Source organism: Ammodytes marinus (assembly GCF_949987685.1).
Source record: "Ammodytes marinus genome assembly, chromosome: 5".
Classification (NCBI taxonomy): Eukaryota; Metazoa; Chordata; class Actinopteri; order Uranoscopiformes; family Ammodytidae; genus Ammodytes; species Ammodytes marinus.
In genome coordinates this window covers 7,796,964-7,933,580 of record NC_137234.1, presented here as the reverse complement: position 1 = coordinate 7,933,580, position 136,617 = coordinate 7,796,964, and the positions used below count along the sequence as shown (strand labels likewise).

Below are 136,617 nucleotides of genomic sequence, written 5' to 3'. Positions count from 1 at the left end.
TTGACTAAGATATTGCATTCATAATATATGTGGTCACAGTGAAGTTTACTTTTTACTTCCAAAATGTAATCAGTTCATCCTTGAATTAGAGTGGAGACAAGTGAAAACGTTGAAGCTAATCCCTTAAAAGCATTCATTAAATTCACAAGAATGGCCTGGACGGACGGACAGACAACCCGAAAACGTATTGCCTCCGGCCTTCAACGATCGCCGACACAGAGGCATTTTTAATTGTTAAACTTATTCTATCAAAAAGGAAAAAGGATGTAAGGAAAGTGTTGGACTCCTTTCTGGCAAATTTAATTCATTTTTTTTTCTAAAGGAAGTTGAGCAGAGGAGGTAACACCTGTTCAAGTAATTCACGGCTACACCCACGTCTTCCCAGAAATGTTAAAATATCATCCTTTACTTTCCACTGGTTTCCTCCCCTGCCCCTGCCCTGTACTCAAGTTGTGTGTGTGTGTGTGTGTGTGTGTGTGTGTGTGTGTGTGTGTGTGTGTGTGTGTGTGGGCCAGATAATAGCTGAGCTGAGAGCTGAGAGTGACAGCTGCTCTTTAAACTGTCCCAGGAGTGAGTGTGTGTGTGTGTGTGTGTGCGTGCCTGCATGTGTGTGTGTGTCTGTGTGTGTCTGTGTGTGTGTGTGTGTGTGTGTGTGTGTGTGTGTGTGTGTGTGTGTGTGCGTGCCTGCATGTGTGTGCGTGCCTGCATCTGTGTACGTGTGTGTGTGTGTGAAAAGGAAATAGGGAACTTACAAATGCATTCTTTCCCAATGAGCAGTGTAGGGTCAAAAGGTCAGCTCTCTCTCACCTCACCTGTGAACCGGCCTCATCCTGTGAGGTAGGCGTGAGAAAAACACCACCACGTTAACCGTAGAGTGTTAGGAGGAGGCTGGAACCTTTACATAGGCTTTGTCACAACGTTTCACATTTATCTAGACCCAAAAAAAACACCTAGAGTACCTTTGAAATGTGTGGAAAGAATGAACATGTTGTAGTTTCTGTACCTGCTGTAATTCTTATAGTTGTATTACTGTCTGTCTATCTATCTATCTATCTATCTATCTATCTATCTATCTATCTATCTATCTATCTATCTATCTATCTATCTATCTATCTATCTATCTATCTATCTATCTATCTATCTATCTATCTATCTATCTATCTATCTATCCATCCATCCATCTATCCATCCATCCACAAACAGTACATGTTGGTAGGAACTGTTTACGTTGTGTATAACAAGTTGTGTTCTATACTAATTAAATGTTATTGTTTTTTTTTCAATGTTGTATTTTGACATTTAATTAAACTTGTGAGTATGGTGCCCTTTGTGTAACCCTACTTCCAGTCTGACCACAGGCCATCGGTCCACACAAAGGCCTCATGGGGCCCCTTTGGGTGGGCAAAGGAACAGGGGGGGGGAGGGTGTCAAACCAGAGAGCCCCAACCTCAAGTGTCATGCCGTCTGACAAGCAAGAGTGGACCAAGCTATAGGAAACACTTTGAATGTGAAATTGTGTGTGTGTGTGTGTGTGTGTGTGTGTGTGTGTGTGTGTGTGTGTGTGTGTGTGTGTGTGTGTGTGTGTGTGTGTGTGTGTGTGTGTGTGTGTGTGTGTGTGTGTGTGTGTGTGTGTGTGTGTGTGTGTGTGTGTGTGTGTGTGTGTGTGTGACTTTGTCCCCCCTTAATGTGTGGGTGTGGCTGGGAGAAGTGTTGGGCTGAGCCACTAAAAGGTGTTGAATGTTTTGATGCGTGAAGTAAGTGTGTATGTGTGTGTGTGTGTGTGAGGGGGCGGATTAGCAGCAGGACAATGCAGCGCGGTAATCCCTGTTTTTCCATTCCTTTTCCCTCCATCCTCCCCGGCAAGGTTCCCTTTCTTTCTACCGTTGTTTTTTTGCGTTTACAACTGTGAGAGAAAGTTGAATCACAATGAGGAAATAAATTATTTAAATTAAAGACGGTTTTCATAGAGAATTGGGGGGGAGGGGCATTTGTAAAAGATGGTTAGCCATTATAGACCTATGGAAGACTATGAGGAGCCACTTATTTAAATGATGCGATTTGAAAAAGTTGATATGTCGAGATTTAAGCTTAATGGACATCTTGTTTCAGTAAAAAAACAAGGTAGTTGAACATTGTTTGCCTCATGATGATAGCAAGGATGCAACGGTTGTGTTTTAATAACGTGTTGCTTGTGAGTTATTGAACCCCGGAAGTCTATCTATCTATCTATCTATCTATCTATCTATCAATCAATCAATCAATCAATCAATCAATCAATCAATCAATCAATCAATCAATCAATCAATCAATCAATCAATCAATCAATCAATCTATCTATCTATCTATCTATCTATCTATCTATCTATCTATCTATCTATCTATCTATCTATCTATCTATCTATCTATCTATCTATCTATCTATCTATCTATCTATCTATCTATCTATCTATCTATCTATCTATCTATCTATCTATCTATCTATCTATCTATCTATCTATCCATCTTCGGTTACACACACAATACATGTAACACTGATTTTTGTTTGATTAATTTTGTCATTCCGAAACTCTGACTGACCCCTTCTCTACAACTTATTTGGAAAAAATGCTGGTGCTGAGTTTAAATAGCTGAGGCGCAAGGCAAATGGTTGTTTGTGTTTAAACAGATAGATAACACCAGAGAAGTGATGATAGGACCAGGTGAGACGGTGTGGAAAAGCTTCAACCTCCCAGTAGGAAAAAGAAAACCTCTTTAAAAGGAAGGTGTTTAGGTTAAAGGTCACAGGCTTCCAGCAGGCTGTGAGGCGACAGATTTTCCTGTGTGTGTGTGTGTGTGTGTGTGTGTGTCTCAGTGTGTGCGTGCGTGAGAGCATGTGTGTGTGTGTGTGTGTGTGTCTCAGTGTGTGCGTGCGTGAGAGCATGTGTGTGTGTGTGTGTCTTGTGTGTGTGCGTGCGTGCGTTTGTGTGTTTGTGTGTGTGTGTGTGTGTGTGTGTGTGTGTGTGTGTGTGTGTGTGTGTGTGAATGGTGGGGGGTGGATAGGGGTCACTGGTGGGTTAAGAGGTTGAGTTTTTGAGTTGACAATAGAAAGAGTTATAGTGAGGGAGGGAGATGGGCAGATCAAGGTGCTGGCTGATCCATGGAGTGCTGAATAGAGTCTGGTCTATTTAAGTTTATGTGTCAGGGTTATAAATGCTTCTGCATTTAGGAGGAGGATTTAAGATATATGTAAAGGACGCTTTACTTGGAACCGGATATAGGCTGTGTTTGAAAAGCCCTACTAACGTCCTCCCTCCTACATACTCAACATTGTCTACTTAACGATCGATTGTGTATGCGAGGTTCGTCGGATCGAAGTATACAGAAGCAATAAAGAATTGTAAAAACCTTCTGTGTCGTTTGAAAAGCCGCAATGCATTGTGGGGCAGTTTAGTAGGAAAAAACACTACCGCTTTTGTCCAAAGGGGGTGCAGGATTAAACTAAAACTGAAAGTTCCTCGGAGCACCTTTAATGAGAAAATCTTATGTCACCATTTATGTAAAGGCTTCAGTGACTAAACAAACTCAAGAACCTGTGTTTTTGTTTAAAGTTTGTGTATTGGGGTGCTCTGCTGGCGTAGTGGATAGAGCGCGTACCATATGGGCTCCGGCCTTCGTTGCAGTGGTCGCGGGTTCAAATCCGACCTGTGGACCTTTACTGCAGGTCATCCCCCCTCTCTCTCTGTCTCCCCATTTCAACTCTGTACTATCTAATAAAGCTTGAACATGCCAAAAAAATATATATAACGTTTGTGTATAATGACACACACACACCCTCCCTCGTTCATCTACATTCTTCCCAATATTACCCTCAGGGAAAAAAGCCTTTTTTTCTATTGTGTGGAGAAACACACGTGGAGGAGCAAGATTAATGTTGTGACAATGTGTCAGCCAACTGGTCTGCAGTACAGCACAGATGTACTGAACTCAATGTACTTTACATTCTCTGCATTGCATCATTTCAACACATGGGTCATGTCACTCTTAGTTCTGGGTCACATGCACTATCATTTTCTCTATAAGCCCTGAGATAAAAACAACAATAATACCTAGGTCGATAACGTTTTTTTTTAGTAACTACTACAAAGTTATGCTTTACCTACTACATAGTTTTTTTTTTCTTTTTTTTTTAGTATCTACTAAATAGATTTGACTTTTTATCTCATAATTTCGATTTGCCATGGGGATATTTTTTTTTATCAAGGAAGAGTTTTAATTTTTAAGTGACAAAAAAAAGACATATACATGTGTAGTATGTAATGCAAAACTATGTAGGAGTTACTTTAAAAGCAAATCTAAAGAAAACCTATGTAGTAGTTTCTAAAACAAAAAACTTTGTAGTAGGTAATGCATAACTATGTAATATTTACTACAATTTTGTGTGAACCTCATTGTAAAGTGTTACCAACCCATGATATACTGTACACTCTCTTTCTATCTCAGTAGATGTTGAATGTTTTTATGTCTGGCAATGCTACCTCAATGTGCTGTATTGTTGTCTGACCTTCAGTATAATGACAATAGACGTGTATACACAGTTCAGTTTCAGTGGCCTCAGACACACGTGATCTCATAATGTCCCCACTCTACAGTAGCACGTTGTGATAGAACACACACACACACACACACACGCTTCCCAAGCACATTGTGACATAAGGCTGAGGAAGAAGAGCAGGAATGTGAGATTCTGAGGCAGACAGCTTTGCTGAAAGGTCTGCCAGCTGCTTTATCACACAGATCTGAGGTTCACCGGGCGGGCATTGTATGTGTGTGTGTGTGTGTGTGTGTGTGTGTGTGTGTGTGTGTGTGTGTGTGTGTGTGTGTGTGTGTGTGTGTGTGTGTGTGTGTGTGTGTGTGTGTGTGTGTGTGTGTGTGTGTGTGTGTGTGTGCTGCTACCTCATAGCCCTCCATCCACACTAAATTGGGTTATTTGGGGTTTTAAACTGTAAACTGGGCACTTTTGCACTTACAAAAAGTGGATGAATAGAATAATTATAATTGCGTGTGGTGTAGTCTGAACTCCTTGTGCTATTATACACACACACACACACACACACACACACACACACACACACACACACACACACACACACACACACACACACACACACACACACACACACACACACACACACACACACACACACACACACACACACACACACACACACACACACTCACACACACACACACACAGTAAATATGAGACCTGCTCTGAAACTTCTCCTGTTCCAGAACATTCAAACAGTACATTTTCAGTAATGCCTTTGTTCACGTACACTAAAAACGCCTACACATAAAAAAGGTGCAAGTCAAGTAGGCGCAATGCAGTGTGTGTGTGTGTGTGTGTGTGTGTGTGTGTGTGTGTGTGTGTGTGTGTGTGTGTGTCTGTGTGTGTGTGTGTGTGTGTGCGTGTGTGTGCATGTGTACAAAAGCTTTTTGTCATGATATAGCTCAACCCAATCCAATATGGCTCCAGAAAACACACACTGTGACAAATGCAAATAATTTAAAAAATGAGTGCTGTCAAACGATTAAAATATTTAATCGCGATTAATTGCATTAATGTCATAGTTAACTCGCGATTTGTATTTATTCTAGCCTGAATGTCCCTTAATTTCTTTTTGTCCCATTATTTTTTCTCATTTTAATGCTCTTATCACACCCATTCTAATTATGATATTTAAGAAGAAATACACTGAATTACAATGATGTCTACACCATTGTAATTCAGTGTAGCCTATTTCTTCTAAAATATCATAATTTGCAATTCAGTGCAAATAACAATATAGACCCCCCCCCCACCCACCCCACCCCTAGAACAGCATTCACAAACATATTGGAACTTATTTTTTTTATTTAAAAACAACATAGGGTATAAACAAATTAGTATTAAGGCTAAATTAAACTGGTTGTTGTAGGCCTAAATGTTTTGGGAGTCTTTCATCCACGGCTTATTTCAGACTGTGTGTGTGGAGTGGACACACTATGCCTGCGTGCAGGTGGTTGCCATGTTGCTGCTGCAGCCGAGGCTCGAGTCGCCCTTCGTAGCGAAAATTAAAGTGAAAATGAATGACTGGCGGCTGCCACTAACTTTCATGGAGGTTTTGGTGTGCGCGCAGGTTTATAAGTAGGACTTTTGCAAATGACAGGCTTTCTTTTCTGTTATTTTCCGCGTAGTCTCAGTCACACACGGAAGAAGCTACTATTAAAGGTCGTGCAGCTGAGATAGGAAGTGCTAGGTTCCGGTTTCTGCTGCAAAATAAAAGTCAGAATTGACTTGCCGTTTTGCCGTTTTGCCAGTTAAATTATTTTAATGTGAAATTACGCTGTAGGACATGTTCCGTTTGAATTGACAGTAACTTAAATGCGAGCCATATGTATAGTTTGTGGTGTTTCAGTTGTTCTAACATTACTAGTTGATACAACAGCATGTGAAAAAACCACAACGTTTCCTAGGCCATGACGAGCGTTAATAGCGCGATAAAAAAAATTACGCCGTTAAAATGGGTTTGCGTTAACGCCGTTAATAACGCGTTAAACTGACAGCACTAAAAAAATATATAGACAACCTAGGATTTTTATAGTTTGTATCTTGCGCATACACCCACACAAACTTCGGAAAAGTCGCACACACACACACACACACACACGCACGCACATACACACGCACGCACGCACGTACACACACATACACACACACACACACACACACACACAACACTCTGTAAAGCCGGATATTGAAGAACGTTTGGATCTCAGCCAAAGAGAGCTTCTGAATGATTCCATGCACTGGCAAATATTTTGTGTGCCCTCCCACACACACACACACACACGCATGCACACACACACACACACAAACACATACACACACACACACGCACACACACACGCACACGCACACACACACACACACACACACACACACGCACACTCCCACACGGGCACACGTGAGGCGTCTCTTTATGTGTCCTCCGGTTCTTTCACATCTCATCCTGAATGCTTTTGTCAAGGACAGGACAGGAATTCTACTCAGATGTCAACAGTGTGTTCCGGTCTTTTGAACGATAACAAGGCAAGTTCACATTTTGCTATAAAAAAATTAAATTAAAAGTTGAATTCCGTGTATTTTTTCCATTCAGATTCTTGAATAAAGGCAAAAATAAAAAAATATAATTAAAAATATGTCACTGAGTGAATTGAATACTTGGCCTTGTGTGCTTCATACTCACTCACTGACTTATTGTGCAGAAGACACAGCAGAGAACAAGTCAAGTGTGGATGCATGAAGAGTTTTTATATTTTTTCAAACTTTTAAAATACTCGCTTCACATTTAGATGGCAACCTGGCTACTGACATCTGTACTCATCACTGACTCTTGTGCTTATCATTGTAGTATTTAGTTCTTACCTAATCTCTGATGATCTGTGACCTCGCTGTAGTGTAGTGGAAGTGACAAAAAAATGGCGACACAAACAAAAAACACAAGTTCAGTGGTCATTAAACAGCCATTTAATTGTTCCTTATATTCAATAGTTTTATTGATTCTATTGATTCACTTGAGATTCATTTTCTTTGAATAAAAGCTTCTATATTAATAAAGGTGGAGTCAGCGATTCTGGAAAACACTTGTTGTCAAAATAACTTTTCAGTTCACGAAGCCTAGGCTGTGTGTAAATACTGGATTTTTTTCCTCCAGCGCATGCACACACAGTACAGACAGATAGTGGGTAGTGAGTGACAACATGATATACTTCTGTGTCTAATGTATTCAAGTGTGGTTAGTGTTTTGCAAATCACTGTGTGTATTGTTTAGCAAAAAGTGTGAGGCTGACTTTGTGCTTGTTTTGGTGCTCATATGGGCCAATTGTTTGCGTCTTGATTTTAAGGTTTTGATAATTGTGCAATACTTTTGATTTTAGTGTTCGCACGATCGTAAAAAAACTGTAAGCAAATGCTATTTATAAAAGTCTTCATACATAAGAGACTATGTGGACATTGGACTGTCCACAATAAAAGGCCACCCTGAAATGTGCAGTTTTGTCTCACAGCAAAATGCCACAGATGCCATAAGCATTGAGGGAGCGTGCAATTGGCATGCTGACAGCAGGAATGTCAACCAGATCTGTTGCTCGTGCATTGAATGTTCATTTCTCCACCATAAGCCGTCTCCAGCAACTTCGCACAGCCATTGAAGAGGAGTGGACCAACATTCCACAGGCCACAATTGACAATCTGATAAACTCTATGCGAAGAAGATGTGTTGCACTGCATGAGGCAAATGGTGGTCACACCAGATACTGACTGGTTCTAAGTCCCCAGACCCCCAATAAAGCAAAAAAATGCACATTTCAGAGTGGCCTTTTTTTGTGGACAGTCTAAGGCACACCTGTGCACTAATCATGATGTCAGATCAGCATCTTGATGTGGCACACCTGTGAGGTGGGATGGATTATCTCAGCAAAGCAGAAGTGCTCACTATCACACATTTAGACAGATTTGTGAACAATGTTTGAGAGAAATGGTACAATTGTGTATCTGGAATGAATTTTAGATCTTTAAGTCCATCTCATGAAAAATGGGAGCAAAAACAAAAGTGTTGCGTTTATATTTTTGTTGAGTGTACATATAAATAACGTATCTTGTATCTTGGTTGGACTTCAACAGCCAGCCCTGATTCCCACTAGCATGCACTGACCTCATCGACATAGGCCTACTCTACTTTATGTCTCATTTTATATCTTCATAAAACCATATCAAACGCTTTCTCATTGTCTCGCTGTGTAAATGTTCCTATACTGCTTCACCTTTGAAACATCAAAACCGACATCAGAGCAACTTAGCACGCCATCGCCCTAATCAGCAAATATCTGTGTGAAAAAATCTACACACACACACACACACAACAAAATTCCCTTCCCCTTCCCCTCGCATGCAAACGCGAACCTGGCTGACCTCAACTTGATCCTGCCGTCTGGAACTACAACAAACCCATTTTATAATGAGGAAATAAAAAGCTCGTGTGTGTGTGTGTGTGTGTGTGTGTGTGTGTGTGTGTGTGTGTGTGTGTGTGTGTGTGTGTGTGTGTGTGTGTGTGTGTGTGTGTGTGTGTGTGTGTGTGTGTGTGTGTGTGTGTAAAAGCTCTTTTTTACTGCCGTTTCGTAGAGGAAGTCAGTAAATGAGGGCCCAGTAAAAAAAGCCAGAGGCAATCTGTGTGTTTACAACCCCCTAATATAAAAACCAAACAAGAAAAGGACAGGAACAGTATATTGGATGCTAGATAGCTAGAGTGGTTTGGCTAATACACACACACACACACACACACACACACACACACACACACACACACACACACACACACACACTCTGATTTAGGGAAAAACAGATGTCCCTCCTCGTGTGTACAGCTTTGTATATTCGTTAGGCTATCTGTTGGCTTAAATGAAGCCTGGATACTGATAGTTCTTCTGGAAATGCCGTGGGTAAAATTTGAGTGCACAAACGTAACTGACCAGTAAAGGTGCATGCGTGGAAGTGTAGGGTCATTCACCGCAGTGGACAAAGCAATCAGGTCTTTAACTTAAAGTAGCTACAAGGACTTTTTAAATGTTTATGAAACAGTGGCTGTGTTCGAAACGGATGCTAACTTTTCTGCATTTCATTATTTGCAATAAAGAATACGAAAAAAATAATAAAAATCTGTCGTTTGAAAATATATTATTTCTCCTTGGGGACCCTCGTCTGACTGCACTTAATGTAGAGGTGTGTTTGGGGGACTTTTAACTGCTGCTCTCACTAGCGCTAATGAGCTAGCAGGCTGCGCGGCGGTGGTGCTATAAGGTTAAGGACTGTTTCAGGCCAACAGCTTATTAAAGGAAGCTAGAATGCAGTGAGGGAGGTTTTTGGGTTCAGGAGTTGTTTGTGTGTGTGTGTGTGTGTGTGTGTGTGTGTGTGTGTGTGTGTGTGTGTGCGTTCGTGCGTGCATGTGTGTGTGTGTGTTATGTTAGCATGCTGTTCTATTGCTAGTAATGAAGTAGCTCTGGTACAGCAGATTGGAGGCTGGCTTAATGGTGGAGAACTGCGGGGGATGACTTCAAAAGACTCTGTTTTAGGAGTGGTGTGTGTGTGTGTGTGTGTGTGTGTGTGTGTGTGTGTGTGTGTGTGTGTGTGTGTGTGTGTGTGTGTGTGTGTGTGTGTGTGTGTGTGTGTGTGTGTGTGTGTGTGTGTGTGTTTGTGTGTGTGTGTGTGTGTGTGTATAGAGTTTTTTGTGACCAAACCAGAAGAATATTTGTGTAAGTCTGCCTTGTGTAATCTGGTCAGATAATAAGCAGCATTTTACCATTGCCCTGTTGGGAGGTCAGTTGGATGTAGGGCCCAGTTAAGAAGACATGGACAGAGGTCATGTTAGGTTAGGGAGGATTAAACACACACACACACACACACACACACACACACACACACACACACACACACACACAATACATCCTTCAAACGCCACAATGGCCTCATACCTAACTGGAAAAGGCTTCATCTAAACCTAGATCGGATACAAACCAGCTCTTTCAACTGCAACGGTTTTCTAAGTGGAGATTTACAAATGAAATGGGGTTCACTGGACACACCAGTTCTTCTGTATGAAGCTTTCAAAAGTATTAATTGTACCTGCATGTTGCACAGCTGACTGTGCCTTCTCACAATACTCGGTTGCTACAAATAACAAAAAACAGTCATTTTATTTTGAAGGAACATGTACTCAAAGTGACTGACCCGCACACATACATTGGTTACACTCAGGTTTACTTTTTTTTCGATTCATTTTCATATTTCTTTTTAATGAGCTTTTCTAATGCTTACTCTTTATTTGATGTAATTTTATCTTGATGTATTGTATGCCCCTGTTAAGCACTTTGAATGGCCTTGTGTCTGAATTTTGCTAAAGAAATAAACTTGCCTTGCCTTACCTTATACTGTCTTGTTTGAGCAGACCTGGGTATTTAGACAGCATCTTTTAAACAGCAAACTACCACTGCCCTTATTTGGAGTAAGACTTAGTACAGAGAACTGCTCACATAACTGACCTGACATTTGGATGGAAATGTCATAATAATGTCATAACATTTTCTGTTATAGTTTTTTATTGTGGACTCTACTCACCAAACTGTAAAACCTTTTATACTCTGATCAATCATGTTACATCCTTTTCAACCTTATAATTTGAAACACAACCATACATATTATGTTGGAGAAGCAGTGGATTGTTCTTATTAATTCCTTGTAAGTTGTTTTGGTCCATGTTAGAAAACACACACACACACTTACGCACACACTTACACACACACACACACACACACACACACACACACACACACACACACACACACACACACACACACACACACACACACACACACACACACCTCAACAAAACAAGTGCAGACAAGCTCTAATGCATCCACTTAACAAGGAACAAACACTCTGCTTCCTCCTCGTCTTTGTCTCTCTTCCTGAACACACACACACACACACACACACACACGCACACAGGACAGTTATTGAGGTAATGGCCCTGAGGGAGATGGCAGTAGCAGTCGTCCCCTGAGCTCCTCCTGCATTATTGAAAAGGCCAGTTCATTCATGTCAACAGGAACTTCCTGCCTAGCTGAACAAGTGTAAGGGATACACACACACACACACACACACACACACACACACACACACAAGGACCTGTGTGTGTGTGTGTGTGTGTGTGTGTGTGTGTGTGTGTGTGTGTGTATGCGCCTATTTGCCCGGACACTCAGTAACCAGAGAATGCCAAAAGCCTTTGCTACGAGGAGGCCGCCACATCCGCCTGCCTGGGTGGAAAGTCTCGGGTTATACGTACACACACACACACACACACACACACACATGCGTGGGTTTGCTTAACCTACGGGGACCTGACACTATAACGCAGGCAACAATGACGTGTTTGAAAGTTTAGTTTTTTTCTCTTTGCTGTGATACATTATGTAAGTGATCACTGTATGAATAAAGAGCAATTTAACACTTATATTAAAATAAATAAACCGCTTACTTCACCTTTAAAAAAATATTTGTTTCATCATTATACATTTTTTGTTTTTCTAAAGCTGCCTTTTGCAGTTTTTGACCACCAGTGTCGCTGTGGAGCATTGTTTTAATTAGGCAGATGAATGTGTTTTAAAACAAACAGAATAAATATGTGTGTTTGTGTGTGTGTGTGTGTGTGTGTGTGTGAGAGAGAGAGAGAGAGAGAAAGAGAGAGAGTGTGTGTGTGTGTGTGTGTGTGTGTGTGTGTGTGTGTGTGTGTGTGTGTGTGTGTGTGTGTGAGAGAGAGAGAGAGTGCTACATGTATGAATGGATACAGTGAGCTCATGATGTTATGTGAACACTTTGCCTGTTGACACTCGGCCACATCCTGACCCTGAGGAGTGTCAATAAATGGATCTCCGCTCCGGATGTTTGAGCTCCTGTCCTCACCACCACTCACATGAGATGTTGTTGTTGTCAGTTCGTCCTTGATTAGAAACGTCTTTATGTGTATTTATTCATACATTTGTAGTATACTGTATTTATTGTTGCATTTTCAGTTGTTTATTTATTTTTGTGCACACAATTTATATGCAACTGTTAAGTTTTTTGGTTTTTGTCTTGTGCTGGTTGCTGTGTGTGTGTGTGTGTGTGTGTGTGTGTGTGTGTGTGTGTGTGTGTGTGTGTGTGTGTGTGTGTGTGTGTGTGTGGTTTTGTTTCTGCACAGTCAAAATGTGCCTTTTGTTTCTTCAAAATTAAAGTACTGTTATAGCTAGTAATGTCATACGGAACTGTTAGCTGTTTATTTGCTAAAATGCTATTGTGGGTTATTTTGTCATCTGGGGTTGTGGAAAATATGGGGAAAAAATATGATTCCTACATACATTTTATCTGTACTATTTCACTTTTTCATTCAACAAATAAACCAAAAAGAAAAGTCTAATTTTTATCACTGGATTTTTTAGGCACTAGATTTCCTTAAGACCCTTTCCCCCAGCGTAGACCGCCAGCCCACAGGAAGTCATGGGACCGGGAGGGGAAGCCAAATTTAACCACTACCGTTCACATGACCGCTCAACAAACGCTGCCATTCACCAACAAGTTTCACTAAAGCAAACCATGTTGCACTGGGCCTGTCCGTGTATTTTTTCTCATGATTATGCCAAGAGGGGGGATGGGGGGGGGGGGGGAGGGTACTTTTACCACATTAAGAAATCTAGTTTAAGTTTTTTAGCTTAAGAAGTAACATTTTATCTGGGTCAAAAATTAAGGAAGAATAAAGGGAATCTTTAGTTTTGTTTGCATTGCTATTGTCACAAAAGATGTGACACTTATTTATCACATTCTGCGTATGTTTAGCAGTTATTACTCATAGCAGAAAGTTGGTATGAGTGATTTAGCTAAAAATGCAGAAAAAAAGCAAGGACCTATGCTGTCATAAATAGATACATGAAGATAAAAAGCAGTGTGAGTATATTGCACATGTTAAATGTTGAGGTATTTCCTTGCGGAGGCCAGCCACCATATAACAAAACAAAGGTAAAACGACAACAGGAAAACGTCTATAAAAGCCTTCAGTATATAGGCTAGTGTCTGCTGAACTGGTTTGCACAAAATACTTTCAAAGCCAACATTCTTGGTCCTCACAGGCTGCCGTAAAGCTTTATTTACTTGACCTATGAGCCCCAGGGGTCACATTTCTGGCCCCTATTTGAAGTGGACCACTACACACACAAACGCACACACACAAACGCACACACACACACACACACACACACACACACACACACACACACACACACACACACACACACACACACACACACACACACACACACACACACACACACACACACACACACAGAGCACACACACACAGAGCACACAGAGCCATCATTTGAAGTGCGCCACTTGAGGAATTCTCTGCCGTCCCTCTCATGTTGTAAAAATTCCGGTGTATCCTGGTAAACACAGAGGAGGTTCACCCATCCTACCAGGAAGTTCAAAAGGTCATCTAGGGTCAGGTTGGTTAGGTTATGGGTGGGAAGGTGACGGGGGGTGCATTGATTCTCCTCACACACACACACACACACACACACACACACACACACTCACACACTCACACACAGAGACATGCACAAACTCATACACACACACACACACAAAGCCAGACACACACACACACACACACACCTGATAAGCACCAGATTACAGGCTCATCCTTCAGTGAATGTCTCAGTGAACTTTGACCTCTTCTGACCAGAGACCACACACAGCATCAATGGAAAGATGTTTGGTAACGGTGAGAACACATAATTATTCATGTGCACAAATTGGTCATTTGCTCCTTTCATTAATAATTTAAGTCATTCTACTAATCATTTTAAGTAATTGGAGAGTGTAAATTATTAATTCACACATACAGCTTCCATCCACTAAGGTATCATACTGGCAGATGAAAAAATGGCAACCATAGCCCATGACTGCAGTCACTAAACGGTTCATAAACTTTAAACTTGCTTGGGTGACTAAAGGTCTGTTTTGACCCGATTTTCATTCATTTAATTTAACTCTTATTTATACTCGAAAGATCAGTTGAGAGGTGACCCTCATTTGCAATGTTGAGTCAAACAAATGTAAGGCAAAAACAACAGCAATAGATACAATATACAATGCAAAGACATCAAATATACAACAACTGATAAGAGAGAGAGAGAGAGAGAGAGAGAGAGAGAGAGAGAGAGAGAGAGAGAGAGAGAGAGAGAGAGAAAGAAAGAGAGAGAGACAAAAAGACAATTTAAACATTTAGACAGTGATGTAGAATGGCTGGGATTAAAATAAGATTGGTAAAAGGACAATCTGGCCTACTTAAAAAAGTTACATACAGTACGTGATAAACTTAAACCTTTACAATTTCTTTCACTTTGCCAAGAACAGAACAAGGCAAAAAGAACATCCTCTTTTCAACAGTACAGTAGTATAATATACAAAGTGTTCCGGGCTGTCGTCAATGACCTATTTTAACCTTCTCCGACAGCAAACACACACACACACACACACACACACACACACATACACACACACACAGCCCTCTGCTTAATGATCTCAGACTGCTGAAGTCTAACATCTGACTCAACATGGCTCATCACAGCTCAGCGGAAGCTCGGCTTGTGAGGCACTGAAATATTGATGCAGTTAAAGGAGACATGAGCTCACAGATTCTCCTGTACTTGAGGAATGATTTTTTTAAGATAATTTTCTGGCATTTTCAAGCTTTATTAGATAGTACAGAGCTGAAATGGGGAGACAGAGAGGGGGATGACATCCACTACTGGCATACTAAATAGTATGAAAGTATTGTGATTGGAATGCAGGGTCCGTTTTTGCTTTTTAGTTGGTGTTTTGTATAGTATGGTGTTTGTCCTCTTAAGATTTAGAATGGAAACAATGAGATCCATTGACAGACAGAGAGGATTGGGATTAAGGTTTTACTTAAGGCTTTCTAAGAGATCATGCGCTTATGAGATGGTGCATAATACGCTGAGTCAGAGCTGGCGGGCTTCAGAGAAAAGGGCTGGAAAGTGTGTGTGTGTGTGTGTGTGTGTGTGTGTGTGTGTGTGTGTGTGTGTGTGTGTGTGTGTGTGTGTGTGTGTGTGTGTGTGTGTGTGTGTGTGTGTGTGTGTGTGTGTGTGTGTGTGTCTGTGTGTCTGTGTGTCTGTGTGTCTGTGTCTGTGTATGTGTGTATGTGTGTTTAGAGTTAGATATGTTGTGGAAGTAGTTGAATGTAAAAGAGAGAATTTCTGCTAATGTGTACAAGATGATATCATATCATGCAATTTAATGTAACCAAATTAGTTCACTTATAACACACAATATAAGAGAGAGAGAGAGAGTAAAACTTAACAAGTGAGGCCAAGGTAAGTTTATTTATATATATTTAAGATATTCTAAAAAATTTAAAACGTAGCAAAGTAAAATATAACATTACATAATATAATGTAATGTGGGTCATTGCAAGTTGTGACACGTCATTGTTTCATTACTTGCCACTGTTGCCACACCTCGACTCCTGTGTCTGTCTGTTCACTAAGACAGTTTGTTCTTTATACGTCAAATGGCAACTTTGCAAAACTCTTTCTTCCCCACTGTCTTCAGACTCCTAAACAACAGGAGTCTGCTGTTACTGTTGTTATTGTTATTATTCTACCTCCAGACTGCCACCACTGTTTACATTTTTACATTTTGGTTATGCACAACGGCACACTTTCTTGGATTTGCACTCTTCCGTTTTATTTTATTCAAACTTAAATGTGTTGTTTTACCTATTTGCTGCTCTTCTATTTGCCGTGTAAATTGTATATTCTGTATCGTTGTCTATTTTACTTGTAAATTGCACATTTTCATGTTTCCTTTTTGGCATACAGTCTGTGAAAAACAAAGCACACACATACTAGTCATTTCACAGAAGCTGAGGTGAACACTCCCTCTGTACAGGCTGCTATGGGTGTGAATGCTTCATAACACAGTCCACCCACTGCACCCAGCATTCTCCTAAACCATTCTAATTATAGTGTATGTAGATGAGTATTTGCCTGTGATCTTAGCGAGCTTTAGAACAATGATTCATATTTGATTTTGATGGAAAAAAAACACCTAATTTAAAGTTGGAAACACTTAATCATTGCACACACAGACATACACACACACACACACACACACACACACACACACACACACACACACACACACACAGCTGTTCACATGTCACTCATTTCCTTCACAATGTGCCGATAATCAATATAATTATAAAGTTATGTTGAGCAAACACCTTCTCTGTAACCTCCAGTATAGTTTCAGAGAGCAACAACACATATTACACATAGTGCACATACACATACATACTAAATTCAAACCTGGATGAAAAAAATATATTAATAAACATTTGTAAAGTTAAGGTGACGTGTTCCCCCTCCAGAGGAATTCTCTTGTATGATGTCATCTCAAGGCGCCCATAAATAATCCAGCTCTGTTTGCTCACAGTGAGGTCAGCGCTGCGGCTTCCGCTCCAACAACCATTTGTAAAAAGAAGAGAAAAATGTCTCATAGGTTTTTAATGATGTGGAGCTTTGGTGAGAGCCAAGGTGGTGAGGTAACATGCTTGTCTGCAGTGTGTGTGTGTGTGTGTGTGTGTGTGTGTGTGTGTGTGTGTGTGTGTGTGTGTGTGTGCATGTGTGTGTGCACGTGCGTGTGTTTGTGTGGGTTGGTTTGCCTGCGTGTATGTATCTGTTGGTACATGTGTGTATGTGCGCCGTGCGTGTAAAGCATGTGTGTGTGTGTGTGTGTGTGTGTGTGTGTGTGTGTGTGTGTGTGTGTGTGTGAATAGTTGAACACTCTCCTGCTGCTTTGATGCACATAAAGTCAACAAAAGTAAGACTGGGAAATGAACATGATTCATCTTCTGCGCTGTTTTGCTAATCTGTAGTCAGACTTGGTCATCCGCTCGGTGTGTGTGTGTGCATGTGTGTGTGTGTGTGTGTGTGTGTGTTTGTGTGTGTGTTTGCCTGCGAGTGTGTGTATAGTATGTTTGTGTGTATGTGTGAGTGTGTGTGTGTGTGTGTGTGTGTGTGTGTGTGTGTGTGTGTGTGTGTGTGTGTGTGTGTGTGTGTGTGTTTGAGTCATACCTTGGGTGTTTCCTGCTGTCATCATGTGTTCTTAAAGCAGCAATTAAATGGCGATTAGCGGCTCACGCTTCCGGCTTTACCTTTCCTTTGTCGGTTGGCATGAGGACACACATTCTGTAAGCACCTGCAATTATCCAAACGTCTCATCTGCGGTGTGTGTGTGTGTGTGTGTGTGAGTGTGTGTGTGTGTGTGTGTGCGTGTTTGTGTGTCTGTGTGTGTGTGCATGTTTGTATATGTGTGTTTATGTGCTTGAGTGTATGTGTGTGTTTGTGTATGCCTGTGTGTGTTGGTGTGTGTTGGTGTGAGTGAGTGTGTGTCTGTGTGAATGTGTGTGTCTGTGCATGTTTGTGTGTGTGTGTGTGTGTGTGCGTGCTTGTGTATGTGTGTGTGTGTGTGTGTGTGTGTGTGTGCGCGTGTTTGTGTGTCTGTGTGTGTGTGCATGTTTGTATATGTGTGTTTATGTGCTTGTGTGTATGTGTGTGTTTGTGTATGCCTGTGTGTGTTGGTGTGTGTTGGTGTGAGTGAGTGTGTGTCTGTGTGAATGTGTGTGTCTGTGCATGTTTGTGTGTGTGTGTGTGTGTGCGTGCTTGTGTATGTGTGTGTGTGTGTGTGTGTGTGTGTGTGTGTGCGCGTGTTTGTGTGTCTGTGTGTGTGTGCATGTTTGTATATGTGTGTTTATGTGCTTGTGTGTATGTGTGTGTTTGTGTATGCCTGTGTGTGTTGGTGTGTGTTGGTGTGAGTGAGTGTGTGTCTGTGTGAATGTGTGTGTCTGTGCATGTTTGTGTGTGTGTGTGTGTGTGCGTGCTTGTGTATGTGTGTGTGTGTGTGTGTGTGTGTGTGTGTGCGCGTGTTTGTGTGTCTGTGTGTGTGTGCATGTTTGTATATGTGTGTTTATGTGCTTGTGTGTATGTGTGTGTTTGTGTATGCCTGTGTGTGTTGGTGTGTGTTGGTGTGAGTGAGTGTGTGTCTGTGTGAATGTGTGTGTCTGTGCATGTTTGTGTGTGTGTGTGTGTGTGCGTGCTTGTGTATGTGTGTGTATGCATGTGTGTGTTGGGGTGTGATCGCGTGTGTGTGTCTCTGTGTGTGTGCGTTTGTGTTTGTGCTTGTATATGTGTGTGTATGTGTGTACGTGTCTGTATCTGTGTGTGTGTGTGTGTCTCTTCTTTCACATAATCTCTCTTGGTTTTATTTGTCAAAGATGAATTTGATACGTGTGGGATATTTGTGAGCGTGTTGTCTTACTGTGTGCGTGTTTGCTTTAAGTCAAAGGATGAGTAAATAATCGCTTGTATAATTCTGGCTTCGGGATTGGGTAATTGAAAGCTACTGATGCCTTCACTGACCCACATTTTAAATAACCCTCTCATTAGGTTAAGCTGGGACTGGGGCAGGGCATGTCACGTAAAGTGGTAGGCCCTTATCTTTTACCTTACATGACTTCTTAATCCAAGGTGTTTTACTTTTATCCTGCAGTGCACACATTGTCAAAACAGAAGAAAAATAACTTTATTTCCACACCAAACTATTTGTAAATGGAGCTGGAATTAAATTTAGTGTTACAGTAATACACAGCCTAGGCTCTGTAAACTGGTAAGTAAAAAAGCCCCACCACCGTATCTTGTAACCCTTTCACAGATCCTAGGCTGTGTATGAACACTGGATACTTTTTCAGTGGAAACACAGTACGGACAGGTAGCAGATCGTCATGACAACAAGCGTTCTCAAGAATCACTGACTCCACCGTTAACTCTTACCCACTGTATTTACAGAAACAAAATATATATTTATGTTACAAGATTATATTTCCATTCAGCCCTGTGCTCTGCTTTCTTTGTATTTTGAGCTGAATCATGACAAAATAGTTTTAAAAGTATTTGCTGAGTTTATTCTGCTTTGGGCCTGTGAGCTCCTTATTAAAGAGGCGCCAGATGTCTGTGGCCTTTGGTGTGGCATGAGAACTAATGTAGATGAAGTGGGTGGAGGGTTATTTTTAGTAAAACGCCTTCTCGGTACCACATCAGAGACAGAGGCAGAGATGTTGTCAGTGGGAAGTTGAGGAAAGGTTCCTGACATTGCGTTCATTAAATGAAGAGTTGAATATAACTTTATTTATGCCTTTTGTTTTTAATGTGTATGTCAATGAATGTTGTGTTGTGTATCTAAGTGATCGAAATATACCGAAATAAACTAAACTTACCATTTGTCAGTTCAGTGCGGTTTTTGGTTTTGGTTGCCCAGGGAAACAGTGTAGTTCAGGTTCACATGAGAAATATGACATATTATATGAAGCTGTGAAAATGAAACATTACTATTATGAATTAATTTGTTACCACACTTCGGAGGAGGTCAGAGTGCAGGGTCATTTTGAGAGGGGGTGCTTTACAAAATTGATTTCTCTTCATCCGAGAATCAAATCCTTTGGTGGGTTAATTGCATGCCTTATATTAATAAGTGGCGTAAGTTTCATGAGCGTCAGACTTTCCATGTCGGAGATAGCAACCCTAGCCCAACCCTAACCCTACAGAAAATGAATGAACTTCAATTTATATTGGCCCAAAATGGACTGGCTTGCTGTGAAAAGCACCCCTTCTTAAAATTGATTTCTCTTCATCCGAGAATCAAAACATTTGGGGTGTATATTTGCATGACTGATGTTAATAAGTGTAGTAAGTTTGACGAGCGTCAGACTTTCGTTGTGGGAGATAGCAACCCTAGCCCAAACCTAACCCTACAGAAAATTACACCCCAAGACTGGCTTGCTTTGAAAAGCACCCCCTCTCAAAATCGATTTCTCTTCATCCGAGAATCAAATCCGTTAGTGGGTATATTTGCTTGACTGATGTTAATAAGTGTAGTAAGTTAGGCTCCTCTAAACCCAAACTGGTATGTACAGTAAATAAAGAGTATGTAGACAAAGGGGCCCACAGTAGCTAGTAACATGCCCATTTACAGAGCCTAGGCTGTGTATTAACACCGGAGCGTAAGGAGATATAACTGATTTGATTATAAGTCTGGAGTATCAGACATCCGTCCTCCATGCTGAGTGTTCTGTAATGTTAGTGAGAGAGACCTGAATCTCACCCTGCCTGTCACTTCACCCGTACATGTGATTTCTAGTGGAAGGTCATGAAATTGAGTGGGAGTGTAAGCGTGACCACTTAAGAGTCTCTGTGTGTGTGTGTGTGTGTGTGTGTGTGTGTGTGTGTGTGTGTGTGTGTGTGTGTATTCAGCCTTATACCGTAGATCAGGTCTGTGTTAAACTGTAAGATGTGAATGTATGGGAAGTAAATATTATTATGGACTGAGCAGAAATGTTTGAAGAATTTTTTTTAAATACATATTTTGGAAATACTTTTATCTTTTTTGTGAGCAGCTCAACAAGCCCTGGTTGCTGTGTGATATATTACACTATAATCTAAACCCAAATCAATACATTATGATAGACCCTAGGGGTGTAACGGTACACTAAAGTCACGGTTTGGTACGTATCTCGGTTTTGAAGTCACGGTACGGTAGGGTTCATAGTTAAGGGAGAAAATACAGTTTTAGCTGTCAGTAACTAGCTGACAGTAAATATAGAAATACATTTGCAAAACTAATATAAAAAGAATACTGCTGCAATTCTCCAATAAATAAAATACTTCTTAAATACTAGTGTAGGTGCAGCATAAACTAAGATTGCACTGAAAAAAATACAGTGTTAATGCTCAGCAGGCTCTGTAAGCTGGTATGTAAACAAAGGGTATGTCATCTTTAAGGGTCTTTTTGACTTTGAAAAAAAGAAACCGGAGGCTAAATGGTCCGGGGGAAACTCCAACGACAAGTTTTAAGTTCAACACTGCAAATAAAGCCTTTACATTCGCCATAGTAACGCTATGTACGCCACATACGGACCGTGGTCCACCTCTGTAACCACCCAGACAAATATGTGTATCGTTACACCCCTAATAGAGCCCTTTTTCATATATAAATATAGCGTACACACAGTACGGACAGGTCGCGGATTGTGAGAAGATATTCAATGATTTAGACAAAAATTGATTTTGACAAAAAGCACATTCTCCAGAATTGCTGACTTCACCTTTAATCAAAGCAACAGAAAAATAAATAAATGGCGTATCTTTCCTTTAGATTTACAGTAAAGCCTCCTGCCTGTGCCAGCAACACACGGAGGCTAAAGACACACACACCTCATTCCCTCAGAAGATTCTACAGAGACACACCACATCAAAAGCATTCTACAGCCCGCTCCGGTTCCTTATGCTGGTAAACAGGGGCGGTCTGAGCCAGGGGCTGCATCGTGTGTGTGTGTGTGTGTGTGTGTGTGTGTGTGTGTGTGTGTGTGTGTGTGTGTGTGTGTGAGTGTGTGCGTGCCTGCGTGCATGCATGTGTTTGTGTTTGTGTGTGTGTGTGCGTGTGTGTGTGTGTGTGTGTGTGTGTGTGTGTGTGTGTGTGTGTGTGTGTGTGTGTGTGTGTGTGCGTGCCCACACCTGGTTGCCATGTTGACCGTGCCGTCTATATGCCACACATCGCTTCTCTGGTTATTTAGTTGTGGCTACACACATATTCTGACCGATACGGTGAAGTGGAATTACAGCAGGTCCCATATTATAAATGACTTCATCATCAGAATATCATCAAAGGATTTTTTAAGAGCAATTTTCTCTTTGAGCTTCACACACCGTGAATGTCTTAGAAGTATTATATAAGATAGGGGATCTAAAACATGGTGGCCCATTCGTTTTGATGAATGTTACTGCCTCAGCACATAATGCAACAATCTTGATACACAATATATGCTCTTGATCCACTTGGTTTCATGTCGAACAGATGACTGATAGTAACGTCATATGGATCTTTGTGTCTTTTAACAAATATTGACTAAAAGGTGTGTAAAGGGAATTGCTGTTTTTCAGAGCAGACTTGGTAGAATATTATATTCATAAGTTAGTTTTGTTAATGTGTATAATCGTTTGAAAATAAAAAGTTATAATTGTTTTATTACCTTAAAATTAACCTTTTATATCTACAAAGGGCAGAGGCGCCGCCATGTTACAGTAGCAGAGAAATTAGAATGGACAAAGGTAACGACATTACGTGTTTTTATATATAGTGGGTGTCCTCCAAATATGCTCTTGTTGGAATTACAGGCTATAATGCAAGACTCTGTAGATTTGAGCAATTCCATTGTAAATATTTGATAATCCTAGAATTCACGTTAAAATGAGGACTTCATCCTTTAGTTTAGATCATAATTGAACACAATATTTAGAGACGTTGGCTGTTAAATTTTTTCTTTGATTACTTTTTGGCATTTTCAAGCTGTATTAGACAGTACAGAGTTGAAATGGGGAGACAGAGAGAGAGAGGGGGGATGACCTGCAGTAAAGGTCCACAGGTTGGATTTGAACCCGCGACCACTGCAACGTAGGACAGAGCCAATATGGTACGCGCTTTAACCACTACACCACCAGAGCACCCAGGTTGTTACATAAAAAATAGAAAAAAATATTAAAGGAAGAACTAGCCATGGGTAAATAGAGAGAGACCATTCAGAAAAAATAAATGTTGATGCACAAGTGATGTAGGATGAATGCAAGAGGAAGAGAGTTTGGTGGGGGGAGGCGGCTGATTCATCCACACACACACAGGACATTTATTTTGGTTTGACGGAACAGAAAATCCATGAGGGAAATCGGGATTGCTCTGCACTATGACGTCAAAGGGATGTGTATGTGTGTGTGTGTGTGTGTGTGTGTGTGTGTGTGTGTGTGTGTGTGTGTGTGTGTGTGGGAGAGCGAGAGTAATGGAGGGGAAGTCACAACTACAAAGTAGGTCAATGCCTTGAAATGAGGGAAACCAAAAGATATAGTGCAGAGGAAGACACAACCCATACGTCATATCTGCTCATCCCACTGCAGGCACTTTGAATGTATAGTACATTTAAAGCTATTTTCTGGAACTGAGGCTTTTTAAAGAGCAACATCTAAATGAGTTTTAGTGTGTGTGTGTGTGTGTGTGTGTGTGTGTGTGTGTGTGTGTGTGTGTGTGAGTGTGTGTGTGTGTGTGTGTGTGTAAACTAATATGTCATGATTCAGCCTGCAAAATTTAGAAAACAATTCTGCACATTACGCACGCACATACACCCCCAAAACACACACACACAAGCGCACACGCACGCACGCACACACACACACACACACACACACACACACACACACACACATATATTTCTATATTTACTGGCTTTGTTCATATCTCTCCCCCTGCAGTCATGTGTGATTGCCTAATTCTAAATTGGCGTAACACTCGACTTCCTGCTCATGTGGGACAGGGAGCAAACTTGCTGAACTCATGGACACGGTTTGTTAGATACGCATTTGTGTGTGTGTGTGTGTGTGTGTGTGTGTGTGTGTGTGTGTGTGTGTGCTTGTGGGTGTGTAGTACTTTAAAATGTTCTTTAAAAAAAAGGCGTTAAATGAAACATAAAAATATGTTTTCATTAAAGGGTGAAAGAAAACTTGCATCCAACTTGCAATGCAATATATTGATTTTACAGTGACGGAAAAGTTTAGTCATTTAGAAGATGCATTTTCCTTCCTTAACCAAACCTGTAGGTACAGTGTGCTTTTAGTTAAGGGGCTCTGAGAGTGATAAAACCACCATATTATCACTATTAATATATAATATTCATGTTTATTCATATTAAATGTTTATATTTGTAATCATTTCTGCAGGCTGAATTGATATAGATAAGTGTATTATGTAATGTAAGTACGTGTGACTGTGGGCTCTGACACATAAACTTCCCTCAAGTGGCATTATTGATTGATTGATTGATTGATTGATTGATTGATTGATTGATTGATTGATTGATTGATTGATTCCATCTATTTCAGACATATCAAAAATACAAAACAAAATGAAAAGCATGAAAATACAATAAACGATGTTAAAATTATTTCAAATTATTTTTTTATTTTTTTAAATAACAAGGTATATTTAATTAATATGCCTGAAAAGGAGTAGGAAGAAGTTATTATTAGGCAATTTATCAGATTTCACAAAGCGCTTTATAGGCTATAACTTTTTTCCACTCATGCCATAGGTACAGTATCCCCTGGACGTGTATACAGACTATGATGTGCCAAATAGACAGACTTCCCCTTTAAGAGACTTCAACACGATTTTTTTATAAATAACATTTCCTTATTTATAAAAAATTACATAACACAAGTATTTTCTCCTTATACATCTGTCGCTGTGTTTGTGTGTTATTTTAAAGTATACCCATGGCCTTAATATGCAATATGATTATGAACATAGGCCCCAACCAGTCCAAATATGTTAGTAACCAAACAAACTGTCACCCACATCAAACTGGAGTCAGGCACCATATATGATGCCAGACCTGACAAAGGTTTTCGCTTTTTTGTTTTGTATTATTTTTTTCTTGAAATACATGTATTCATTCATTCAAATATTCAATGTTAACCAATGAAGTAACCAATAGTGTCTTAGTGTGTCTCTGCGGCAGTGGATTTTTCAGGGGGCAAAGTGGGAGGCTTACGAAACCTTGTTTTTTTGTGGGCGCGGTAGGATTTTCAGACTGGGTTATGCAAGACGTTAGTCATCACGGCATGATTTATCTCCTGGTTCACTGTGTCTTATTCTCATTACCTTGTTCCTCTCCCCATTGCATTCTCAAACCCCATTTGATTCTCGCACACACACACACACACACACACACACACACACACACACACACACACACACACACACACACACACACACACACACACACACACACACACACACACACACACACACACATTTCGGAATGAGACACTGAGATGAAAGAAATAGATTTTTACGCCTAAATTTTAAAAATGTATACAAGAAATTGCATACAAGTTGCAAGAATGCCATTATCTTATTACAGAGCCTATGTAAACACACTGCCGCTTTTGTCCAAAGATGGCGCTAGAATCAACACAAAACTAGGAAGTTCCTCGTAGTCACTTTTCAAGTACAATATTTCATAAGGCTTTAGAGTTTTGAACTTTAAATCAATTCAAATGAACTAAGTATAACACCTTCTATATTGTGGGCGCATAAACATTCACCCCTCTGTTGCTCTCTGCGCTTGAGACATGCCGGTTTGTAGCATTCTCTCTTCTGATTGGATATCAGGTTGTGGGATCCCAGAAAAGTTGAATTGCCGATTACATGCAGAGTGGGTGACTGAGAGACCTGTGTTACTCTATATAAGTGATCACTGTATGAATATAGAGGGATTTAACATGTATATTAACATAAATATATCGCTGACTTCACCTTTAATAACATAAAAGCAGACATTTTCAGCTGTATCTGTCCGTACATTGTTCCCACCCGCTCAATGGCGTGCTCCTTACACCTCCCACAGCTGTAGTCAGTGAGCCTCCTCATGTTAATGCGCATAATCAGTTATTAAATGTTATGATAATCTTCCATAACTCTTGCTGTGTTTCCTTTCACTTGAATACAAGGTGTGGTTATTATGTGTAAATAACTGGGTGATTGATTGATCCATGGAGATTAGATTACATTTTGTATAAATGCATACATTGGTGCACAACTACAACTATATGCCTGTCTTTGTTTCACTCTAACAACATGTTGTTGTTATTCTGTAAGAATGACATCATAGACTGAACTGGTCCTGGCTTTATGCACATTTCAGCACTTCTCCTCAATTGATCAGTAATCACTTCTGTAAGGTAAAGTGATTTGTGATTTTTGATCTGGTGATAAAAGCACAAATACATTCAAAAGGAATAATTATACATACAGTAGTCTTACTATAGATCTGTAAAAGACACATATGATGGATCTTTGTTTCAGTCAAAATACATGACAATTTTTATGGGATTATTTTTTAAATGTATTTATATATTTTGAGAAGGTGCAGTGCACCACCATGTCTATACCATTGTCTATGATGCATGCACCACTTCCCCTGCAACTCTGCAACCACTGTCACATCACCACTTACCATAACCATCATATACATACACTACAGCTCTGGAAAAAATTAAACAGACCACTCCAAATGTTCTCTCTCGTTTGACTATTTATAGGCATATGTTTGAGTAGTATGAACATTTTGGTTTTATTCTATAAAACTACTGACAACATTTCTACCAAATTCATAATAAAAACGTTGTCATTAAGAGCATTTCCATTAAGTAATGTAGAGATGAAGACTTAAGAAAAAATCCAGACTGGTCTCTTGTTTTTTTTCCATAGCTGTTTATCCAGACAAAAATCACCCAATAACAGTGATGCTAAGGTGAGTGAGTCCACTAGTGAGAAGATAGCTGTATTTGCTCGCTCACCTTTTTCCTTTCATCTCCTCCCTCCCTCCTTAACCTGATTTTACCCTCCCCCTCCCTCTCTTTCTCCCCATCCCTCTCTTTCTCATCCCCCTCTCATTGAGTTTATGTAACAGTGCGAGAGCAGCTGGTCCACGCGGCTGACGATCGTTCTGAATGGAGAGAGAGAATCATGAATGAATTAGCAGCAGCCATTCCTAATCTTGTCTCCCTCTTCCCCCTTGCATTCCCAGCCTCTCTTTCTGTGTGTGTGTGTGCGTGTGTGTGTGCGTGTGTGTGTGTGTGTGTGTGTGTGTGTGTGTGTGTGTGCGCGCGTGCGTGCGTTCGTGTGTGTGTGTGTTTCTGTGTTTTCTTGTAATGCTATCTTTCAAATCTTGCGCTGTATTTTGAAGCATTTCTTTAACTTTTTCTTCTCTTGCTTCTTTTTTGGTAGCTACCATTTCTACATCCTCTTCCTCTCACCCCATTCTCAGCATTGCAGGAGAATGGGGCTGTTGCCGTGCAGATAAAATGCTGTAATCCTGCAGTGCATGTACGCAGTGTGTGCATGTGTGTGTGTGTGTGTGTGCGTGTGTGTGTGTGTGTTTGTGCGCTTGTACAGGAATCCTTGTGAGGACCAGTTTTAGCTTTTAACAATCGGAGAGAGGACATTTTTGTAAAATTGAGGACATTTAGTTTGCTCCTAGCATCTTCAAAGGGCTGCTTAAGGGTTAACACTAGGTTTTAAGGTTCAGGTATGAATTAGGTTTATGTTAGGGTTAGTGTAAGGGTTGCGGTCAGACATTGAGTTCTGATGGTTAGGGTTATGTTAAGGGGCTAGGGAGTGTCCTCACAAAGATAGACTTACAAGGACACACAAACACACACACACACATCCTTGCACAATTGTCTGCAGAGGACAGGATGTTTCGGATTACCTCATAACGTGGCAACAACAGTATTTTATGACCGCCGCTCCATAGCCCAACCATTCCATCATGTTCATCATTGCAATGCCACATCTTTCAGGGGGGGGGGGGGGGAGCGAGAGATGGAGAGAGAGTACATAGCTGGAGGGGAACGCATGACGTCGTTGGGGAAATATCATTCAGAAAATCGGGCTTCCACAGAGAGAGAGAATGAGAGTGAGGTAGAGAGAATTAGAGAGAGAGAATGAGAGAGGGAGAAGGGAGGGATTTAAATATCTATTTTTAGCAACAGCTACTGCATTACATCATTGTAAAAGCAGCTTCATAAATGCACTGGATGAAAATAATCCGGCGTATGTTTCATGTCAACATTGGAAGAGACACATCTTTATGCTGCTGCTTTGAATTACTTCAACCATGTATTTGTTTTATTGTTTTTTGTGATCTCTAATATCTTTGTTTTATGCATTGAACGTGTTTTCATTAATTCATTATTTGTATGTATTTATTTGATCTTTTGCTCTATGCTTTTGCGGGTTTCTTGTCTGTGATGAATGTGTTTTGATTTGTATTATCTTTATTTTGTGCATGTAAAGCACTCTGAGCTGCATTCTATGTATGAAGGGTGCTATACAAATAAATATTATGATTATTATTATTAAGATCCATTCATCCGTAGACACTTGACACTATCTAATTTAGAAACCCCAAAAGAATGAAGTGTATTGTGCTAAAAAAGCTTGCTAAACTACCTACTTACATTACTACACTGTCTGCATTGCCTTTCGAGAGGCTAGTCAGAAGCCACTGTAAATGTGGAATGTCGACAAGGCTAAGATGGTATGTTCCACTTTAGGGGTGTCTGGAAATATTAAGTTATATATAAGAAGGATATGTAAGTGTTTCGACTCCATGAACTGTTATTTTTTCTTCATTTATGGGTTGAAGAAGGGATTGTCCTTTGTATTTTTTTTAAGGGGGACAAATGTACTTCTTCTAAATATTAAGGGGGACATATGAGGGGGTTAATACATTGTTTGCATCATAGAAATTATTATTATTTTTTTTTATAAAAATGCATTTTCTTTATTAATTAAATGTGATTCAGTGAATAGTATGTAGCATATTGCACATTATAATCATTAAGTTGAGACTACACATTTTCTTTGACACTCACTAGTAGTTATTCGGAACCAGTTTTCTCATCACACTTGTTGGAAAATAATTTCCTCTAATGTTTGTTGTTGATAAATTGACATTCACCCTAAACAACTCCATTGATTCATTAAAGCAGTGTTACCTAATGTTCGCCTAATGTGTAAAACATCAATGTAACAACTGGGTCAGTCAAACTCACTACAGCCTGAGCCTAGGGCTATTTTTTAGTTGACCAGTGCTCGGTCCATGACACACACACACACACACACACACACTAGTAGGTCAGAGCAGTAGGTCGGAAGTGCATGTGTTGGGGGGTTACATTTAATTCAGTATTGAGTTTGTTTGTTATGCAGGGAGGTTAATGTGCTAGAACATAACTAGAACATTTGCAAAACTGTGTGTGTGTGTGTGTGTGTGTGTGTGTGTGTGTGTGTGTGTGTGTGTCACACACACAAGGCCGCTATCACCTGATGTACTTCCTGTGACAGTGAAAAATTAGAGCACTAACTATCACACGCTCATATGAACATGCCCTCATTTCTGCACACACAACACACACAACAACACTTAGATAAGCAATAAGCTCACACACAAGCACACACACACGCACTAACTAAAACCTTCACGTGGCTAGCCAACCTGTTAGCCTGTGGGTGCTAATTAGCCACTAAACACCTTACATAAATTCTGAGACATTTTAGGGTTAGTTCTGCCGGAAATGTTTTCGTAGCAACATCTTGTCACCTTTTCCATTCATTTGCTTAAGCGAGAGGGACTTTGAAATTGAAATTTCAAGTCTGTCATTCTGGAGAACGCTTGTCAAAATCACTTTCAACAAATATCTCCTCACGATCTGCTACCTGTCTAGGTTTCTTTAAAGTGGTATGTAAACATACTATGTAGACCTATAGAGGGCCAATCGTAGCTCGGGTTAGAAACATACAGACTACAATGTTTTTTAGTACCAGGCCTTAAAAAGGTTTAATAATGCTGTGAAAACGGCATATTTCACATGGGAGTCAATGGGAAATTGCTCTGTTTTGAAACCTGCCCTTGGTGGCCACTGGGTGAACTGCAATTTCTGTCACTTCAAAATTGGATGCTGGTAGAACTCACTGTGGTTGGGGCTTGTTAGCAACATGCTAACACTGGAACGGACAGGTATAAGGATTGTAGGGGGATATTCTCTGATTTTTACATAAAGTTATTTTGACAGCAAGCATTCTCCAGAATCGCTGACCTCACCTTTTAAAGAAATACAACCTTTTGTTTCTGACCTTTATATTGTCAATAAGGAAGAAGTACATAATGCTATGTTGTATATATTTCTGTGCCTTGAGAGTTGGGTAGCTGACCCCAAGGGGAATCGATTCATCTGATAAATTACTATCCACTATTCCGTTTACAATTTGTTGTTTGACTTAGTTACTGCTCTTCTATTTGCCTTGTAAATTGTATATTCTGTATTGTTGCTCCTTTTTTTTCTATTTTGCTTCTATATTGCATATTTTCATGTTTATTTCTTAGCATTCCGTCTGTGGAAAACAAATGAAGAATTTCATTGTATGACTGAGAACATGTTTCTTGTTGTGCATATGACCATAAACACTTTGAATCTTGAATCTTTGAATCTATTGTAGAAATGATATGTGTCCCTATTGTAGTGACACATACACTCACTCATAGCCCTCTGTTATGAATGGTTTGTTTCTCCAAAGCATCTACACGGTCTAAATCCATGGATCTAAATACAGGATTACCTCAGATAATCCTGGGAGAGGGTATTAGACTTTACCAGTGAATATACCTTTGTTAACCTTGACCTATGGGTTGTATGTTCTCCATGAAAGGGATAATAAGGGACTGAAACAACTAAGGGAATTTGTGTACAATGTGATACTCAGTTTGTTTGTGTAAGTACTGCTGGAGAAGTAGGTCTGTTAGTTTTGCTGAAGAGAGCATGATTTTCCTTGGAATAAGGGATAAAGTGTGGTTAAGTATGAAGGCTAAGTAGACCTGTGCTTGTTCTGAAATTGGGGATTATTTTACAAAGTCTAACTAAACACTAAGGCCTTGTTCAGACCTATAGGCAGGCTATGTTTAAAATCAAATATTTTCCTACATTTTACATATTGTTATGTTGAAATGATGTTGAAAACAAGCTGAGCTGCATACATGGAATCAAGGCAATGTCTAACTGTTTTATGATTTGCATTATACTTTGTATGCGGGAGATCAGAAACTATTGGACTCACACACTTCACAAAGGTGATGCCAAGGGAAGTCTTTCAGGACTCAGTTGGGGGTACAATCAGGCAAGATGAGTAAAAACACTTGTGTGTATGTGCCATAGTCATGGTTGTAAAATTCATGTTTGTGCATGGTTTGCGTCTTGACTGTTTTAGCGCCTCCCTGCCATAAAGCAAGTAACAAATTGATCAGATGGTCGGCTCAATTGTTTTTTCTTATAAGCAGTCATTGTGTTCATTTCATCGCTCAGAAGTTCAGACACATCCTGGTTTAGGCTGTACCGCCATCTTGTGGAAAAAAGAGTTTACAGCCCTTCATGGAATTGATGTTTTACATTGTAGTTCAACCAATGTAGGCTACTGGTTATCCAACACATCAGAGTGATATTTGCCTTTTATTAACTATTGTGTGAAATACAGTCAATATCATTATAGTCTAACTCTTTTACTTGGGGGTAAGGCTGCACATGTGTAAGACGTTATTGTATATTCTATGTTTTACAAAAAAGTATATAAACAAAACAGAGGATCAACAAAATACTCCCTGTCTTTATCAGAATATTAAAAATCAGCAGTCCTGTAAAAGCCCATGTTGTTCCAATGACCCATAATGTAAAATCCATATTGTTACAACTGGTTGACGGTGTTACAAAATGCTGAACTCATAACGTTATAACCAGGGTTATGCACAGGTAGACCCAAAGTAGTGCTTGAGCACCTGCTCTCTGCCCCCTGGACCAATACATTTCCCTTTTTTTTCTTCTTCTTTTTTTTTACAGTCTATGTTGCCCATGCTGACATGGCCATATGGTTAGTTTAGTATACATCTATTGATGCACTTAGACACATCATCAGTGATGGAACCTGGGGTCATTGGGTGTTTCGGGTCTCGCAACATCATACACCCTCACCCAGGCGACCCAGCCGGGATTGATCAAGTCCCAACTTGTGTCTAAGTAGCATGTACCCACGGATCACCCCTTTTGATCCACAGCCATCTAGAGGCCTTCTCAGCTGCCTCTGTGGTGGTCTTGATGGCCTTTCTCTGGCGTGCACCTGCGATTCCAAACATGCTGTATGCTTTGCAGAGAGATCGCGCTGCAAAGCCTCTACAGCCCACCTCTATTGGCACACACCGGGCACGCCACCCCCGACTGCGGCACTCCTCCACTAAGTTGGCGTACTTGGCACGCTTCCTCTCATTGGCCTCTTCCATGCGCTCTTCCCAGGGAACTGTCAGCTCCAGAAGGACCACCTGTTTTGTTGAATCTGAGAACAGAACTAGGTCTGGTCTCAGGGTGGTTTCCACGATGTGCTCTGGGAATCTGAGCTGCTTTCCCAGGTCGGCCTTCATCTGCCAGTCCGGTGCGGTTCCAAGGAGTCCTGCTGCCCCCCTTGGTTGGGGCTTAGGCTTCTCCCCTGCACGAATGAAAACAATCGCCTGTCTTGCTGGTCGGAGAGGCTTGTTCTGAGTGATGCTGGTGAAGATGGTTTCTGCTATCGCCTTCAACACCTGGTCATGGCGCCAAGTGTAGCGTCCTTCTCCCAGGGCTTTTGGGCAACAGCTGAGGATATGCTCTAGGGTTCCTCTCCTGAGGCACAAAGGACATGATGGTGCGTCAACCTTGCCCCAGCAGAAGAGGTTGGATGGGCTGGGTAAGACGTCATAGACGGACGCAATCAGGAACTTGATCCGGTAAGGCTCAGCTTGCCAAAGCTCAGACCAGGAGATCTTGCGGTCCACTGCCTGTTCCCATCTCGTCCATGCGCCTTGCTGTTTCATCCCCACCATCTGGCTAGCACGCAGTTCCTCCACGCCAGCTCTCACTTCCTCTTGGACCAATCGGCGTCTGTCTTTGCCCAGAACTTTGTCGTAGCGCGTGGTTGCAACGCTGCCAAGCCCTGCTCGTCCAGATGCCACTGGGCCGACCAGCACGCTGTGACGCAAGCGTGACTCCGCCTGCTCGACTGCTTCCTGCGCCCTCCACTTCCTCCCAGTCCTGACTACGATGCCAGCTTTGGAGACCTTCGGATCACTGGATTCCCTGTACTGCAGCACCTCTCTTGCACGGGTAACCATAAACTCCTCATTCAGGCTGCTAATGGGGAGCTTCAGTTTGTTGTTGTGCCCGTACAGAGCGATGCTACTCAGGCTTCGTGGCAGGCCCAGCCATCTACGGAGATAACAGCTGATCCTCCTCTCGAAGCCCTGTACCGTTGTTATAGGGAACTCGTACACCAGCAGGGGCCACAGAATCCTGGGGAGAACACCGTGCTGGTAAATCCAGGCCTTGAATTTACCAGGCAGACCCGACTTGTCCACTGCTGTCAGCCACGCTTCCAGCTCCCGATTTGTGGCCTTGATGGATGCAGCGTCTTTCAGGGTGCAATCAAAGGTCTTTCCGAGGCTCTTGATGGGTTTCTCAGTCACCGATGGAATCTGGGTGCCGTCCAGAGAGAAGCGGAACTTGTCAGTCACTTTCCCTCTCTTCAGCACCAGGGACCTAGATTTTGCAGGCTTGAAACACATCCGAGCCCAGGTGATGATCTTCTCCAAGCCCTGAAGGATCCATCGGCACCCCGGCACTGACGTTGTGGTTACTGTCAGGTCGTCCATAAAGGCTCTGATGGGGGGCTGGCGGACTCCAGACTTGGTGAGCGGACCTCTGCACTCGACTTCGGCTGACTTGACCAGCATGTTCATGGCCAAGGCAAAGAGGATCACTGAAATGGTGCATCCAGTGATGATCCCTTTCTCCAGCCGATGCCACTCAGATGTAACTGTCCCAGAGGTGACTCTCAGCTTGAAACTCTTGTAATAGTCCAAGATAAGGTCCCTGATTTTACCTGGGACATGGTGCCGGTCCAGTGCTGTTTCCACCAGCTTATGAGGAATGGATCCATAAGCATTGGTGAGATCGAGCCACAGCACTGCTAGGTCTCCTTTGCCTTCTCTTGCCTCTCTGATCAACTGCGTGACCACACCTGTATGTTCGAGGCATCCTGGCACCTTTGGGATTCCACCCTTCTGCACAGAGGTGTCGATGTATTCGTTCTTCAGGAGAAACTCCGTCAACCGACGGGATAGGATGGCGAAGAATATCTTCCCCTCAACGCTGAGCAGCGAGATGGTTCGAAACTGCTCGATGTTCTTAGCATTCTCCTCCTTGGGAATCCAGACACCTTCAGCAAATCTCCATTGTTGGGCTACCTTTCCCCTCCTCCAGATAACCCTCAGGATCTTCCACAGCCGGTGAAGGAGTCTGGGACACCTCTTATATAGCTTGTATGGCACTCCGCTTGGTCCAGGGGCTGAGCTGGCTCTGGCTGCCTTGACAACCTCCTGAACCTCCTTCCAACTGGGCTCCTTGCTGTTGAAGTCTGTGGTGGGTCCAGGGGGGTCTATCAAAGATCTGTAGGGACCTAGGTCTTCCTCCCAAGCAGCATCACTGTATGTGTTGCAGAGATGGTTGTCGATCTCCTCTTTGGGACAAACGAGGTTGCCGCTTCGTTTTTGCCCAAGTAACTGCTTGGTGACTCCAAAGGGGTTTGCGATGAAGGCAGACCGCCTCTTGGCCCTCTCTTTCCCCCGCCGTCTGTGCCATTCTGCCCTTCGAAGAGTGGTGAGCTTCTTCCTGAGGATGCCGCGAAGTTCTGATAAGGCATCCCTTTCCTCTTCTCGCGCTACCTTGTACTGCCGCTTCAGGACCCGCAGCTCCTGCCTTAACTGGCTGATCTTCTCTGCCCTACGGTTGTTCATGTAGGGGGTCTTGGTACCCAACTTCTCCACTGTACCAAACCTCTCGACAGCAAGGCTGATGATGATGGTTGCCATGGTTTTGAGCTTCCTGTCTGCGTCGCCCTTGGCTGCTGATTCTAGGATCGTATCCACATCATCATCGAACTGGAGCCACTGTTTCTCCTTACTGGCCGGAGGCCACTTGACCCGACGATGTTCGGTTACTCTGCCTGGGTCTGGGGCTACTGGTACGTGGAGGCTCCGAGCACTGTGGGGTGACTCCGGGCTTGGCTCCTCCTGCGTCTCACCAGGGGTTATCCCTGTGCGCTGTATCAGTTGCTCCTTCAACAAGCATTTCATCTTGGTCTGGTGGATCTTCAGGCCACGCGGGTTTTTGCATACTTTGCCGCAGACACATTCTGCAATCGTTGTCGATAATCCGTTTGCGTTGGTCGATAACTGTAGGTCCGTCCTATTGGGGTGCTCATTCTCCCCCCCTCTCGGGCGCCCCTGGGGGTATATTTCATTAAGGTTTTCCGTAGCTGATTTGGGTACTTCCTCACAGAAGTTGCAGGTTGGGTTGCTGGCCCTTCCTACCCCGGTTGCCGTCTCTCCGAGCTGTCCACTGTCTCTCCAGTTGTCGCCACACTATTCATGGTTGTCATCCAGTCTGTTCCTGAACGTCACTGGCCAGGCCAGGGTAAAATAGTTTAGTATACATCTATTGATGCACTTAGACACATCATCAGTGATGGAACCTGGGGTCATTGGGTGTTTCGGGTCTCGCAACATCATACACCCTCACCCAGGCGACCCAGCCGGGATTGATCAAGTCCCAACTTGTGTCTAAGTAGCATGTACCCACGGATCACCCCTTTTGATCCACAGCCATCTAGAGGCCTTCTCAGCTGCCTCTGTGGTGGTCTTGATGGCCTTTCTCTGGCGTGCACCTGCGATTCCAAACATGCTGTATGCTTTGCAGAGAGATCGCGCTGCAAAGCCTCTACAGCCCACCTCTATTGGCACACACCGGGCACGCCACCCCCGACTGCGGCACTCCTCCACTAAGTTGGCGTACTTGGCACGCTTCCTCTCATTGGCCTCTTCCATGCGCTCTTCCCAGGGAACTGTCAGCTCCAGAAGGACCACCTGTTTTGTTGAATCTGAGAACAGAACTAGGTCTGGTCTCAGGGTGGTTTCCACGATGTGCTCTGGGAATCTGAGCTGCTTTCCCAGGTCGGCCTTCATCTGCCAGTCCGGTGCGGTTCCAAGGAGTCCTGCTGCCCCCCTTGGTTGGGGCTTAGGCTTCTCCCCTGCACGAATGAAAACAATCGCCTGTCTTGCTGGTCGGAGAGGCTTGTTCTGAGTGATGCTGGTGAAGATGGTTTCTGCTATCGCCTTCAACACCTGGTCATGGCGCCAAGTGTAGCGTCCTTCTCCCAGGGCTTTTGGGCAACAGCTGAGGATATGCTCTAGGGTTCCTCTCCTGAGGCACAAAGGACATGATGGTGCGTCAACCTTGCCCCAGCAGAAGAGGTTGGATGGGCTGGGTAAGACGTCATAGACGGACGCAATCAGGAACTTGATCCGGTAAGGCTCAGCTTGCCAAAGCTCAGACCAGGAGATCTTGCGGTCCACTGCCTGTTCCCATCTCGTCCATGCGCCTTGCTGTTTCATCCCCACCATCTGGCTAGCACGCAGTTCCTCCACGCCAGCTCTCACTTCCTCTTGGACCAATCGGCGTCTGTCTTTGCCCAGAACTTTGTCGTAGCGCGTGGTTGCAACGCTGCCAAGCCCTGCTCGTCCAGATGCCACTGGGCCGACCAGCACGCTGTGCTGGTCGGCCATGTAAATGGCCATGTAAATTGTCGAGTATGTAAATACTCGACAATTAAAAGTGTGTGATAATAATGCCACGATTGATTTATAAAATAAAAAAAATAAAAACGTTTTTTTTCTTTAATTTTTTAATTTTTTACTGGCTCAATATAGGCCACTGACCTTTGAAGGCCCCGAACAATGTTATATTAAAAATATCTTCCTGGGGGGTCAGCAGTACTTCAAAGAAAGACGGATTTTTCTTTCTGCTTTTTGGTAATTCTGTGTCTCCAATTTATTCCATAAAATACTGTAGAACTAAATAGGTCACATATGACACAATTGATTTAGCCTCAGTTTTCTTCTCAAAGTGCACCAGATTAATGAATTTTACTTTAAAAGGTTAAACATTTTCTTCCGGGGGAGCATTCCCCCGGACCACCCTATAGAAGGTCCAGGGTCCCCACCCTATTTCCCAGTTATGTGTGTCTGGTTATTAGAAGTCATTAGACCAGGGGGTTGTGTCTATGTACAAATAACATTAAAATCTTTTGGTCATCTATCAGAAGAAATATTGTGTTATTTGGCTCTGAGATTCCCAATTGCCTGCAGAAAAAGCAGCCGTATGTGTTGTTGTTATGCTGCAAAAAGTGCCCTTATTTTGCATTGAGCACTTGCCCCCCAAAATTTCTGTGCACGCCACTGGTTATAACTTTAGATATTTATGCCCAATTTATTAAATTATGGATGGAGAAAGAATTTAGAATTCAGAACGTATTCGTCAAATGTGTGTCCTTCTCCCATTTTGCACAGTAAAGGTGGAGTCAGTGATAGTGGAGAATGCTTGTTGTCACTTTTCTTTTGGGGGGGGGGGGCAAAATCAAGGAATATTTCCTCACAATCTGCGTCCATAATTACTGTGTTTGCGCTGAAAAAAAACACAACCTAGTCTCACGATCATGTTGCTGCTTACATGCCCTTTGCTTGGATACCAGTTTAAAGAGCGTAGGCTATGTATTAAAATTTGACTTTTTGTGACTCGTGAGGAAAAAATCACTGATTTTGACAAAGCGTTTTTTATTAACAAGCGTTCTCCAGCTCAAGAAGTGCCTATGTTTCAATTGTTGATTCTACTGCTAGAAACCTGAACGTACAGTAGAAGATATAAAATCCATGTGCCATCACAGAAGGTTTACCTAATGTAGACGCACGGACAATGTTGTTGTATTTACTCAGAATTCCTCATGGGGGCGAGAAAAGTAATGCACTATAGCTTTAAGGGAAAACCAACATCATAGAATGGTCAGTATACAGTACAGGGCGATTTCAGCTGTCTGTCTGCAGCGTACACTAACACTCGTGCTGACCCTTTCAGTCACAGTATAGCTGTTAGTTCACAGAGACACAGAGTCCTGTTTGCTTGGTCACAAGGATTCATAGTTCTTAAAAGGCAGAAAAATAGACATTCTTATCAATGCACATCTTTTCTGAAGTTTAATTTGTCATTGTCCACCTGATCTGTCTGATTGTGTGGAGTGGTTGGCAACATATACTGTACCACTGTTACATTTCAAAAGAACGCATGTCTTTTTGGTTATGCAACCTTCACCTCAATTAATATTTGGAATTTGAGTGTCCAAAGTCTTTACAGAACACATTTTGGATACCACCTTTCTTTTAATTTTATATATAAAAAAAAATTATGTACAGGCATTTTTTAAAGGTAATTGCAGTGAAAGCTGATTGTATAGGAGACATTTTAAGATGCAAACAGACAAGGTTAAAGGTGAAGTAAGCGATTTATTTATGTCAATATAAGTATTAAATCGCTCTTTATTCATACAGTGATCACTTATATAGTGTCCGCGTTTCATAAAGCCGATCTCTCAGTCACTCGCTCTGCATGTAATCGGCAAATAATCATATAATAATAATAAAGGCATCCAAGCAGAAGAGAGAACGCTACAAACCGGCACCCATCTCACTGACGGTGCACGCACAGAGCGACATGGGTGAATGTGTATGCGCCTACAATGGCGGAGCAGGTAACAATCCTTCCCATGTCTGTTTTGATGGTTTTTATCATGTTTTATCACACTTATGGATCTGAGATGATGCTAGATAACTCGCTTCCTGAAAACCGCTGTGCATTAATGTGGTGAGGTAGGGACGACGGAGGGGACTGCTAACTGCAGTAACTGACAGGAAGTTAGCTAAACTGACCATTCCGCTTACTTCACCTTTAAGTAAAATAAACACCTAAATGTACATTGTGTACCTTTTATTTATACTAGTTTGAAAGAAGACATGTTATAGAAGTAAAATAGACAAACATTTGACCAGTGCTTGAATAAAAAGAAGGTTTCTGCCTGCCATGTCTCGCCTTAAGAGTTAAATTTTGACTTACTTTCCATACCAAATTTACCCAAAGAAACCGAGTTTACTTTCTCAGGATATAAACCAAGGATGAAAGTGTTCTGACCTCTTTAGTTTTATCACGTGAAAGACTCACCAGGACATTGTGTTGAACTGTGACAGAGTGAAGAAGGGACAAAGAGTCTTTTCATCAGAGTAGCACCGTGTCAAATCACTGAAGACACCTGCTAGATAGAATCTAAACAGTGTCTTCTGTAAGACCTGTAAACTGTTCTCTAAGCTATAGTGCGTAACTTTTTCAAATGAACGTTGGTTTCATTCATGCCATCGCCAAACGAGTTGACACCAAGTTGATTAAGCCTATCAGCTCCACAAAACTCTCTCTGTATTTCTCAGTATGGCAGCTTTTACAATATGGTGTCGCCCCCCTGACACTGGTGCAGGAGCTCAGAAAAACCTCAATAAGCGCCAAAGAAATGTTTCACTTGTTGATTCTGCTATTAAGAAAAAAACCTGGCTCTACAGCAGAACAGTTTTGTTGTAATACCTCAGAATTTCCTCATGGGGGCAACACAAGTTACACACTGTAGCTTTAAAGAATCTACGATGACTGAAGTCCCTGTGGCGTATTGTAAAAACAGACTTGAAAGACGATTTTGCATGTGAACAGAAAAGTCTAAATCATAGAACACTATGTACAGTTTCAAAGACCTTCACAGTTACAGACTTTGACCAAGTGTCTCTATGTGGTGATAATTTAGGTAAATAAAGGAGTGATAAATAAGAAAATGGATGTAACATAAAACACCTTGAATTCTGGCTGAGAGATATATTTTCACACCAGGCAGCCATTCTAAATCGAACAATCACTAACTGTTGCGTCTCTTTTGACTCATCGCTACATGGGGCAATGACACACACTGTACACATGTCTCAGTGGGGCACCAAACCAAAGAGAGATAGTTTCTGCATTTAGTTCTGCTTTAATCAAAACAACTGCAATGTTTTATATGTACAAACTTCTTTGGCTCTGTGAGAGAACATCTCAGACGAACATATAAAGGTGGAGTCAGCGATTCTGGAGACGGTAACACTTTACAATAAGTTACAAAACATTTTAGCCACTACTACATAGTTATAGCTACATTACCAATTTTTTTTTTAGTAACTACTACATTTTATTTAACAATATAGTAACATGTATTTATATTTTTTTAGTAACTACTATGTATGCATTACCTATTACATGGGTTTAAAAAATAAGAATTGTTAGTAACTACTACATATTTTTTTATTTAAAAAAAAAGTTATGCATTACCTACTACATAACTACAAATGATGTAGTAGTTACAAAAAAAATCCTTTGTAGTAGATAATGCATAACTGCGTAGTGGTTACTAAAAAAAAATAAAAAAATAATGTAGTAGTCACTAAACATTTTAAAGTTTAAAGTTACTAGTACATTGTTTTTTTTGTAACTACTCCATAGTTATCCATTTCCTACTACATAGGGTTTTAATTATTATTTTTCTTTTTAGTAACTACAAAAAAAAACTATTTTAATAACTACTACACTTTTCAGTTGATCCTGTGAAATTCTGTCCTAACCCTAATGTCCCTCACGTTGTGACATGTGAGCTTCAGACTCCCTTCATGAAATTTCCATTTTCCAACTACGAAAACTTTGACACGATCGTCCCTCAGCTGCTCAAAGCCACCCATTGCAGGACAAGTCTGCCAAAGGTGCCATGACATACGGTAAATTGATTTCTCCTTCCCTTAGACTAGACTAGCAAGCAAATTGGTTCACCATTTAGCACGTGAGACGGGATGTTTTCACGTGTTCAAAGTCTGAGCATGCATGGTAATGTACAGGGCAGATGAGGTCACGGTGTTGAGTGTTGGGACTGTCTAACTGAATTCAAGGTCGAGAAATGGTTGACGTTCACTTTCGGAAAAGCTCTTAAGTAGATTTAATATGACAAGTTCAAGACCCCGGGCCCCAAACTGTGACCATTTTGACAAATTTGGAAATATACTACACAATTGATCACCAGGGCATTGTATATCTATTGTGGACCTTCCATGATATTAAAATATAAACTAAGTAAAATAATTAAAAAAAAAAACTTTAGAAATGATTAATCCTTGCCAAAAATGCTGTTACAATTCAACGATTTGGGAGAACAGATTGTTTTGCTAAAACAATGTTTTCCTTTGTGTCGGTTGGATATCATATTTCTTAGTGTAAAACTAATTATAGGAACAATGCCAAAAGCCTTAACACATGATGACACTACTAATGACAATTAGTATAATTTTTATAGCATTGTTTTATTATACTGTGAGACCTTGCTAGAACTTTCTTATAAGGCAACCTTTATAACATGTTTCCAAATTGTAATTTATCTTTTTTTAATGGTTAACATAATGTACTCATGCTTCATTGATCAAAAATGTATTTTATTACACACATTTAATACAAATATGTCATATGTAAAGGTTTGTATAGGTTTTAGAGTAAAAGCTTATGCTTCACGGATAACGTTTCGTATTTCTGTCTTCAGGAAACACTGTTATTAACCTAAATGATATCTGCTTATGACAAGTTAAGCATTTCTTACGTTTTTAAAGATATGAAGGAAGTCACACCTGTCAAGATCAAGGAAACTGTGTGGTCTTAGTTTTGTCCTGAAATTTAAAAAATAAAGTTCTAAAAAAAATTATAAAAGTAAAAAAGTAAAAATAAAGTTGTACAATTTGCAAGTATACAGTAAACTAGAGGCGAATAAAGTGCTTTCATCATCGAGGATTCATGTGACAAATGTGATAGTTTCCTCACAGGCTAAACCGTCACACAGCAGCACGCACACTGAAGGCACATGAGCTGAGAGAGTCAGAGTTACTAAAGCCTCACTAACATCCGCTCACCGGCAACACAGGAACGTTTCACAGCCAGGGAAGAGAGGGAGATTACAAAATAATTGAGATTGTTTTTTTTGTCTCAATTTCCGTGGTGATGTGAGGTGATCGTTCTTAGTTCTAGAGTGTGTGTGTGTGTGTGGGTGTGTGTCTGTGTGTTTCTGTGTTTCTGTGTTTCTGTGTTTGTGTGTGTGTGTGTGTGTGTGTGTGTGTGTGTGTGTGTGTGTGTGTGTGTGTGTGTGTGTGTGTGTGTGTGTGTGTGTGTGTGTGTTTGTATGTATCTGTCCACTTCGGTCCTAAGAAGCAACGACACAACACCTTGCCACCTTTACTAGAATGCATCTCACCACAGAGGAGAAAATAGAATTGGGACTCAAGCAACAGGGAACGATCAATCCTGCATTTGGGGTAAGTGAAGTGTCATCTTAATTATGGCTTATTTCTTGAGTTGTGACCAAAAAATTGCAAAATATTGTCAAAATTCAATTACTTTTTATATGACGTATGAAAACTTCATCTCTTTGCAATACAACTATATACAAATCTTCAGTTTCACTTTGTGCCATCAACCAAATCAAAGTGTAGTGTACTGGATGAGGATGTGAGATATACCAAAGACATGTTTTTAATAAGAATAGATATGATCAACAATTTCCCTCGGGACAAATAAAGAACCAACTTAGTTTTGCTTTTGCTTGCGGGTCAAGAGAAATAAGTAGAGTATTTATTTCGCATTCCACACAGGCTTACATGTTAAATCTCAGAGCTGCAGCATTAGACCACAACAAATTGTTAATAAGTGACACAAAATGGGAAATATTTCAGTGGGATAGATGTGTATGTTCACATAGTATGTGGCAAAGATCAGTCTGGAGTTTGTTTGTACATTTAAAAAATATATATATATATATTTTGAATTTTAGACAATTTTTTTTACAAAATATAAATCATAACCATAGATTCAAAAAGTAAATATAAAAGAAATGAAAAAATACAGAGAAAAATAAATAAACAATAATTAAAATAGTTGAGAGCCATGATACTAATATTGGAGGAAGTTTCTGTTTCCATGTTCTTGCTACGTGCTTTGTGACTGTTACACACAATATATCAACATTAAAATGGACAAAGGGGGCCCCTTAGCTCAGTTGGTAGGGCGTCCCCCCAATGGGCCTCGGCCAGCAGCGGACCAGGGTTCGATTCCAGCCCGCGGTCGTTCTCTGCATGTCACTCCCCTCTCTGCCCCATTTCAACTGTGTCTCTACACTATCAATAAATCATAAAAATGCCAAAACAAATCTTTAAAAAAAAAATAACAAATATTTAAATGCTTTTTGGATGAAACATCCAATAAATAGAGACAGTTTGTGTGAGTAACTGGTTAAGAGTGCGTATGGGTTGCATGTTGGCTGCAAGGGGGGGTGAGCAAGTGTACACAGCTGAGCTCAGCCAGGGTTGTTGTTTCCCCCAATTATCTGAAGAATTCTGAAAAATAGGAAAACCAAACAAACAGCACAGCTCCAACTGCAGGTGTTTGGACATGTCAGTCTATCAACATCTGCACAATAATACAAGAAAAGCCACAAAAGGCACTGGGGTTCATTTATTATTAATAATATAATAAATATCATTATTATAAACCTTGTGTTATACACCACCTGCCACTCCAATACAAAAGTCCCACATGATATAGATATTATCCTTACAACAGCTGAATACTTAATTCAGTGTCTTTGTATGTAATTATTCAGTGTTTAAAGGTATACTAGGTAATTCTGGAGAATGTTTGTCGACAAATAACTTTTTGTCAAAATCAGTGAATATCTCCTCACAATCTGCTACCTGTCCGTACTGTGTGTGTGAATGACCTAGTATGCCTTTAAAGCTAAACACATCACGTGTACTGTAGCAGTGAATTCTTCAGGCTGATAATAGTAGATAATTGGTTAACTCCATAGTAAAATGGAATAGGTTATGGATACGTGGATTTGACCACGCAAGACTAAACAATTTCACAAGTTTCTTCCATACTTTAATTAACTTACAGTATACAATATTGTTCACCTGGCATAGTCACGCGTGGGTTGTAATTTGAATAAACCTTTTTTTTTTTTTTTTTTTTTACTTTTTATTGATCAATTTCGGAAGAACGACAAACAAGTAGAAAAAACGAACAAAAACAAAAAAAGAACAGGAATTACAATAGAGCAAAAACAATAAATAATTTAACAAAACAATTAGATAACAATAAGAAAACCAGATCAATAATACAAATTAATAAAAAATAAATAAATACAAACAAAATAATGAATATACCTTTTTTATGCACAAAAATACACAGAATGGCTTCTGTATCAGGACAAATACAATTGGATGGAAAATAAAATTTGTTTTCGCATTTCTCTTGGCACAGAAAGGGCAGAGTCTTACAAGTGCCCTTTTGTTTACAGCGAATACTTTCAGAGTCCAGGGAAAGTCAGTGTATGGTTTCAGATATCACCGGAAGAAAGAGGCTAAAAGCTAGAAACAAAGGGCCTGATTGTACTTTAGACAAAACATCTTGGCTTACATCTCTCATTACTTGTTGGTAGACTTCCGTGTTCTCTATATTTACTGGGACAATATGCTGGTGGTAGTTTTAATGTGGGGGATGTTATTATGTTTTTAGGGTAGTTTTATATTCTGTAGTAAAAGTTGTAGACAGTATTTTAATGCAAACTGAATTAAAGCTTTAGTGCGTAAGTTCTGTCGCCCCCATGAGGAATTCTGTGTATTTATTCTTAGCAGTAGAATCAACATCTGTAATATTTCTTGGATTTTTTTCTTGAGCATATTCAATCCAATTCCATTCCAATTCAGACACCATTCAAAGTGCTTCACAGGGGGCATCCAAATACATACAAAAATAAGATTTTTTCTTATTTGGGGTGGGTAACTTTTTCACTGTAATATTTGGCAAAAATGTCATATTAGCCATTCAGCTATATTTAGGTGAAGTGGTCTGAGAATAGCTACTCATCACTTTGCTCTCCCCTGCCCAAAATTGCCACCACTCATGTACACTTTGACCAATCAGAGCGAGGCTCCGATTCTCCGTTCTTATTGGCTGTTGGGACTGTCCATTCACTTTGGCACCGACGTTGTTGGTGTAGTAGAGCGTGTCAGGGAGGGACCAGAGAGAACACAAGTGGAGCGGTTGAAATTCTATTTAAGACATCAAAGCAAAAAGTGAGAACAGGCAGAACAATTGTTAAAAATTTAAAGAAATTATGTTAAAAAGACAATAAAAACAAGCACATAAAAGTTACAGGTTTAGGTTAGAAGGCAAACAGAAAAAGTATTCAGCAGACCTCAAATTTTCTGGGAGTTTATGACTAACTGAAATGAAGACAACATTGTTACATTATTTGTCCACTTTAGGGTTAACTCATTATGGTAATAAAGGCTTTTTACACCAATGATTATGTCACTCCCCCCTCTTGACTGTGGTTAGTGGAGTGCAGTTACATCACCGCTAGATGGAGGCAAACGGCCATGTAATCCCAAACAAGCGGACGCGCGTGTGTGTGTGTGTGTGTGTGTGTGTCGGACCTCCCGAGAGCTATGGGAGTACATCAAAGACACAGAGGAAATGAGGAGGGGGCGACGGGTACTGTGAGGTCTCTGTCTGTGGAGTGACCCGTCTCACCCTTTGTGTCAGTAGGATTTAGTAGTGAGATGTACACAGCAAGGTGTTATGTTACGCAAGGTGTGAGATGGTGTGCTGGTCAGGTTTTATTTTTGTAAATGATTGTGGAAAAAAACTGCTTTATTTCACCAAATGAACACAGTTATATTATTAATAAATGTACTCCTAACTGGCCATGGGACTATTGCTGCTCCTTTAACTGTAGGTAATAAAAGGGGACTGTCCACGAAACTATAAGCAACTAAACTAAACTAATCCGTCTCAAATTTTCACAAAACTTTGTCCAAAACTTTATTTAAAGCAACGAAAGTAGGCATACACCATACTGTGTGATCTATCTATCTATCTATCTATCTATCTATCTATCTATCTATCTATCTATCTATCTATCTATCTATCTATCTATCTATCTATCTATCTATCTATCTATCTATCTATCTATCTATCTATCTATCTATCTATCCATCCATCCATCCATCCATCCATCCATCCATCCATCCATCCATCCATCCATCCATCCATCCATCCATCCATCCATCTTGATTGATTTTTGATTTTTGATTCATACAAATACATGTTTCATAGCAAAATGTTACTGCATGTGTCTTAGGGTGTATTCACACAGGGAAAGTCCGCTAGTTCACTTGCTTTCGTCAAGACCAAATAGAGCTTAGATTTTTTTTTTTTGGCGTGGTCCACTTTCATATTGCCCCTTTTCTAAGTGAACCAGCATTACGAAGCAAAACCACACGTGATCTGAGGTCATTCATTCATTGGACAGACATTCTGGGGTGGAGAGAGCAGGAAGAACGAAGTAAAAACTGGGAAATATATCAGTGATATAATATGGGGTTAAAAATAATAGAAGTGCACCTGAGTTCGTTTCAACCGAACCAAACACGGCATGTGTGAATACACCCTTAAACTCTCTGGTATCTGGATGCTATCGTCTTGTTTGCTGGCTGTAGTTTGTTATATTCGATGTATGAAGTGAGATGGATTGTCCAGACACAGTTAAATATGATTGATTTGATACAGTGCTGTACATTGGGGATAGACGTTGATCGATGTTTTAAAGAACGTACACACTTCATCAGGATTACGGCCATATCAAAAAAATATGGTTCCTTTTCCATGTTCACATCTGTATGTGTATACACTGTACACCCACACACACACACACGCACACACCTCTTACGCCTGTGTAACATCCCCCCTTCAAACGCAGGTATATCGTATATATTGATTTACTTAGACTTCAAACAGACAAATCTCTCAAGAGAGTTGTTCGAACCTGTTGGAATCGGATCTGCCCCATGTGGATTGTGTTAAGAGGCAACTGACCTCATTGAATTTTCATGACAGCTAACGGTTCCCTTGGTGCATCCCATAATATACTGCGTAGATATATGGACTATAGAAAAATGTCCAATCCCCTGATTCCCCAAGTTTATGGAATACATGGCAATGACTCGTAATGCCTTTTCGCAATATGTGTTACATTTGATTTTTATAACTTAACAGTGTTAAGCCATATACAACCGTTAAAATAGACACATACACTTTAAACATATCCTCAAAAGGGTTTATACAATGCCAAGACCATACGTCCTACGTGGCCTATCTGAAAGGTGGAGTCTAGATTCTGGAGAACGCTTTTTGTCAAAATCACTTTTTTGTTATCTCGCAAAAATCTCTCCTGATGTCCGTACTGTGTGTGCTCTGGTTGTGCGTTATATCCTACTTTTGATGTCTGCAAACTAACATATAAAATAGAAATAATGCATTTTATTTGAGGACGCCTTTCAAGTAACTCAAGGTTGTCTTATAAATGCCTAAATAAAGCTCTCGAAAAAAATGAAATGGAAATTAATGGGCAGATAGTTTGTAAGCAATGGCAGCTGATAGCCTTCATACCCAGAGCCGGCCCAAGCCTTCAAGGGGCCCTAAGCAGAACATGATTAGGGGGCCCCTCTCCAATTGTAGCACTGCCCAAATTATTGACCTTTGTTCAATTTTATTCACACACCCAGTGTTTTCCGCTAGTGACTCAAATCTCCAGCTGGGTGAAATATAAGACAGCCGAGATCCGAACCGTCGTAGGGGTATGCCCACCCAGGAGATTTTTTTTTTACGTTTTTAAAGTGAAATGCATTGGGGCGCCCTTAGCTCAGTTGGTAGGGTGTCCCCCCCCATGAGCCTCGGCCAGCAGCCGACCCGGGTTCGATTCCAGCTCGCGGTTGTTCTCTGCATGTCACTCCCCTCTCTGCCCCATTTCAACTTTGTCTCTACACTATCAATAAAGCATAAAAATGCCAAAAAAAAATCTTAAAAAAAAAAAGAAATCCATGAATCTGGTGCACTTTTAGAGGAAAATTAAGAGGCTAAATCTGAGGAATTTTGTGTGAACAAATGATTTGGAGACACTGGGTCGGATTAATTAGAAGCTATTGAAGAAAGGCACATGGATTTTCCATAAAAATATTAGTATAAAATAAAATATTATGGAGGGTCCTCTGGGTTTGGCTTGGAGCTCTCTATCTTTTTACGGGACATATTTCTCTGTAATATAATGAATGCGTGTAAATGCAGTGAGAGGAACAAAGCAGAAGAAATCTGTTGTCCAGCTATCTTTTTTTCACAGACGAGGCTGAAATAGGCTATAGACTATACACAGTGCATGGGCAACTGAAGGTAGCCCCATTTCCAAATGTTTTTAGATAAACTCAATACACACTGTGCATGGATGTGAAAGTGATGTGATCAGTTAATTTCGGATTACCTCCCAGATGAACTGATTCAATTATTAGGCTATGAATTATCCAGAGCAAAAAACTGTATTCCTTTTTTGTATGATAACTTACATTTGCATAATATGATGTCAATATATCAAAAAAATAAATGTTTTGGAGGGGGCCCTCCTGGTGGTCAGGGGCCCCAAGCAACCGCTTAGTTTACTTATGCCTCGGGCCGGCTCTGCTCGTACCCATCGTGATGGTGAGTCATGGGGTGTGGAGGGTTTTGTAGATGAGCAGAAGGTTTTAGTATCAATCCGGTAATATGCAGGGAGTCAGTGAAGTGATATGAGAACGGGGGTCAATGTGTTCAATTTGATTTGGTGCGTGTGAAATATTTCTAAAAAGGTTATTTATCTGTTGCATTGGGCGTGTTTTTCCTAAGATTCCATGTAATGATCTGGGCGGATGATTATCGGATGATTTGGAGCTTGTTGAGCGGTTTGGTGGGGAGGGACAGTGAGAAAAGCATTACAGTAAAGTCTATGTAACTAATGCATGGATCAGGACTTGATAGTGGATTGATATAGGGATGGGTGAAGTCTGGAGATAGTAAGAAGGGGGATTTTTATTTCAGGTGCAAAGCATACTTTAGTTTAGAAGGTGGAAGAAGACAGTACAGGTGATGTTTTTATGTGAGGTGCAGAGCAAGGGACTGCTGTCAAGAATGAGGCCTCTGCTCTAAAGTTCTCCGGAGAAGGGAAAAGTATAACATTGACTCGATTTAAATGAATGCATAATATATTTTAATATATAACATTAATCATGCATATCTAAATCAAGCATTATCATGCATCATATTTAAAATACCCTGATCTTCACTTTCTCTACGGTATTTATTACCATACTAAACATGAACTGCAACCACTTAAACAGTGGCTACAGAATGTAGTTAATTAATAGAATATATCTTATTACGTAAGATTTTTTTTTTTTTTAATTATCCAAACAAATGTAACCGTACTGCATATTTCACTGCTGACCAAACATCCCCTTTTCAGGTATTTATACAGTTTTGTCTGCACATCCAACCACTCCAAGTAAGTTGAACATTGACTCACATATCAGGTGGCCTTTAAGGATCTATCTGCCTTATGGTCACTAATACACGTTTATGACTTTCTCCCAAATGTGGATCAGTGTATGTAAACCATTACATAAATGATAGGGCTGTCAAGCGATTAAAAAAAATCATCTAATTAATTACAGGCTCTGTGATTAATTAATCTAAATTAATCGCATACTTTTATGACACTTTTATACCTGTTTATAAACGGCTGTATAGCCTGCTACAGTTTGTTTCTCTCTCTCTCTCTCTCTCTCTCTGTCTCTCGTAACTTCTTTCTCCACAACAGACAGTGCTGCACTGCCACAGATGCCGATGCCGATTCATTGTTCAAGTCCCAACAAGTATTGTTGTAGATGCGCTTCTTGCCATCAACCCCAGGAAGTACATGGGAGAGGACAATTTGGACCCATTTTCAATAAATCTCTCTGCACTTATCATATCAAAACAAATAACCCATATTTTTAATCTTTCCATCTCCTCTGGTATTGTTCCTAAAGTCTGGAAAAAAGCTCACGTCATTCCATTACATAAAGGGGGTGACAAAAGTGATCTTAACAATTACAGGCCAATTTCCAAACTCCCATGCCTGGCAAAAATTCTAGAATCAGTCATTAATACTCAGTTGAAATCCTTTTTATCCAGTGCTTCCATTTTGAGTCCATTTTAATCTGGTTTTAGGGCAGGCCACAGTACTGTATCTGCTGTCACTTTGGTCTTAGACAACATTGTTACAGCTATCGATAAAAAAATGCACTGGGCAGCACTTTTTGTTGATCTGTCAAAAGCTTTTGATACTTTAGATCACCATTTGCTTTTAGAGAGGCTGCATGAAATTGGTTTTGATTATTCTACATGTAGCTGGTTTAGGGACTATCTCTCTGATAGACAGCAGTCAGTTAAGCTGGGAAGCTACCAAACTGAGTTTTTAACAGTTACAAATGGTGTTCCGCAGGGCTCAATTTTAGGTCCAGTCCTATTCACAATTTACATCAATAACATTGTTTCATCACTACAAAACTGCCATGCCCATTTGTATGCGGACGACACTGTACTGTATTGCATTTCTGATTCAGTGCAACAATCTGTTCAGAACCTACAGAGCTCTTTTAACACCCTGCAGAACTGTCTAGTGGATCTCAGGCTTGTCCTTAATATAGAAAAAACAAAATATATGTGCTTTTCCAGAGCAAGAATTACACATTTTAATGATCTTATTATTCACACAAATAATGGATCTCATATTGAAAGAGTCACTGAATATAAATATCTTGGCATCTGGATAGATGAAAAACTCTCTTTTACATTTCACATAAAAAATCTTGTCTGTCGTCTCCGACAAAAGATTGGCTATTTTTATAGGAATAAAGCCACCTTCCCGTTGTTCAGTAGGAAAAGGATTATTGAGGCAGTTTTTATGTCTGTCCTTGATTACGGTGATGTGGTTTATCGGCATGCATCTCGTTCATGCCTTAAACTCCTAGACTCTGTATTTCACTCTGCTTTGAGATTCATTACAGGAGATGCTTATGATACACACCATTGTGTTTTATATGAAAAGGTTGGGTGGTCCTCCCTTAAGGAGAGACGTGATGCACATTGGCATATTTTTATATATAAAGCTCTGACTGGAAAGCTACCACTATATTTGACAGAAATGCTGCTTATTTCAGATGGGCTTTATCAAACCCGCTCAACTGACATGCTCATGTTATATGTCCCCTATGCCCGGTCTGAGCTTGGTAAAACCGCTTTTAGCCATAGTGCCCCTGACTCCTGGAACAGCCTACAACATACAATTAAAATAAATACACTCATAACTGTTAACCAATTTAAAATTATTATTTTGAATCAGCCCCTCTACACTTGTAACTGTTTTAATTAGGCTATTATGTCTCTCATTCAATTGATCTGAATGTTTTAAATTGTTGTTGTCTGTGTGTGTGTGTGTGTGTGTGTGTGTGTGTGTGTGTAAACTTGTTATGTATTCTCATTGTATATTGTGTATCTGTACAAACTCGACGTCATTGTAAAAGAGGGTCGAGGTTAAATAAAGGAAAATGAAAATTAATTCACCATCGTCGTACTCATAGGCAAAAATATTGACACACACACACGCACACACAGGGCGGGTGTCCTTTTACGCGGGAGACGAGACAGCTAGCAAACAAAATTGAGACACATGGAGGAAGATTGAGAGATACTGTTTTGAACCTACATTGTTGCACCCACTAAATCAATAATGCACAGACACTGCGGAGAATAAAGTAAGATGTCTTCCTACCTTCATGCTTATTTGCCCGAAGCATAAACCGTCCATAGAGACCTCGGCCCCGCCCTTTCCCCTGCTTCTCTCTTTACTTTTCTCCCTTTTACCCGTGCGGGCTGTGTAAGCAAGCTACAGGTGCAGCTGCGCACCACTTTTGCACCGGGTCAAAGGGCATTATAGAAGTGCGATTAATCTGCGTTCATTTTTTTAATCGCGTTCATTTTTCTGTGATTAATTAATCGAAATTAGCGCGTTAATTTGACAGCCCTAATAAATGATAATAAATAATAATAATATTTTTTGTTATCAACCTGGTAATGTACAGGGATCCAGGGAAGTGACATGAGAATAGGGTGTTAAGTGTTCGGATGATTTGCTGTTAACTCTTAATATATTAAATGGTATTTATCTGTTTGGAGGCTGTTAAGCAGTTTGATGGGGGAGGCCAGTGAGAACAGCTTTTCTGTCATCACCGTGACAAATGGCTGGATCAAGACATGAGTTCTGGATTGATACAGGGATGGGTGAAGACTGGAAATAGTGCAAAGGGAGATGTTCAATGTTAGGTGCAAAGCATAGTTTATTAATAAAATATCTTATAATTTATTTCTGAATTCCTTTTAATGATCAGTTTTTCTCTCATCAGTATTTGATCTTGTTTCTGTCTTGTTTAGTTTTTTGTTTTTTTTAAAAAGTCTCCTGTGGACAGGTGTTGAAAACTAGCATTTATGCTAATACACTGAAAACAATGCATCTGGTTTGTCCAATGATATTGTCATGTCCATGTCAAATAAAATCTACTATTATAACAGTTTAACAAAAGGAAAATATCCAAACAAATTGAGTCGTAAAACTCAATTTGTTTGGTGATCAATATAATATATATGGGGAATCCCGCTACCGTCCTCCCATGCCCCCCTGCCAAGACCTCTTGCCCCCCCCCCCCCCTCCCCTTCGCCACCCCATAAAATTTTCCAGATCCTCAACTACCAACTCGTACTGCATATTTCTATCCTGTCCAAACATGAACTATTTTTTAGTTTTGTTTGTGAATCCCACTATCAGTAAGTTGAAATGGCTTCAAAACAACATGAATGAACGTATTTCAAAGAACACCTTTGGCCCGCATATGCTTTTTTAAAGTACCCTCATTCATGGCATCTTGATATAGGACTTTAGGGAGAGGGTGTTTGTATTGTTCAACTCATCTGCCTTCCACTATAGCCTGCATTGATGTCACCACACGCCATCACTCACAGAAATTCTACTGCATACGCTCAGTGTGTGTTATCTATTATCTGACCCAAACCCAGGTCTAGGGGTTAAAGTGCATAATCAGATAGCACAGATCAGACAGAAGGAATAACACAACTCTGTCTTGCTCTGTCAGCAGTCTCTGGCATGAACAGGGGAATACCGTGAGTGTCTGGGGGAAGGTAAGATTGTGTTGTGAGAAAATGCACAATAGGCTTTTTGGGAGTTTTGGAGTGGCTAAATAGATTCAAAGTGTTTATTGTCATATGAGCAGTAAGATACGTGTTCTCAGTCATACAATTAAATTCTTCCTTTGTTTTCCACAGACTGAATGCCAAGAAAGAAACATGAACATATGCAATATACAAGTAAAATAGAAAAGAAAGCAGCAACAATACAGAATATACAACTAACAAGGCAAATAGAAGTGCAGCAACTAGGTAAAACAACACATTTAAGATAAAATAAAATAAAACTGAATGGTGCAAATGCAAGAAAGTGTGCCGTTGTGCGTAACCAAAATGTAAAAATGTAAACAGTGGTGGCAGTCTGGAGGTAGAATAATGACATTAACAACAGTTACAGCAGACTCCTATCTGTTGTTTAGGAGTCTGAGGGTCTGGAATGCCAAGCAGATGGTGTTTCTGTTTTATTTGCTGTTGCTTGGATGAATGGAATCGAATTAATGATGATGTCTTTGTGCTTCTTTCACAAGGGTATAAACGGTGATGAACCCCCGCAGCTGACAGTTGAGATTGGGGATCCACACTTAGAGGAGGAGACGGCGGTGGACAAAAGTGCAGATTTGGTTTACTCCCTGGATGATAGGCCGCCTTGGTACCTTTGCATTCTGCTCGGCTTTCAGGTAATATTTTCTGTCTATAGATAGTACAGTAGGCAACACCACTGATACCACTAACACCTCTTGGTTTATGGGGAACGATTTTAAGTCAGGGGTAAGTCCAGTGAGCGTCCTTATAGGCAAGAACCTTAATGCTAACTGTCACTTTGGACCAACTAATGCTGCGGCCTGCTTCTGACAAAAACAAGGTGAATACAGTAAACAGTTTTTGTAAAATCAAAACAAATAGCTGAATGAGCCAAAAGAGTTCACCGGTGCTGCCAAGATGGTGGTCCTTCTCTCTCGCACAACCACCACTTTTAACATTACATGAAATGATTTTATTAAATGTAGATCAAATGAACAAAAATACATTTCTAAGAGTCTCTTTAAAAATGAAATCTCCGTTGACAGGCATCCAAGATGATGAGAGATCAAAGTATTTAGAGCAGTAGTCCTAAAATACAATTCTTGAGTCGTGCTTGCAATAATATTTTCATGTATTTATCTCAAGAAAACGTAATTTTACTCTCTCATGATCACAAAATAATAATGAGAACTTGAATCAAAGGAAATAACCTTCTTTCTCTACTTATCACATGAAAATTATTTTATTTTTATTTTTTCCCCTGATAAAATAATAATATCTATATCCTAAGAGTACTACATTGCCAGCATGGCCTTCTTTGGCATGTAATCTTAATCTATGATTTATCATAAATTCATTGTACAGTTATGTAGACAAGTGTAGTATAGTGAATATAATGGATGTTTGTTAAATAACAATATATTTTTGTCATGTTAGTTTCAATGCCTTCCTAATAAATAAACATGGCAGTCTAATTTCTCAAATTTGAAACCTTATTTTAGACTGTGACCCTTTTTTGGTAAACCTCTTCTTGTTTCACTTAAATTCATCATAGTGTTGAAATCTAATCCAGTGGCAGTCTATATGAATTTCAAAGTATAGTGAGAATTATAAAAGTTATTTTTATTAAATTATAAAATTATAAAAATAAAGTTGATTCATTTTTTTCCCTCAGCAAAATGTCCAACTCGCGCACAGTCATGTTTTCATGTTACTACATCCATGTGGGAAGTAAGCGTGTCTTTGAGCAGCTGCCATGTACAGGAAGTTAGTAATCCAACGTAATTTGATTCTGGCATCAGACCTAACATCCTCTGATCCAGTGGTTCTTATCCTTTCACAACAAATTATGCTTCCATTTCTCATGCTGGAGAAGGAAACTACTTTGTACTTTAGCGGTGACGTTTAGAGTAAGAAAAAAGTGTTCTACACAGAAAAACGTATGTTAAGATAATATTTCTTACATATAGGGCAATGTAAAGTACAAAGGACATAACGAGTATTACTGGGACTTCCTGGATATTTTAACCCTAATCCTACTAACCTATTTGACATACATGAACAACCGACGGGGTCCCTGGTGACACCGCAAATAAACTAGTGGAAAAAACAACCATCATAGCAAAATGTTAACTGCACAGAGTCAAAGCAGCCATAAAGCATGCAGGTACTTTGCCCACTGCAAGTAACGACCGGATGTAATAGGACACCCTGTCGTAATTTTTGTCGAAAACTGCATTTGAAATAATGTACTGGGACATCCTAAAAGCTTTTTTCTTGCTGCCATACCAAATAGCATGGAAGTATGAGAATTGGAACACAGTGCAAGTTGCTCTTCCTTCTTGTCCCACCCACAACACAATGATTAACTTTGAGAACTCTTGTGTCCCAAGCTCGGACAACAATCAGTTCTGTCCATCCGTATGAAATGCAGTTCCTTGCATTGGACACTTCACTTTTTATCTGTACTCTCTTTCCACTCGTTTTGTGTTTATTCAGGTCTCAGGTAGGACCAATAAACAATCTTGTATCTGAATCTTGAATCGGAGGCTGCATGGATATATTGACCAATGTACGGACTCCAGTCATATACAGTAGGTTTGTGGAAAAGAAGTGTTGGAAATAGGATGAGAAGCTTATTTTAGTTTTAGTTTTAGTTTATTGGTTTAGTTCAGGGACATTGCACACTAATCAACATTCAAAATGTAAGTGAGCCAGACTTAGCCTAAGAGGTCATTCGTCATCCGTTATCATTGCGTGAAAAGGAGCCACTGGAGGTTGTGTGGGCATCTGATGAGGATTCCCCCAGGGCGCTTCCCTAGGGAGGGGTTCCCGGCCGGGCCAGGTGGGAGGATGGCCAGTGGAAGACCCAGGAATAGTTAGAGAGATTATATCTCCACGCTAGCCTGGGAACGCCTCAGGATCCCCAGTTGTTCCACAGTTGTTAAAGGGATGGTTCAGTATTTTTGAAGTGTATATGGGGTACTTAGGCATAGTTATTGTGTTACCTTATGGAGATGGCCATCAGTCACTAAGGAGTTCAGGGGAGAAGTTGCTGTAGCAATAGTCAGCCTAATACTGTTGCGAAGGGGACCAGAAAGAAAAAAAAGTTCTCCCACATACAGTACACATGCCAACCTAAAACATAAATATCAGTTCAAACGTAGGCTAAACTGAGATTTTTTAAGGTAAGACACTAACTTTATACCTTAGTACCCCATACAACCCCCCTGCTGGAGCTGTGGACCCCTCGACCCCGCCCCAGATAAGTTGATGTGTGAGTGAGTTAGTGAGTGCCACTGGACATATCTTCACCGGGTCTTATGAGTGGTCCTCGGGGAATCCTCTCTCGCCAGTTTCTTCCGTCATTAGACTGACCTTTAAGCATCTTCCTTTGATGGGAGAGTTATCGACTCTAAAATACCTCCATAAATCTGGTGCGGCTAATCAACATCTGCCTCCAATGTTTTTAACCAACACCAAGACACACGGACACATGTGCAGTGGCGTGTGCATGACCAGTTAAGCCATAATTTTGTTTTTGTTTTTATGAATAGCTCATTATTACCAACTTTTCAAGTCAAATATCATGCACACTGATGGCTGTAAATTACACTTTAGGGGGTAGGACCAGACAAGTAAAACAACTTCTTCTTTCCTCTTTTGCTCGTAAACAATGTTATTTGAGTTGCCAATTTCTTGCTTATAGTATGTTGCTGATGATCACACTATTTCTAAAAAAGTTTTATTTAGCGTTTGCATTATTTTAAAATGTTTAATACATTGACTAAAACAAACAAAAACGTTCACATGTATAATTTTCCCAATTTAAATTTTAAAATGTTTGATCATATACCACACTTATTGGTCTTATATTAGAAGATAATGACAAACTGTTTTACTTGTTGACAAACCAAGACATTTCTCCCACCTTTAAGACCTACTTCATCGGTGGGAATATGAAGGTGTACTGATCTCTGAGAGAAAAGGCAGAAAGAGTGTTTTATGGTCTCACTGTCTAACCCTACATGTTACTAGTGTGACATAACACTATAAGGTTAGGATTAACAGGACAGCTGGGCCAAGGGAAGACTGAGGGAAGAAAAACTTAATTAATTAAATTATAATAGCGATTTTATAATGATAGAACGCCGGTTCCGTATGGGTGAAGTATTCCTTTAATGTCTCCATGTTTTCAGTACTATGTTTGATACTTAGCTTACAACAACATCTAGTAACATATCAGTTGATATGAAGAGTTTTTAGCATCTCATTTTGCCATCATTCCCTTCTCTGCGGTCTTGAAACCTTCGCAACAGAAATAATGACAAATCAGAGTGCTCCGGTGGCGTAGTGGATAGAGCGTGTACCATATCGGCTCCGGCCTCCGTTGCAGTACTCGTGGGTTTGAGTCCAACCTGTGGACCTTTACTGCAGGTCATCCCCCCTCTCTCTCTATCTCCCCATTTCAACTCTGTACTGTAAAATAAAGCCTAAAAATGCCAAAAATTATAATAAAATAAATAAATGATGACAAATGTCTTCATTTTGAGAAACAAATATTCTTTCCATTAACATATTCAAATTAAGACCAGATGAAAGCAATACACCATCATTCATTTGTTGTGAGTGGAAAAAGTTGTTTAACCTTCAAAAAGAGTCTTCAACTACATTTATCCCACTTTGGTCTGTCCTCCACAGCATTACATCCTGGCGTTTGGAGGCATCATCGCGATCCCGCTGATCCTGGCCGAGCCCCTCTGCATACAGGACAACAACATTGCCAAAAGCCAGCTCATCTGCACCATATTCTTTGTTTCGGGATTATGCACGCTGTTGCAGACAACTTTCGGCTGCAGGTAACTGAACTCCCCCTCTCCCTTATTGTCCCAGGGCACCAGGCAGTTTGAACTATAGGAAGTCCCGAGACCACACAAGAGAGATTGATAGAGTGCTCGGAAACTTCCCAAACACTTCTGAGATTTGACAACTTCAGCTTGCGTGTGAACCTCTATGTACTCTGACCCTCTGCGGAGTGGTATTTATTGGCGTGTGTGTGTGTGTGTGTGTGTGTGTGTGTGTGTGTGTGTGCATGTGTGTGTTCATATTGTAGGTAGTGCTGTTAGTCTAGGTTTATTATTTACTACTACCGGTACACACCTCTGGAATGTCCCTGTTATGAATACTCCCAAGATGGAAGAAACAACATCAAGCACATTTTTTTTTGCTATGAATGTTTTACACCTCTGACGGTAAAAAAACAGGAAGTATTCAAAATCCTTACACCTCTGTGCCTTATATACCAGGCACTTAAACAGTGTAACATTTGATTTACCCTTCAGGATATGTTTTTCTTCCAGACCTGTGGTTCTCCAAGTTTACACATTCTAAATCATGAATTTCCTTTAAAGAAATGTAAAATCCTGGGAGCTTTTTGGCGCTTTGATAGTAAAAAAAACCTTCTAAAATGTATCATCAATCTCTCTACTTTAAACACAGTGCAGCAGTCAAACACACACACACACACACACACACACACACACACACACACACATACAGTACATTCAGTACAGGGCCCCACACACTCTTTCCTGCCCCCTCAGCACTCCTATAACAGTAAGCCTGAGCAAATAGCTAATGGTTTTGTTACCACCGCCCACATAGCTTAATGGGACGAAAATGAATTCCGAGAACAACTTTGACATTGAATAATGACTAACTTAGTCTTTATTTTGTATTGAATCCTTATTGCACCACAGGATTGCGGTGTAAAATGCTTACTGGAAAATCAGACAATATGGATAAACACAAACATACAAACAAAAGTGAATTGAATAAATGACAAACAACATAATACATACATGCAACAGACCACATTATTTCATGCAAAGCCAATGTGGAAACATGTTTTTTCCATTTTAAGTTTCAAAACAACTTGTTTCAAGTTGGAGTTCTAGTTTTTTTGTACAGACAATTCTGATGTATGTTTATGTTGAACATGTGAGGAAATAGAAATGAAATAAAACAGTAAGATAGCAAATTATATTTAGTTTTTTTTGGGAATAAATTCACGAAACAAAGTAAATGACCCAACAACATATGTATCCAATTTAACATGAACGAAAAGGAGTAGTAAGAACTTTTTGAATACCCTCCTTTCTCCACACTCATTAATTTATAAAGCAAGTAGGTCTTGAAATTCAAATGTCTATCTATCTATCTATCTATCTATCTATCTATCTATCTATCTATCTATCTATCTATCTATCTATCTATCTATCTATCTATCTATCTATCTATCCCTCCCTCCCTCTCTCCCTCCATCCATCCATCCACCCATCCCTCCCTCCCCTCGCTGACTTGCAGGTTGCCAGTTCTCCAGGGTGGGACCTTCAGCTTCATCACCCCGACCCTGGCCATCCTGGCTCTGCCCAAGTGGCAGTGCCCGGCCCCCAAAGTGCCCGTGCTCCTGTCCATGCAAGCACACAACGACACCAGCCCGCTGCAGGGGGAAAGCTCTGACGAGGTGTGGATGTCAAGAATGCGTGAGGTATGTGAAATATTCACCTGAGGCTTGAGGATATGAGAGGATGTCTCTCACTGCCTTACATGCACCTTTTAGGGACATTTTTTTTTTTTTACTACCTTCACCTGCTTACGCAAACAACAGTATACATCAACAAGACTTACAACCAAGCAACTGTCATGGCCATGTTGGGTTACGGTCAGATTTATTTTTTTATAAACTAAAAACTTAAGGTTGAGATTTTATGTTTTATGTTTATGAAGCCATTTAAGGTTGGAGGTCAACTCAGGTGGCAGAATATTTCAGGAGACTTGGATGAATTATGAAGCTGTAACTCTTTATTCTCAGCCAACATAGCCCTGGTGGAGACATTGAGGTGGTTTTCGAGGACCTTGGACAGTGATGACTGGGATAAATAATCACCATAACTGGGGGAGACAAGGCTTGCTATGTGTTGAGTCTGCGACAGCTCTCTTCTGTCTCTGTAAGGGGGAGTATAATGCACAGCTATCTCATCTGATTCTACCTGTCTGATCAAAGGAACCAAATAGGCTAGGTAACAAGTGCCACGAGAAAAATCCTATGGCACACAACGGTAGGCTTTGTCTCCACATACCATGTATATTCTCTCCGGCAGTACTGACTGATGCAGACTCACTTCTACTACAGTGCTACAGCTACTCTGGCCTAATTTGTCATGCTGTTCTTTGCCTGTTCCATGGAAGCACAAAGAAACATTTATAAGCTTGTGAACTGAGAGTGGGGGCAGGTAGACTGAACAATCATGCAGGGGAGTCTGAATGTTTTGTACAGGCAGAGTACAATCATGCACTCTGACCTTAACTGACCCTACTGAATAAGTGCCGAACCATTGCTGTAAATAAACCATAGCTTACAATAGCAGCGGGGGCATGGGGCATTGGGACCAAATTCAGCTTAACATATTAGAACAATTTGTTTGAGAAAGTGTTGGTTGAATTTTGTATTGAAATCCTACATTAGTGCACATTTGCAGGTGTACAATACGCAACAAAGTGGTGCAATTAAAACATGGGGGGAGACTTTGTTTATTCACAGTTTTGACCATCCTCTGAGCAATGCTGTCATATTGAGCAGATTTCATTAAGTTACCTGGATAGGTTGGAGTGTAACAATCATCTGCATCGTCATTGAACCTAGAAGCAAGGTCATTCCAATTGTACAGGTCATAATCAATTTTGTTGAACGGAAAAAGGCTAACCATTGAAGAGTGAATGGATTACGGCATATTTTGACACAGCCAGTAATGACTTAAATTACGATCACATGCATATTCTACCATTAGACCAATTGCAGAGTTGCCCTTTCTTACACTCAGATTTTCTGCAGCTCTTTTCCTCCTTTTGGTGCGGACTTCTCTGTTTCGACTTATACTACCCGTAGAAGCCAAATGTTATCTACAAGTGTCCGTCTGTTATGCACTGTGTGGCCATTAGGTGGCAGTATAATCTTGCCCTATAAAGGCATGACAGGATCTGATGATTGACAGGTGTTTGACCCGGAAGGGCAAACGGTTTTTGACCGCTGTTGTTTTGCATCGCTATGAAGCTGCACTTTGAATGTAATTATTGCACGGTGGAATAAACTTATTGTATGCTACACAAGAAGAATTCGGATGATATTATTTACAACTCAAGAAAGCGAATAGTGAAGAGAAAACAAGCGCGTCAGCCAGGTGATCTGGGTCGAACCATCTCAGTAGCTTGAAGCATCAGCTTAGCTGCTTTAATACTACCTGCAGTGTTGCCTGGTTAAGCAGGTTTAATATAAGCGTCTGGAATGTCTCAATATTTGGCCTAAATCATTTCAGCATTCGGTCATTGTTTTGAACGCCCGTATCTCCTCCAATTTCAGTGTGTTTTTTAAACAAACGTACTATATCACATCAGTCACAGATGCAGGTTTCAAAAGTGTCACTTCTAAAGCGAAATAATCAGGACCACACTTAACCTAGCTGAACTAGCTTCATTACTCAAGTTCATTTTAGGACCAGCTGAAGTCCGCTTATTCCCAAGGAAAGGATTTTTTTTTTTACTACCGTCACCTGCTTACGCCAACTACAGTATAAATCAACAAGACTTACAACCAAGCAACTGTCGTGTTGGGTTACGGTCAGATTTTTTTTTTCTAAACTAAAAACTTAAGGTTGAGAAAAATATTTGGGATTTATGAAGCCACCTATGGATTTAGGTCAAATGTTTCTCACATCTTTAGCAAGTTGAGCAAAGTGTTTCAATTTTAGGATCATTTTGCAAACAACAGCGACTATATTTCTTGTTGCTTTCACACAAATTGAAATGTGTTTCACTTAATGCACCGAGTAAAGTTATCAACATGGTGTGGCTGTTATGATGATACAATAGTTGATAAAAGGTGATTTTTTTTTTTGTAATTAGGTTACTTTCAAGTTCTAGATGAGATGAATACATATTGAATGTATTTAACCTAAAATGGTCTGTTTGTATAATTTTTTTATATGTCATGTCATTCTCCCATCTCCCATTGGAGATGTGAATGGGCACATTTAAGTTGCACTAAATAAAAATATTTGAGTTGACTTAATAAACCCTTGAATTTAACTGAAATCAAAAGGTTCACGTAAGCATGTAACTCAAATGGTTAAGTCCTGCAAACATTTGACCTTTAAGTTCATCAAAGATTAAAGGCAACTGGTTGGCTTTACTGCTTTGAGTTCTGTTTAATTATAGGGATTTACAAGCGGTCAAGTAGGGCAAAGGCGTGTTTCATTTCAAAATGTAACTAAAAAACAGCATGGCATTTAAAAGAAGAATGATTGAGATATAGATGGAGGGAGAGAGAAGAACGTCTCTTTCGGTTAAATTAGCAAACGATTGACTCCGCATGTGCCGGCAGGTCAGGGTCAGTGTGTGAAGTAGTGGTGCTTTAGAAAGGCATAAAGCATAAAGCCTGACACGGCCGGATGGAACACAGTCAAGCAGAAAATGTCCACTTAAAAGTCAGAATGCGCATTATCATTTGATTGATTTGGGAAAATGTGCAGGGGGCACATCTGCGTCCTATAGTCGGGGATCCCCTTGCCTCGCTCTCAGACAGAAACTAAAGGTATCTCTGTGTGTGTGGGGGGGTCTTTCCAATTCAGATTTATTTTTGGGAAACAAGCAGTTAGTATAGGTCAAAGTCTTGGGTTTAAAAAAAAAAAGCTCAAAGAAAATGTGGATTTATGGCCGCCACGCTGAAATGTTTTGCCCAATTTGAAGTTCAAATGAAGCGGAGAAAAAGTAAGGTGTGTTTAACTGAAGGCTGTGATGTGAATACTAATGAATGATACGAGTACTGAAAAGCATTATTTAATCTTGTTCCTTGGACACCGTTGGTTTACTACGTCATGCACAGTTGATAACCAAACCAGCTGTTGTTCACCTTTTTATGGGTGAAAGCGATAGGAAATGTTTGACTTGTGGTGGTATTTATTCAGTTTTTATACCAATGTCATTGATCTTATTTATGGCTACTGTTTCTGTGCTTATGCCTTCTCTGCCTGTTACGATGGAGTAAAAATTAATAAATAAAATTCTGATAAAAAAAGTCATAATTCAGCAAAACATATTGCCAGTAACCTAAAACCTTTAGGGGCGACTGTGGCTCAGTTGGTAGAGCAGGTCGGCCGATGATCAAAGGGTTGGAGGTTCGATCCCTGCCCTGTCACCTGTGTCATAGTTGTTGTGTCCTTGGGCAAGACACTTCACCCACCTTGCCTCGTGTGAATGTTGATAGTTAGCCTGCTATCGGTGTATGAATGTGTGTGTGAATGGTAACGTGGGAAAGGGAAACAGGTCTCCCTTGCAAAAGAGTCTTCGGTCTCAATGGGATTTACCTGTATAAATAAAGGTAAAAAAAAAAAAACATTATCGCAAGAGCAGTCTTATGACAGCGTGCTTGTCAACCTTTGCTTAGCATCAGGCCGTGGCACACACAGTCAACAGCAATTTATGATTACTGTGCTGCTGATTTATTTTATCGTTTAAATATTGCTTATTTCTTTCTTTTTCTTGTTTGAAATAAAAACATCAGAGCCGGCCCAAGCCTTCATGGGGCCCTAAGCAGAATATGATTAGGGGGCCCCTCTCCAAGGAAAGCGCCGCCGGAATTATAGATAGATAGATAGATAGATAGATAATTTTTATTACAGACTCTAAGTCCAGATAATACAAAAGAACATAAAACAATACAAACAGCGACAACGACAACAACAACAACAACAACATACAAGGTTGTCTAGCAACCCCCTATTAAAAGACACTTATACCAGTATAGACCTTTATTAAATGTCATTCACACACCCAGTGCTTTCTGCTAGTGCCTCCAATGTGCAACTGGTTGAAAATAGTAGCCAGCCGAGATCCAGACCCTCCTATGTGGGTCCGGGGGTGTGCCCCCCCGGGAGATTTTATTTTACGTTTTTAAAGTGAAATGCATGAAGCTGGTAGCCTGGCTCCGCCCGCCTACCTACTTCCGCTCAATTTTCATTTCACTTCAGTAGTCAGTCTGGGTGTGCGGTGTATTCATGGGTTCCTGCTCAGGCAGATTTCTGCCGGTCCAATCAGCGAACAGAGCGAGTGGCTGAGAACGATGACGTCGAAGTCGCGCTCCAGTTTCAGTTGAATAGTCCGACTTGGTAGTTCCGAGTTCTGACCTGTCTGTGTTCCAGTGCATCTGCTCGGGAAAGTATGGACGCCTACAACCTTTCTCATCCAAATAACTAAACGTTAGGCTCTAGCAAGTTACCGTTGCCAGGTACGGTAGATCCATAGACTACAATATGTAGTGAAGTCGGAAATTTCCGAGTTCCCTGTACAACTGAAACGCACCGCCAGAAGCCGGCTCATGACATACGTCTGACCAAACGTGATGGTTGGCTAATCCAGAGTTGCACTGGGCAGATTCAATAGTTTTAAACTTCGACAGACACCCGCCTCCAAGTGAGTGAACGTTTGCCATTACAGCACTTCCAGACCTTCTGTACAAATGAAATGAAGTATGATGGTCTGGTAGCACCAGGCTATGAAGCTGGTGCACTATGAGAGGAAAATTAAGAGGCTAAATCTGAGAAATTGTGTGTGAACAAATAACACTGATTCAGATTAATAAGAAGCTATTGAAGACAGGCACATGGATTTTCCATAAAAATAGAAATATTAATATAAAATAAAATATTATGGAGGGTACTCTGGGTTGGGCTTGGAGCTATTTTTCTTTTACTGGACATATTTCTCTGTAATATAATGAATGCATTTAAATGCAGTGAGAGGAACGACGCAGAAGAACTCTGTTGTCCAGCTATCTTTTTTTCACAGACGAGGCTGAAATAGGCTATAGACTATACACAGTGCATGGGCAACTGAGGGCAGCCCCATTTCCAAATGTTTTTAAATTAACTCAATACACACTGTGCATGGATGTGAATGTGACATGATCAGATAATTTCGGATTACCTCCAAGATGACTTGATTCAATTATTAGGCTATTAATTATCTAGACCAAAAGATTGTATTCCTTTTTTTGTATGATAACTGACATTTGCATAATATGATGTCAATATCAAACACACAAACTAAAAAAAAATAAAAAAGAGGAGGGCTGGCGGTCGGGGGCCCTAAGCAACCGCTTAGTTCGCTTATGCCTCGGGCCGGCTCTGAAAAACATGTTCAATTAAATCCAATTCATTATCTCAGTTGTAATCCCTAGGACTAGATACGTTTATTTACTCTCTCCTACCTCCTTTCGAGTAGAAAGTGTGTCTGTTGTTTATTTTATTTTAGTTTTGCTTTTGTTTTTTATTTATTCATCTATTACACTTGTTTTTTTTAATTGCTTGCATGTTCGAAATAAAGACAATCAATCAATCAATCAATCAATCCCTTCTTTGTCCACAGATCCAGGGAGCCATCTTGGTTGCCTCTCTGCTGCAGATCTTTCTGGGCTTGTCTGGTCTGGTTGGTCTGGTGCTGAGGTTCATCGGTCCGCTGGCCATCGCTCCGACCATCAACCTCATCGGCCTCTCGCTGTTCATAGAAGCTGGGAAGAAGTCTGGGGGCCACTGGGGCATAGCTGCACTGTGAGTGACTAGTGTTTTATACTAGTGTATTGTTCCAATTTCTTTTTGCTTTATTGGACAAGGAGTTTCAATCCCTGACAATTCTGCACAGCACTTGTCTTGAGTGGTGTTGAAGACACGTTCTTTGATGGGATGACTTTAATGATGAACACTGATGTTTTCACCAGTACGACACACGTCAGTTGTGTACACCGTTCTCATCGGAGTTTATGCCTCATATGTATATATTATTTTAGCAAAGGGTAGGCTATATAAAAACAATTCTAGCACTGTTCCCAGTCAGATAAAAATAAATGGTCAGATTTTAAATGACAAGAATGAGATTGGTTTAGCTTTTAATAAACATTTTTTAGCTGCTGGTCAACTCTTTCAGAATGGAGGACGTACACCTTCTACAACCAGTAGTAATGTACCGCCTGTCTCTCAAACTCCTATTTTTAGCCTTGTTCCAGTTCCAACAAGTGTTGTTGTAGATGCGCTTCTAGCCATCAACCCCAGGAAGTATATGGGAGAGGACAATTTGGACCCATTTTCAATCAATCTCTCTACACATATAATATCAAAACAAATAACCCGTATTTTTAATCTGTCCATCACCTCTGGTATTGTTCCTAAAGTTTGGAAAAAAGCTCATGTCATCCCATTGCATAAAGGGGGTGACAAAAGTGATCTCAATAATTACAGGCCAATTTCAAAACTCCCATGCCTGGCAAAAATCCTAGAATCAGTTATTAATAATCAGTTGAAAACCTTTTTATCCAGTGCTTCCATTCTGAGCCCATTTCAATCTGGTTTTAGGACAGGTCACAGTACTGTATCTGCTGTCACTTTGGTCTTAGACAATATTGTTACAGCTATCGACAAAAAAAAGCACTGTGCAGCACTTTTTGTTGATCTGTCAAAAGCCTTTGATACTTTAGATCACAATTTGCTTTTACAGAGGCTGCATGAAATTGGTTTTGATTATTCTACATGTAGCTGGTTTAGGGACTATCTCTCTGATAGACAGCAGTAAGTAAAACTGGGAAGCCACCAAACTGAGTTTTTAACAGTTACAAATGGTGTTCCGCAAGGCTCAATTTTAGGTCCAGTCCTATTCACAATTTACATCAATAACATTGTTTCATCGCTACAAAACTGTCAAGCCCATTTGTATGCTGACGACACTGTACTGTATTGCATTTCTGATTCGGTCCATCAATCTGTTCAGAACCTTCAGAGCTCTTTTAACACCCTGCAGGACTGTCTAGTGGACCTCAGGCTTGTTCTTAATACAGACAAAACAAAATATATGTGTTTCTCCAGAGCAAGCACTATACATTTTAATGATCTTAATATTCATACAAATAATGGATCTCAAATTGAAAGAGTCACTGAATATAAGTATCTCGGCATCTGGATAGATGAAAAAGTATCTTTTAAATTTCACATAAAAAATCTTGTCTGTCGTCTGCGACAAAAGATTGGATATTTTTATAGGAACAAAGCCACCTTCCCGTTGTTCTGTAGGAAAAGGATTATTGAGGCAGTTTTTATGTCTGTCCTTGATTACGGCGATGTGGTTTATAGGCATGCATCTCATTCATGTCTTAAACTCCTAGACTCCGTTTTTCACTCTGCCTTAAGGTTCATTACAGGAGATGCTTATGACACTCACCATTGTCTTTTATATGAAAAGGTTGGGTGGTCTTCTCTTAAAGAGAGACGTGATGCACATTGGCATATTTTTATATATAAAGCCCTGACCGGAAAGCTACCACTCTATTTGACAACAATGCTGCATATTTCAGATGGGCTTTATCATACCCGCTCAACTGAAATGCTCATGTTATATGTTCCATACGCCCGGTCTGACCTTGGTAAAACTGCTTTTAGCCACAGTGCCCCTGACTCCTGGAACAGCCTACAACATCAAATTAAAATAAATACACTCATAACTGTTAACCAATTTAAAGTTATTATTTTGAATCAGCCCCACTCCAATTGTAACTGTTTTAATTAGGCTATTGTTCTGTTTTATTCAATTGATCTGAATGTTTTAATTGTTGTTGTCTCTTTGTAAGCTTGTTGTGTATTCTCATTGTATATTGTGTGTAATTCTCGACGTCATTGTAAAAGAGGGTAACCCTCAATTGATCTTTCGAGAATAAATAAAGGAAAATGAAATGAAATGAAATGTACACACTGAACAAAACCATGAATGCAACACTTTTGTTTTGCTCCAATTTTTCATGAGCTGAAATCAAAGATCTAAGAAGGTTTCCATGTACACACATGGCCAATTTCTGTAAAATTTGGTTCACACATTTGTTTAATTATGTGTTAGTGAGCACTTCTCCTTAGCCGGGAATCCACCCACTTAACATGTCTTTCACTCGCTGCGTAAAACCAATGCACATTACACCTGCCATCACCTTTTGGGCAGCACTTAAATTTACACCTGTAGGTAGGCTGTTGACATTAACGATCTTGCCTCACGGCCTCCACACACATCCTACCTCTACTGTGCGTCTAACTTTGTCACTGACCGTGTAATCAACCTAGAGCGGCCACACATCCAACATCAGACGCGCTGCAGACGGCCGTCTGAGGCACGTCTGCAGCGACGCTCCCCTTTACCTCAGGAGGCTTGCCTATTTTTTTCTGAGAGTCGCGCGTCTCTCTGCTTCAACTGATAGAGAAATATTCTGCTGAGAGTCATATTGACTTCATACCGGCAGCTTTCGCTGTAGTTTCACCTTTTCCTGGTGTGTCCCTTTCAAAATAAAACTTCCAAAGCGAAAATGTGGCAATAAAAAAGGCAATGGGGCACACGGATTACTGTCCAGACTCAATATAAATCACATGCATCATAAATGACACGCAAGAACTTCATTTTTAATGGGAATTATCTATGAAAACTCTATGTAGAAAGATAGGGCTTTTAGTAGCAGCAGCAGCTGCTGAGACCTTCCATGTGTGGCTGAGAAAAGTCAGAGAGAGGCAGCAGTAAGACAAGGCAACGCGCTCCAGAGGTAGACGCAGGATGTGTGTGGAGGCCGTAAGGACCCTCACCGGATGTCGCGCCGTGACAAGGAATCTAACCATGGTTTTCCCATACCAAGCCTGGTGGTGTAACCTACTTAGCTATCCAAGTCAAGTCAAGTCAGCTTTATTGTCAATACCTTGTCACATCCCGGCTCAAGCGAAGGACAATGAGGAAACCACACAAGAGAATTAGTTTAACCAAATAATAATTTATTTAAACCAAGTTTAAAGTAATCTACTAAATGGTGCGTGAATGTCAGTAATCAGTAATGGGTACAGTGTCTGTGTGAGTGAAGAGTGTAATGTATGTGCAAAGCAGCACTAACTTAACTTAACTAAACTAAACTAAACCAAACCAAACCAAACCAAACCAAACCAAACCAAACCAAACCAAACCAAACCATACATCAAGGAAGGGAGATCCAAGTGGCTGATTCCTGCAGCTTATATAGCTGAGGAGATCAGCCAGCATGGGTGTTTGTAATTAGCAATCAGCTCCTGGAAGCCTGCCAATCAGGAGGTGCCAGGAGCAGTCACAACCTTCACATGTAAGGGCCCACTCACACTATAGGGCCGTTTGCCTGTTCCGTGCTGCAGGAAGATTCAGCACGATTCTCCCCTCCCCACTCCCCCCGCTGGCCCGTGGTCACACTGCTCGTGGCCTGGGCACGATTGCACCTTGCCTACGTCACCGTGCGCGTTTAGGATAAGAGCGTAGTCTAATTGTAGGCTATACGACTGTGAATATTTTCATCCGGCCAAATTTGCATCAAATATTATACTTCCACATTAGAGCAACGAGAATTCTTAAAATATTGTTTTTTTTTTATGTAGCCTTGACGTAATAGGTCGCGGTGGACAGTCTCATATTTGTGCAGCACGCTGTTTATTATTAATATAACGGCCCGTCATCAGACCACACGTACCGGATGGTTTTATACACATCGATCGCTCTATCAAGTAATCCAAGTCAGAACTTTTTATATGGGCAGAGATCGTTATTTTAAGTCTTTAAAATAACGATAGCTACTGTTTCCTTATCACCGGGCTGCGGAGTCCCGCTGTGTGTTGTGTTGGGGCTTAAGACATATAAGGGAATCAAGAACACGTGTCCTACTATCCCACGGTGAACAGGTAAAAGTGCACAGGCACAAACAAACACATAGACAAGACATTTCCTAACACTACAAATAGACAAGATAATTTGTGCAAAAAAGCAGTCAATAATGGCAGCAAAAAGTTCTGAAGGATGTATGATTGATTCAGTAGGGTATCTAGCTATGTTTTATCCAGCCGAAACTAATTCATTGAAATCCAATAGACTGGCAAAAAGTAATGCCTTATGAATGTCCGCGTGTTTTAGAGGAACGGTTGAATTTATCTTATGGTATTTTTGTCAAGGCTTATTTTGCTGTTGAACTGTTGTGTTGTGGACAAGAAAATTGTGTGCACTGAACTGTATGAATCTCTCATAGAAATTAGTTTAGGAGTAATTATAAAATTGCAATACTTAATTATTCATATACAAATATAAATGTAGATACATGTGAAATTAACACCATAACATACATGCTTTAGCTTAAGATGTACAGTATAGTGCAGTAAGATCAGATATAGTAACCCATGGGAAAACAAATAAGATTCCATCTATCCTTTTGAGGCACTCCGACAAAATCTAATTGCCATTTCGATGTTCAGCCAGATGTCTGCATTCACTAATTCAAGTATTTGTCTGTATTCTAATGTCCTCTATTCTCTATAGTAGTTGCAGCAGTAGTTGTAGATCTACAGTTACTGCAACACACTGTTCCACATTATACATTATACCTTTTGCTCATGGCCCTGTCCAACCCCCTTGAAAATTGCCTTAATTTGCTGCCCGCCATCCACCAGATAATGCACACTAAAGTCATTACATAGAGTATTCCATTGTGGCTTCTAAAAGGGTTAAGCAAATTCAACTTCTGGTGCCATAATATATGGATGGCAATCAGTCATATCTTTCTTTAGCGCCAGTACCCTGATTCCCAGCCAGTGTCTGTAAGATATATCTTGCAGCTTAAAGGAACAAAGACATACTGTACACATCTTGCGGTTGAAATTTAAATCTTCCAGCACAAAATGTATTTAAATAATGCAGAGACAGTGCCAGGCTGTCATAAGACATAGTCCAGGGGAAAATGGATGGACATGAGTCAATTTCTAAAAATGTGATCAATATGGTTTGCGAAAACCAAAAAATAAACAATTCAGGACGTATAAATGTTAAGTCAAGACACTGCACGCACAAACATTGAGTAAGCTGTACCCCAAAGCTGGTATGTTAAAACGTTGGTCGCTAATATGTTGTAAAAATGGAATAAAGATTTGAACTCTTGTATTTTTCAACGTCCAGATTTTGGGTTTTAAAAAGAGATGCAAATGTGTGCATAATTAGTTAGATCTTGCCAACTCTGCAAATATATTCAAACATATCTTTAGACAATTCAGTACAACATATACTTGCTTTAATGTCAGTCATCAACTGGCAAAGTGTCATGATGATATCTATACGTTTTTATATCCTGAAGCTTTCCAGCAGGTAATTGACCAGGTTGTCCACCCAGGTTGTGATCCTTGAAGATCCTAGATATCATTTCTGGTTTTACAACATTCCATCTCTGCCAAACCACATTGCCCCCTGGCAGTGGCGGACTCAGACTGTTTGAAGGGCAGGGGCGAAAAAATAAAAAGGGCACCATGTGGACACACAGTGGCATTTGTAACTCGATGGAGTTTTGTTCCCCCAGAGGAGCCTTAAAGGCAGCGCTGCCTGGAAGGCCCCGTTCAGGGCACCTGTTACATCTCCATGTAGCACTTACTTGTGGCACTTTGTAGTTTGGTTTATTTGCAGCTATAGTACTTACAAGATTCTTGTTGTTCTGAGTTTGTACCCTCATTGTTGAATGCACTTAATGGAAGTTGCTTTGGATAAAAGCGTCAGCTAAATAGAATGTAATGTAACGAAACACCAAACACTGTGTTTGTAGATGATGAAAAAAAAACTGTTGGGCTCATACAATTAAACGGGTGGTCTGGGGGTCCCCCCCATAAAAAAATTTGCTTCAAAGACACTGTTTCCCCTAATTCTAGCGACTTTATAAACACTAAAATGAGTTGTTCACATCATTGTACACTTTCACATTTTAGCCTAAGAAGGGAGGATGCCTTGCTGCTTTCATCTTCACTAACATTTAAGTAAATTAGACTGGAGAAAAATCAATGTGCCACTACCATACAGTCTTTGACCGCTGACAGCCAGCTACGGAAATATTGAAGGAAGTTTTCCTTCATGTTGAGGTGATAGCTGACTATTATCGTCTCTCTTGCATGAAATGACCTACACTTGAATGAGGACCGGATCTTGACATTCAAAAGATGTATATACATTTTAAATGGATTATGCAAACTGAAAATATTAAGTTTTTCTAACTTGGCATCTAATTGCGCTTTTCCACTATGGGTATGGACATACTCTTAATCCGCTTTTTGCTTTGTTATCCAGTAGATATTTAAATACCACTCGATGTAGCTGTTTGTCATAGCGACGCCACATGAAAGCAACGCCTCTATGGCATTCCCCGTTCATCGGCTACCAAAGAGAGGAACGTCAGCACCTCATTAGAGTACCGCGACATATCTTTTCGGTTTGCCGTATTCTTGCTCCAGAGGGCTCATCATCTAGCCCTGATATCTTGAACGATAGAGGGTCTGGCCACGATCAATAGTAATTTCCAACTCAAGGGGCGGCTCCTACTTGTGCATTTCAAATGCCACTGCACACAGTTGGATAGCACTACTACCAATCAGAGCGATGCACAAGGTGACGTAAGCCCCGTTCGTTTAGCGAACAGCTGTTAAACTGTTAAATTAAACGTTTGCCATTGTCGGTCGGCAAAACAGAACATTCCACTTACTTGCTAATGAAAGATTTGAGTGCCGTCTTCCAAATCGTTAAGGGTCGAGGCCAAAGCAGTCTCAAACTCACACAACATATCCGCAGCCATCTTTGATGTTTACTATCACGGCTTCGACGTCGCATGCACGTCACTGTCGTCATCCGGTTACGTCCTCCCCAGAGTACCATATAAAGGGCTCTGGCGCGCCCATATTAGATAAAACCAATTGAAACGTGAGCCCAGATTTCTGGTCTTCTTGATAAAGCTTCAACGGAGCGTGTCCAGACCAACAGGCACAGCAAATTTAATTTGCCAGCGCCTAGTGGCAGGTCTGGGAATGCCAGGCTACTCATCATCATCATTTAGGCCTATTGTATGGAGGCGCAACCTAGGGCACTCAATAATTTTTGATCACATGTAAAGGGCAGCCAATAAGGCACTTTCTCTCTAGAAGTACTAGAAGGGCACCAGACGGGCAGAAGGGGACTATAAGGGCACTCATTAAGGCACATCATCGAATTTTCTTGTTCTAGAGGGCACATCATCATCATTTATTGTATGAAGGGGCATCCTAGAGGGCACCCAATCATGTTTTGCACGTGAAAAGGGCAGCAAATAAGGCATTTCCTCTTGTTTACACCACTCTTGAGGGCACTTTAGCGTGCTTTTTCAACCATTGAGCCACGAGTCCACCACTGCCCCCTGGGTAAATTGCTTGGAATGTCACTCAAAGGCAGGGAACTATTTAAAGTATTTACAGATTTATTGTTTAAATTGCAACTTTCACAGCACTTGTATTGTCTCATTCCACTAAGACACATATCGAGTGGCCATACCTGCTCTGTAAAATTACATGTTTTTTTTTGTTTGTTTTTTTATTTTTACGTGATGCAGTAAAGGACAAGACAGGTGAAAGACATAACATGTTTTCACTTGCCATTTAGGTAAACATGTCACAATTGACCACACTTACCCAAAGGCCGAAGCTATAATAAGGTTGCGGGCCTTGGGGGTGAAAAGGACAGCTGTGACTGACACCTGTCTTGTGTGTTTTTCCCACAGTACAGTTTGCCTGATCCTCCTGTTCTCCCAGTATCTCAGCAAAGTCGACGTTCCAATGATAACTTACAAAGATAAGAAGTGGAAGGTGTTCCAGTATCCACTCTTCAAGCTTTTCTCTGTGAGTTGCAACACTCATACTTTCAGCTTTTTTGTATGTAAAAAATGGGGCGACTGTGGCTCAGGTGGTAGAGCAGGTCGGCCAATGATCGAAGGGTTGGCGGTTCGATTCCCGCCCTGCCACCTGTGTCATGGTTGTTGTGTCCTGTGAATGTTGATAGTTAGCCTTCTATCGGTGTATGAATGTGTGTGAGAATGGTAACGTGTAAATGGGAACAGGTCTCCCTTGCAAAAGAATCTCCGGTTTCAATGGGATTTACCTGTAGAAATGTGCAGTCTATAAACATATTGTTACAGTGCAAATGTCTTTAAAGAAAAAAAAATCATACAGTATCAAGCCAAAGTCTGCCAGTCAGTCTGGTTTGCTAGATAATATTTCTTTATTTAAAGGTGCACTATGTAACTTTGGATGTGTCAGAGAAGTGAACACATTCTAATACATTTTCTGATGACTGGATAAACAAACTTTCCTCACCGGAAAATATGTGATCCCTGGAACACGGTTTGAGGTTAGCTAGGTAAGCTCCCTGAAAAGTTATTGTTTCACTGTTGTTGTTTTCAGCAGCAGGGCCCCACAGTTTGGTTTACAAACATATTTGAGTCTGACGTGTGGTTCCAGGTTCCTCGAAATAATGTAGTTTAGATTTATGATTGAATAATTAAATAATAAGAATTACATGTAGAGAAAATATGTTTTGTAAACCGGAAGGCAGTGGTGAAGTGGGTAGGGCGGTTGTCCACTGGACTGCAGGGTCGGAGGTTCGATCCCCCGCCTACCCGCCACATGTCGAAGTGTCCCTAGGCAAGACACTGAATCCCAAATTCTCCCCAAAGTTCAGAGAGCGCCTTGCATGGCAGCTACTGCCATCGGTGTATGATCGTGTGTATGAATGGGTGAATGTGGTAAGAAATTTAAAAATGTAGTCGTACACATTGTAAAAGAAAACATGTAAAAGTAAGTGGGCTGGATGGATGGTAAGTGTTATGACCTCCATTCCTGAAGCCTCTGTGCATATATTTTCTGCTTTCATCTTACATACCGGTAAAAGGAATGTGTCCAGAGACTGTAAAGTCACAGATGAGTCACAGAATCAGCAGGAACTTGTTTTAAAGGACATAAGTTCAAAGAAATTATGTTTGTTTGGCCTTTCACCATAGGTAACTAACTACCTTCTGACAGGAAAATCTGTGTCAGTAGGAAGAACTGACAACCTGGTAGCAAGACAGTTTACACTATATAATAATTGTCTTGTGAATCTTGCAAAATTATTTAAGTTTTTCACTTTCCATGAAAAAAATATTTATGTGGCTGGGGAAACAGCATTCTTTTTTCCAGTATGCACTTTGAGAATAAAGTCATAATGTCAGGAACAATTTTGATTGATTGATTGATTGATTGATTGATTGATTGATTGATTGATTGATTGATTGATTGATTAAATTAATTTCAGACATATCAAAATTACAAAACAAAATGAAAAGCATATAAATACAAAAAATTATGTTCAAATTATTTCACAAAAATAAACAAATTACATATTGAATTGTTATGCATGAAAAGGAGTAGGAAGAAGTATAAACTTATTTAATCCTACCATTTTTCCACAGCTCAATAATTCATATTTATTATATTAGCTTTCATGCCATGAATAAAGACGAAATGTTGAGAATAAAAGTTGACCTTCTGGTGTCAATAACTCATAAGTACTCAATAAAACATTTAGTCCTTTTTTTTTTATAAAAAAATAAAAAAATAAACTACTTCCTCCTCCTATTTTCTCTCATATCAAACAATCAAAACAGTTTTATTTGTATAGCCCAATATCACAAATAGACCTCAGTGGGCTTTACATTCCATACAGCAGTGGTTGTCAATTATTTTCTGTCATGCCCCCCCTAGGGGACAGAATTTTTCTTCAGGAATCTCAGGACAGAGAAACAAGAGCAAATGATTAACTGAGGTTTGCATTTCACTCAAAACATTTTTAAACTGTAAACATAGTTAAGGTGGTGTTTTTTATTATTATAGGCCAATATGCCTTCTGTGATGTGATAACCAATAATTCATTAATGTTATTATTAGTCTATTGCTTGATTTATTTTTAAATAGCCTACAGAGACACTTGGAGACACATGTGGACATTTATTTACAGCAAATCGCGGCCTTTAGCGCAGATATGACCATACACAAGCACACATCGCGCTTGCTAGCACTTGGTCAGTTGGAAATCAAGGCAGCCCGCGCCCCCCCCTGACAACTCACGGCCCACTATTTGAGAAGCACTGCCATACAGTATGACACCCTGTGCCCTTAGACCATTAGCTTTCTCACTCCTATGGCCCTTATACTCTTCTGTAGACTTTAGCAAACACGACCTCAGTCAAAATCTTTTGTGGGATGACGCAAGATCCATATTGCATGTCAGGTAGCGATTGACTGCGGTGATGAACCAACTTTGTTCTTCAAAGTTTATTTATCAAAGGAAGGGTTTTTTTCGTCCATGAAACATGCTCTTTTTAACATCCACATTCATGCAGTTCATTCAAACCTTGTGTGTGAGCCGACAAAGAACAGCTACAATCTTGTACTGGTAACTGTCAGTCATAAGGAGATGCATATGCTGCTTTGTCATGGGTATGTTAACAATTTGCCCACTGCAGCAAGCAACATGCCCGTTTATAGAGCCTAGGCTGTGAATGTCGATAGTTAGCCTGATATCGGTGTGTGAATGTGAGTGTGAATGGTAACGTGGGAAAGGAAAACAGGTCTCCCTTGTAAAAGAGTCTTCGGTCTCAATGGGATTTACCTGTATAAATAAAGGTTAAAAAAAATTAACACTGGCATTTTTTTTCCAGCGCACACACAGTACGGACAGGTAGCGGATCGTCAGGAGATGTTCACTGATTTCTCCACTTTTAATGTAGATTGACGTTTTTTTTTCAACCATAACATAAAGATTATATATGACTTGCTAGCCAAAATAAACAAGTGTCAGCAGTAGAAGTTGGACTTCACAACCACGCTTTGAAGTTCTTGATTGTGAATTATGAAATCACTGTTCAGTGTTTAAACGTGACAGTGCATAATGCAGACAGTATGCCAAGGAAATGTCTTAAACATAAGACATAAAGGTTTGAATGCATGCAGAAGTTAGTACAGCTTCAGGGTTCAGTCTTTGGAAATTACTTACATATTGTAAAAGCCTTGACAAATTAGCATTAAGGAATGAAGCCAGGGGATAGCTCAGAATGATCCATTGTATGAGGTTAGCCAAAACACCAAACAATACACACAATGTCCTTCCAAAACTACTTGTAATCATCAAACGTGATTTGTTAGTAAAATTGGTTTCTTTTTCATTCATTCTTTGACCCGTGAAGGTATCAAGATGTCAACATCAAAGGCACGAGCCAAGAATCATAGAGCAAAGTTTCTGGCAGGTTTAACTGCCCTTGAGTTTAGGATAAAAGCAAACTCCCACTAATCCCAGGGTATATGCAATCAGAGGTGCACAGCTGCGCCCAGGGCGTGCTGCAGGAAAACCAATTTTTTTAATATATTTATTCCAAGTGAAAAACAGTGCCGAGATCCCGACCCTCCTGTGGGTCCGGGGGTATGACCCCCCGGGAGTTTTTTTTTACCTTTTTAAAGTGAAATGCTTGAATCTGGTGCACTTTGAGAGGAAAATTAAGAGGCTAAATCTGAGGAATTTTGTGTGAACAAATAATTTGGAGACGCTGGGTCGGATGAATTAGAAGCTATTGAAGAAAGACACATGGATTTTCCATAAAAATATTAATTTAAAATAAAATATTATGCAGGGTCCTCTGGGTTGGGCTTGGTGCTCTTTTTCTTCAACAAGCCATATTTCTCTGTAATATAGTGAATGTATTTAAATGCAGTGAGAGGAACGAAGCAGAAGAACTCTTGTCCAGCTATCTTTATTTCCACAGACAAGGCTGAAATAGGCTATAGACTATACACAGTGCATGGGCAACTGAAGGCAGCCCCATTTCCAAATGTTTTTAAATAAACTCAATACACACTGTGCTAGGACGTGAACGTGACGTGATCAGTTAACCTCAGATCATCTCCCAGATGATCTGATTCAATTATTAGGCTATTAACTATTCTAGACCGAAACATTGCATTCCTTTTTTGTATGATTGATAACTTAACATTTGCTTAATATGATGTTAATATCAAAAACACAAACAAAAAAAACTAAAACTAAAAAGAATTCACATATTATAATAATCCACGCCCCCCTGCCATAACTCCGCACATAGTGCACCTTTAAGATATAATGGTTTTTCATTGGCTTTTCATGAAAATATACTAACTGGCTGGTAATGTTGTATGATTTGTATGATGATACGTATTTAAGCTAGTATTACATTTTACCCAATAGCTTCAAGCTTCAAAGAATCCAGTGAATATTGCTCAACCGGCCTTAAGGAGTTGATTAATTAGTATTTCACTGAAGTATTGTGTACATCAATTCATCTGGCTGAAACACTTTTTATCTGAAAACACATTCTAGGCGTTGTTCGGGATGTGTGGCGCCTGGCTGATCTGCTTCCTACTGACAGCCTTTGACGTATTTCCATCAAAGTCCAGTGAGTACGGCTTCTCTGCGCGGACAGACATCAGCCTGGATGCTGTGGTCAACTCTCCCTGGTTCCATGTGCCTTACCCAGGTATGTGTACAAAAAATAACACTTTAAAAGGTGGAGTCAGTGATTCTGGAGAACGCTTGTTGTCAAAATCACCTTTTGTCAAAAACTGAAAGCTTTTTACACATTTCTCCAAGATCTGCTACCTGTCCGTGTTGTGTATGCACAAAATAAATACCAGAATTGATACACAGCCTAGGCTCTGTAAACTGGTATGTAAACAAAGGGGCCCACCGTAGCTAGCAACATGCCCGTATTAACACTGGATTTGTTTTTCAGAGCATACGCAGTACGGACAGGTAGCGGATCGGGAGGAGATAATCACTGATTTTGACAAAAAAAGAGAAAGTGAAGACAAGCATTCTCCAGAATCGCTGACTCCACCTTTAACATTTGACCCTGGATACTGAAGTGGTCAAACTTGGTCACTAGTCCTCACAGATACATTTCACAAAGCGTGATTTTAGAAGCTAAAACACAATGGTATTATGGATGATTAGTTACATATTTATATCTCTCTTTTAAATGGATATATCTTTTTAGGAGTCATTTTACAGTGACTAACCTGGGTGCTCCCTTTGGTCTTGAACTGATGGGGGGGTGGGGGGGACTCAGTTATTGCTGTAATAAAAGTCAGAATCCTAATCGTCAAAAGTCCAGGTTTTAAGATTTATGTAAGTACATCTGTGGACATAGAGTTCGGGAACGGGTTAGTTTGATATCTGCTTTTTTTCATATCTGCAACTAGTCAGTTTTACAAGTTTTTGATTATTTAGTATGTGCACCTGCTGTTTGCAGATGGTGCATTCACTCAGACTGTGAAATCCACTTTTGATCTATCTCTCATAACAGGAACTTTGCCATGGATACTACAGCAACAACCAATAAAACTGGTTTCACTCTCTTATCCAAACACAAACCCAAACCTCTTCTTCCATGTGTAACACAGCTGATGAGACAGTAATCATGCAGGCATTCATAATCATTTTAAAATATGCTTATTTAGGATCCATGCAATCGGTGTATGACTTTGATTGATGAGGCCAACATTTTGAAGCACTTTGAATCTTTGTAGCAAAAAAAAATAGATAAAATACATTCCATTTATCCATTAAGGAGGTCTAGGGAAACTGAGCAGCAATTTGGAATAAGGCAAAACTGAAGCATCTGCATGACAGTAATGAAATTTACATTTTTTGCAGTATGACTAATCACACATTTTTGTCTCCCTGCAGAAGTTGTATTTTAGACAAGGTTTTATGAATATGAAGCTGTGTAAATGCATTTTGAATCTTATACTCTTATACTTATACTTACATTAGACTACGATTAAAGGAATAGTTCAAACATTTTCAATTTTTAGCTTTTTGCCTCACTCTCCGGCTCAAGAAAAGGTGACAGAAACCGTTCCTGTAACTGTGCATGCATTTTTGATAGAGATGAGCAAAGATCGCTTATCCAGGGGCGCCCTTAGCTCAGTTGGTAGGGCGTCCCCCACCCCCCCCCCCCGGGCCGGGCCCAGCAGCAGACCCGGGTTTCGATTCCCACCCGCGGTCGTTCTCTGCATGTCACTCCCCTGCATGTCACTCCCCTCTCTGCCCCATTTCACCTCTGTCTCTTCAAAACTATCAATAAAGCATGAAAAATGCCAAAAAATATCTTTAAAAAAAAAGAGAGATCGCTTATCCAGGTTAGCTTACCCCCAACACTGTTAGTCAAGGGGACATTTTACAACACCATTAAATGCTCCTGTCTGGTTGTTGGGACTTGTTTATTTGCAACGTTATTTTGAACTCTATATTTGTTTCCTTCCAGTATGTATTTCATTTTTAAATGACATAACGTGTAAAATATAGAATGCCACATAATTTTCTTGACTTTAGTGTGAGTTAAAAAGGTAATGATGAACTTTTCTTTTAAATATTTGCAGCAAAGTGCCAAGGGATGGAGACAACCCATGCCAGCTGGGTTTCAGCTAAAATACATAGTTAAACTTTGTTGCTAAAATTATACCATATGGGGCTCTGGCAGGAATCAATCACACAAACACACGGACAAGTTCCTTCAGCGGCTCCTGATTCCATTTAAATTCCATTAGATTTTTTTCTAAACTAAATTTTTTTTCTTCAGTATTGTATTTCATCTTGAATCTATTGTTTTTTTTTATTTAAATTCCTTCTGAAAGTCATTCTAATTTTGAACAGAAACCCAGTCAGTTTTCACCTTTAAAGTTGTATGTTTGTACAGTAGTTACAGTAGTATACATACTGTACTAAAAAGTATGCCCTCTGCTCTCTACCCATAGGTCAATGGGGCATGCCCACAGTGAGTGTCTCTTCAGTGTTGGGTATGATGGCAGGTGTCTTGGCATCAACCATGGAATCGATCGGTGACTACTACGCGTGTGCCCGTCTGTCTGGCGCCCCTCCCCCGCCCACTCACGCCATAAACAGAGGTATCGCCGTGGAGGGAATCGGCTGTATCCTCGCCGGTCTGTGGGGAACTGGAAACGGCACCACGTCATACAGCCAAAATATCGCTGCACTTGGCATCACCAAGGTATTACATTACATTACATGCCATTTAGTAGATGCATTCGTCCAAAGCGACTTACAACTGGAGCACACATTCCTACACCGATAGCAGCAGCTACCACGCAGGGTGTAAAATCACAATATTTAGGGTTCAATGTCTTGCCCAGGGTCACTTAGACATGTGGCGGGGAGCTGGGGAATCGAGCCACCGACCCTGCAGTTGCTGGTCGACCACACTAACCACTGAGCTACATTCCCCTCGTCATGATAGTTAACCCTTAGTTTTTTATGCTAAAAGATTAATTTCTGCAGCAATTTAACTTGGAGTCAGCAAATCTGGATAATGTTTGTTGTCAAAATCGGTGAAACTCGTCACAATCCCGCTACCTGTCGGTGCTGTGTGTGCGTTGAAAAAAAGTCTGGTGTTAATACACAGCCTAGGCTCTGTAAGCGGGCATGTCGCTATCTACGGTTCCCCCCTTTGTTATCATAACCTTGCCAGTTTACAGAGCGTAGGCTGTGTATTTACTCTGAAATATTTTTAGAAAAAGAAAAAAAATCTGAAAACACACAGTACGGACAATATTCACTGATTTTGACAAAAAGTGATTTTGACAACAAGCAAGCTCCAGAATCGCTGACTGGACCTTTAAATGCTGCAGTATGTTATCATTTGGCCACTTGAGGGCATAACAACTCAAAGGCTCTTATCATTGGGTGCCTTGCTTACATGTGTTAGAAATCAATTGCAGATCATGATGTGATGATTGGTCCAATATTCACTCTAATTTTAGCTCTGTTTTGTATCCACCATGCAAAATATCTCCCTCTCTCTGGCTGCTAGATAATTGTCAGTGGGTGGCATTGTCTGCAATTTGATACTAGCCATGTAGAGAATAGTGGGTTTAATCAGATCTTGTTTGCTTAACACACCTGGCACCTAGAAATGGGAGTGAACCATTAAGTAAATGTTACGTAAATCTCAAATAATGACTTCCAAAGAATCTTGGAAAAACTGTATAGTAAGTGATTTAGAGATAACTTTCTGTGGGTTTTCCCCCTACAAATGACAATTGAGTCATTGTCAATAGGACAAGGGTTAGTATATGGTTAAGAGTGTGAGATATCTTTATTTTCTGGAGCCTTTACCATCTGTTAGTATACCATTTGAATTTCCATTAACTTCGGCATTCATCTGGTGGTAGTAAATAAGAATGATGTCAAGGCAGGAGCCAAGAAATACAGGGACCAGAGTTTAACGACGATGTTTTGCAACTCTTTGCTCACGCTAATCCCTGTACAAATGCGATCACAAGTGCCCGCTCAAATTCAATGCAGGTTCAAAAATTCAACACAGCTGATATACTGTGATACAGTGACTAAATTCATTGTTCATAGTTAAATTAGATTAGACTATTTGGCAAATAGAATTTAGAAGATTGAGCTGCAAGCAACAGACAGTTTAAATTATTGCTGCAAACAAAACCTTGTGCTATCAGTTAATAATAATTAACAATTATTGTTATGTAATTATGTTAAGTTAATACAAATGTATGGGGTGCTCGTGGTGTAGTGGTCAAAGTGCCCCCCTCCCATAGAGGCTCAGTCCTCAGTAGCAGCAGACCACGTGTTAGAATCCGGCCCTGGGTCGTTCTCTGCATGTGATTCCCCTCTCTGCCCCATTTCATCTCTGTCACTACATAACTGTCTATGAAAGCGTTTAAACCACACACCCCCCCCCCCCCCCACAAACATAAAAGTTAATCCAAATGTCACAATCCAAATGTTCACACCGTATCTTTAACAGTGTAAACAGCCTTTCTGATGAGCCTTTCTTTTTTCACATACATTCAACCCTTTGACAGACACATCCTGTTAGAATGCCAGAAGCAGTTTACTGTATCTTGACAGCGTGTCCCTTCCGGCCTGTCAGTGGAGGCGTTTTAGGTTTAGCTTTGTCATTCTTAACTGCCCATTCTTAACTGCCCCCCCCCCTCCCCCTCCCGGGAACCCTCCCACCCCCCTCCCCTGCTGCTGTCTTTAGTTCCAGTACATTACAATGAAAACACAAGTGGCCTTTTTTTAACTTAATCTTCAAGGGCCCACTGAGAGGCACACAAACGTCACAGCAGGCTACGTGAGCTTTTGATCCCATCACTTCCCTGTGCACTTTGAAGATTATGTGATAAGGGCTTGTAAATGATTAGATGAAAAAGTATGTTTAATGTTAAGGAAGTAGATAGCTTACCCATTTTATGGGAATAGGTAAAAATGTATTTGTCACAATGTTAAAGGTGCGACGGGGAAGTTTGAAATATTTCTGAAGCAGTCTAACTTTTCCAATGATGATCATAAATTACATGTAGCAGCAAACGAGACCATAAGTGCAGAGAATTATATATTTATAAAGTTTTTCTAAAAGCCATTGTCCCTGGGTACACTCACCCAGGATAAACAGCTGGCGTAGTAAAAACACTACCTGCTTTTGTCCAAAAGCGGTGCAAGAATTAACACAAACTGAAAGCTCCTCATATAGCACCCTTAAAGCCTGTTCATTCCAGACTTTACCCACAGTCACACACTGTGAGGTCATATTCGTGACATACTTTATACGGCAGTACTTTTCTACATGTGATGGACATGGTTACTTATTTCTGAGTGCCAAGGGGAGAGCAGAATTAGCGACTTGTAGAATGCATGAATTTTGATTTATGGGTAATTGAAACACATGGTGTCAAACATAAACCATGTGGGACTCATCCAGGCATTTTTTAAGTTCTAAGAATAAAATAAAAAAAGCCATTCAGGGTAATGTGCTTCACATAAAATGTCAGCAAAAACACATGCGAAATAATGTGAAATAATACCCACATGCACTGGCTTCGGTTTAAGGATGATATAACTAGGATAAGTGGAATATTTTTCAGTACAGAATGGGAGGTTAGTTTAGTTCACAGCGTCTGCATTGCAATACATACACATAGACTCACATCGGTATAACATATAATTTTTTTTCTACGTTTATTTATACAGATAAATCCCATTGAGACAGGAGACTCTTTTTCAAGGGAGAACTGTTCCCATTCCCACATTATCATTCACACACATTCATACACCGAAAGCAATGTGGGGTTCAGTGTCTCTTTGCCCAGGGACACTTAGACTTGTGGCAGGGAGACGGGGGATCGAACCACCAACCCTGGAGTTGAGTGGACAGCCGCCCTAACCACTTCGCCACAGCCGCCCCATTTACATTCTAAGGAAAAAAAAATGTTTCAATGCATAGCTTTTCTGTTAGAAATTGTGTGTTACCATACGCTTTATGCTGTTATTTAAAAGCCTAGAGAAGTGAAGAGAGCAACATCTGAGACACAAATAAACACAACAGTAGTACAAGGACACAGTGCAGATACAAGTGTAGAGATAAGGGGCACCATATAAAGTAAATTTAGAATGCAACATAAAATCAAAATTAAATGGAGATGAGATAGAATACTGTATGTGTACTGTAATACTGTATATAACAATTAGAATAACTGTAGTGAAATGATGTACATCTAATAGAATACTGCTAAAGATAATAAAAATCCTTCCTTTGAGGTCTCATTTGAAACTTCTAGATGCTTTCTTTATAGGTTTTTCCAAGCACAAAAAAATATATTAAAAATAAAGCTGGCATGACAAACAATATTGATTGACCCATGTATACACATTGAGTTAACAAGTCCCTGTGCTCATGTTATCCTATAGGTTGGCAGCAGACTGGTCATCCAAACGACTGGCATTTTGATGATCGTCTTGGGGATTTTTGGAAAATTTGGAGCAGTTTTTATCACCATTCCCGACCCGGTCATAGGGGGAATGTTCCTCGTAATGTTTGGAATGATCGCAGCAGTGGGGATATCTAACCTACAGGTACACACATTTTATTATTTTTTGAATATTTTATTTCGTGGACATTTTTATCCAAAGTACCTGATGCGTGGAGTAATGAGACACCCTCTATAGTGGTAACGTTAAGACCATGGAACACATAACATTGAAAAAGTTGTCCACGCATTCATCTCATTACAACTGGACTATTACAATTCCCTGTATAAGTCAAAAGTCTACTGCCTGCCTCCAGTTTGTCCAGAACTCGGCCGCCAGACATTTATTAACAAGGGTTAGAGTAAGGCTATTAGGCTATTCCAAGAGACAAGACCTTATAATTCCCAGCCTAGCAAAACTACACTGGATACCTGCTAAATACATAATTGATTGTAAACTTTGAAACCCCTTTTAATGGCCTTGCACTAACAAAAATCGCAGAACTCATTATTTGGGCCTAGCCCCTCAGGTAGGACCTTATTAACTGTTCGCTTGGCACGCCTCACTTATATTACAAAATGTGACCGGACTTGTTCTGTTAAAGACCCACAGCTGTGGAATTCCCTAAGCATATCGAGTTTATAAACCCAGTGTATTCCTTTAAATCCATCCACAAAACCGATTTATAAAGGAATGCTTTATTATAGTAAATCTGTGATAATCCAAATAGCTTGCTTTTTCATGTCGCAGTCGTCCACTGATTGCAGACAAGCGAATAAAAATAAACAGAAAAACAAATCTGTTAAATTAATCAAAAAAATAAAATAAAAAATACATTTCTGAACCGACTTGTAACTATTGAGATAAAATCGTTGAGTATTTAGCTGTCGCAAAAGGAACAAATCTACACCTGATTAGATACCTAGTCCAATCCCATTTGCTCTCTCTGCAAGCGTATTAAGCGTGGCAGTGACTGGTCATCTAGAGGTCGAGTTCAAGTTGCGTCCACGAATGCTTTCTTAGGTTGGTGATACACTCTTAGTCAGCAGTGTAACTGGGCAACTGTCTAAACAACAGATGAACAAGTTGAGCAAGGGTCACCCACAATCCTTTTCCTGACACTTGACACTTTAATGTGATTACACCAATAGTGTCAGGGTCTTAAGCAGGGTCTTAAGGTATGAACACACTGCACTCTGCGGCATGGCGGTTGGCCGCGCAGATCGCAGGTTCCGCGCCGCGTGATCATATTGGGTCATATTGTGTCCGCCGCCCGACCAGAGTAGCCTTCTCCTACTCTGGAGCTCTGGGGATATGCTGGCGCTGGTGCTAACCGGTGCTGAGAGCACCAGTCTGCTGTGCTGATGGTGCTTTACCCAAGCTAACTGGTGCTAACTTGGTTCATAAAGCAAAAACTGCTGTGCTCGCTAAGGTGAGAGGAAGAGTGTCCCGAAAATCTACATGGTTTTTTGTGATGTGATTCGTGTCAGGTTGCTCTATAGCAGTTTTTTTAACAAGAAATTAAGACCAGAAAAGTAGAATAATAGGAGATCTTTAAGCAGTCTTAAGCACGGCTGCCCATTAAAACCACCCACAAATATATGTGTTACATTAGTGACATTAGAAGGTAGTATTTTACTGACATTTCCCCTTTGATGTCAGTTTGAGAAATGCCATTATGATGTTAGTAGTTGATATGTCAGTAAAGTCATACTAAGTAATTGTAATCTAGAACACTTTTTGGAAATCGCTTAGTATGCCTTTAAGGTGGACACATTTTGAGGGACAAATTACTGTAAAATGTTACTCAAAAATGTTGAATTCCTTCAATACCATAATCATTGAATAATTGGTATATGAAAGTATTTTTTTAATCAGTAATATTACAACAAATGGTGTCCATATTCCAATACGTAGTTATTTAGTTTACATGATAGATAGATAGATAGATAGATAGATAGATAGATAGATAGATAGATAGATAGATAGATAGATAGATAGATAGATAGATAGATAGATAGATAGATAGATAGATAGATAGATAGATAGATAGATAGATAGATAGATAGATAGATAGATAGATAGATAGATAGATAGATAGATAGGTGCTCCTTCAGAGAAATTCAAAATTCCAGCAGCGGTAGTACAGACAAGACACATAAACAAGCAAGAAAAACACAACCTAAAATGCACCAGTAGACATTGTAAAAAATAACAAAAAACATATGAGTTAAAGTCATAGTCAGGTAAAAACTTCATGAAAGCTGCATTAACAGTATTGGTAGTGCTGTGTAATTGATTGCAATGACAAGGTGCTGAGATTTAGATTTAAATATGGACATACAAGCTAAGTTTTCAATTTATCCTAAAGACTTCTTCCATATTTGTCAACAGTGAATAGCATCAGTGTTAGAATTAAATTGAACAGAAGCTTAAGCAAAAGTCGGACAGGGCTTTGGTTCTTTATTAACTAATGATATACAGTATTGCAATCACTATTTGTAATGGGGCTGTAAAAATATTGCTTCTTTACAATTCAATAAATCAATCATGCCACATATATTGAATACTTCCCACACCTGTGTTAACCTATTGTTAAGTCGATTTCTCTGTCTATGTCTCTGTCACTCTCTCTCGCTGTGTGTGTGTGTGTCTCTCTCTCTTTCTCTCTCTATCTGTGTCTCTTTCTGTGTCTTTCTCTCTCTCTCTCTAGTATGTGGACCTCAACTCGTCCCGTAACCTCCTCATCCTTGGCTTCTCTACCTTCAGCGGTCTTGTTTTACCTTCCTGGTTTCAATCCAATCCTGGTATCATCGACACAGGTGATTTTCAGACAGACATACAAACCCACTCAAACATAACACACACTTAAAATGCACGTGTCCCCCTTGACTCAGTATGCATTCCAATACCCAGACTTCCCTGCTATTTAGTATGACGGATAAATATTAAGGATGTCCCAATACATGTTGTCAGCTACAGCCAAATACCCGGATGCCCTACTACATCCGAGGTCACAACACTGGTAACCCTGTGTAATTTGCACAGAAAATATGAAGATATTTTTATAAGATGGTGATCGAGAATTGTTATATCATTCACTGCATAATACCCACATTGATGCATGTTCACTGGAATACATTATGTGTGTCTATTTCACAGGTACTGTATTTTGACTATTTGTCTTCCTGTACCCGCATCAAATATCACTTGTACTTTAGAATCCTTCAACACCATGCACACCCTGCATGATTTTATCTGGTGATCAGACGTTATCACATCAGTCATGATGCCTAAATAAGATTTATTATGTTCCCCAACAACTGTATTTTGGTTTCCAACCCATACCCGCGGTAGGATGCTTTCATAATGTTAAAAACATTTTTGTTACAATTTTTTAACTTTTTATTTGAAGCCAATGTAAACAGACATTCTTGTTTGTAGATACTGAACCATGGTGGTATACAATATGAATCATAGTAATCAGATAAGAGATATGGCCCCCTTAAAATGAGTGTGCATCCACTATCAGATTATCCTGGAAAAGATGGCAGCGGTTTGCCTCCCTAAACCTGTTAAAGCCAAGATGTTATAAAACCCCACAGGACAAGATGGCACAAACCTTGGTTACCCATGTTCATTAGCCTAGATTTGAAAAGGTGGCGAGCAGAGTCCTTTTTAATTGTCTTACACAAACCTTAAATCTTCATTATTTCTTTTTTTGACAGCTGATGGGGCTTAGTGACTACCCTTATAAACACTGCAGACTCATGAGAAAAAAGGGGCCCACAGAGATTTCATCATGTATGGGTCCCAGAGTCTTGTGCTACGCCTCTGGGCACTGCGCGGGGGAATTAATACACTCTTGATCCCAATACTTTACTCATTCACACGTGACTTCTTGCTTGTTATCACTCGTGGTTTAAGGTTAAGAGTCATATTTGGTATAAGTGTTACAATGCAGAGTGATAGTCCCATTGAGAGTAACTGTTAAGGCAATTCAAACAGGCTTGTTTTGATTATATGACTTGGGGGAACCACTGTTACAACATCTAGGGTGTGTAGATTGATGGTTATCAAAAAAAGTGTAGTTGATTCTTGAAAGGTAATACCACTGACTTTTCTTTCTTCATGAAAAACGCTTTAGACTGTGATTTGTAACCTGTCATTTCTAATGAGTAACACGGTAACACGTTTCCACCATGGTTCAGTCTGGGTATAATCTGGGTTTAGTGGGACATATGGGATTGTTGTGTGTTGTACTGTAAACAATGGCAGAAGTTGTGGGTAAAAAAAACTAAAACCAGTGGATTATGTCTAAGTCGTCTGAGGTGAGAGAGCTGTGAAAACGAGGACAACTAAAAAGAGACTGACAATAAATGTAAATGCGGTCGGGAAGACAGGGAGTTTTCCATTTAGGATACAGAAACATAACACACACATACAAACTCAAGAAACATCAATACAACCAATTCAATTAGACTATGTGAAGCTTTTACAAATGCAATGCTGAATAACCATAGAACCAATCGGAGATCAATTGAATGGCTATCAGCTAATGATTTCCCTGCTTTTGATGATGCATTGATCAGCTGCATCAAAGCATGTTTGTGTGTGTGTATGTGTGTGGCTCCCTCCTATGAAGCGCCATCAATGGAGCAATCCTCAAGATTAAACAGGTCCTCTCTTCGCAGACATTAAAACCTTGATGTCATGAGTCATGTGATGCAAGTGTCTCCCAAGGACATGGACATGAGGGCTTGTCTGGGTCTTTTCTCAGGTCTAGGCTGCTTACCTCCCAATCCTATTGCCTATAGCCCCAATGTCACTGGCTGCAATCTGCACAGGCTCAAGATCAAGCACTCTTGCCCCTCCCTGATAATTCCCTGATAGCTCCCACACAAGAAGAGGCCTGCCCTGTCAGCGCTGTCTTTGTAAACAAACGCACCCCAGACACCTTTTAGATGTACAGTCTGTGGGACTTAACTCAGCGGGTTGATTGAACTTTTGACTTGCTGTCTGTGCGGGCTGGATATGTGTCTTTCTGTGTGTGTGTGCTTGCTTTGTTTCTTTGAAGAAACAGTGGGTTCAAAGTCAAAACCACACCGCATGAAATTCTTAATTCGATTCACCACAACTTTATTAAGACATTTCAATGCCCGGAGGACCTTATGAAAGCAGCGAATCGGACATGTAGACACATATTCAATAGTGCTCTGTGTTCACCCATGTTCTGGTGGTAGCACATGCCCAACGAAAGGCCAACTCTGAAAAATTGGTGTGCAACGGGGGGCAAGTCATTAGAGGTTGCCCCAGAGGAACTTTCATAGTGCTAAATGAACCACTTCCATTGCTTCTTAACTCTGCCCTCAAGGGGAGACCAGCAAAATATATTTTGAAAACTGTTTAAAGTGAGACCTGTGGGATATTCAGAAGGTTACTGAGTGCAAATACCAAAAAGGACACTATAAAAATTCAAGCTGCTGCCTTTGTCGGGGGCTGCTTCAGATATGTGAGATTATGGAATACAACCCAGGAAGTCCAGATTGAGTTAAATCCATGTGTTTGAAGGTTTATCCAAAGCCAAAACATGTAAAGGAACTGGAGCGTTGCATTATCTTCGGTCACGGAAATTGCGTAATAGTAATAATAATCATAATGTTTTATTGGGTTGGGTTTTTTGCAGAAATTCCATTCTCCTTCTCAGAGACAGACATCTTTAAAGCTCAGGACATAAAAAAACTAAATTATCTTACTGGCTTGATATCACGAAAGTTCCTTTAACACGTACAAACATACAGAGAATCTGACCTGCAGATTCTGCAGATATACGTCTGTGTGGGATGTGTTTAAATGTGTAAAGAATACTTTGGCTTATTTGGAAGAGGGGGTGCCTAGACTTGTGCAACGATTTCTGCGTCAGGCAGAGCCAGCAGAAGCTCGCAGATTCCTTCATCTCTCCAGTTTGCAGACATTTTCATCCTCATCATTATTTTATAATGTATATTCTCCTTAAGCATTGGACATTTGTATTATTATGGTCTTGCGCCAGTTGTAGAGTATCGATATGCCCACCCCCCCATTCCATGGACTTAGTAGGACTACTAATGTGTATTATGTATTTTAATCTTGCCCCTGTAAAGCACTTTGATTGGCCTTGTGTCTCAATTGTGCTGTATAAATAAACTTGCCTTGCCTTGCCTAGGGGGCCACCTTGGTTAAGACCACGTAATGTCTGGCTTGTCGCTTAATGAATGCTCCATTTGATCAAATGCTGCATACATTTAAGATGCTTTATTTGTCATTTAATACAAGACTACATTTAAATTTGTATTTTCACGTATCCCTTCTCAAGACACCACACACAGAGGGGGTCCTATTATAGCACCCTTTGAGCATCGCTGGGGTTAAAAGCCATGCTCAACCACCACCACTTCTACATGTTTTGGTTTGGTGCTGGGTAATGAACCAGCCCCTTTCCTATAGGCCATCCTACCACGACTACATTTAGTTAGTTACTATTTACAAGTTCTACAAAAAGTATTTTGCCAGCCAACATACCCCTGATAATAAGGAGGTTTTCTTATTTGGACATGATAAAGGATTCCCAAGGAAAAGCATTTGGCTCATAGGGTTCAAGAGAAAGACAGACAGATAGAGATGGGAGTTGTCAGGCCCAAAAAAACACAGAAAGCACACATGAAATGCGTCCAACAGATGGATCAGAAACAGTATGTGGACTGGCTGTTAACATGTCCAGGGGGATTTATTGGCGGTCCCCAGGTGCTGTTCGTTTTGGATCAAGGCAGCTTGTATTCCTTTTAATTTTTATTAGGTCAAACTTAAAGGTGACCTTTGACCTCCATTTGGAAGAGAAAAGGTCCATCTGTCAATAAGATTTACAGTTATTTCACATGCAACTGAAGGGTAACAAATTACTTTTTATCTAAATTCTCTTCTCCGTTTGAAGGAACGAAAGAGTTGGACCAGGTGATCGTAGTGCTCTTCACCACACACATGTTCATAGGGGGATTCTTCGGGTTTGTTCTCGACAACACGATCCCAGGTGAGGCAAAATACTTGTATCAATTACAATAAATTATCAAACAAAGCACATGTCAGCTACCTGTTCCTTTTATCTTTTTTCGCAGGCACTGAAAAAGAGCGGGGCATCAAAAGTTGGCAGGAGAAGGTGCAAGAAGGAAGCAAAAACACGTGTGACCAGTCCTGCTATGATATCCCTTTCTGCAATGGTGTTTTGAAACGGTTCAGATGTTTCCGATACCTGCCCTTCCTCCCTTCCTACGGGAAAACGCAACAGGGGGCATCCAATTAATGGAGTCTTAACTTGCAAAGTAGAACTGATCCTATTAGCCATCAAAAGCTAAACAGTAGTCTGTTAGCATTAAATAACAAATAATAAGAGGATATGTCATCAACTATTGGCATCTATTGGCATCAAGGACATTACATTGTTTAGATGTGGTGTCAGCAATTCTGGAGAACTCTTGTTGTAAAAATCACTTTTTTGCCAAAATCAGTGCATATCTCCCTTGGTCCACTACCTGTTCATTCTGTCCGTGCCCTGAACAAAAATCCAGTGTTAATACACAGCCTAGAGGCTCTGTAAACGGGCATGTTGTTAGAGCCACGTCGGGCCCCCTTTCTTAACATACAGGTTTACAGAGAACAAGAATTCATAACATTCATACCGCACTGCCACTACAGACTATGAGTAACGTACAACTCTTAAGGAATACAAAATATAGCAATCCATGTTGAATTATGTTTTGTTGAATAATTACTATATAATCTAATCCTTAGATTTTTCTTTAGCACCTACACTGCCTTATGTTGTACTTATATACAGCACAGGGATTTATATGATGACACACACACACACACACATACACTCTTTACATATCACAGGTTTAAAAAGTTTTTTGGACTTTGATCCAAAATACCGCTTATCTTTCTTTGGACAACAGCTAAGTGACTTTCATGCAGAAATAAATGAATCTATGTGCAACAAACTGATCAAATGTCTCCATATACTGCAAAATCAAAATTATCTTAAATTAGTGTAAACAAAACTATTTCTCATCGACTCCCATAAATAAACATGTGTTGTACCGCCTACGTTCTCATACCATTACTACTTCATCAAGAACAGGAACTTACAGAAACAGTAAAGGAATGTTTATCATTTGAAATATATGCTTAGTTATATTGTGTCATGTCACTGTATAGAATTTAGTTTTAGTTTTATTTAAAAATGTTATATTTAAGAATATATATGCAATTTTACTAATTTTTGTACTAAATGCAAGGAGTGATTAAATAATCATTTGAATAACTCCTTTTTAATAAACTGTGACTATGAAGTGTTGTTAATTCCATTGTGAACTTAATAAAGACATTACATTTCAAACATTTTGTCGAGACATTTAAATCTGAATCAGACGATGTGGACTAGCTGAATCACACAGGAAAAAAAAGTTAAAAGAATATTCCAAACATAAATTACCTTTTTTATGATTTAACTTTACACAAACTAACATAAGTGCATGGGATGTAACTGTGTGCAAAGCAGTTTTGTATAGCCTGCGGCAGCTATTTAACAGTGATGGATGGGATTTCTACAAGCATGTCTACATGAACAAACCTTGCTGCTAGACACACGACACACCTAGTTAAATCATTCTTTTGCCTCTCCCACACATAAACAAAATATACAAGTTGTAGTAATTATGGTATTATCAATTTGAGAACATAAAAACAATTCTGTTTGATATATAATGACACATGTACTGTCATTTACTGTACTAACACAAATATTAACAATAAAAGGAATATATCATTTTGTCATTCAAGATTGATGACAAGTTTGTCAGGTCAAACTAGATTTTTTTGACCAACTTGAATTTTGAAGACATACAAAAGACTAAACTCTGTTTGAGGAAAAAAGTGTGTGTGTGTGTGTGTGTGTGTGTGTGTGTGTGTGTGTGTGTGTGTGTGTGTGTGTGTGTGTGTGTGTGTGTGTGTGTGTGTGCGTGTGTGTGTGTGGGTGGGTGTGTGTGGGTGGGTGTGGGTGGGTGGGTGGGTGATCACATTGATGTCACAACCTTTCCAAAATATCTTTGTTTACGTTGTTTAAGACTGTTGTTGTGTCTGGCTTTTCATTTCTCACTGATATTAGAAATCTTGAAAATCTCTTCCTTAGAATTTAGGATCTATGGTATTTCTGACTGTACAGATTAGCCTGCCGGGTGCCTTTTCTCAAGGAGATTTGGGGTGACTTTAAATTCCCTACCGTCTTTAGTATCCTGATCAGGAACATCATCATGCAACAACGATTTACAGGTCTAATCCCTTGTGCTATTTGCTCCTTGTCTTGGGTCCCATGTGCCTTTAAACAATGCAAAAACCCAGACAATCCTAAACAGAGATATATCCAGACCCTTCATGAGTATGATCAAACCGATTGCATGCTGTGGATGGATAGCACTTAAAAAAAATGTAAACCCTGAAAGTTAAAGCTATGATGCTTAACTTCTGTTGCCCCCATTGAAGAATTCTGAGTAGTTACAACAACACTGTTGGCGCATCATACATGAGGTGCCAAGTTTGACACTTAAAGGGGTAGTTCAGGATTTTAGACATAGGGCCTTATTCCCAAGTTAGCCTTGGTGTTCTTTATCAGTGGAGACCGTTTTCAACACATTTAATTCAGTCCTTCTAGTTGCAGAGTGCGCTCGTGCTAAGCTAGCGCACGGCATCGGGGGGATACCAGCCTGCTACTAAAACAGTCTTACCCACTCCACAGTACACCCGAGGCCAATCAATTATAACGCCAGACTATCGATGTAAATGTCTGTGTTGATAGAATAATTTTAGAAATAAAACCAACCTCGCATCGCATGAATTATGGCATTTTGAGGGACTACTTTCTTAGCAGCAGCGGACTTTTACTTTGCTGTGTAACCGAATCACTACAGCAGAAAGTAAACAGAGCAGCGTGGGACAGAAACTGAAACCACCAGTCTACCGTCATTCTGTCCCGGTTCTCTGCTGCAGCTCCAGCGGGGGCTGTCTCTACAGATGCTCTTTCTCTTTCTGCCCTTTGAGCATCCCTCTCAATTCTTCATCAGTGTATTCCGGCTCGTACAGGTACGGGCAGCAGCAGGTAAACAAACTATTATAGAGCCTGTAACCTAGGTATTAGTCCGCCGCTGCCGCAGCCTACAAGGAATAAAGTCCCTCAAAATGCAATATGCGAGGTTGGTTTTATTTCTAAAATTATTCTATCAACACAGACATTTACATCGATAGTCTGGCGTTATAATTGATTGGCCTCGGGTGTACTGTGGAGTGGGTAAGACTGTTTTAGTAGCAGGCTAGGTATCCCCCCGATGCCGTGCGCTAGCTTAGCACGAGCGCACTCTGCAACTAGAAGGACTGAATTAAATGTGTTGAAAACTGTCTCCACTGATAAAGAACACCAAGGCTAACTTGGGAATAAGGCCCTATGTCTAAAATCCTGAACTACCCCTTTAAGACCATCACCACTAGGTTAAAGAACAGGCCCCTTGCACAGATAAAGTCAATCTTACTAAATCCTAATGCTGGAGTTCATTAAGTGGAGAGGCAGCTTCAATGTTCTGAACTTGGGGAATTAGAGAAAGTCTGTCAGGGCTTTACCTGCTGTGATCCTACACAGGAAAAGTGTCTCTTCTTGAACATGTGTCAAAGTCTATTGCCTAAACAAAAGGGATTTGAATTCTGGATCGAAAGGTAAAATGTGACGAATAGTAAACTTTAATGCAGCATGTTAAAGAATAAACAACTATTAAAAATATCAGCTTCAGTTGGTTCAGTCAATACTGAAGGTGAAGTATACAATGTCCAGAGAACGCTTGTTGATATTTGGACTATCTGCGGTTGTTATTTGATGCTCAGAACAAGTACCCCAGCCGTCAAGACCTGACGAGACCTTCCTTCATGCGACCTGACAAAAAGCTTCAGTCCTCAACGTGCTGGTAGTGATACTGTGTGGCTAGTCACAAGCTACTTTTTTAGGCCTATTTCCGAAGCACCGCCTGTGTATAAACTAAGCCCCAACCACAGCGAGTTCTACCAGCATCCAATGCGGAAGTGACAAAAAATTAAGTTCACCGAGTGGCCACTAAGAGTCGGTACCAAAACAAGCAAAACTATTTCTCATCGACTCCCATAATAAATAGGCTGTTTTCACAGCACTATTAAACCTATTTACAGCCTGGTCCAAAAAACATTCTAGTCTGTACAGTCATGCCTGAAATTATTAATATCCCGGGCAAATTTTTACTTAAAGTTACTTTTAATCAACCAGCACGTTTTTTCTTGATTGGAAATGACACATGCTTCTCCCAGAAGATAACAAGACGATGTACAAGAGGCATCATTGTGGAAAAAAAATCAGCTTTTTTTCACATTTGAACAAAAAGTGGCATGTCCAAAATGATTCATAACCTTTTCAGTAATCAAAAGAAAAAGCCCTTATTGGCTATTACAGCAATCAAACACTTATAATTGCTGACCAGCTTTTTGCAGGTTTCCACTAACATTTTTGCCCATTCAACCTAAGCAATGAGCTCCAACTCTTTCAGTTTGGAGGGTCTCACTGCCATCACCCTGATCTGTAGCTCACTCCACATATTCTCAAATGGATTCAAGTTAGGACTATAGCTGGGCCACTGTAAAACGTTAATGCGTTTGTCCGCTAACCATTTCTTCACCACTTTTGCTGTTTTGAGAGAAAAGTTAATTTTCAAATGGAACCATGTCCAATAGATCGGGGATTTTTTGATTTCTTTATTTAAAAGGGACAGCGCACATTAATAAACATGAGCACCAAAGTTCAACATGTAAATGTGCCAGATTTAGCCATGCAGGCTAATTTCCACCTGTAGTCCCTGGCAGGTAGAAAAGAAAAAAAGAAACATTAAAAAGAGAAAGATACAAAAATACAACACTTAAGCACAAAACCAAAATGACACAAGCACAGACAAGTAAAATGACACAATCACTTTTCCAGCACATAACAGGTTGGTGATGCGCGAAGAATATGAAGCATACAGAACAGATAAAAGTGCATGAACATATAGCACGATTAAAATACACAAGCACCCAAAGAAAAACAAAAAACACAGACAGGGAGCACACAAGCGGCATGAACGCAGACAAAAAACACACAAGCACAAACAAGGGCATACAGACAAGGAGCACAAACCCAGACACAAACACAACCAGCAAACACAAAGACAAAAACACTATCCCAGATAATCATGGACGCATACCTGATCCGTCAGTAACCAGTTTTTTATAGATTTTGTGAAGGATTTGGTTGATGTAATGTTCCTTAGTTCTGTGGGTATGGTATTCCAAGTATGTGCTGTTCGATAGGAAAAGGCTGACTGCCCAAAATAACTTTTTCTAAATGGTATTTTACAATCCCTCTTGTGGATGCTCTGGTGGAAGAGTTTTTATTTTGTTTAAATCACGTGACAACTCGGTTCAGAATTTCCTGATAATTTTGTCGTCACGAAAATCGGATGTTTCCATGTATGGTAATGCTGCTCAGGCAAGCTCCGGCCATGCCATGGGCCATGCCCCCACCTTCCTGCTCTAAAATCTCCCCACACGCTGCTGAAAATGTTCCGGAAGGAAGGTAACCAATCACAACAGAGAGGGGCGGAGAAGCACAGAGCCGAGTGTGGAGACTGGTGTGCTCGCTATAGGTGAGAGGAAGAGTGTTCCGAAAATCTACATGGTTTTTTGTGATGTGATTCGTGTCAGGTTGCTCTATAGCAGTTTTTAACAAGAAATTAAGACCAGAAAAGTAGTATAATAGGAGATATTTAACAAATTCCTTTAGTGGAGGGGGAGCCATACCAAGAAAGATTTTATATACAAGTAGAATGTCTGCCAACTTAATCATGTTTTCCCAGTTTAACAAATCATATTTTATCAAAATTTTACAATGGTGATGTAAATTTGATTTGTTATCTAGCGTTTTCAAGGCCTGTTTAAAACGTGTTTCAACTGAGCGTAATGTGGTCCGTCCTGCCTGTGACCAGCTGGTAAGACAGTAATTAATATGTGAGAAAATCATAGCATGAAGATACAACCTTGAGGCCTCTGTAGTTAAATTGTTCCTGATGTGTCTGAAATTTGATAAGTTGAATTTGATTTTGTTTAGGACTTTTTTAACTTGTGTTTTGAAAGTGAGCTTAGAATCTATCATTATTCCCAGGTACTTGATTTCCTGGACCACTGAGAGTCTTCTCCCTTCTACTGTCAAATCTGGATCTGGATTGCTGTTTGCAGATTTTGAAAGGAACATACTGTACATACAGTTTTTTCAATATTTAGATGCAGACAGGAGTTTGCTAACCAATTTGAAATATTGACCATTGCAGCTGATAGTTCTTCTGCAGCTTGCTTCTTGTTTTTAGATATATGACTGAATCATCAGCGTACATCTGACAGGTGACAGTAGGTGGACAGACTACAGGTAGGTCATTAATAAATAGACTGAATAACAACGGACCCAAAATGGAACCTTGGGGTACACCCACACAAACTTCAGCTATTTGTGAAATGTTATGATCCACTCGAACAGATTGTTTCCTCTCTGTAACTAATCAAAAGCTTTCTTTAAATCAAGAAAAACAGCCCCCACTACTCCACCTTTATCCAATTTAGCCCTAATATTTTCCAAAAGAAAACAATTAGCTGTTTCTGTAGAATGATGCTTTCTAAACCCAAATTGCATAGGATGTAATGGGAAGGAACCTGTATTTAAATGCACTGTGATCTGTTCAGAAATCCATTTTTCTGCAATTTTTGATATGGCTGGAAGAATGCTTATGGGTCTGTAGTTGCTAATGACAGTGTGATCCCCTGATTTGAATACTGGTGTAATTATAGCAGTCTTCCATGAGCTGGGAAATACTCCTTCATTTATGGAACAATTTACAATATTTGAAATGGAAGGGATGAGTGCCTCCTTATGAGCTTTAATACATTTAAGCTAAATATGATCCATGTTTGTGTCCTTTTGCTTAAGCTACTTACTATGCAGCTTTACTCGGAGTTACACCATTAGAATTATTCTTTGGAGGCCGGAAGGCTGGAACCTGTTATTTATTCGTCTTAATTGGGTCATGATGAAGTTGGAAAGTCTCCACGTTCGTCACAAGAATGTGTTCATCCACTGATTAAGACTGGAGACGTGTTAGAGCTCGCCTAAACCTCCAATGCACTTTGTTCCACTAATCCAATTAAACACTCAGAGCTGTCTGGTTATTTTCCGATAAGCACACAAAGAAGAACTCTACATGTGTGAAGAATTAAAGCTGAGTCTGTAACTTTTTCATATAAATTAATCTCAGTTACAGCCAAACCAGTTGACACAAAGAAAAAACCTGGACATACAGCAGAAGGTATAAAATCCATGTGTGATCACTGAAGGCTTATCTCATGTAGATGCGCTGTGACAGTGTTGTTGTAATTATTCAGAATTCCTCATGGGGGCGAGCAAAGTTACGCAAGTGAGACACATACAATTCTAAAAGTTAAATTTACTAACATACATAAAATTACAACATGCATGAGCATAGATTTAATTCAGCATATGGCTTTAATGTATTCAGTCATGTCTCATTTTACCGTAATGCCACTTGAGAATACAAACAAACAGTCCCAACTCCAACCACACGCTTTCTGAAAAAGGGTTGATCCAAAGTTCATCGTTCAGAAATCAAGAGATGGCAATGAGATGAGTAAATAAGATCATGTTTCAAACCACAACAAAACATGGTTTATAGGACTTATAAAATAATGTTGACTACGACAAAAAGGAAAAACAAAATGCAGATCCTATTTAACCTACTGTGAACCTTAGACCATCGTTTTCTCTACAATGTTTTCCCTTAGATGTCTTTTATTGCCAGTCATTCTTTAATTAATAAAAAATGCACGGATGCAATACTACATATGGGGCGATTCTTACCCACAATCCACATGCATGTTATGTGACATCAACTGAACCTCTTGAGTGAAAACAACCAGCGATGCATTATTTATATTGCAAGAGGCAAGTTCAAGGCAAATGTTATTGTAACGTACTACTGTCTGGGTTGCCCAGGGCAAGTACTCAAAGCTTACAAAAGGTACAAAATGCTGTGGTGAGGCTTTTGACCAGAACTAGAAAATACGACCACATCACCCCCGTTCTTGCATCGCTCCACTGGCTTCCGGTTCATGTCAGATCCGACTTTAAGGTGCTGCTATTGACCTATAAGGCATTAAATGGGCTTGCACCTACATATTTGTCTGACCTAGTTGCTCCATCACGGGCACTACGGTCTGAGTTAAGAAAACTGCCGGCAGCAGGGCTTTCTCGTATCGAGCTCCTTCGTTATGGAACACACTCCCGATAGAGATCAGACAATCTGAGTCGGCCTGCGTGCTCAGAGGGCAGAGCCAGGCTAGGTAATCCCACTAGTATCATTCAAAATTGGCCCGGCAACAAAACCTTGCACGCCATGTTGCAAAATATCATATCATATCATATCAAGGAGATTCAGTTCTTGGGAAGAGATAACCAACTCCTATTATGTTACTTATACAATTGGCACCAGACCTTCTGTACAGTTGGTTTAACATTTCACAATACTCTTTCTAGCCGTGATAGGTGTGCCAAGTTGTTGATTTTTTATCGGTAATATTTAACTATAATGAACACAGTTTTTGTGTTAATGTTCAACTGTTATTGGTAAATTGTCACAATATATTCTTATTTATTTGTATCACCTTACTTAATATGGAGTAGATTTAGTGTAGGTATTTTATTGAATAAAAAAAACAATGTTATCATTTGTGAATGGTCTGCAAAAATCCCATATGATAAAATTTTTCAACATCAAATTACACATGATGTGAACATAATTAAATTATTAAATTGGCCACAACTGAGATTCAGAATAGTCTGTGTATTGTAGAGATATATCTGCTCTCATGTATAACAAACAGCCCCATGCTTTCACTGATAATCTTTAAGTTAATCACTATTGGCCATCTCTAGCACAGTGGCAGCAGACGCTAATCCAATAGTGAGCCCACTTCTAAACATTTTAGCGATTGTCAGAGCACAAACACATTAGATGTTCTGTTTTGTGCCATTCTAACAAAAACATGTTGTTTCAACTGTCAGAGTTCTATTTAACAATTTATAAGATACATTTCCGGTATTTTTGCTTTAACTTGATAGTTTTGGAGAGACAGAGAGATGATATGGGGCAGAGAGGGGAATGACATGCAGAGAACGACCATGGGCATGATTCGACCCGGGTAGGTTGCAACAAGGGCTGAGCCTCATGGGGGTGGGGGGGAGGGAAGGTAGGACTCTAACCACTACACCACAAGTGCCCTGTCAGAGTACTACTGCAGAGTTGCAGACTGTTGCACAGCTGGGCGCACATGTTACATATTAACCTGGGAGGAAATACTTGGTGCAAGTCAAATAACGTTGGCTTTTGTCTCCTGAGACCAGACTACATCGCATGAGCTCAGTGTTCACCTGTAAATGTAGTGTTCCACTTGGGAGTTGATTCAGACTGTCATGTCAACTGTATTCAGAATGTGTTGTTGATCGATAGAGGATTTGAAAAAGTAAAAAAAAAACATGTAGAATGTTTTTTAAGTGAGAGTTAAGGGGTTCATTTTCACATATCGTTTAAAGGAACCTATAATCGTTCATGCCTTTGCCGAACCACCCCTCATGAAAAAGCTTGAAAGATTTTGACGGATGAATGTCACTTAGATGTGAGTGTGTCACCTTAAGAAGAGCTCCGGTAGGCAGCATTGGTTCAGTGCATTTGCAGATAATGCAACATGAGACAACTCACTAAGCTCCAAAACACCTGTATCATTCTTACAAGAGTAAATAAACAGCTGCCCTACATGACCAGAATTGAAACCCAATGTTCCGTGGAATGATCAACCATCTTATTTATGCAAACAGTAACAGTAAGAAAACAGCTAAAGTGAAGTTCCCGTGAAAATGGCAACAAGCGGTAATTACTCCGTTATCATATTGATGGTCTCCTGGTGATAACTGTAATGCATCGTTGAAGCTTTTTTTTGAAAAACATGAACTTATCTGCTCCTGCCACACCCGCAGATTCTGACAATGTGAACTTTGATCGGTAAGGGCAAAGGGACCCTCTTTATTTCATTATCGTTGTCTTGCATTGATTTGTCAGCCGGAAATGACACCTCTTCTTTGAAGGAGCCATGTTGCATTTTTACACATGCTAGCTGTTGGAAACTTGGAAATCCAGACCTGCCGCTAGCAAATTTAAATTTGCTCAGCTTGTTAGTCTGGACACGAACCATTTGAGCTCATTAACTCATGTCGGAAAAATTTCGGAGTTGTCAATCAAATTGTATTATCTGATATGGGCGGGCCAGAACCCTATTTATGGGGCTCTGGGGCGGAGGTAACCTAATGATGACAGTGCTGTGCATGCGCTATGGAAGTCATGATAGTCAACAAAGATGGCTGCGAATAAGTTGTTTGAGTTTGAAATGGCTTTGGCCTCGACACTTAACAATGTGGAAGACGGCACTCAAATCTTTCATTAGCAAGTAAGTTTTCTGTTTTGTCGACCGACCACGGCAAACGATTTATTTGCCAGTTAACCCAGCTGTTCGCTAAAGGAACGGGGCCTAAAACAACACCTTGTTCATTGCTGTGTTAGGTCATAGTGCTATTGCGTCCAATTAAGTGCAGCAGTATTTGAAATGCATACGTTGGTGCAGCCCCTTGAGTTGGGAAGGTATAGCTCGTGGCCAGACCCTACATCGTTCAAGATGTGGGTCTGGATTTCCAGGCTAGTTAACCAGGGTATGCGTGGCAAACTGCAGCAAATGCCAAAATATGCTGCAAAAATTCCAGTAGGAATTTTTAGTGTCATTATTCGGAATGCGATCTTACCCGGGTTAATATCCGAAAATATCGCTGTGCATGTAAACATAGTCAATGACATTCTTCACTTCACGTTCTCTCATCTATCTGTGTATTTATCGAAATAAAATAAACATTAATTTAATACTACCAGGGTTTATAGTAGGTCATAACATTTATTAGATAATATATAGAAATATCTTTTGAGGCTTTGAGCAATTGGGACCACACCCTAAAGATAAGTACCACCAACATTGTCTGCCAGTCCAAGTGCACTGCCCGACCCCAACATTACAGTCAGAATGCATTACAATCAAGAAAGGTCAACAGTATTAATAAATACATCATCATTTCTTCAGTTTCCCCCCTAGTGACAGGTGACTAAAATCTGTTTCTTGTCATTTATCAAAATATCATACCAAATTACCACTTTGGTCCAGTATCATCTATGAGACGGGGGCTGTCCTTTGGTTACTGGATTGTTATTGTTGATTACCTCCTTCAGGGCGAAATAAACAGCCAGGCCTAAAATGGGACACTGGCTTATTGTCAAGGAATGCACAATGAAAATCAAGAATGATATTCCTGGAACAGAATCCATATCTGATTTCAGTCTGCCAGACACATTAGCATGTGATCCTGAGGAAACGGGTCAGGTAAAACACTATTCATGGAGCCATTATAGGCAATACAGTTCTCTGGAGCCACTAGTGATTAGATCATGTGGATTGCGAGTATTTTGATAGAAGAAGACTTTGTTAGGACTGTAATGCAAAAAATAAATGTTTTTTGTTTGTTTTATTTTTATTTTCTGTAACAGTAATCTGTGTATCTGAATCCGAATTTGATGAAAATGGGGGCGGGACCTGATAAGCCTTTGGCTTCTTCCGTCTCCCTTCGGACAACACAAAGTATGATGTATGAATATTTGCAAGAGAAAATTGTGTATTGTGTGGAATTGTCCGAAAGAATAATAAATAAATTAAAAAAAAAAAAAATCTTGCGCTATGGCAAAAATATCATATCACCTTTTTTTTATGGCAGGATCACATTTTGATTAATCCCGATTAATTTGTTTTTCATACTGGGGGGCGAACTGTCATAACGGGCAGTTTGCTGTGCTGTCGGTGCGGGGGCGGCGGCTGTGAGCTGTCCGAAGGAGCCGGTGAACGTGGAAGGTCAAACTGCATCATATAGGCCTAGGCCAACATCATAACCGCTGTTTTGTCTCACAGAGATGCTTTTATAAAGCCTACAGTCCGTGGAGGTAGGGCGCTCGATAAGGAAGCGTGCGTTATCAAGGCAGCAGCGCTGCAGGGAACGCTCGTTAATTTTGTTCTCTTTTACAATACTTCCCGGGGCCGTTACAACGTGAAAATGGAAGGGAAGAAGGCGCTACATATTTACTGTGATTGGGTTATAAGCGTGTGGGAGGCTCACGTGAATTATTCTTGGTCTAGCCGCCTCCATTACTGCTGCTCTTGTGTTGAGACAATGGCTACAGACCGGCAAGCTGATCAAGCCACGCTTCCAACAGCCTGTGCAGTAAAGACAATACAGCGATCCAGAGAGGGGCCCGTAGACCAGCTCTCCTACTCACTAGGTAAGCGGACAACGCTGATGTCACCACACCTGCTGAACCCACACAACTCAAATGCTTTGATTTGTTGCTTCTTTTTTTTCCTTATTCTCTCACACATGTCTACTGCTTTTCCGTGGAAATCAAGGAAGCGAAGAGGCCACGCACACAAGTGGTGTGTCTTAAAGAGTATCCACGTCAAATGCCCCTGTGGGGGTCAGTCACCGTACACATGGAATATGTAGGGTGGAGAGAAAGTCTTGACACGATAGAGAACATGTTTTACTTGTTCTGCCATAAGTTATCACCCATTTAATAGATTGTTGCAAATGTAATTGTGTAGTTGTTCGATGACTGTATGACCTACGACGGAGTATAAGGACCAAGTTTAGGAAATAAATTGAAATAAATTATGAGTCTTAATTTGAAGAGAAAAAAAACCCTAATATTCAAGAATAAAGTCATAGTATTAGGCTTTAGAGAAGAAATATCCCCGTCATTCCCCTAGCATTAAAATGAGAAACTTGTTACAATGAACAAGTTCCTCATTGACATCAGAACAAGTTAAAAAGGATACACATCTTTCGCCGCAGGCTTAAAACTATGGAGGACATTACCTGTCATAAGTATAAATAAATTAATTAATAAATACTGGAATAAATAAATAATTAAATACATGAATAAATGTCACTACTTCAGCCACAATTTAGTTTTTTGTCACTTGTCTGTTCCCATATTAACTCTCTTGTCATTTCAGACCCGGCCACTCCCCCCTGCTCTGCACTCCCTGCTGATTACTTCCACCTGGCCTAACCACACTCACCTGCTCCCCATCAGCTATTAGCCCCACAGTATATATACCGGTTCATTCCCTCAGTTCCCTGCCAGATTGTCTTTGTGTTACATTGCTCTCCAGCCTATTCCGAATTCCTGCCTGTTTACCTGCCTGCCTATTCGTGTTCTGACCCATCCTTTTGGATTTTGGATTCCCTTTGCCTGCCCCTCTTGGACTTGTTGCCTCGCTACTACCTGGTTTGATTCTTTATTAAACTTTGTTGCTATACCTGAACGGTTTGTTGTCGTGCTATTGAGTTCTGGCCTGCCATTTTGGTACAATCCTGACAGTACAATCTGGCCAAAAGATGAACCCAGCCGACACAAAGGCTCTTAAGGAAGAAGTGGCAGCACAAGGTGCCGCCCTACACCAGCATTCGAGACAGTTCACCGCTATGGAAGTGGCTTTCCAGGAAGCTTCGGAACGCCACAATCAGCATTTTGAGGTTCTGAGCGGCCAGCTCCAGCAGCTCACGCTGGACAGCCAGACCCCAGCGGTTCAACCACCCACCAGCCCTCCTGTCCCTGCTGTCTCCCGGCCAGAGCCCCGCTTAAGTGCTCTAGAGCGCTTTTCTGGAGCTCCAGATACCTGTCGCTCCTTTCTGACTCTGTGCTCATTGACTTTTGAACTACAACCTCTCACATATCCCACGGAGAGGTCGAGAGTGGCTTTCATGATCACTCAACTTACTGGGCGGGCCCGGAACTGGGGTGCCGCCGAGTGGGAGAAGCAGTCGGCTCTCTGTTCTTCTGTGGCTGCCTTCTCTGAGGGTCTTCGGAAGGTGTTTGATCATGCTACCCCTGGTCGAGAGGCTGCTCGGGGTCTGTTTAACCTGGCTCAGGGGAGCCGGAGAGTGACTGATTATTCCATCGAGTTCCGGACTATCGCTGCAGAGAGTGACTGGAACTCTTCCTCCCTGGCTGACGCCTTTTACAACGGACTTTCTGATGCCATCAAGGACGAGCTGGCGGCCCGGGATCCTCCAGGGGATTTGGACGTTCTCATCGCCACCGCTATCCGCATCGATGGACGTATCCAGGAGAGGAGACGAGAGAAGGTACTGACCAGCACTTCCCGTAGCCTTCCACGTCTTCCAGTTTCACCTTCCACTTCAACGGGTTTTCCTACCGCTGCTGCCTCTAGTGACCCAGTTGAACCCATGCAGCTGGGCAGGACCAGGCTGTCAGCTGCTGAACGACAACGGCGTCAAAGGGAGAACTGTTGCATGTACTGTGGAGAGGGAGGCCATTACGTGTCATCCTGTCCAGTAAAAGACAGGGCTCACCAGGAATCCAGAGGGCGCTGGTGAGCCGCATCAAGAACTTTGAAGGTCCCTCTCGAGCACTACTTCATGCCCAGCTCAACTTTAATGGTCTGTCCCATACTGTCGCTGTCCTCATTGACTCGGGAGCTGACACCAACCTTCTGGATCGGGGCCTTGCCATGCAGCTGGGTATTAACCTGGAACCCTTGGCCGAGCCTATTGAGGCTACTGCTCTCGATGGGCGCCTCCTCTGCACTGTAACCCATCGCACAGTTCCTGTTCATCTGGGCATATCAGGTAACCACACTGAATCACTAACCTTTCACCTGATTAATGCACCTCAGCAGCCAGTGGTCTTGGGGTATCCTTGGTTAATTAAACATAATCCACACATTGACTGGAGAACCGGTTCCATTCTACAATGGAGTGATCAATGTCTTGCGGTCTGTCTGAAATCTGCCTTGTTACCTGCCTGCAGCACCCCTTCTTCTAATGAATTCCCAGATCTCTCAGGTGTCCCGTCGGAGTACTACGACTTAAAGGAGGTGTTTAACAAGGTACGGGCCACCTCTCTTCCCCCACACCGCCCGTATGATTGTGCCATTGACCTCCTCCCTGGCTCATCCCCACCCAGGGGGAGGCTCTACTCTCTGTCAGCCCCGGAGACCAGGACCATGGACGAATACATAAACAACTCACTGGCAGCAGGCCTCATCCGTCCCTCTTCATCACCTGCTGGAGCAGGGTTTTTCTTCGTGGGTAAGAAGGACAAATCCCTCCGGCCCTGCATCGATTACCGCGGTCTGAATGATGTCACCATTAAGAACAGGTACCCCCTCCCACTCATCTCTTCTGCATTTGAACTTTTGCAAGGGGCCACTGTGTTTACCAAGCTTGATCTCAGGAATGCCTATCACCTAGTTCGCATTCGGGAGGGGGATGAGTGGAAGACGGCGTTCAATACCCCTAGGGGCCACTACGAGTACCTGGTAATGCCTTTCGGACTCACAAATGCTCCTGCAGTATTCCAAGCCTTAGTGAATGATGTGCTCCGGGATTTTCTCAATGTATTTGTGTTTGTTTATCTTGATGACATCCTCATCTTCTCCAAGACCGAACAGGACCATGTGCAGCATGTCCGCAGGGTTCTCCAGAGACTCCTAGAGAACCAGCTGTTCGTGAAGGTCGAGAAGTCCGAGTTCCATGCCACTGAGGTGTCGTTCCTGGGATACATAATTTCAGTCGGAAGTATTCACATGGATCCCACCAAGATTAAAGCGGTGGTGGATTGGCCGGTCCCCACCACTCGTAAGAAGCTTCAACAATTTCTGGGGTTTGCCAATTTCTATCGTAGGTTTATCCGCAACTATAGTTCTGTAGCAGCTCCCCTGACAGCCCTCACCTCCCAAAAGGTAGCCTTCCAATGGTCCCCTGCTGCAGGAAGGGTGTTCAGTGAGTTAAGGTCACGGTTCTCTTCTGCTCCCATCCTCATCCTACCAGATCCAGAACGCCAGTTTGTCGTTGAGGTGGATGCGTCAGACTCCGGGGTGGGGGCAGTCCTGTCTCAGCGGTCAGGTAAAGACCAAAAGTTACATCCATGTGCCTTTTTCTCCCGCAAATTGTCCCCAGCGGAGAGAAATTATGACGTTGGAAACCGGGAGCTATTGGCGGTTAAGATGGCTCTCGAGGAGTGGAGGCACTGGTTGGAGGGGGCGAAGAATCCGTTTGTGGTGTGGACGGACCACAAAAACCTGGAGTACATCCGGTCAGCCAAACGGTTGAACTCCCGTCAGGCCAGGTGGGCGTTGTTCTTTAATCGTTTTGATTTTACCCTGTCTTATCGCCCAGGTTCTAGGAACGTCAAACCAGATGCCCTGTCCCGTCAGTTCCAATCCGAACATGTTCCCACACATCCTGAGAGCATCCTCCCCACTAAGATGGTCATCGGCGCAGTTACCTGGGACATTGTGGACAAGGTAAAACGGGCCCAGGCCGACCACCCGGCCCCCAGTGCTTGCCCTGATAATCGTCTGTATGTGCCTGTGAATCTCCGCTCTCAGGTCCTCCAGTGGGGACATTCTTCTCGCCTTGCCTGTCATCCAGGGGTTAGGCGCACTCTAGCCCTGCTGAAGCAACGGTTCTGGTGGGCTACCATGGAAAAGGACGCCAAGGAGTTCATCGCTGCTTGCTGTGTTTGCTCCAAACGTAAAATCATCAGGAAATGATAAAAACATCCCGATGGAGATTTCTATGGAGTGATTTTGCTTCAAACTGTACAGGGACGCGTGTGACAGTGACACTCTTTCTTCAATCGGAGCTGCAGCGTAAAGTGAAAACAAACTCAGGGTAGGTCTAACCACCTACCAAGCAGGTTAGACCCATGGCATATGTTGCCGCAGTAACTGACTCTTGGTTGCGCTGAACCTGCTACCTGAAACGGAAAACCCAGAGTTTCCACTAACTCAGAGCGAACAAACTATGGGTTGTCTCAAAACCAGCTACCTGAAACAGGCCTCTGGACTACCTCCGTTTTCAGTAATCAGTAATCATACATGCTCATAGTTTAAAAAAGCACCGCATGACATTTTGAATTGCACTCCTCGTAGATTGTAGAAGAGGGGGGAAAAGCTGCTCCTACAACTGCTAATAGGGATGCTAAAGGACCACGAGCAGAAAGGTGTGTATCTCCTGCTCTGACCGCAGCTGGGAGGGGCTGCTGCGCGTCAGTGCTCTGCGAAGTGGTAGGGGCCGTGGAGGCTCCCGCTGCTCGTTGAGAAGCGTTAAAAGTGATCCTTGCTGTGGCGAAAAAGTCACCAAACACCAGAAAAAAAAGCTAGATTTTCCGCTTGTCGCTGTTTTGAAAAAAAAAAGTCGCCCGGGGGGCTGAAAAGTCGCTAAATATAGCGACAAAATCGCTAAGTTGGCAACACTGTCAACAGGAAGTCGCTTCTTCTTCTTCTCGTTTATTAGGGTTGCAACCTCCATCTACACTGTGTCGGAGTATCTGTTGACCTGTGACCAATCCTGTATGAGACTGAGGCATGTCCCTCCTACCTCATTAGCATATGGACACAGAAATGTAGAAATAAATAAATGAGGAAATGTAGAAATGAATAAATGCATAAATAAATAAATGTGTAAATAAATAAATGTGTAAATAAATGCGCGTATAAATAAATAATTGTGTAAATAAATAAGGAAATAAATGTGTATATACATAAATAAATGTGGAAATAAATAAATCTAGAAATAAATAAATGACATTTAATTATTTATGTATTTATTTATTCCTTCTTTATTTATTCATGTATTTAATCATTTATTTATTTATTTATTTATTCCAGTATTTATTCATTTATTTATTCATTTATTTATTTATACTTATGACAGGTAATGTCCTCCATATAAAACACATGTATGCACGTGGTGAATATTTGTGGTGAATGCACCTTGGCTAGGAAGAATCTGGCCTTAAGGGAAATATGAGGTACCTAGGCTACAGTTTAGTCTGTGACCTTATGGAGAAGTCGTTGTAGTACAAGTCAGTGTTATACTGTTGCAGAGGGGGCCAGAAGAAAAAGCTTTTCTGATCACATTTATAAACGCATTTTTTTTTTTAAATGGTCGTCGTTCTCTGCATGTCCCTGCCCCATTTCATTCCTCTCTCTCTCTCTCTCTCTCTCTCTCTCTCTCTCTCTCTCTCTCTCTCTCTCTCTCTCTCTCTCTCCAAAACTGTCTAATAAAGCATAAGAAATCAAATGTCAAATGTAGTTCTTACGGTGGGGAAAATCCGGCTTAAGCTAACATCAACCAGCAGAAAGCTTTAAGCAAATATAATTTCAGTGTTACTCCATAAACACACTATGACAGCATGATGACAGTTTGCGCTTCTCACACCAATGGAGAGTTAAAGTGGGAACTGTTTCTGCTGTTTCAGTAGAAAACGAAAGGCTCAACGGTTGGACTGTCGCCAAAATGCCTCCCAGGGTGTGAGTTACACGGAAAATGGGTATTACGTGTCTGTAACTCTTATCTACATAAACAAAACAGCTACAAAACTTGAGAGGCAACATTCAGCTCGTGGAGCGTGTGGGAAAAAATAATTGCTACTATACACACAGGCAACTTGAGTAGTCTTCAGTCTTTGGCTGCCTTGCATGACCCATACCAGCAATGACAGGGGAATGAGGAACCAACATTTATTTTCAATTTACAGTAGTTCCTGTTACAGCAGTGAAAATATTTTAAGAATTTCTAAAGCCTTATTAATCGCTCCAAACTATACCCTGAAAGTTTACAAGGAGCACATACAAGAAATTACTATGAGCACAGTCTAGATTTTTAATTGTGTCCAGATTGGAAACATACACTGTTTGCAAACTATACAGCATCTACACATGAAACTATAGCAACATTATACACATTCAAGAGCATTACTGTCGTTGTCTCAACATAATACAGAAAAGTGAACTATAATAACTGTTGAGTGTCAGTTTTCAGGTTGGTATTTTCAGTTTGGAAATGTCACAGTTGGATGCACAACCTCAATCATGTCTCAGTATATCAGACTACCAGCCTGACTGCAGCCAGAGTGAAGAGAATCCTCTCCAAGATCAGCCCTAACCCACTTGGACACCAACAACTCATACATCAGAATGCTGTTCATAGACTTTAGTTCAGCATTCAACACCATCATCCCTCAGCAGCTGATCTGCAAACTTGACCAGCACATCCCTGTGCAACTGGCTGCTGGACCTCCTCAGCGAGAGGTCCAGGCAGTACAGGTTGGGAGCAACACATCCAGAACCACCGACAGTCGTGTGCTCAGCCACATTGTGAAGGTCACGGACGACACAACCATGGTGGGTCTCATCTCCAACAATGAGACCCACTACAGGAATCAGGTCACAGGGTGTCCACGGATCCTTAAACAGTCTTAAAAAGTATTAAATTCATGTATCTAAAATTGAGGCCTTAAAAAGTCTTCAATTCATAAAAAATGTGATGTGCTGGTCTTAAATCCATTACTCAAAGGTCTTAAATTTGTCGGGGCAGGACTATTCAATGTTATATATTTTTTTCTTGCGCGACTTTCCGAGAAGGAGATGTACAGAGGCTATTTTCTAACTAACTGCTCATACAAAAGTCCGACACTACGCTAGAGGCAGTACGGCAGTGTGTGGCTGTGATCCGCATTTAAATGTAGAAGAAGAATGTGTGTCCCCTGCCCCTGCCTCCGTCTCCGAATTTTAAGTCGGTCGAAGGAAAAATGGAAAGGGGAGAACGACCCAGCGGAATGCTTGCCCTGCTATTATAAATTTAGTGAGAGTCAAATATCATGGCTGGCTTTATTCACCCCGCGACCACACTGTAGGTGCGCAACCACCCGCCCGCTGGCGATGTAGGTAGGCTACTGACCCAAACGCAACTCACACAGAAACAAACAGATTTTTTGTGTTTCGTAATTTTTTTTATTTATCTATATTTATTCATTAATAGCTGCTCATTAAACGGTCATTCGGGTCGCGTTGCCGTGAGCTCACAGAGTGAGACGCGAGTCTCTGCTTCTCTCTCTGTCTGTCACTTTCTTTCTCTCCACTCTGCCATCCCTCTCTGATGGCTAGTTAAGAACTAGGCCAGGGGTGTCCAAACTACGGCCCGCGGGCCAACTGCGGCACGCGGCCCGCTTTTTATTGGCAAGCGGCCGATTTTAAGAATATAATGCAATATGGCCCTTTAAAAAAAATAAAAATAAAAAATAAATATATATATATATTTTTTTGCATTTCTTAGTTAACCCACTAGTGCAGGGGTGTCAAAACTGATTGATTGGCCCTTGGCACATTTTAAAAATATAATGTAATATGGCCCTTTTAATTTTTAAATAATCTAAATGCACTCATTATATTACAGAGAAATATGTCCCATAAAAGAAAAAGAGCATCAAGGCCATCCCAGAGGACCCTGCATAATATTTTAACTTAAATTAATATTATTATGGAAAATCCATGTGTCCTTCTCCGATAGCTTCTAATTCATCTGACACAGTGTTTACATTTTTTTTCATACAAAATTCTTCAGCTTTAGCCTCTTAATTTCCCTCCCAAAGTGCACCAGATTCATGCATTTCACTTTAAAAACTTTAAAAAATCTCCCGGGGGGCATACCCCCGGACCCCCCTTGGAGGGGCGGGATCTCAGCTGGCTACAATTTTCACCAAGCTGGACATTAGACGTAAAAGCAGAAAACACTGGGTGTATCAATGGCATTTAACAAGAGGGGGATGTATCTTTTTAATGTGCAAGTAAAGTGTTGCCGTGAAGAAGGATTACAATTTACGAAGACACTATGAAACTAAACATCAGAGCAGCTACATGTCCTGATAAATGTGTTATTTTTGCAAAGTGGCCCGGCCCTTCGTAGATTTTTCTGTATGTGGCCCTCAGTGAAAAAAGTTTGGACACCCCTGAACTAGGCTATTGCCGATCGTCCCCTCAATCGCAGACAGTAGCCTACATTTCCATCACCAATCAGTACAACCCTAATACCCGCAGTTTATTAAACTGGCTGCCTGCAACAATATGAAGAAAATAAAACATTTAGCAAATTACCGCAGGTCCCGTGGGCATCCCCCAGTTATGCAAACCTGTATTACAGTAGCCTATTTCCCGATTTTGAAAGTGCAAAAACATTCATCTGTGGAACCAATTTTTAAATAGTTTCTGCCATAAGTTCTGAAAAATAAAGGTAATGGACTAAGTTTGTTGTTTATCGAATAAGTAGGTTAATTAAAATTGTAAGGACATTCTTCCCCATAAATTAAATTACCAGATTTTTGTATTTCATTCTAATGCTGCAACTAACACATTTTCTTTATTGATTAAACTGTTCTTGTTACTCGATTAATCAGAAAATGTAAACCAATTGATACAGCTCTATAATAGGTTGAAAAGGTGGTAATGATGGGTTTTCAGGTTGCCTTTACAGTGATCTCTTATATTTATTTGATGGTAAATGCAGGGGGACATTGTCTTCATTCAGACTGCTGAATTTTTTTTATTTTCTGTAATTAGACATCAGTTTTTAGCTAAAGTGCATTGAATATTTGATATTCAAACTTAATAAAACTCTTTACAGAGCATATACTGTAGTGTAGTTTGTAGATTTATGTTGCCTAGGTATTGGTGTTCATTAGAGGTCTTAAAATGTGCAGATACCCTGAGAGAGGCTACTTTCGTCCTAGCTTCTGATATAAATGAGTATCACTTTATGTTCAATAAACAGACAAAAAGTAAACTTGAATGAGTCTCATTGAGTGACACACAAGCTATGCTTGGGTTGTAATACAGCTGGACCCCCCAAATATCGCCTATATGTATTGTGTTTTAGGTCTTAAATTTTATTCAAGGTGGTATTAAAAAGGTCTTAAAAAGTCTTAAATTTGACCTGCAGATACCCTGGGTCAGCCAACTGACCATGTGGTACGGAGAGAACAACCTCTTCCTGAACGTCAACAAGACCAAGGAGGTTGTTATTGATTTCCGGAGACTACCCAATCCTAATCCCCCACTGACCATAGACGGTCAGTGGGGAATCAATGGAATTCAACTTTATCAACTTATGATTCGATCAAAGCATACTCTAGTTTTAGTGATGAATTCTTTGGCATTTTCAATGTATCCTTTCCATTGGAAAAACAATCCATCAAACCCAAAACTCACAAATCTTGGCTGACCAAAGAGCAAAAAAAAGCATATCAAAAAAACACAAACTATACAAAGACTATCTGACAAATCCATCTCCCCTGAACTTTAATATGTATTCAAAGTACAGAAATAAACTCAACCATATGTTGAGAAAATCAAAGAGAAATCATTACCAACAGAAATTGAATACATTTAAAAATTATATGAAAAAGACATGGGCCATCATTAATGAAGTTATCAACAAACCCTCATCAAAAATTAATTCTCAGAGCATATTTTATAATAACGATTCTAGTATTGAGGATCCCATGGAAATTGCTGAAGAATTCAATAATTATTTTGTCAATATTGGTCCCGCTTTGGCTGCAAAAATCCCTCTAACACCACTTTATTCTCACGGTACAGGACCCCCTTCCAGTCAACCAATGTTTAATTTTTCTCCTGTGAATGAAAAAGAAATATGGGATATTCAGGGCTGTACAGTGCGACAGTTTTGATCGCATTTGCTACTGAAATTGATCACGTGCGATGATGAATACGAACCCATTAGCACTCGTGCGACAGGTTGATAATGAGCAGATGCTGTCTCTTTGAAACACAGAGGAGAGATGCACAACACTGCTTAGAGGGCTCTACATTAACACTGCGGGTAAATGAGTCTTAGGCAAGTAAGTTATTGAGTCCACCCTTCACTTTGGCTGGTGAAAGATGTGTGCTCGGGATCTGTGCGGGTGCAGCGATTCTAGGTATAAAAACTTCACCAACGGCAATTACCGGAAGGAGAACGGCACATTACCGCAGTTAAGTTAGCTCGTGTACAAACAGAACATTTCCTGTGCGCCTTCACATTAAAAGCCTGTTATTAGCCAAACGTTAGTTGACTTTTATTTTGAAGCCGGTAAGAACAGGAAGTTAGCGCTTTTTTCTAGCTTGAAAGGCAACTCATTCAGCTGCAGAGAGCAGTCAACAGTAGCCTAGTCTATTTACAAAGTTTTAAATAAGCCACTGAAAAGCTACTCCCAACACATTCACAACAACCTATTTAATTTATCCTAAATTGTACCAATATGTATACTTATTTATTTAATAGGCTATGTTTAATGTTTTAAAGTTTGGTTTTAATTAACAGAAGGACATTATAATAATAATTCTGAATCAGCAAAAAATTGCAATTGGCAGGTTAGATTCTTTTTTCTAAATCGCAATCAGTGCACCCCTATTAATTTTTCTACAATTATTACTGCACCCACTAGGATATCATATTAATTGTGAATCTCAAATGAGACCAGGATGACATGCTCAAAGGTAATTAGAGCAAAATGCAAGGGTTAAGGTTATGCAAGTTTTCAATCATAGCCTACTTTGTGTGCTACCAAATTTATTTTTGTGCTACTGAATTTTTTTGCTTGCTAGCACCAGTGCTACCACCTGAAAAAATAAGCGTACAGCCCTGGATATTGTATCAAGTCTAAAGTCAACAAGTGCTGGTTATGATGATCTCAAAATGAAATTAGTGAAGCAGTGTCTCCCCACCATTGTAAAACCACTGTGTCATGTTTTTAACTGTTCTCTTCAAACAGGTGTAGTACCAGACCAACTGAAATGGGCTAAGGTTATTCCCATATTTAAAAATGGGGATCCATCAATATTTTCAAATTATAGACCAATTTCTTTATTACCTTGCTTCTCCAAAATTCTTGAAAAAATTGTACATAATAGATTAATTACACATCTTAAAGACAATAACTTATTGTATGATTATCAGTTTGGTTTCCGTGCCAAACATTCTACCTCTATGGCCCTGGTCCAATTAGTTAACAGAATATCTACAGCTTTAGACAACAAGGAACTCACAATAGGAGTGTTCATTGATTTGTCTAAGGCTTTTGATACCGTTGATCCGAATATATTATTAACTAAGCTTCAGGCTCATGGTGTTTCTGGGACTGAGCTTGATTGGTTTAAAAGTTATCTGTTCAACAGGAAACAGTATGTAGTATGGAATGGAGCTAACTCGACTTACAGTCATCTACAGTGTGGAGTTCCTCAAGGCTCCATACTTGGACCTCTTTTATTCCTCATTTACATAAATGATTTGCATTTAATATCTGAAGAAGCTCTTTTTATTTTGTATGCCGATGACACAAATATTTTCATTACCGATAAAGATGAACAGAAGTTGATAGATCGAATGAATAGCGTACTTGATCGGTTGGATAACTGGTTCAAATTCAACAAATTATCCCTTAATGTAGAGAAGTGTGCTTATATGATATTTAAGCCTAAAAATATAATTCTATCTGATCATATCCAGCCAATTTTTATGGCGAACAATGCACTCGAAAATGTTTCCAATGTTAAGTTCTTAGGGGTTTTTATTGACAAATAGCTCAATTGGAAAAAACACATATCACAGGTGTCCAATAAATTAGCGAGAAACATTGGGGTTATACGACGAGTAAGACCCGTGCTGTCAAGAAAAATTTGTATGGATTTATATTACTGCCTTATTTATCCCTTTATATCCTATGGAAATATAGTATGGGCAAGCACATACAAAACCAGTCTAGATTCGATTTTTATGTTACAGAAAAAGTTTGTTAGAACTGTAACCAACTCCAGTTGGGACGCTCATAGTGCTCCGTTATTTCAAAGTCTGAAGTTGTTAAGCATATATGATGTGAATACTCTTCAGATCGGCACTTTTGTTTTCCAGTTTTTCAATAATTTACTTCCCTCTTCTTTTAACAGTTTTTTTATAACCAGGTCACATATCCATAGTCATCAGACCAGATCTGTAGATCTCCTTCACCGTCAATTTTACAGAACAAATCTTGGTCAGTTTTCAATAAGGGATAGAGGTCCAGTCATTTGGAACAGCTTTCCTGTTACTCTACGTAAACACTCATCTTTAGTTACTTTCAAAAAACATCTTAAAATGTACCTCATTTTAAAAGCTTACGATACTGTGTGAAACTGAATGTATGTTATATTGTCTTTTTGCTTGTTAGTTACATCTTTACTTTGCTTTTTTACTATATGTACTTAAATGTATTTTCATTTTTGTAACATGACTGTAGTTGTTTTAGCTCTTTAATTTAATTTTTGTTTATCTTTTTTTCTTTTACTTTATTTCTTTACCTTATTGTATTTTAATATTAGGTGGACATCCCTTATAAGCCCTTCGGGGTTTCTTTTGTCCCACCCGTGCATTTATGTATGTCTATGCGCATCTTCTTGCCATTTTAATCTTGTTCATCTGCACAAATAAAACTAAACTAAAACTAACGGTGCTGCTGTTCAGAGAGAGCCCAACACCAAATTCCTGAGGGTGCAAATCAGTTAGAACCTCTCCTGGACAACCAACAATACATCACTGGGCAAGAAGTCCCAGCTGCGCGTCTACTTCCTCCACAAGCTGAAGAGAGCAAGAGTCATGTGCTCCTTCTACAGAGGCACCATCGAGAGCATCCTGACCAGCTGCATCACTTCTAACCGCAAGAGCCTGAAATGCACAATGAAGGCTGCTGGACGGATCATCTGTGTCCCACTCCCCTCCTTCCTGGACATCTACGGGACCCTCACCCACAAAGCAAACCAGGATTGTGGATGACCCCAGCTAACTCTCACACAGCCTCTTCAGCGTACTGCCATCTGGGAGACTGACAACAGCTTTTTCCACCAGGCTGTCAGGAAGATCAACTCTCTCCCTTCTCTCCCCTCTGCCACCACACACTCTGGACTTTGAACCTATTTGTGCTCAGTCTGCACATTGTAACACACTTATATTCTACACTTTCACTTACTTTTCAGTTTACTGCATATTGCAGATTGTGAATAATGTTCCTCGTATCACACGTTTCTATTTATTTACTTTTTTCTAACTTTTTGCACTATTTAGAATCTATTTATTACATGTATTACTTATTTCATCTCATCTTATTGTACCCTTTGGTACTTTTTGCACCAGGCGTCTAATTTCGATTCCTCTATATGTCTGGCACAATTTGCAGAAATTGACAATAAAGTCGACTTGACTAGATCATACTTCTTAGATTTGTCTCACATTTTTCTCTACACTTTTCAGAGTGTTTCCAGGTGTATACAAAGCCTATACTGTCACCGGGATTTGAAGGTTTGAATTGTGGAAGGGGTTCATTTCCAGTGACATGAGTTAAGATGCGAAGGAGCAGCTCAGGTGAATAGTGAACGCTTAGCACGCGAGCAGGAACAGCAGGCAGGCAGACCGGAGCATTTGTAACTATAGCCGAGAAGAAATATGGCCACGCTGCAGGTGACCAGACTGAAAGAGTTCATGGACTGATTGCAGGCAGGTGTATAGGATTTGTAGAGCCAGGAGTCAAAGGGCGGGAGATCAAACACCCGAACACACGCACTCATTGACTCACTCACTCACTGACTCATTGACTCACTCACTCGCTCACTCACTCACTCACTCACTCACTCACTCACACTATGCTTCTATTGAGTGGATAATGATATAAATAACAATAGGCTACATGAAGATGATTAGTTCAATACTATTTTAACTTTAAGAATGATCTCATGTTTTCTCTGCCGCACATACACAGACACACACAGACACACAGACACACACACACACACACACACACACACACACACATATCAAAATTGTGTGACTGGTGCATGACCGCAAGATTAAAAATGTCCGAGGCTGAAGGAGGAAATTAATTTTCAAACAATGGCAGTGACGAAAAATGAAATGCAAACTGGACAGATAAACAGACGTGGTAGCTTCTGGCGGTTCAGGTGGATGCGGAAATCACCACATAAGTCCCAAGTGCTGCCCCTCTCCCAAATGATTTGCATATGTGAACACTTCCCACACATACATTCTCCTCCTGTGTGCCGTCTTAGAGAAGTCATCTCTCTTTAACAAGGAAGAGCCATGAAGAGAAAACATCTGATGCAAGAATGAGTCATGAATGAGAAGCTCCAGATAGTCCCCAGAGATCAGAAATATCAATAGACAAGCGTTCTTCCAATGTTTTACAGCAAAGTGAGAATAATTATCAACAAGGGAATTCATGGATAATCAAATATATTGATGCAGACAGCGGAAAGATTACATTTCCGCTTACGGTAAATTATGGTACGGGCTCACATTGAACAAAAATAAATGAGCATATGTTAAACTGTATTCAATAAAAGAAAACATTTGACTATTTGGGGGAAAATAATTCAAGGTAACTAGATCCATCCCTGAAAATCAAATCAAGGCCAACAGTTATTGTGAGGACGTTCCATTTGGTACATTTCATTGTATTGTTGACCCCGTGTCAACCTGCATTTGAAAGATAAAACTTGAAATTTGTACTTCATGTCGGTCCAAACCATTCAGTCTGAATGCACTTACAGCACAGCCTGGAAGAGCATGTGCTTTAAATCTATAAGACAAAGGTTTTAAGATGACCATTTTCATTGCACACTCGTAAAAATGTAGATGCTATGTGGGCAAAGGGCCATTTTTTACATGATACTGCAGTTTTTTTTAAATAGTTACACAAAAAATAAATATTCTAATGCTGCCCTTGTATCCAAATATGTATTTATCATACATAAATAAACAGTGGCATCATCATCAGTGGTAGCAAATCTTGTTTGTATATTGCTGCAGAAAAATAGAATAAATTTTCTTTACAGTAATGATTGAAGCCAAAGTGTAAACAAGCACCAAAACAATATTTTTGCAGAGAAATCCGTATATATACCTTATTACAAAATTAGTGTTGCAAAAATCAAAGATGAACACAGGTAAACCGTAGGCCTGTAATAGCTTGGAAGAGAAAATAGTTCATCCTCAACTAAATCTTAGTAAAGCAATAAGTATTTGTGCTTAAAAAACTCCTCTCCATCAGCTCAATAGAATTAGTTTAAGACGCTAAAGAAGGAGAGAGTTGAGGAAGGTTTGGCACAAGAACACAAAGAAAATACATAAATACTGTATATATAAATGATAGAACCAAATTAATAGTAGTTTCATTTTAGATTGAGTAACTAGATGTGATATGAGGATCACGTACACATCATCAACACATGCATAATACAAGTATAGTCTTAGATTATTAAAGAGAATTTTCTCATTGATTGAAGTAAGTAAGACATGGTATGTTGAGTATGTGTTTTGACCGTTTGAAAGATAAGTTAGAGATATGATATCTGAAATGTCCTTTCATCTCATTTTACATGGAACACAGACAAAACAACACAATAAATGAAAGGAAGTAAGACATGGTATGTTGAGTATTTGTTTTGACCGTCAAGGACTTTTGAAAGATAAGGATAATATATGATATGTCTTTCATCTAATTTTACATGGAACACATGACAAAGACACCACAATAAATGAAAATAATCTTTTAGACTTAAGCCCCTGTTAAAATATTATCATTTTCCTTATTTTTCAACTGTCATGAACAACAGATTATTTACGGCAATGAGAACAGACACAAGGAACCTTTTGTTTCGGTTTTTATAAGTTTGTTAGTTCATGATATTTGTGTTCTTCAAATTCTACAATAAGGTTAAAATTGGACGTCATCATCTAAATAAATGGACAACCAGCAAGCTAGCAGGCATTCGTTCGGATCTAGTCACTTAGTGGCCAGAGAAGGTCCAGGAGACACAGCAAATATTTACGGAAGACTTGATCAATGAGAACATAAGGAGACATGCAAAGCATCGCTGAGTTATGCTTCCTGTGTTCTGGAAAATGCCCACAGATGTTCGGGCTTACAACTTCTTAGCTCAAATCCCACATGAGGCAAGGCATCCGATCTAATTCAAATGTTAAACATCTATTGAAACCTTTAAGAATTTAGTGAGTGACCTGCGACCCCTGCTCACCTAATCTTTCCTGCGTTAAACTGTAGATTTAATGGCTGCGTATCTTCTGAGGTTTCTCTGTCATGGCTAACACACTACCTGATATATATTCTTTAGTCCTTGAACTCCGTCTTCTTGCTACTTCTGGGGAGGGGATGATAAACAACAAGCCCTGACCTTGGCTACACTGCCATGCCTGCTTTACCTACCTCGGTATGCGGCGAAAGTCAGCTGCTGAAAAGCACAACTGCTTTGACCTAGGGTCTACACTGACACTTACAGTAACCTGGGAGACTCAGGGGAAACTCAATGAAGGAAATATCAAGGAAATCCCTAACTAACAATGAAAATTACACACATAGCAGACTACAACTGAACAAATCGCATTGGAATTGCAACAAGAAAAACACTGTTTGTAACCACATAACAGACCACAGGTAGTGTCTGGATGCTGGAGTTATTGTCCTGTGAATGTATTTTCAGTATAATTACAAAACCAGTGAAGGTAAAGGAGTGTGCCCACTCTTGACTACCGAAAGGAAATAAAAATCAATTGTCTTATAAAGTGGAAGTACATAGTGCTATTGCAAGTGTTGACAGTTCAACCTGTGAGGTTATTAAATTGATAAAAATAATTGCAATCAAGTTAAAGCTATAGTGTTACTTAAGTTATTGTGGATTGTCAAGAACTGGAAAAACCTAGAACACAAAACCCTACCCCATACCTCAAAGATCTGCAAAGAGGATATACAACATGTTCACATAGGAGGAATGCATTAGAGGTCAAGCTCAACAATCATTCACACAAAGTGGAAGGAGACAAGAGATGCTAAGGCAAAGTAAGGCAGTTGATTATTTATTATAACTATTATAAGCAATGGATAATCTCTTTCTCAATCTAGACCAGGTATAATAAACACAATTATTTATAGACAGCAAACACAATAGGACAAATTAATACAAATCTAAACTAAAACCAATGCTATTCACATTCCACAATATGTATTTAAAGTAAATGTTGTATCCAGAAATCTTAAGGAATCAACCTCTGTGTCTCTCATTGTGGACGTAAAAGCATTTTACAAGATTGTAGAAGGGAGGGAGAATACACAAAATCCCCTTCTCCCCCTTCTGTGTGGGAATTATGGACAGAAAGCAGAATGAAATGTCGGATAAAAGCACATAGTAGTAAGAGAGCAGATCAAGAATGTCCTTATACAGTATAGTAAAAGTATACCAATGACAGAGCCTATAGGTGGCTCAAGCAGGACATCTAAAGGCCAGGACACACCAGCCCGATAATCGCCGTCGTCAAAAAAAAAGACAAATCTGTTTGGTGTGTGCCGTGACGTCGGCCGACGTAGAGGTCGTCGGGCTTGTTTTGAGCCTGTCGGCCGCCGATTGAACATGTTCAATCGGCGGCCGACCGTCTTTCATTTGGAGCAATTTGATTGGTGGAGGGCTAGCGAATCAGTGAAGCCCGGAAGTGAGGCGGGTAGCACAAACAGCTAACAACAGCTAGCCATCGTTTTAATGTGTTTGTTCGTTTCGTTTTGCGAGTACTCACATGCATCAACCCTTGTTGACTGCTCGACACCATGCTCGACACTCTCTGCTAAAAATTGTGCTCTTATGGCCCATAAATATAAATTCGTATTTCTATCTATGTTTATGCTCTAGAGAGCTGTCCAATCATTTCCGGCTTTCGTATTTTTTCGGGCCACAATACAGATTAGCGCCGTCTGCTGTTGTGGAGACATTACAAGCGCGGGACGTACGGAAAATAAGCAGTCGTCTCGGTGTGTTTTTGGGCCGCGACGGAAAGACTGGAGCTTCCTGAAACGGCGACTCCAGTTTTTGGGTAGTCGGAACGTGTCGGACTGGTGTGTCCTGGCCTTTACCCAAGAGTATAAGATTGCACAAAACAAATGATGTGAGAACTGATACATTGAAATCATTTTGTGTGGAACATTAAAGCTCATGATAGAGCATTTGTCTCCTGTAGAAATCCCCCCCCCCCCAAAGGTTATAATAACATGTCCTCGGAAGAGGCAGGACTGGGGGGTCAGAATAAACTTGGGAGAACTCACTGAGGTGGTTGGAAAGCTCCTCAGTGGCAAGGCGCCAGGAGTGGATCAGATATATATGGGGGGGTGTCTTGGCTGACACGCTGCTGTAACATTGCATCGGCATACGACAACAGTGCCTTTGAATTGGTGATACGACTGAGATGAGCATCAGCACCTTCGAATCTGAAGCAATGGTGTTCTCACTGGCCTGTCCTTGATAGTTGAGGGAAGAGCAACTACCCCAACTGGAGGAGTTCATGTATCTCTGTGTATCTTTGTAAGTATGCCCCGTTGTTGCCTACCTTTGGGGGCATACCAGGCACGCCCGACTGAGGAGTCCTGCCAGCTACGTAATAACGATGAGTCCTGACGAGACCCTGGGGCAGTCTTTGGAAACACTGTAAAGACTATATATCTCGGCTTGACTGGGAACGCCTAGGGATTCCCCAAGAGATGCTGGAGGAAGTTGCTCTGGTCGTCTGGGCCCCACTGCTCGCAATACCTTTACAAACGCAAAGTAGCAAGATCAATCAGCTTCAAAGACATAATCTATAGTACCGTGGCCAATAAAAGCTGTTTTGTCATCTTACTGGTTAGACATTGTGGTGCCATGATGGTGACTGTTTGTGTTTTGAACAAAGTTTGTCAGAAGTGTATTGCGTAGTAAATTCACTAACGTGGCCATTACAGTTTACTGAACAGTTCACTTCACCTGCAAAATAGGCTCATTGTAGCAAACACTATGAACCAGCCTCATTGAGATAACACATACTGTCATTCAGAACATGCTCAGAGTATAAACACTGGCATCAAACCCCAATACACAAATTACAAACTTTTAATCTTTACAGTTTGAATAATTTGAGTTACTTCACACAAATTGCGTTATATTTTCTTTGATGAATGAGTGAAATTCTTACACATTTACTGTAAGGGTGCAACTCTTACGTTTGTGTTTGCTTGAAAATTTGTATTACAGATGCAACTTTAGATCTTTACAGATTGCGTTGCACCCTCAACCCTGCCTCTCTCAATGAGAGACCATGATTCACAACTGGGTCTATCAGTGTTGCCCTTACTGTATTTCATCAGAAATTACAGCTCAATGTCTTCTAGGTCTTCCTCCACACATCCAGTCTCACTGCCACTCTTCTCCCTCCAACAACCTGTCTTCCTATTTTTGAGCTTTCCCTATACTGTATATTCAGTATGTTCACTAACAAGTCTAAAACAAGACACCTTCTTAGTGTTTCAGTTGAAATTGCAATCACTAGTGTTTGAAATGCACTAGGCTGATATCCATTCTGTTTTGAATGTGTGGTCTACAGTTGTGACAGCAGTGTCTTAGCATTTGAACAAAGTGCGAGAAATCCACAGTGTTGTGCAGGCTGTGGTTAAGCCATGAGATAAGTGTGTAAAGTTTTGAAATTTGTGTTTAAGCATTGAAAAACGAGCTAGTGTTTGGTCCACATGAACCGCTGCTGTGCATAGTGTAGTTAGAGTTTTGCACTTGTCGTTCCAGTTGTGCCCAATGTGGTTTAGCAATCGAAAAAAACTGTAATGTCAAACACAGAGAGTATGCAAAGTCCTTAACAAGTACAGCATATGTAACACGCTGCATGAAGCCAAAATAAATACATTAACAGCAAGTTCTGCAAATCTTATCTTATCTTAATTATGAGAGTAAAACGTATGCATGTGTGAGTTAAAACATATGAATATGAAAGTGAAACGTATGCAATGTTTTTTCAAAAATGTATTAATGATTTAATGTTGCCTGTCCAATGTCTCAATGTTTCATTACATTATTCAGTATATACAGTATATATTGCAAAAACCGTGAAGAATATCACACGGAAATAAAAAACTTACAGTTAAAAATATTATAACAAAGAAATATTTGCAAATGTATGTACAATTGTGCAGGAAACATTGCAAAATGATCGAAAGTGTGCAAATGATCACAGTGTGCTATCAGTAAAACTGAAACAGGTGTGAATACTGTATCTCAATGTTACATGTAGTGTCTATGGGAGTGGATATCAATCTGTGTCAGTACCAGAGCATTGTTGACAACACAGGTGCTACTTTTCCAAAAATTCCATTCCAGCGCATCATTGCCTCTCCCTCGAGGTAGGGAGGTTGGAAAGGTGCGAGATTTTTAATCACAGCCATCAGCCAGCACTATTGAACAACCACCTTGGTCTCACAATACATAGATAAATAGATAATTGCCATTAAATCCTCTGTTCTGTTTGGGGGAGTCGCTCATGCACCTAACCCTCTAGGGGCCAATCAGGGATTTGCACACTGTAATTAGCTTGAATTTCAGGACCTGGCACCACCCTGAAGGATTTGTCATTTATGATCCTGCTTCTCGTCTAGTATTTGAAACACTGACAGTTCCAATTGCAATTGACAAGAAAGTCGGTTGTTATCCTGCATATTTATAGACATTTGATTGCACTATGTTGATACATTTTTAACTTTTTTCACATTTTAGAATGTAAAGCAAAACATAAAATTTACGATCAAACGTCCAACTTGGTTAAGAATAAAGGAATACATTACAGGGGGATTGCTTAGTTTACTGGGAGGCAAAAGTCCTGCAAGACTTTAACAACTGGTGGCTGAGCCTTTGGTAATAGCCCTTATTTATTTAGTTGCAAGGCTCATGCTAAGTCTGTGTTGCCTGCAGGGACACCATAGACATGCTGTCTGAGAGGCATGATAACGTTATCGGCTTATTCTGCAAGTCTGACTGATAAACACAACGCCTCGACAGATAGATATCTATCAAGGACTGTTATCCAGACTTGCAAAAAAACAGGATTTCCTGTACTTCACAATGCCAGTCCCCTGTGTAATGTCTGGAGAATCTGGCCATTGTGTCTACATTAACATTGCATTAATTGATCTTTGGTCACAAGGAGCCAGGAATAAAGAACAAAAAAAAACAGACATAAATACTCAGACATGTTATCATCTAGCAGCTTTAGATCAGCAACATGAGCATCTTTCCAGCAGTAATGTGTTGGCAAAGTTAGTCACCATTTTCCAAGGAAAGTCTGTCTCTTTAGCCGATTGATGTTCCACTTTCTTCTCGAACTAGCAAAGATGTACTGGGACAGAAATTTGACCTGGGACTTTGAAATGGAGAGGCCTTTGATGATAGTGCATGCAGAGCACATGTAGAATTTTTTTTCCAAGTGCTTTTAATAATAATGCTACAACTATTTACCATGGAGTTTTTTCTTAAAGATATTCTTTTGTGTTTTCACCTTTTTATTGGAAAGTTGAAGCACATGGTTGAAGAGATGCAGTAAAAGACCTGTCCGGAGTCAAACCCTGGTCCGCAGCAACAAGGACTTAGCCTTAAAGGTAGAGTCAGTGATTCTGGAGAATGCTTGATGTCAAAGTCACTTCTTGTCTTAATCAGTGAATATCTCCTGTATGTGCGTAGTGCACTGAAAAACATGGCGGTTTACAGAGCCTAAGCTTAGTAGTAACACTTGATTTATTTTCGGCGGACACACAGTAGGGGAGAGTGGCCTAAGTTGTGCATTTTGGAAGTTGTGCCACCCCTTGTTTCTAGAAAACCATGGAAGAAATTGGAAATGTGACCACATATTTAAGAAGAGCCATCCATTTGACTCATCATGTAAAGAAGGGAGACACAAGGAATAAGATATAAGCACATTTAAGCTAAAAAAACTGTGTTTTGCCTTTCAAAGTAAAATTTCCATGATCAAGGTTTTTTGATTATTGTGTCTGAACAATTATAGACAAGTTTGAAAACATTTGACACATGTTTTAGTGCTTTGGTATGCTACATTTTGAGTCTATACAGTTAGCACGATGTCAGCCCTAAATTGCTGCATCATGCTTATTATCCACATTTCTGGGATTGGGGTGATTTGTGCCAAAGGGCCTGGGTGAGTTATAAGAAAGTAAGTAAGTAAAATGTATTTATAAAAGCACATTTATGACAGTTTGCACTGTCCAAAGTGCTGTACATAGTGCATTCAGTAGGTAAACAATGAAGGTAAAATAACAATAACCAAAATAAAAGACGTAAAGCCCATACATCCACATAAACACAGATAGTAGTGCAGAGGTAAGATAGTTAATGGGGAGGAAACACCATGGTGTACAGATGGGTTTTGACCCTTGAGTTAAAGGCAGAAATGTAGGGGAATCACATTTGTCAGGTGGCAGTTGGTTCCACAAGCACGGAGCAACTAGTGCAAAGTACATTTCTGAGAGTTGTGCCAGTGGCATGGCTGTATACGCTGGTCACCAAAAGAAAGTGATTGTCTACAGTAGCTCAGAAGAGAGTGACAACTCAATTCCACTTAACGACACCACTGATGAGAGTTCAGATGGCCAGAAAGATGATGATGGTGACTTTGTCATTGTGAGCTTTGCAGGTAAAACCATTAGATCTGCTAGGCCTTGTTTAAGAAAATTGTCCTTCAATCTTTGTCAACTATTTACTTTATTTACTTTAAATACACCTTAAATAAGTGATTGTCTAATGGATTTGTCTTGCATTACAGTTTATGAGATATATAGCAATGGCACAATTCACCCCATGGTATTCTCTCCAACCGCACAACTTACACCACACCGGGGGCAAGTTGTGCATCAAGACAACTTTTTTTCCGAAAGCTATATTTCTTCAACAGTTTATTCCAGATCCAACGTTTTTATTGCCAGGGATGCACAATACCCTGAAATATATGTACATATTTGAGTTGGAGACCTTACTGTCAAGGCCTTACTTTAAAGTCACTTTGAGTGAAAAGTTGCACAACTTAGGCCACTCTCCCCTACATACAGGTAGCAGATCGTGAGGAGATATTCACTGATTTTGACAACAAGAGTTCTCCAAAATTGCTTCTACACTAAAGCAATGCTGTTGCATGCAGTTTTGAGTACTGTAAGGGCCCCCAAGGCATGTACATTCCTACATATTAAATGCTTGAGAAGACAACCTTCAAAATGTCAGTGGGATTAATAGGCTTCAGTACCCAATGCCCTAAATACAGTTTTTGAAACACTGACTAAACCTACACTACACTAAATATATCTAAAGTGACACACTTGGTTTATATTGGGCATTATAACCTGTGCATCTTTAGTCACATTTGGCTCTCATGGATTTATACAATTTGCATTTACTTGAAATGAGTGAAAAACACTTTCCAACATAATTTTGTAGATTCGATTTTTTACCTGATTGTAGTGCAGCTCATTATATTTTGAAAGGGTGCGGCCCTGCACCAAATTCTTTTAGTAAAAATAAATACTGTGTATAAACACACTTTCAAGGTGGAATTTAAGGTTTTTCAACACATTTAATTAAAACTCCAAACTGAATTAATGCTGATGCTCAGCGCTTGCTCACATCTGTTCGAAAGACAGTCTCAAAGACACCCGAGTCGGTGGTGTCCTTTCCCATAAAGACCCCTTTTATCTTCCGGCATCCTGTATTCCTGACCTTCTCATCCCCCCTGCTTGCATTAAGGGCACCCGGAACACTAAACGTACTTGTGAAAGATCACAGAGTCCCCAATAAGACACATCTGCAGGATTAAGGGTTTTACCTCATCTACTTAGAGGAGTCGCCAGTCTATCAGAATGTCCGCTTGTAAATTTGAAATGCTCACTATGTGACATTTAGCACCAAAGTGTTCGATACAGCCAGAGTCTGGAGCCAAGAAAACCCCCCAAAAAATGTATTGAATTTATAACAAGTGTTTTTAGCAATAGTCGTTGTAATTTTGTTCCAACTTGCTTAGAAATAGACACACAAAAACAATATTTAATAGGTGAATTCTGGAGAACGCTTGTTGTCAAAATCACTTTCTGTCAAAGTCAGCAAATATCTCCTCATGAGCCGCTATCAGTCCGTACTGTGTGTCCAGTGTTATTACACAGCCTAGGCTCTGTAAAATGGTATGTAAACAGCGCACACACAGTAAGGACAGGTAGTGGATTGTGAGGAGATATTCACTGATTTTGAAAAATAAATAAAAAAGTACAACAATAATACTCAAGAATCGCTGACTGCACCTTTAAAGCCTTGCAAGGAATGACTGTTGAAAAATGGGTACTGTTGTCTAAATAAATAATAGTAAATATTCAAATTTATCCCACTAACACTTCAAAGACGTTTTTTTTTAATAGCAATTGGTGAATCACTGTTATATTGCCAAGCGGAAATCCTGGTTTATTTGAAGCAAACTGAACCCTTTTGACCATGTGCTGAACAAACAACGTAAGAGGCTTTTGAAAGCTTCGGGTCATTATAAGTGGACCTTTGATCTGTAATTCTCCTAAAAGTTTATGCTAATTCACACTCTCATTTCTTCAGAATATAAACAAATACATCAAGCCCAATAGAGGCACTACCTTCCTTGTTCCAGCAGCATTAAAGGAATACTTCACCCGTAGGGAACAGGCCTTCTATCATTATAAAATCATTACAATAATATAATAAATTAGGTTTTTATTCCCTCAGTCTTCCCTCTGTCTTCCTTTGGCCCAGCTGTCCTGTTAATCCTAACCCTACTTTTTACCTTGTGTGATGTCACACATGGAAAAATGTAGGGTTAGACCAGTGGTTCTCAATTATTTTCTGTCATGCTAGGAGACAGAATTTTTTTCGCGCCCCCCCTAAATTGAAATACTATTGAGAACCTGCTTATATTTATTTATTTATCTGTACAAAACCACTGTATGAGTTTCTGGCACGAGCATTCTGCATACAATTACGTTATTATCAGATTAGATAACAAAAATTAGCTGAGATCATTTCTGCAGCAAAAAAATTCAAAGTTTTATTAGCTCAATTTGTAACATTTAAACAAGACTGCTGTCTGTGTGAATCTCAGGAGAGAGAAACAAGAGCAAATGATTCACTGAGGTTTGCATTTCATTCAAAACATTTTTAAACTGTAAACATAGTTAAGGTCAGTGTTGGGAAAGTTCTTTTTCTACGTGAACTAGTTCAAAGTTCAGTTCACACCCTTTAAAATTAACTAGTTCAGTTCATAGTTCATGATTCAAAATTCTGAACTAAGTTCACAGTTAAAAAATGAACTAGTTCATAGTTCTTTTTTTTCAATATGTTGCTGCAGGCTATTATTTTTCTAAATAATTGCCACATTCCATATAGAACCACAGACAGAAATTATTTCAATAACATTCAGTCCACACTAGAAGCCAGCTGCAGCTTTTACCCCTACAGTATATTCTCAAAAACATGAGGAAAAAGTTGCTGTTTGATGGTCTTTTTAATGAGGAATTATTCAAACAAAAACTTAAGGTGCAAAAGTTTTTCCATTTTTATAATTTTCCAAACCTGGAAACAATTCACATGAAATTTCATTCAAAGAAAGCAATACTGAAAAATATACCAGGCAGGTTCTACTGTACAAACAAATTAGCCTACAACTTAAAATAGTAAAACCCTCAAGGAGACCATTCTAAACTGCAGTATAGGGCCTACAGTTAACAACAAAGTCCAGAAGATGTGTTGACATACTTATTAACACAAACACAATCTGAGGTAGGTAACAATCATACGAAGAAGAGGTAGAACCTGAGGCTAGGTCCATGGTCTGAGTCATGGGTCTGAGTAAGCACTGCTGCATTCATTTGTTTTTTTGTTTTTTTCCCGCGGTGTTTCGCATTTTGATGACGCAGCGGCGGTGCGACGCTGTGGTGGCATGTGTTGCCAGATTGTGTTTTTCAGCTACATATTAAGGGCTGTTTACGATGTCTTTTAGCGGGGGTTTTCTATGGAAATCTGGCACTCAATGAACGATTGAACGACTGTAAGAGCGCCGTTCACAAACGCCAGAATGAGCGTGTTCGCAAAAACTTTCATGAGGCAGAAATACATACGTTCAGTTCACGTTCGCCCCCAATATGAACGATCGTTCATTGAACGCGTTCAGGCACAACACTGGTTAATGTGGTGTTTTTTTATTATTATAGGCCAATAGGCTTTCTGTGATGCGATAACCAATAATTCATTAACGTTATTATTAGTCTACTTGCTTGATTTTTTTTAAATAGCCTACAGAGACACTTGGAGACACATGTGGACATCTATTTACTGCAAATCACGGCCTTTCGCGAGGATATGACCATACACAAGCGCCCCCCTGACGCCCCACCATTTGAGAAGCACTGGGTTAGACAGTGAGACCATAAAACACTGTTTCTGCCTTTTCTCAGGCTAGGATGAACCGATTTCTAAAATGTTTGCACATTTATACTACATAGGATCTCGGAGTTCAATACACATTCATACACAGAATTGACATGTGGAAATTCACATGCTGTATTGTATTGTATTGTATTGCAGACTTGTTTCGAAAATAATTTGAACAATTAGTTTTACAGATGCTCCTGAACGGCAGAGGGCAACATGATACACACACACATATGCACACAGCTACATCGCATGCTGCATCAGAGGAGCTAAAGGCATTTAATAATACACCTTAGTTAATTCACAAATTCAGGGTTGATTTATTTTTAGCTGGATGGGGGATCGGAATAAATGTGACACCAGTAGCATCAATATTTCCCGTTTAAAGGCCTACTTCACCAGTGGGAATATGAAGGTGTATTGAACTCTGAGATCCGATTTCTAAAATGTTTGCACATTTATACAACATAGGATCTCAGAGTTCAATACACCTTAATATTCCCACTGGTGAAGTAGGCCTTTAAGGTTCATCCAAAGCCGTAGTGTTCATTTATTTATTTATTTTGTATAGTGAATAGTCAAGTAGAAGTTGGACTGCAAAATAATCCTATTATTTTTGTGATCTGAAATCATGATTTAATGATTTCTGTGGTAACTTAACATCATGGTTAAAGAGAATGCAATGTATGCATAATTAGTTAGATATTGCCAAATTTGCATAGTTATTCGAACATTTCTGAAACAGTTGTTATACACAAAATAATTGTTTTAATGTAAGTTATCAACCGGCAAAGTCTCATGATGATATCAATACGTTTAAAATGTTACCAAATTCACTTGTAGTGCCCCTAATGTGGTGGTGATTCATTATCACTTTGAATTGTAATCCTATAATTTCTCTGTAATCAGGCCCAAATTGTTGCACACATCCCCCACGTACATGCTTCTCTGATGAGCCACTTACAAGCATGTGGTGACAGGGCTTTGCTTGAAACATTTGCATGTTAGTTACAATTCGAATCCACAAAAAAAAAAATGTTCTCCCTAAATGCACCCCGGGCTCCTCTGTCAAATGCTTGTGTCATAAATCCTGTAATAAAATAATTGTCCTCAGTCTCTGTAAATAGAATGTGTCTCCCTAAAGTTTAGGGAGACACATTTAAGGCCTAAATCCTTGACAGAAAAAAACGCAAGTGACACCCATTTTGTTAAAAAACCTACATTCTTAACTTTAGCTTTCTTTGTATATAATTATTTTAAAAAATCATATCGACTCTGTAATACATAAATGTATAATAAAAGATGGCTTTGGTTAAAGGTGGAATTAAAATGTATCAGGCAAGATAAAGTCTTACTGGGAAAAATGTATTCTGCTTAGACGACTTTTGCTGGGTTAGTTCAAAAACGTCAGCTGCGAAAGTTACCATTGAACAGAAAATGTAGATAGATAGATAGATAGATAGATAGATAGATAGATAGATAGATAGACAGACAGACAGACAGACAGACAGACAGACAGACAGACAGACAGACAGACAGATAGACAGATAGATAGATAGATAGATAGATAGATAGATAGATAGATAGATAGATAGATAGATATATAGACAGACAGACAGACAGACAGACAGACAGACAGACAGGTAGATAGATAGATCCCGACAAGGTGAAGAAAGTGAGACGAATGCATGGGACCTTTGCCACGTTGTATCATTAGTTTTGAAGTAACACAACTTCCCAGTGTTTATTGCTAGCAGGTGATGTTAACAGACAGTCTGTCAGTCGTTGTTCCAACTACACTAACTGCCTGGATTTTTAATATTTGTGTCCACTCGTCACCGTCAATGAATGTGATTTGTCAAGATGTTGAGTTTTATTAGAATCATATGTTGAGGACTGTTCCCTCACAAAAGCGACTGCAGCCTGAGCGATATTTCTTTATACTTTTAGTTAAAATGGCCCCCTTTGATGTATTGTTAAACTAAGTGAAGATGCCTTTTGGTACTGCACACATGGGGGGCTGTCAATCACAGGTCTAACACATAGAGACAGACTACAACCTAGAATCGCTGACTCCACCTTTAATTGATGAATTGCCAGCATCCAGAGAGTCAGATTAATATGAAAGAATGGCTGTTACTGGGTAAATTATAACAAGCAGGTCACACATGATTTCATAGGTTTTGAGGATTTAATCCCTCTACTCTACTAAATCAAATCTGAAGACGTTTCTGTTTCCATTTTAACCTGTCATTTTTATTTTGTACTTACTTTTCTAATGTTTATTTTATCCCATAAGAACCTGGACCCAGTTCAACGTATAGGAAAAATATGAGGGATGGAACACAGACTAAGTAGACCACATAGAACACATTTCTGATGTTTTCTAATTTTTTTTTTTGAAATTAAATTTTTTTTTTAATCCAAAATATTATCCAAACTTTTATATAGGACACCCTATTAAAGCATGAGAAGTGTTAAATGGGTTTTAACTCCTTTAGTAACAAAAAACAAGCTTTTGAAATTTGCTAATTTCTCCAATTGTGTGCAGCTGTCACACTCAGGCCCCCAGGACTGTGCCTTCTCGGAGCAGCCAGCATGGACATGTGGCCAACCCATTGGTATTGCATGGTTGGGGGAGGAGCTTATTTTCATGCGGTCCGTAGGCAGATTTCCCTGTCCACACAATACAAGCGGCGAACAAGATTGTGTCTCTGCAAAACATTTCTGGATATCAATCATAGGCTCATACTTATCTTTAGACCATATACTATTAAAATGGAAGTTTTCTCATTTCAAAACGCCACCTCAAGCGTTGTATTAGCCCAACGGCTTTTAACGGCTTTCAGTTTGTTTTCGCCAGGCTAGATGCTACAGAACGAGAATGATTCTACACCCGCCTCCAGTCCGCTACGCTTGCCGCCCTCTTTCTTGATAGGTCCATAATACTGCTACGGCCATGCTACGTCATGCTTCCGGGCCGCATGGAATTTCCGGATTATATTTCCTTGTTGCTTCTCTGCGCCAATGAGCAGCTTTCATAGGAATGAATGGGCGCCGTGTTTCAATCCGGTGTCCATTTCTTTATATGTCCATGGTCACTGTCACTACACGATCTGAGGAGCCTGCACGATATGAGGCCGCTAATCGTTGACAGCCCGCTTAGCTCAAAGTGTTTTGGAGAGCCACAGACTGCACTGAAAACAGACTGTAACTCGCTCAATTCTGAACCGATTATAATGACATTTAGTTTGTTATGAAGATAGAACAATTAATCATGCTACTGATTACGTGTTGGAATTAAATTCAGTTACGGGCGTCGATGACCCACGGACTTTGTGTGTGTGTGTTTGTGCTCACGGGGAACTTTAGGAGGGGGCGGGGGTGAGGACGCTGACGTGCGTTGCCTAGGCGACTGCGGGCTTTCCAAGATGGCGGCCGTTCTGCGCATGCGGTCCTCATATCGTGCAGGCTCCTCAGATCGTGTAGTGACAGTCACACTGCAATCTTTGGGAAGTCACTTCCTGACACAGTCACATGGCTGTCACATGACAACCACACCAGGATGTTGAGTATATGTCACTAAGGGACTTAATGAGTAAAAATCTAGTATAAACCTGTATGAGGAAAATTTTGGGACATTCAAAGTGTGTGTAGCCTGGATGTCACCGTGGGTCATTATGGGATTTATACTTCTAATCTTGATGTGTTAATGACCCTGTAAAGTATTTTGAGTGGCCTTGTGTCTGAATTGTGCTATATAAATAAACTGGCCTTGCCTTGCTTTGCCTTACTCCTTCCCAGTTTTTAGCTGTTAGTCATCTCTGATAGTTTATGAAAAAGAAAGTTTTTTTAAAACCTATGCTTGATGCTGTGACACATAGGACCGATTACCAGTTACTGAGTGTCTCACACACACACACACACATAGAATGCACAATTTCGCAGTTAAAAGGCTTTTCGTGTTAAATAGTTAATGTAAATACAACTTCTTCAAATGTAATTCTTCAATTTAATCTGAGAATACACACATACTACTGACTTAAGTAGAGTAGTAATTGATATGCTCACATCTGTGCAAAGAATATTGATGTTTAATTTTTATTGATTTGAATTATTATATCATATCATATTTTATTATAAAATATTATACAGTATATTACTGTCTGCTTATTGTGATTTTAGACATTTAATGTGTGTTAAATCTTGTCGTTTAAAACCGTTTTAATGCATTGTTTTATGTCTGGTTCGGTTGGTGAGCCAAAGTCAAATTTCCACCCCGGTGGACAATAAAGATATATTGTTTTGAATTGTATTGTATTATATGAGAACACTGCAATAATAGGCTCCTTCTGTGTGTGTGTGACCCCCCCCCCCCCCCCCCCCCCCCCACACACACACACACACACACACACCAACCCTGCACACTCACACACATACAAATTTCCAGTTCAAATGTTTTTTCATGTTACTATAAATCCAACTAGTCCACACATTTAATTTGACAATAAACTTCTTGCCATTCACATGTGCTAAAAACATATGTTTCATATTGTGTGGTAGGCTATAAATGATCTTATTGTAGAGAACATTGCAATAATGCCTGCCTGCGTCTGTGTGTGTGTGTGTGTG

General features: G+C 40.2%; 1 protein-coding gene across 1 annotated transcript; it reads left to right on the top strand.

Moving 5' to 3' along the window:
- Positions 1-42,653: 42,653 nt before the first annotated feature.
- LOC307251202 (solute carrier family 23 member 2) lies at positions 42,654-92,761 on the top strand (the record flags this gene model as incomplete). The annotated part of the gene is made up of 12 exons (XM_080028523.1): positions 42,654-42,725; positions 54,105-54,254; positions 58,300-58,457; positions 59,965-60,148; positions 66,079-66,260; positions 74,288-74,405; positions 78,949-79,105; positions 81,387-81,640; positions 85,366-85,530; positions 88,139-88,247; positions 92,396-92,491; positions 92,577-92,761. The coding sequence occupies 12 exons, from the start codon at positions 42,654-42,656 to the stop codon at positions 92,759-92,761; spliced, it is 1,830 nt and encodes a 609-aa protein (XP_079884649.1).
- Between the last annotated feature and the right edge of the window lie 43,856 nt (positions 92,762-136,617).